The sequence below is a fragment of the Muntiacus reevesi genome, chromosome 7 (assembly GCF_963930625.1).
Source record: "Muntiacus reevesi chromosome 7, mMunRee1.1, whole genome shotgun sequence".
Lineage (NCBI taxonomy): Eukaryota > Metazoa > Chordata > Mammalia > Artiodactyla > Cervidae > Muntiacus > Muntiacus reevesi.
Window position 1 is genome coordinate 20,558,634 of NC_089255.1, and position 139,149 is coordinate 20,697,782.

Consider the following 139,149-nt stretch of genomic DNA (forward strand, 5'->3'; position numbering starts at 1 on the left):
CTCCAAGGTTTTCTTTTGAGGAACTTTCAGTTATTTTGGGAATATTTGTCCTCATTTCGTAGGTACAAACTTCCATCGTACCCATCTCAATTTATACATTCACTCGGGCAGATCCAGATCACGGGTGAAGTTACTCTCAGCCGTCACCCCTGAACAGTGCCTGTCACACAGAAGGTACTGTGGAAGTGTTAGCTGCCTCAATATTGAATCAGCTCTCATGAATACTTTGTGAGTCAAAACTTCAGGGTAATGCAGGAGGAAGAACAGGTTTGAGAACTGACAGTGCAGCCACTTCACTGGAGTGGGGTTATAGAGGCTTCTGCTTCTCTGATGCGAGATTGGGCATTTTAGCCCTGGAGGCTATACTAAGCAGCTCACAGAGGTCCCTCCGTTTTAATTTCAGGACACCAGTACATACTATCTCCTCTCAGAGACTTCTTATCTGGCTCGGTGGTTGAGCTGCCTGTGAGAGAGATCCTTATACCACTGGGCCATGCCAGGGCAGGCTGCACTGGGACACCAGCTGCTTGGAAGAAGATTGTGAAATTGGTGTTAAAGGGAAGCCTGTGAAGACAGGCAGGAAATGAAAACAGCACAAATGTTATATAAATGAGCATCTCATTATTAGGCAGCATGTGGGGAGAGGTCTGGGGCCTGATCTCACAGCACCCAGAGGATGAGAGTGTTGTTAAGTTGTTCATAGTTTCTGCAAGCCTTGTGGCTTGCTTATTCCAGGGGAGTTGAAGGTGGGGGGGCGGGGTGCTGTGCCCTCTCGCTAGCCGAAGGCTCAGGTCACATTCTGCGCACACGTCCCTCCAAGGCCTCCAGCTCAGCCAGCACTTCCTTGGGCAGATCCTGGTTGACCTGCTCTGTCAGATAGCTCCGAATGTCATGAACCTCCTGTTGCCAAAAGTCCTTGGGGAGGGAGAACAGCTGGGTGGTGTCTATGGCTCCCAGGCTGCTGAGATCCAAGGCGCCTTCCTTAGGCACCAGCCCGATGGGTGTCTCTTGGGCACTGTCCTCCCCGTCGAGCCGTCGGCAGATCCAGTCTAGCACTCGGGCATTCTCTCCAAAGCCTGGCCACAGGAAGCGGCCTGCCTCGTCGCGCCGGAACCAGTTGACATGGAAGATGCGGGGCAGCCGGACCCCCTTGCGCCCCTCCATGCTCAGCCAATGTTCAAGGTAGTGCCCAAAGTTGTAGCCAAAAAATGGCCGCATGGCAAATGGGTCATGCATGATGACCTTCCCTGGGGAGGGGAGCAGGATGGGTAAGGAATCTCCTTTCTTACTGGAGAAGGGTATCCTGCCTCTATCTGGAGGAAGCTGTGAAATGTTAGTGGTAGTGGAATATCCTCAAGGCAGGGCTAGGGGAAGGGAATGGGGAAAAGATACACCTGGGAAGGGGTGGGCAGGAGGAGGGTCTGGCTAGGGAGGGAGAGAAGAGGCAAGGTAGGCACAGGAGCAAAGCGGGGAGGGCACTCACCTTTGTGTTCAGCTGCTGCAGTGGCCTCTGAGCGCATGGCGCTGCCCACAAACACCCCATGGCGCCAGTTGAAGGCCTCATACACCAGGGGGACTCCTGGGACACCAGGGCACATGGTCAAAGGCAGCCCTTTGCAAAGATAACTTTGCACCCTCACTCTATCCCTTCTGGTGATCTCGACTCCTACTCTCTCCTAGGACCTCCACTGTGGATTTTCAAACCCCATGCCGCCCCCCTCCACTTTGATTCTCCAGGTGGGGGGCGCTCTAGAGGCAGACAGCTGTAGTTAGCAATCCAGGTTGAGGCCCTCTGAGCTTTAAACACAATAGGGAGGTGTGCCCTGATAGAGAGCCTGACCCTTAACCCAGAAGGCACGGAGCCCGCATGAGGTTTACCTTTGGGTCTGCGGCCTCCAAAAATGATGGCGTCAATGGGGACTCCCTCTGGGGCCTCCCAGGCAGGGTCTATGATGGGGCACTGGCGAGCCGGGGCACAAAACCGAGAGTTGGGATGGGCACAGGGCTCCTTGTCACCTGGCAGAGCACATACAGATACTGTCACTTCCAAGGGCATGTCCACTCCCAACACACATACCTTTGCAGGTACTCTTGCACAATTTCCTTTTGCCTCATCAGCTCCCCGCAACCTTGAGTTGGAGGTTGGTAGGGAGAAGGGAGCCAGGACATCTCCCCTGAAGATCAAGTTATTTATCCATGATGGTGCTGCCAACTGAGTTATGGGAGAAAAGAGTGGGAGAGGAACTGGGGTTTAGCAGGATATTAATGTGTATGCTAAGTTACAGAACTTGGCCAGTGCTCAAGGGAATGGGGTTAAATACTGTCATAGAGTTATAATAGAAATTTTGCCCCAGAAACTCTTTTAATTTATGAGATTAATATTTAAATAAACACTCAAACCTAAAGCAAAAACTGAGACTGTCAGGTCAGTATTTCAGACAACTGACTTTCCATCAGCAAATGGTGGAAGACAGAATTTCCTGAGTTATCAAAATGCAAACAGGAACTAATTTTAAAGCTAGCAGTATTTTGGTAATTTCCCTGGGTCTGCTTAGACCCTGCTGGAGTGACAGGGCTTGAAGAACTCAGTTGAGGATGTAACCTGGAGAGTTGTAACCTGAGGAGGTCACTTTAGGCCCCTTCAGATGCCTGGAGAGGAGCTGGGACCGAGTCAGTGGCACATGTATAAAGCACCATCATGGGGGCCCTGAATGGACCCAGGGCTTTCTCTGCTAGAAGCTGCTGCTCAGACCTGGGGGGCAAGGGAGTCACAGAGTCAGTATGCCCTGCCCTGCTCCAGCCCCAGCTCCTGCCTCCACTCATATAAGAACCATCCCTTACGCTTCTCTGTGGCTCTTTCATCCCCAGTTCAGGACCTAGCTCAGGGTATTATTCTGAGAACTGAAGCTGGGTACAACACACCCTAGTAATACCCCTGAATCCAGAGATGATGAAAGGGTTGGGCAACTAGCCTGTGGGGAAATATGAAAGTTTCTTGGATTTCTCAGTTGGGTGGGGAGGCTGAGGAGGGCTTAATGATGGTGTTAGAGAAAATGAAGGATGATTAGATGAAGAGGGTGACTGCTAAGCCAGTCTGGAAAACTTGAATGTAGGCTTCAGTGACCACAGGCCACCCTCCCCTGCTAAGCTCTTCTTTGCTCCCAACCCTAGATCTCAGCTGTCCAAATGCCAAAGGCCACTAAAAGCTGAAGGTCCAGAGTGCAGGGCTGGGGGAAGGGGCGGGCTGCAGGGCACTGGAGAGTAATGACAGGGTTGAGAAACTAGCTTCCAGGAGAGGCTAAAGAGCTGGTCTAACTTCGTTTGAAACGACTGGGGTGAATATGTTGGAAGAGCAGGGGAAAGGTAACAATACTGACCTTTAGCCAATGGTTATTTTAGGGGGGTGGCGGTGGGGACCCAGTGGAGGGGAGGGGCAGGCTTCCTTCTTCCTAACGGGTCCAACTTATGGATTGTGCTTTGAGTCCAATTCTTTCTGTAATAATTTTCAAGACAGCCCTCCCCCTTTAAAAACATTCAGCTTATATTAATTGAGACTTTACTACGTATCTGGCATTATGTTGAACCTTTTAGATGCATTATTTAATTTAACCCTCCAACACCTTATGAGCTAGGTACTGTAATAACTACCCCCATTCAAGTGATGGGGACCCTGAAGCTCAGGTTTTAGTAACTCAATCAGGCCACAGAGCCAATACTTGGTGGAGCTGGGATGTGAATTGAGATCTTGCTTAGGGTTAGAAAACTGAGAACATTCATAACTCCCTGTGCCTCCCAGAGGTCCTGGGAGGTGGCTGCAGGTTGAGGAGAACTCCTTTACATCAACAAGGTGCTGAGCCCCGGGTCTGACTAACCCTAACCCCTCGTACCAGGTTTCCAGGGTTTGCCTAGCCAAGAGGTCACGGTGACGCCAGGTGGAAGAGGCTGATCGATGCCCTCCCAGTACACGCCGCCATCACTGGTCTCAGCCACGTTGGTGAAAATGGTGTTACTCTGGACTGTGGCCATAGCATTGGGATTGGTGGTGGCAGAGGTGCCAGGGGCCACCCCGAAGAAGCCATTCTCAGGGTTGATGGCCCGGAGTCGACCTGTGGGGAGGAGAAGTGAAAAAAAGGAAGGACTGACCAGGAAGAGTTGAGAGGCTCAGTCTTGGAAGGTCTTACTCAGCTCCTCCCTGCCCTGAGCTAGACCCTAGATCTGAGGGGAAAGACTGCATCTCCAGGGTGGGGGGCTGCCAGGAGGCAGGGGTTGGGGTGGTTGTTCAGGGAAAGGTTCTCATTGACAAAGTTCACCCTGAGCAGCGAGGGGAGAGTCGAACCAGAACCCAGAGTGCGATCTGAGGACCTCTCACCATCACTGTCAAACCTCATCCAGGCGATGTCATCCCCCACACACTCCACTTTCCAGCCTGGCAGTGCCGGCCGCATCATGGCCAGGTTTGTCTTGCCACAAGCACTGGGGAAGGCGGCTGCCACGTAGCGCTTCTTCCCCGCGGGATTGGTGATACCCAGGATCTGCGAGGTGGGGAGAGGGAGGACAAGGAAGAGAGCACCAGGCAGAGGTCAGGAATGGTCCGCCTGGGAAGGACAGCTAGGGGTCGACAGGGAGGACCAAGGTTTATTCACTAATTGGGTGCACCGCCTTGCCATGGGGCCTGGGGTGGCAGCAAGGGGAAGCCCCCTAACAGTCAGCACCCTCAGGCCAAAGCTTCGGGCATTTGGGCTGAGTCCCTGGCCTCCAGTCTGGCAGTGGAGAGGCGAGGCTGAGGCTGACTGGTCAGGGCCCACCCCTGGCCTGCTCCCCTCAGATCCTCACCAGGCCCTCACCAGCATGTGCTCCGCCAGCCAGCCCTCATCCCGGGCCAGCCGAGAGGCGATGCGAAGGGCAAAGCACTTCTTGCCCAGCAGGGAGTTGCCACCATAGCCGCTGCCGAAGGAGATGATCTCCCGCTGGTCGGGCACGTGGCCAATCAGGGTTTTCTCTGGATTGCATGGCCACTGGCTCACCGGCTCCCCTAGGGACAATGGATTCATGGGGCTGCTGGCAGGGGCATCAGGCATCAGGCTGTCAGGGGCTGGAGGGATTGGGGTTGGCAGGAAAGACACTGGGAGCGATGGTGGTGTCAATGGGTGGCTAAAACCTCCTACCTCATGACACCTGTCAGCTCCCGTGCCCCTATTCTTGGATAATTCTTCTCAATTTTGGTGCAAGCTACTTTGTCAACACAGCCTCACCCCCAGCCCATTCCTGCTCTAGAACATGGGACTTCACTATCTCACTAATCAGGATGGCTAGGATGTAGGGTTCCCTCTGAGTACAAGTGGGCCTCTGTGTCCTGCCCTGAGCAGAGCAGGTGCTCACCTTGCCCAGTCAAGGGCTGGCCCACAGAGTGAAGGCACTTGACAAAGTCGCCATCTCCCAGGGCCTGAAGCACAGGCGTCCCCAGCCGGGTCATGATCCGCATGCTTGCCACCACGTAGGCAGAGTCCGTGAGCTGCACTCCGATGCGGGACAGCGGTGAGCCCACGGGACCCATGCTGAACGGAAGCACGTACATGGTTCGGCCTACGGAGGAAAACGCCACCTGGATGAAGGGTTCCAACCTGTTGATACCTTCAGTGCCCCTGCCTCTGTGTCCCTGCCCTGATTACCCTGCATGCAGCCTGGAAACCTCTCATCCACAGCTTGCTGGAACTCAGCTGGGGACATCCAGTTGCCCAGCTGCCCACGGGCCCCACCAGTCGGGAGGGGCACCGTGTCCCGTTGAGAAGGAGTTACAATCACCGTCTTGCTCTCTACTCGTGCCACATCCTTGGGGTCTGTGCGGGCCAGCCAGCTGGGGGAGAGCGGATATCAAGAAGATAGTGGCCAGCAGATCGCCCTCACCCCAGACCCACTCTTTCATGTCCAGCTTTGTCTCCAGGTCTTCTGTTGACCTTAATTTTTTCCCATCCATTTGCATCTCAGTTCTTCCCCCAGATTTTTTTTTAAAATTTTCGGGTCTTAGTTGCAGCATGCCAAGCACATGGGCTCAGTAGTTGCAGTGTGTGGGCTTAGTTGCTCTGCACCATGTGGGATCTTAGCTCCCAGACCAGGGATCAAACTCGTGTCCTCTGCATTGCAAGGCAGATTCTTCACCACTGGATCACCAGGGAAGTTCCCTCCCCCAGATTTTGTCCCAATCTAACAGGTAGTTCCCTTGGCCCCCAGCCCTCTAATGGCTGCCCTGGCAAAAACTCCCTGAATTTGTAAGTAAAAAAAAAAAAAGTAAAGGCTTTTATTTGTATCAACATAAAAGTATAGACCAACTGCCAATAATTTCTGATGATTTCCCTCAAAGCTCCCATTCTGCTTATTCCGTTGGCGTGGTCTATTTAAATTGAATTTTGTCTCGGTAAACCCAAAGTGGCCTCGGTCCACGCAGCTGCCCCCACCTCGCAGGTTGCTGGGCTCAGGCCTCACCAGTTGTTGTACTTCGGGAGCTTTCGGATGAGTCCCTGCTGTTCCAGCAGGGCCAGTGTGGCAGTGTTCTCCGCCTCGGTCCCATCACAGATGTGGATGCCCTCTGGTTGGCACAGGCGGGCACTGTGCTCCACAAAGTCTCGAACCTTAGCAGGCAGCTGGCCCAGATCTCCGCTGAGGACTCGCAGCGTCTGGATGCTGCACCGTGACGACCAGCCCCAGGGGCTCAGCCTGTGCCAGCTAAGCCTGCAAGAGAAGAAACAGAGAGGTAATGGGCCAGGTGTTCTCATGGAAGATGAGCAAGTCAAGGGTACAGAGGGCTGGGCTTCTAAGGACAAGCTAAAGTCTGTCTGGGTACAGGCACCATAAAGAGGTTGGACTAGGTGAAGGAGATGGGTTCAGGCCATGTGTATTTTGTGGCCTTTATGAGGCTTAGTGAGGATGTCTCCTGATTAGCAAGGGACAGGTATTGCCCAATGAGCATAAAAGCACATGTCTGGCAATATGGAAATGTATGTTTAGGCATGCTGATGTTACTGTAGGCTTGGCTCATGCCCATGGTTTACTGTGTCTGGTGTTCTTTTCATTCTCAAATATAGTTTTGCATGCTGTAAGACTGTGAAAGCTTCAAGCAGAGGACCAGGTCTGTGGCATGGTTTAAGTCCCAGTTTTCTCGATTTGGGCCCTTGCACAAAGAGTGGGTGATCAGATGTCAGGGTTTCAGGCATTGGATCTGTGGCTACCCAGAGGCCCAACAGGGATTGCATAAAGTGTTGTCACTGGGTAGGTAGGTATTTTCAAACTATGTGGAAGGCTGACTGTCAGGGAATATCATTGGCTGAGCTGCATGCCCCAATTATTAGAACAGAGCCCCTGGAATCTGTCCCTTCACATCCCTAGGAGAGGGAAAATTGGGGTCTGCTCTGATTGGCCTGGACCCAAGGTGGAGTGACCCAGAGAGAGCAAAGGCCAAGAGAGGGAAGTTACCCTTCTCCTATGCCAGGGCCTTGCCCACCAGAAACTGTGCCCCACGTGCCCGGCACTGCATGACTCTGCCCCTCCCTTGGCTCTCTTTCCTAGAGAACAAATGCCTAGAGCTCTGGCGGTGGGGTGGAACATTAGACTGTAGGGTGCTCAGACTCACAGGGAAGCCTGGGGAAGAGAGGACACTCAGGCCGTGACTGGGAGCTGGGTGGCTTCACTGGGCAGGGCAGGGTGGGGACCTAATGTGGCCCTAGGGGCAGAGGAGGAAGCCTCCTGGGACCTGCTCTGTTCTGCTTCTGAGAGTTTTCCCCAAGCATTACTTTTAAAGACATTCAGCCTTGGGGAGAACCTCTCTCTGTGGGGTGACTGCCTCAGGGAGTCTCCTGTGAAGCTCCCCCTGCTCTTCTCCAGTCTCTGGAGTGGGACCTTCTCCTTTTCCTCTACTCTAGAGACCACCCACAAGGGTTGGCCTAGGGGAACCAGCTGTGGGAGAGACAGCGGGCCGGCTCAGACTCCAAGACAAAAGCTGAGAAGGGAGGCTACGGAGGGAAGACAGGAAGCTGTGAAAAGGGGGTGAAGACAGACAGGCAGGGTCTGGGGGTTCGTCCTGGACAGGGGATGAAGCCAGCCAGGTAAGAATGAAGGCAACTTGGTCCCTACCTCTACCATGCCTCACTCCCTCTTGGGACCCCAGGCCCCTCTAGCTGCGCAGGGCTCCCCGCCAGGTTCCTATCCGGGGGAGGCCGGGGAATGGCTGTTTACCTTCTACCTTCTTTAGGGAGCTGTAAGCTCAGTCCCCAGAGGTTCGTGCATCCTTGACCCCAGGGCCCTACTGCTCCTCACTGCAACCTGTGGAACCACTTACATCTGTACAGCAAAGGAGGAGATACGGAGCCTGGGCCCCGCGAGGGCGAGCGAGGAGGGGAAAGGAAGTTCTGAGAGTGGCAGATACAGACGGTGTGGTCAGGGACCAGCAGAGCAGGAGGGAGGAGGGGACGGAAACCCAGAGACCCGGAGCGGCTGAGGCCGCCCCGATCTCCGGCGTGACGCACGACCCGAGAGGACGAGATCCAGACACACTCGCCACCTGCCCGCCTCCTCCTCTCGGATGCATAACCAGGCCGAGGGCGGCGAGCAGGACAACGCATATGGCAGCCCTGAGGGGGCGAGCGCGGCGGAAAGTGAGGGTCGGCCCCGGTCTGGAGGGTCACTCACCGCAGGCCGGGGCGGTACATAGCGGGGTGGCCGCGAGAACCGAGCGGAGCCGGGGAGATAAGGAAGGCGGGGAACCAGGGAGCAGCGCCGAGAGCGGGAGCTCAGGCTGGGCGGGAGGCGCTTAAAGAGGAGGCGGGCCGGCGCAGGGGCGGGACCAAGCAAGGCCGGCGGGACCCTCTCTCCGCCCCCGGGCTACCCGCGGGTCCGCCCAGCCGCGGCCCCACCCGCTGCATCCTAGCCCCCAAACCCTTGTCTCCCATTGGAGGATTGGTTCCTCTCCTCGGCTCCCCCCCCTCCCGAAGCCCCGCCCCACCGCCCCGCCTCGCCCCCTGCACATGATGTAATTTTGAGGACTCTTGCTCCTGGGAAATAGCGACGGGCAGGCACTGGGTGGCAAACAAGCCGAGAACTAGGGGCGAGGCCAGGGGCGGAACCCACGGGTAGCTGGAAGTTTAGCAGCCGGGGGCTGGGCATTGCCTTTCCCTGTCTTCCCGGGGCTTGGGCACTCTGAGCCCAGGCTCTTCTGTTGTCCAGGATCCTAACATCATGGTTCCCTCAGTCCCCAGCTCCCAAGTCCCCGTTTCTTCTCCCGGAAATGAGGAGTCTTCTCTTCCCTACCATGGTGGGAATGTCTCTCCATCCCAGAATCTCTTCTTTGGTGCTCTGAACTTATCATTCCCTCCACATTCCCCTGAAGAACCCATCTGCCCCAACCAACCATAAAGTCCTCTGGTAATTTCTCAAGTTATGTCTCCATCCAGATATCTGTCTTCAGCTTGAGGCCCTGGGTATTACTCCAAATGCCATAGCACCTCGAACTCAACATGGCTATGGTCAGCCAGCATCCATTCCCTGTTTCTGTTAATAGCACCCTGATGTTCCTTTGGGGAACCACCTCCTCAAACTGTGTGGTCCTGTGGGCCTCCTGGGGGTGGGCTCTGAGCTTGGCCAAATTGTGTATTCTTTACTCTGGCCATGGCCAGTGGAAATGTTCAGGAATGGGGGTGATGTCTCTCTCTCTCTCAGGTTTTTTCTGTCAGCTTTCAAAATGGGCTCCCTATCTGCTGGGGTTGCTGGGCTGGGAGAACCTAAGCCTGATGCTGCTGGGTGTCAGCTTGGCCCTGCAAAGGAGGAACCTGCCTGAGATGGAAACCAGCTTAGAGGAAGCAGGCCAAGGGATGGAGAGCAACAGATTCCTGATTCGAGGGTTCAGTTCAGTTCAGTTCAGTCGCTCAGTCGTGTTCGACTCTTTGCGACCCCATGAATCGCAGCACACCAGGCCTCCCTGTCCATCACCAATTCCCGGAGTTCACTCAAACTCATGTCCATCGAGTCGGTGGTGCCATCCAACCACCTCATCCTCTGTCGTCCCCTTCTTCTCCTGCCCCCAATCCCTTCCAGCATCAGGGTCTTTTCCAATGAGTCAATTCCTCGCATCAGGTGGCCAAAGTATTGGAGTTTCAGCTTCAGCATCAGTCCTTCCAATGAACACCCAGGACTGATATCCTTTAGGATGGACTGGTTGGATCTCCTTGCAGTCCAAGGGACTCTCAAGAATCTTCTCCAACACCACAGTTAAAAAGCATCAATTTTTTGGCGCTCAGCTTTCTTGACAGTCCAACTTTCACATCCATACACGACCACTGGAAAAACCATAGCCTTCGAGGGTTAGGAATCAATAAATATTTTCTCTTGCTCAACCTAATTGTAAGAGGATTTCTGCTATTTGTAACAGAAACAATCTTGATTCTCAGATTTCTCGAGAGTTCTGTGCTGGACTATCATGGGACAAGGGGAGCTGGTCTCCAGCCTTTGGCTTGCTGCTGACCCTCATCTCTTCTACCCAGGCTCCATCCTGGACTCAACCTCATGTGTATGTATTTGGGACAATTTCTTCCAGTCCCTACATCCAAACTCTGTCTATAGCCACTCCACTGCAAGCAGCTGCCTCTTTGTGCCTGCTCTCTAGGCCTAAAGATGTGCACACTGGTGGCATCACAGCCAATCTTTCAAAGTGATGCTGAAAGCCCAGCCTGTCTGTACACTGGGGCCGAATCTAATCTTGGCGACAGAGTTTTGGTGTGAAGTAGAAAAGAATTAACTTTATTACTTTGCCAGGCAAAGGAGGCTACAGTGGGTTAATGCCCTTAAAACTGTGTGTCCCAACTTGGAGAAGATAGTGAGAAATTTTGCAATAATTGTTCAAAGAGGGCATGATCAACTTGTGGATGTTCTTCTGATGGGTTGGTGGTGAGGTAAGTAGGAGTCAGCATTATCAACCTTCAGGTCCAACTGGTACATGCTTGTGGATAGGATACCATCATTTGATAACTTCTCCTACCTGGAAAAATTTTCAGAATTTGCAAAATAACTCAAGGATATTATTATGTATATCAGTTCCTAGGGAAACAGGACCTTGTCCCATTCTTGCCCTTAACTGTGTCTCCCTGGTCTTGCATCCCTTCCCTTCCCTAGTTAACAACTGCTTGAATCTGTCCATTGGAACTCAGGGAAGGTCATGGAGGCTGAATGAGGGCTGTTTCCTATAATCAAAGAAATGGGGGACACAGAAAGTCTTTGCACTTAGGAGCCGCACGGAGCCTAGCTTGATGTCAATAGGTCATCATCTCTTCTGCTCTCATGGTTCCCTATCAGCAAATGGAACCACTATCTAGCCAGTTGCCCCAGAAGAACCTGAATCAGTCTGGACTCGTCCTTCCTTATCTTCCACAGCCAATCAGACACCAGGACCTTTGGATTTGTACTTCACAATTAGCTCTCAAATCAGTGTCTGTCTACTTGACCCTTGCCTTAGTTCAAGGTTTATCTATCACTTGGCTTCAGACAATAGCTTCCAAGCACCTGCTTGGCCTCCCACATCTCCAAATGCCACTCCCTCTCCCTCCCATTAAGTTCTCCAAACTTTGCACATAAGTTCACTTTGGAAAATTAAGAGAGACAGACAATGTTTATTGTATGGCCACTAGTTGCCAGGCTACGAACCAGCAGTTTTACATGCATGTCTGTGCATTCTCAGTCGTGTCTGACTCTTTGAGACCCCAGGGACTGTAGCCCACCAGGCTCCTCTGTCCATGGGATTTCCCAGGCGAGAATACTGGAGTGGGTTGCCATTTCCTCCTCCAGGGGATCTTCCCGGCCCAGGGATGGAACCTGCATCTCCTGTCTCCCGCATTGGCAGGCAGATTCTTTACTGTTGAACCATTGGGGAAGTTCTTTACATGCACAGTCTCATTCTGTTTCACAGCAACTGTTTTATCGATGTGGCCACTGAGGCTTAGAGTTTAAGCCATTTTTTCAAAGTCACACAGCTGATCAGCAGGAGAAATAGAATTGGAATCCAAGTTTTTCTTTTTTTTTGAATCCAAGTTTTTCTGACTCTAATTACCAAGTTGGTTTTTTCCCCCTGCAATTCTGTATTGTCTCTGATTTATCATTAAGGAAAAAATGAGATCATAGCATTCTTAGGCTTAAAACTCCTTGAATGCTTCCTACCACATGACAACTGATGTCTTTCATAATCTGGCTTCTGTTTATCCAGTGGTATCACCTCCCCCTCTTTACTTGCTGTCTTCTCTCCTATATGCCAAACTCTGCAGTTTCCAGAGCACAGCTGGGAATCTTTTCTGCCCTTCAGGTTTAAATTCAATATCACCTTCTGTGTGAAGGTCAGTGTGCCCCTTAGAATTAACATCTCTCTCATCTGTGTTAGCTCTTTACTATGTGCATACCTATATCTTTGAATTAATTGTAGTTTATTATGGTTGTTTTTGTATCTATCATCCCTGGTCCTTCTTTTAGTTTGACCAGCCAGGTGGTCCAGTGTCAGTGGAACACCACCAGGGGGCAGGGCAAGCCTTGGCTTGGTCTGCATTTTCTGCTCCCCAGGGCCCTCTGGTTCACCCCTGGATGTCTCACAGAACCTCTGCAGTAGATACTAGGAGTGTGGCCCAGATCCCCACTTTAGAATCACAGCACTTATTGAAATTGAGTGGGACCCTCTGGGACCCTCCCAGGTACAAATCCTTTTTGTGTCCCCAGTTTCTTATTTGGAGGAAAAAGGCTTCAGCTTCCTAGACCTTCCCTGAGTACCAAAGGGCAGATTCAAACAGTTACTAATCAGGGAGGAAAGATAATGCAGAAACAGAGGAGGAGCAGTCCAGAAAGGATAGTGTGGCTATAAAGTAGGGTCCTGGTTCCTGCTCAAGGGATATCAGTTCAGTTCAGTTCAGTTCAGTTGCTCAGTCATGTCCGACTCTGTGACGCCATGGACTGCAGCATGCCAGGCCTCCCTGTCCATCACCAACTCCTGGAGTTTACTCAAACTCAATGTCCATTGAATCAGTGACGCCATCCAACCATCTCATCCTCTGTCATCCCCTTCTCCTCTTGCCTTCAGTCTTTCCCAGCATCAGGGTCTTTTCAAATGAGTTAGTTCTTTGCATCAGATGGCCAAAGTTTTGGAGTTTCAGCTTCAGCATCAGTCCTTCCAATGAATATTCAGGACTGATTTCCTTTATGATGGACTGGTTGGACCTCCTTGCAGTCCAAGGGATTCTCAAGAGTCTTCTCTAACACCACAGTTCAAAAGCATCAGTTCTTCTGCACTCAGCCTTTTTTATAGTCCAACTCTCACATCCATACATGACTACTGGAAAAACCATAGCTTTGACTAGACAGACCTTTGTTGGCAAAGTAACCTCTCTGCTTTTTACTATGCTGTCTAGGTTGGTCATAACTTTTCTTCCAAGGAGCAAGAGTCTTTTAATTTCATGGCTGCAGTCACCATCTGCAGTGATTTTGGAGCCCCCAAAAATAAAGTCTCACACTGTTTTCACTGTTTCCCCATTTATTTGCCATGAAGTGATGGAACCAGATGCAATGATCTTAGTTTTCTGAATGTTGAGTTTTAAGTCAACTATTTCACTCTCCTCTTTCACTTTCATCAAGAGGCTCTTTAGTTCTTCTTTGCTTTCTGCCATAAGGGTGGTGTCATCTGTATATCTGAGGTTATTGATATTTCTCCTTGCAATCTTGATTCCAGCTTGTACTTCACACAGCTCAGCATTTCTCATGACGTACTCTACATATAAATTAAATAAGCAGGGTGACAATATACAGCCTTGACAATATACAGCAACCAGTCTGTTGTTCCAGGTCCAGTTCTAACTGTTGCTTCCTGACCTGCATACAGATTTCTCAAGAAGCAGGTCAGGTGGTCTGGTATTCCCATCTCTTTCAGAATTTTCCACAGTTTGTTGCGATCCACACAGTCAAAGGCTTTGGCGTAGTCAGCTCAACAACACAAGCAAACAACCTCAAAGGATATACATAAAAATATCTTTGAGTTCTTCTGCAGCAACTGAGGCCCCCACCCAGGTTGTTGTTCAGTTGCTAAGGCGTGTCAACTCTTTGCGATCCCATAAACTGCAGTAGGCAGGCTTCCCTGTCCTTCATTATCTCCCTGAGTTTGTCCACCCAGGTGGAGGATGGTAACTTCAGGCTGAGCACAAGATCCCTGGAACACAGCCCTGTTACCTCACCAGCAAGCAGTCAGAAGAAAAAATTCCCACACCCTAAAGCCCCTACTCCAGATTTTGTCTATAAAAACTTCTTCTAGAAACCCACTGGGGTTCCTGAGCATGAGTCACACTTTCTCCTTGCTTGGCCCTGCAGTAAACCTTTCTCTGCTCCAAACTCCCACGTTTCGGTTGGGCCTCATTGTGCTGGAGTAGGGGGTATGGGGTATGCAAACTTGCATTTAGTAACAGGTGCAGGGTGTGACCAGCCTTGTCTTACTCTGCATTTTCTGCTCCCCAGGGCCCTCTGGGTCACCCCTTGGATATCTCACAGATCCCCTGTGGTGGGTGCTGTGGCATGCTGCCCAGATCCTTCAGGATCTGGTCCCAGCTGCTGAGTGCTGGCTGCTGATAAAGAAGAACTGAGCACTTCTCTGGGTACCACCTATGGCTGAAGGGAGTTGTCTTGCTAAATGTGCATGCCTCTTTCCTGGAGAAGCTTGTGTCCAGTGACTGATCGGCTCAGGGGTCCAGAGTCCCAGTCCCTTTCTCTCAATTGAGGACACTCTGAAGTTTCATCCTAGCTCCAGAGCTCCTATAGGGTCAGCCAAAGGCTCTGTTTCAGCCACAATGCTCTTCAACTCTTCTCTCTATCCAATGCTGCTTCCCTCACAGACTCTGAAAATCTTCCCATCAAACCACCTGTACACAAGTTTCCATCTCAAGAGTTATTATTTTTTTTCCAGCTTAAGATATCCCTCCAACTCAACTTGGATACTGCATTAACCCCCTAATCTGACTCTTGATTCCATTTTGGCCATCCTTCACAATAGATCTGAAGTGATCTTTTCAAACACAATCTGATCTTTCCACATCCTTGCTGAAAATCCTTTAGTAGCTTCTCATTGTTCTTAAGGGCTTCCCCAGTGGCTCATAGGTAAAGAATCCACCTGCAATGCAGGAGCCGCAGGAGACGTGAGTTTGATCCCTGGGTTGGGAAGATCCCCTGGAGGAGGAAATGGCAACCCACTACAGTATTCTCGCCTGGAGAATCCCATGAACAGAGGAGCCTGGTGGGCTACAGTTCATAGGGTTGCAAAGAGTTGGACACAACTGAAGTGACTCAGCACATTCTTTTCACAGTCCATGTCCTAAACTTGGCCCACAAGTTTCTGCATGATCCAGCCCCACCCTCACCTATCACCATTCTTCCCACTTTGCTTGGTTTTTGCTTTTTGGCTACACCATTTTTGTTTTTCAGTTTCATGCATTTTTTTTTTTCCAATTTCATGCATGTGTCTACCTCTTCCCTGTCCAGTGCCCTTGCATAGATTATTCCTGTGACTTGGAATCCCCATCTTCTCCACTCCTCCAGACACAGTCCCTTTTTATTCCCCTGACTAATCTCAGTTTAATGTGACTACCTCAGGCTAGTTGTTGCTGTAATGCCACTGCCTCCCTGGCCCCCACACTACATTAGGTTCCCATGAAGTAAAGTCTCATAGGTCCCTGCCCTTCTCTTGCATAGCACCCATCTTCATATAATGAATTATTTTTACATAGGCCCATCCCTAACTAGAGGCTCTAAATATTTGAAATGTATGACTTAAACAAGCTAACAACTATTAAAATATATTTTATTCTTCTACCTTGACAAATATACACGCAATGGTCTGGAATTTGGTTCGAATTTGAATTCAAATTTGGATTTTGTTTGGAATTCTCAGGATTCCACAGCAGAATGTGGTATTGTGGGGGGAGGCATCTCTTTGGATCCACTTCTTTTCCCGCCTCTGACACCATCTTCTACTGCAAGGGGACTCCTTTGCATGCACGTGGACCTTCCTGTCTACACAGCCCAATTCTGTCCACACTTCTCCCGCCAACAGCCACTCCTTGGTCACCCCCTGGGTCTAGGGATGTGTATGTGAGTAGTGTGATCTACCCTTGAGAGGGCAAACCCAGGAAAGAGGTTCATGTGGGCCCGAGAAGTGGGCTTGGGGCCCTTTGCACAGAGAATTCCTAAGTATGTGGAGTATAGTCAGGAAGGTGTTTGGGGTTTGGGCAGGGGAGGCCTGGACTCCTCACTGCAAGGGACATAGCCTGAAGAGGGCCAGAGAAAAGCCTTCTGAAACACAGGGTCCAGGGCAGGGGCTATTCCTACCTGGGCCCAAGGGCAATAAGTTGACATTTCTCTGGTTCATCAGTCTGTAAGCTCCACAAAGATGGGGCTGGTGATGGTCTGATTTACTGAGGGGTCCGTAGTGCCCAGCACATTGTCTGGTGCAGAGTACGTGTTTAATCAATGTTTGTCAAATGAATGAATGTACGAGAGGTAAACCAGGAAGAGGTCTGAGGATTTGGATCCATCACTGATGATCTAGATTGTACAGGATGTACAGGACTGCAAAAATGGGGGTGCAGGACAGAGGAGATGGGAAGGGAACCCCAGATCACTGGCTCTGTCTCTCTTCCTCTCCTTCCTCTTTGCTCCCTACCCCACTTCTCCAGGACCTTTGCCTGCCTGGCCTCCCTCCACATGGTCTAGCATCCCTCTGTCTGTTTCCTTTTACCTTTTGTTCCTTTGTCCACTGCTCTTTTTCTGTGGCCTGACCATTTATTTGTCTGTTATGTGTTTGTTAAGAGTTCTTGGTTGCAAATCTTACCTTCCTCTCTCCCTTCTTCTGCCACTTTTACTCTTCTAGCCCCTTGTTCCCATCACCTCTTACTCCTTCTTGATCCCCTCTTGGAAACTTTCTTCTCTGTTTAGTTCCCCGTGGCCCTTTGCCCATCTCTTCTTTGTGCCCAAGTTCCTCTGTCTCCTTCAATCTAGATTGCTGGGGAGCCCCTGACTTGTTCTGTCCTCTCGCCCAGGTCTATACTTACTGCCTCCTTAGCTAAGTCTTCCTGCCTCCCTTCCTCTGTTTTGTCCTTCCCAGAGTCCACCTGGTTTCATCTTTCTCATCCCCGTTTCCCTGTCCCTGCTTGTCCTTGAGTCAGACAGTCTCAACACGTGTCCCCCTCCTGCCAAGAAAACCCATGAAGCAGCTTGTAGGTCCTTACTGGCTACTGTAGGTTCTCCTCTCTGTGCACTTAGTCCTTTCCCCTGGCCCAGCCCTCACCCCCCAGACTCCTTTCCCTGGTCAGTGGTGCCTGGTCTGAGCCCCGAGCGGCTCAACTTGCCTGAGCTTGTTTAGTCTGACTCCTTTAGCCCGTTAGAAGCTTAGCCCTCCCACCTCTCCTCTGAGCGCTCCAGTAAACAAGAGGATCAGTGCAGATCTGACAGCTGCTGGGGGGCAAGTGTCTGGCTAGACCAGACCAGGCCTGCAAAAGGGGCTGCAGTCAACACTTGCTATTTCTTCTTCACCAGGGACATTCTGAGGCCTCTTTCCCGTGTATTTACCTTAGAACCACATTCCATGGGCATATGCATGGGGTCCCCAGTCTCCATGGTTCCCATTCCCATTTTGTGGCCTTGTTCCCAGGCCTTGGGTTTTGTTTGTTTGTTTGTTTTTCTTTTGCAAAAATAATACTAGATCCAGGCCATCACACCACTTGAATGATGACAATGGCTTCTGCTCCATAAAATGGAGGCCAAGTGTGGAAAGACAGGTGTCCTCTGTTGGAGGTCTTTTTATATACGTGTAGAGAGACAGATAGGAGAGACCACACCCACCCCCCCACCCCCCCGCCCCGACACATACACACATGCCCCAAAGAAAGCTGAGTTGACTATAGGTATTCTGTAGACCAGGGGTTCTACTTTAGTGTTCATCAAAATAACCTGGAGGACTTATAAAAACACAGAGTTTTGGGGCCCCACCCCCAAAGTGTCTGATTTAGTAAGTTTGAGGTGATTCCAGAGAACTTGTGTTTTTTAACAAGTTCCCAGATGGTGCTGCTGATCTGGGGACCCCAGTGTGAGAACCACTGTCTTAGATCATCTGAATCCACCAACTCTTCACCTAACTCCAAAGACTGGGACCCAGTTAATTTTTATAATTGATGATCCTTGGGGCTGATGGACACCTAGGTGTCTCTTTGGGTGGGGAAAGAAGACCTGTTAACCCCATGGGAGTGTTTGGATGTCCTTAGAAAGTAAAGAATTGCCTTTAACTCCTGAAGTTCTATTCTAGTACAGACTCTATTTAAACAGCTTCAGACAGGTTTAAACATCTCCTTGGCTAATACCTAGTATCCCTGTTCCAACTTCTACTCGGGGATGATAGCTCTAAGAGGTGTTAGGGGATTAGGCTGAAAATGTAGGTCACCCCCCAGCCATCTGGGAACCAGGAGGAGTGAGAGAGGAAGAGAGAGGTTCAGAGACACATACAGGGAAAAGGTGAGGGGAAGCAGAGGGCAAATGAGGGCAGTTTCAAAAGTGCCTTGGATGGATTGGTGGTGATTGGATTTTCAGTGTCCTGTGGTGGCCTGAAAGGAAAGAAGGAGCAGGGTTCCTGATTTCCCCTCTGCTCCTGCTCCCAAGCTGCCTGTCCTGGGGCTGGGTCCATAGAAATGAGAGAGGCTGAGAATAGATTAGGCAAGTCCTGGAGGGTTGTTTATCTTTCTGATGCCGTAACTGTGAGGGGCATGAGGTGGGAGTGAGGTAGGCGGCAGAACTGTAAGGATTCCTGAAAACAGGAAACAGATTCAACAGGCCAGGTGAGAGTGGGCTTGGGAGAATTCGTATTCCCCTAAAACGCCCACAAGGCATGGCAGAGCCTTGGAGGCTAAGGGTGCTGGAAGCTCGTCTGGCCCTCTTTTTCAGTCCCAGGCTTTCAGTCACCAAGGGCTGAGGGTTGTGTCCGCATGAAGGTGCTGATGGGGGCCAAGGTGGCACTCTGTACTGGGGAGCGGGGAACAGTGAGTTGGACCATCTGTGATATGCTTTGTTGGGGAAGATGCCCCCTTCCCTTCCTTGAGACCAGGCAGACTTGTTGTCTCATTTCCTGCAACCCCCCAGGTCAATGAGATATGCAAATGATCCCCTCACCTCATTGGCTGGAGGCCTGAGAAGCATGGATGACCTAAGAGAGCTGGCCCTTTAAGAGTGCCCAGGGGGCTCTGTGCCCACAGCCCCTTGTTCTGAGCACAGAGGTGCCAGGCCCTGCTCAATGGGGCCTCTATTCTCTGGGGAAGCTGTGCCTGCCTGGCTCTGACATTTGACCAATCGTCTCTGCCACCCCTAAAGTGAGTATGTCTGAGGCCTCCCTGGGTGCCAGGCCTCTCACCTAGAGCCCCCTCCTCCAACACGTGCTGTCGGCTTTGTGTTGAGCTTTTTGTTTTCTGTTTTCAGGAATGTTCACTTTCTGTCCCCTACTCTACTCCCACCTCAACTGGCTTGAGGTCCCTCACTGCTATCACATCAGAAAGAGAAACAGCCCTCCTCACTTATCTTTTCATCCAACTCTGTCTGGACACCTCTCTCTGTGTCTCACCTTCTTTCTGTAAAAGATCAATTCCTTCAATGTGTGTTTTTGTTCCCATCCCCTCTGCCCTCTCAAGGGTGAGGAGCTCAATAGATATGGCAATACCTGGGACAGGAAGAGAGAGAGGCCTTGTCCTTCCTCCTGCCTCTCTGGGCAGAAGGGGGGCCTGAGATGTGGTTGGAAAGCAGTTACCTAGGTTTGAGGCATGAAGATGGAGCCAAACTCTAAACCCTGGGGCTCAGTGAGTGTGTTAGTTGCTCAGTCATGCCTGACTCTTTGCAACCCCATTGGACTGCAGCCCGCCAGGCTTCTCTGTCCAAGGAATTCTCCAGGCAAGGATACTGGAGTGGATAGCCATTCCCTTCTCCAGAGGATCTTCCTGACCCAGGGATTGAACCTTGGTCTCCTGCATTGCAGGCAGATTCTTTATTGTTTGAGCTACAGGGAAGTCCCTGCCTTGTCCCTCCTGGGGCTGTTGGAACTGGGAGTTGGGCTCAAGCTTGGGACTTCCAGGCTGGGAAGTCTCTCCAAGGTCACCTAGCCAGAGGTGCCTCAAGTGGGCACATGCTCTGAGGTTGATAGCAGAGAGGAGGGTTCCTGGGTGACACAAGTTTGGGGTTCAACTCTGTTGAAGTTGAGCAGATGGCTTACTGAAGGACTTCTCAGATGACTATGTTGCTGTGCTCTCTGAACCTGCAAGAGGTGGGGATCATTTCTCAAAATGATCTGAGCATAGACCCCCTCCTTGGCTATTTCTCATACTTCATGTTTTGCAGAACACTCTTTGAGAATTGTTAAAGTCTAACTACTTTCCTTGAACAGAAGGGGAAACTGGGGTCAGAAGGGGAAGGTGACCTGTTCGAGTTCACATGTCTTAGGTCCTGGATGGAAGGAGGAAAACTAATCTCGGTTTTCCTACGAGAGATTGACCTTGAGGAAAAGATGGTCACCACTCTGTCCTGATCTTTTTAGAATTGATTTTGGGATCTTTTTTGTTTGAAGAGTCTCTTGCTCCTTGATTAATCCATAGAATGAATGTTCACTGAGGGTCTTCTACGTGCAAGGCATTGGCCTGGGTGTTCTGAGAGACAGAGGTATTACAGCATGTGATCCAGCTATATTAAAATCCACAGCATATGTGCCTTGCCATTGCCCTAAAATATACAGCATTCTCTGTCACAGTTAATTAAGCAACATTTTTTTAATTGCTTGAAAATGAAATGATGCCTCTTGAGATGACAGAGACATTCAGCATGTCCCAGCACTAGAGTTGGGAGTGCTGCCATATTCTTCTTGTTTTTCATAGATCCCAGAGGCACCAGTAGGCTGGAGGCTGTGCTATCCCCTTTCTCATTCAGGCTTTAAGCGGCTTGCCCCCTGGTCAGGAGCCCCTGCCACCTGAGAACTTGTTTCTCAGCCTGGAGGCGACTATGCAGGGAACAGACTGTGCCATCATCCCAGCTTTCCAGAATTCTGTCTCCATGGCACTTGGGCTTTGGGGGAGGAGATTGGCAGGAAGTCTCCCGGTGCTCCAAACCTGTCCTCTTCTTTGCAGGTGCATCCTTCCTAATCCAGCCCCAGAATGGCACTGCCTCCCAGTCCCCTGGCCATGGAATATGTCAATGACTTTGACTTGATGAAGTTTGAGGTAAAGCGGGAGCCCTCAGAGGGGCGATCTGGCCCCCCGACAGCCTCACTGGGCTCCACCCCCTACAGCTCAGTGCCTCCTTCACCCACCTTCAGTGAGCCAGGCATGGTGGGGCCCACCGAGGGCACCCGGCCAGGCCTGGAGGAGCTGTACTGGCTGGCCACCCTGCAACAGCAGCTGGGGGCTGGGGAGGCACTGGGGCTAAGTCCTGAGGAGGCTGTGGAGCTGCTGCAGGGTCAGAGCCCAGTCCCTGTTGAAGGGCCCCATGCCTACTACCCAGGGAGCCCAGAGGAGACAGGAGCCCAGCATGCCCAGGTGAGTGGTCAGCAAGAGGGCCAGAGGAGGGGGCAGGGTGAGAGGGGAGGAAGAGAGGAAGGGGAGTCCCTGGAGAGGTTGACCAGTTTGGGGAAGGAACAGACAGGAGAAGGGAAGTACCTTTAGAAGAGATCAGATAAAGACAACTATTGTTCTGCGCCCCCCACCCCTCAATAGAGAGAAATGAGTAGGCTCAACCAGGAGGAAGAGGGAGAAGACAAGGTTAGAAGAGGATCAACTGAAAGGGGAGAGTTGAGAGTTAAAGGGCATCAGGAATGATTGATTACGGGCAGGTATATAGATACTGTGTTTATAGATGCCAAGTAATAGATACCAGGTATAGAGATACCAGGAAAGGTTGTGTGTGGAATGGAGTGGAGTTGAGACTGTAGGAACCGGAATGAAGTTGGTCTTTTTAAGACTTCATGCTTCTCCAGCCCCCAACCTTCTCAGGAAGGATTGGGACTCATCCTATTAATCATAGACAGATGGGGGCGTTGAGGGCATTAAGATATAATCCAAATCCTTTGAGGGTCACAGGGTTGAGGAGCGAGGTGTGTTGGAGGACAGGGGAGCGAGGTGTGTTGGAGGGGCAGGGTTTGTCTGTCCCGGTACACACACAGGCCAGGAGCCCCCTCAAGACCCTGCAAAGGCGGTATGGGGTTAGGAGCGCGATTGGCTTGCCCGAAGGTGGGTGGGAAACGCTGGGACCACCCAAAGGGGTCGAGGACCCTTGGTGATGGTGGAGGGCAGTGGAGGGCGTCTTGGGACCTGCAACAGGATCTAGGCTGCAGGATAGACTCAGGGGAAGGCGCATGTTCAGGTAAAGGTGGAAGCCGGGGGCGGGGCCACCGGAGCGTGGAACCAGGCGGGAGCTGGTTCCCGGGACCAGCGGGAGCCCCGCTGACCGGCGCCCGGTCGGTTCTCTCTGCAGCTGGCCGAGCGGTTTTCCGACGCGGCGCTGGTGTCGATGTCTGTGCGGGAGCTAAACCGACAGCTGCGGGGCTGCGGGCGCGACGAGGCGCTGCGGCTGAAGCAGAGGCGCCGCACGCTGAAGAACCGCGGGTACGCGCAGGCCTGTCGGTCCAAGCGACTGCAACAGCGGCGGGGGTTGGAGGCGGAGCGCGCCCGCCTGGCCACCCAGCTGGATGTGCTGCGGTCGGAAGTGGCCCGCCTGGCTAGGGAACGCGACCTCTACAAGGCTCGCTGTGAACTGCTGGCCCCGAGTGGCCTGGGGCCAGAGGCCACGCCCACCTCTTCCTCTGAGCCCCTGGCCACCGAGTGGTGGAGTCGGTGGGCGGGCGGTGCGCACCACCCGGGAGGCGGCTGTGCCATTCACTAGATGGTTACTGAGCGCCTTCTGGTGCCAGATACTCCTTTGGATGACCACACAAGTATCCCCAAACTTCCTGGACCCTCAAGGCATGCTCTGAGGTTAGATACCGGTCATTTCCTGGGAGAGGGGTCCCCTTCCCTCACGCAGGACGTGCACAGAAACCGTTCACCTTCTGCCCCACTCTATAGGACCAGGTCACTGAAATCTGCGGGGGTCAGTGCCAGGCTTTGTGTAGGGGGCAGGCCGCAAGGAGGTGTGGACGACGCACAGTGAATGGGAGGTGAGGGAGTCCTGCTGCTCCCAGATCAGTTTAGATTTTAATTCAAGGCTTTCAACCTGTAGTGCAGTAAGGTGGTAATTAGCAATGAAGCTATGTTTTCATTCCAGGGCTTGTTAACCTCCCCATTTTAGGACAACTGCATTTTCAAGATTTCAATTCCCATTTTCAAGACAGACCAGAAAATTGATTCAAGAGGCTTCTGTCCTAGCCAACCCCATGGCCTCCAAGGTCTAGAGCAGCAAAGGCTGGAGGAGCTCCAGGGGTGGTAGGTATGGGCTGGGAGAGGACTCTGAGCAGGAGTCTGAAAACCTGGGTGCTAGTCTCAGCTCTGCCACAGGATACCTCTGACATCTTGAGCAAGTCACTGGCTCCCTGAATTTTGCCGACCTCGTCTAATGCTCACTTGATTGGATGACTTCTGACACCTTTCCAGTTCTGGCCTCTCCATAGTGTGGAAGCCCCAGGGGTCTCCCTGAGAATCCCTCAACTCAGCCTCATTAAAGGGACTTCTTGCCCTGTTCCAGCTTCCTGACTGCAGCCTAGGCCCTGGATGAGACCATGCACTGGCTCTGGGTTGCTCCTTCCATGCGGCCTTGGCCTCCAGATCTGCATAGGGTGCCCCTGTTTCCTTCTGCCTCTCTGAGGGCAAAGGTGAGACTTTCCCCAGCCTGACAAGGAGCTGAGAGAATGCAGCTTTTGTGAATTAAACTTGAAGTATAGGCACAACCATATGCTATTGGCTAGATTTTCTTGCAGTTTAAGAAGTGTTTATTCTATATCCTTGCTCCAGGCCTATGTAAGTGTGTGTGTGCATATGTGTGTGAGAGAGAGAGAGAGAATGAGAGAGAGAGAGATACAAAGTGTGGTGTGGGGGAAGAGATTGGATAGCCTCCACCTGGGCTGAGTGGAGCATCACAGTTCTAAGGCCCAATGGAAATGGGGGTGGGGGGTGGGGATTGGGCCAGATGGACCCTCCGGCTCCCACCTCCACTGCATAGAAGCCCAAGAACAGTAGTGACCCAGCCAGGCCTGCCTGTGGCTATCCTGATGGCTCATAGTTGCCATGGTAACCCAGCCCTTGGGTTCAGCAACCTACAGAAAGTGGGCGGAGCTCTGGGCAGAGCAGAGGCATTGGGCTGGGAGCAGTTACCTTAGCAGCAGTGGTAGGTCCTCTAAGGGACATATAATAAATGGAGAGAAGCAGTTGGGTGTGGGGGAAGAAGCTCCCATATGTCTCTCTTCCTTTCTGCCCCCTCTACTCGCCCCCTCCCCAGCTGTCTCTTCCCATCCCTGTTCTTGTTCCCTCCTCCCATCCTCTAGTTCTAGCCCAGTTCATCCCTCCTCCACTCAGGAGCCTGCGATGAGAGTCCTCTCCTCCATCTCCACCAGAATTTTCTTTCTCTTTTCACTTCCCACCACTGGACCACTGGCCACCCTCTTGGGCTCTGTATCCTCTATGAGTGGCTCATGGCACCTTGAGCACCTCCTCCTCCATCCCCTTCCACTGGCATCCTTGCAGGGAGAGACTGAGGCAGGGAAAGTCCTTCCAGGAGCCCGGCTCTTCTCCTGTCACTCTGGCCATCCCCCGGTCCTCATGTGTTCTCTGCACCTGTGATCTAGACCCGCCACCATTCATGCCTGCCTTCTTTAACTGGCTGAGGCCCTGCACGACGCACGTAAGGGCAGAGATGCCCATCTGTAGGCAGCTACTCCCATACACATAACTGGGCCAAGTGTACACACACTTGGGTCACAAGTGGGTCACATGGGTACACCACAAATGGAAGTTGCACATTTATGATTAAGTGTGGGCCCTTTATTCATATGGGTCCAGACTCAAGTTCTAGGCCTATTAGTTCTTCTTTGACTATAGGTAAGCTTCAGTCAAGCCTCATTTGCTTTGTCAGGAAAATGGGGAAGATAATGGTAACTACCTAGTGAGAGTGAACACATTTAAAGCACTAAACACAAAGCTTCACATGTGCTAAATGGCACTGTTTGTTGTCCATATTATAAAGAGTACACAGGGGATTCCCTGGCGGTTCAGTGGTTAGGACTCAGAGCTTTCACTGTGGGGGTCTGGGTTCAATCTCTGGAACTAAGATCCCACAAACCTTGAGACACAACAACAACAAAAATGTACACAGCTGGACTTCTGAACCACTAAAGGCTTATGCAGTTCATGAACAAACACACACACACACACACACACACACACACACATTCATGCACCAGGAAAATCAGGCTGCACAGACCTTAGATACCCCCTCTGTATTCATAATTCACTAGCAGACCTGCTGCCCTCCTTCAGTTCCCTACTCCCCGCTTCTCAGCCCGCCCCACAGCTGTGTGGGGGCTGGAGTTCAGCCCCTGGGGGGCTCAGCTAGGATTCTCTGGAGACAGCTTAAGAGGGCATCAACTCGCCCCCTTGACAGCCCCTTATTACCCTTCCATGTCTGGTAATTAGCCACCAGGCAGCCTGGGCTACCCCCCGCCTCCACAACCAGCCCAAAAGTTGGGAGGTGAGGGTAGGGACTCCTCAGATCTCATTCACACATAGTTGGGGTAAAACTGCAGATATCAGACTGCCTGGGGATCTCTGGCTCAGAGTTCAAAAGGTCCTGGTCCCCATTTCTTAATGGTGTGTGTGGGGTGTTATGGACGGCCCAATGGGCGTCTGACACATGATGGGTACAGGCTGAGGTGCTAGGAGTGCTTCCCTTTATTAATGGCCAGAAAGTCAGGATCACTGAAGAAAGTCACCGAGGGGACTTGAGGCTGAGGAGTCTGGGGCCTGGAGAGATGGGGTGGGGCTCACCGCTCACTTCCGGGACCCAGAGGGCACACCCGGTCCAAGGGGGAGAGGCATGGTCTCTTGAGTCACAAGGGTCAGGACAGGCACCTGGGGGAGAGTGGGACAGTCATAAGCACCCGCTTCCACGCCACACTCCCAGCCCAGAGGGACCCCACCAAGCCCCACCCTCTGGTGTCCCAGGACTCACTGAGAGACTGAGGGAGTGTCCGCCAGGCTGTCGGCAGTCATGGGCTAGGGCTGGGGGTCGTGGCTGGCGTGCAGGGCCTGGGGGGCCCGGGGCTGATGCCCTGGCTCGCGTAGTACTCCACCACCTGCCGGGGCACCTCGGCCAGGACACACTTTGCTAGCGCCGAGGGTGAGGCCTGGGTCGGGGTTGGGGTGGGAAAGCGGTTAGGGGAGGTAGAGAGAGGGAAGGCGGGGCTCAGGTGAGGGGTGGAGCTGCGGGTGGCCAGCCGGATTCCCGCGCCTTTCGTGGGACGTCAATCAGGTGGGAGAGATGGGTCAGATCTGGAGGGCAGGAGGAGCTGAGGAGCCCTTCGGCCGGGACGGGGCTCCGGGCACTCACATCCTTGAAGTCCCGGAACGGCACGAACTGGACGATGTCGCGAGCCGCGGGCACCCCTCGGGGGCAGCGCAAGGTACCATCGTCGCCGTCCAGCAGTCTCATGTCAGAGAAATCGGCATTGCCCACGCCCACAATGATGATGGACATGGGCAGGCGGGAGGCGCGCACGATGGCGGTGCGGGTCTCAGCCATGTCGCTCACCACACCGTCCGTGAGCACCAGCAGCACCGAGTACTTCTGAGGACAGACAGAGTGGGGGAGAGGTCAGTTCTGAGGCCTTGGCGCGCCCCGCCCCCCACCCCCACCCCCACCCCCGGCTCCAGCCCCAGGACACATAACCGTGGCTTGGCCAGTGCTCTGCTCCCGCTGAGCTGGCTCCGCCACGCGGTTGATGATGGGGGCCACGTTGGTGGGGCCATAGAGCTGGATCTGGGGCAGGCAACGGCGGTAGGAGGCAATGACCCCTGAGATCTCTGTGGGCAAAGAGGTGAGAGCGCAGAGATTAGCAGGGAGCTCTTCCAGACTCCCTAAAGTAAGGAGGCATTTCCTTGTCTCAGGACTGCCCTGCCACCATGATCCTCACTAAGCAGGAGAGTTGGATGGTTCAGGTGCTGGTAGAGTTGGGTGGGCAGATATCTGGTCAGGGGCTGAAAGTCTTACCAAATGCATGCAGACACTGGAACCATGAAGGGGCAGGGGGCTGGGCCCAAGGGAATGGAGTCTGTGCTCCCGCATGGGAGTGGGCAGCAAGCTGTATGAAGGGAGGCAGGGCTGGTGGGAATCTCATTTCTTACCTTCACATTCAGGATTTTCCGGGTCAAAGTTGATAGCAAAGTCATGGGACACCTGTGAGGGGAAGGTGAGGCCAGCCAGCGGATATTTTTCCTTCCTGTCTGAGTCTCCCAGCATCTCCTCTCCTACCCTTGCCCAGCCTACCTCGAAGTTGGGTGGGATTCGCGCTCCAAAGCCAAATGCTGGGAACCGCTTGTCACTGGGGAGAAGAAGAGGCTATGGGGGCCCATCGGGCAAAGCATCCCAGCCCATCCCCCACCCCATCTCCTGCTACCTGTCGTAGTCCTGGCAGATGCCTCCCACTGCACGCAGGGCCTGCAGGTAGTGGTTGGGCTGACGGGGACTCAGGCAGTGCAGGGACTGGCTGCTCCTTGGGTCCCCATTGGAGGCCGTGAAGTCGATTGCCACCTGGTGCAGATGGGGAGAGGATATGCTGCATCCGTGAGAGCCACCAGGGAGGCCAGGTCAGAGGTAGGGTCTGTAGGGAGGACTGAGGGGAATCTGAGCAAGCCCCCAGGTAGCCTCATCTTGGAGTCGAGTGAGGGGAACAAGTTGGCCATGCTAAGGCTCCTTAGAGGTCCAAGGAAGGGCAGTGTGGATTCTGGGCTCCTCTGTTCACCAGGGCCTGGCCCCGCCCCCTTGGCTACCTCCTCACCCCCAGACCTTTACCGTGAAGCTGATCTGGCAGCCCCCCATGATGTAGTCCAGGAAGGTGTGCACCTTCTCCACCTGGTGGGAAGAGGGGAGATAAGGTGGAATACTGGTCCCTTGAGGAGGGAGCTGGGTGGGGCTTCTGCAGGGGAAATGGAGGGGCCAGAGTTTTTGAGGTTGAAGTTGGTGGTGGATAGGATGAGGGTTCTCAGGTCCCAGGAGCAGGGAAATGCTCTTTGTAATGAGGGCAAGGTTGAATCTGAGGTTGCCATGGGGTTGTGGGGGGTGGGGAAGGGCTTGCTTACCGTGCACTGGGCCAGCACTACGGTCCCTGAGCTCTTGTAATTCTTCTTCTTGTCCCGGTACTTGGGGTTGATACAGTCCCACTGCATCTAGACCCCACATACCCCACAAGCCCAGGGTCTCATCATGTGACCTTTCCTCCCCCTTGCAGTGGAGCCTCCCAGAGCAGGACCCTCACGGCTCAGTCCTTAGGCTGAGCCCTGAGTTTCCCACCCTCTCCACCTCCTATCGCGTGTGAGGGACTGTTCATTATCTCCTTCAGGATTTTCCCAGGGATCTTGGTGGGATTCTTGGGGAGGGGGGTCTTTGCAGTACCTCCTGCCCAGGGTTTGCTGTTCCTTCCTGCATCTCCTGGAAGGTGCTGGTGAACTCGCCAATGAAGTCATGCTTCCCACTGGAGTCATAGTCATACACCAGGAACTGAAAAGGCAAGGGGAAACAGGGACAGGGGTCAGGATCAGAGAGGCTTTGCAGTGGTTCAGTGGGGGCAGGAGGAGGGACTCAGGGAAGTAGGGCCCTAACACTCACTAGGCCCTAACAGATGTCCTCAATCTGTCCAGAGAAGCCACTTGCTGAACTTCATCCTTTGGCTCGGTCTGGTTGGGACTTGGCCTCTGATAGAAGCTACATTGATATAGGAACATTGAGCTGTGACTGGTTCTTTATCCCACAGTGGGAAAGGGGGAGAGGGAGGGGCCTGCACCCTCAGGTGGACGGTCTCGGGCAGAGGCTGGATGCTCTCCGAGGCTGCCCTTACTCGTGGGGCCTCACCTTTAAAGGCCGGTGGATATCACAGCTGCACAAGGAGTGCAGGGACAGACGGAACGGCTCCCAGCTGGGGTTCAGATTGTTCTTCACCACCTTGGAGAGGCACAGAGAGCTGGTCACCGCCAATCTAGGTTCACGTATTCTGCCCTTCCTCTTGCCTTCCCCACAGCCTCAGGCACCCACTTCCGTCCTCCAGACCAGCTGGTCGCTCTGGCCCCCGTTGGTCTTATAGATCTCCATGAAAGGGTCAGACTTGCTGAACAGGTCCTGGAGATGCAGGGAAAAGGGTCCCTGAGCCTGGTGAGGTCTGAAGGGGAGGCGGCTAACCCCGAGGGTTAGGCTTCCTAACAGTGGAGATGGGGGCCTAAACTCTGGGGTTCCAACCTTGTTGTCCAGCTTGTGGGCTCTGAAGGTGAGCTGCACATAGTCGTTGGTGCCAGATACCTCTTCGGCCACAATCTGCAAGGGGGACACAAGTGGCAGGATTCCCCCACGCCACCCCCACAAAGCCCTTTCCCTTAGGTGGGCGCCAGCCCTGGGAGCAGGATGTCACCATGGTTGTCCCTGCAGGGGTGTTGAATGCCCTGCCCACGGGTGAGTACCGGTGACCTTGCCTACCGTAATGGTGGACTTGCCCGCGTTCTTCCCATTCTTCAGTAGCAGAGGCTTAGTGACCTTGGTTTGTGACACGATCTGGGGATGGAGTTGGAGGGAGACCCCAGCTGTGACACCCCCACCTGCTTTGGCCAGGGTACAAGGGGCAGGGTAATAAGCGCGCTTCGATCGCTCACAGGGGCTGCACTTGGGCTAGAATTGGACTTAATTTCCATAGCAACCTTAAGAGATCGGCACTGTGATCCCTCATTGTTTAGATAAGGAAACTAAGACTCAGAGAGGTTAGATATCTAGCCCATGGCTGCACAGCGGGTGAATGGCGGAGATGGGATCCAACCCCCCAACTGAACTAACTCTGCAGCTTATTCTGTCTTCTTTCGGTTTCCGGAGGCAGAACCGTGGGGGTGGGGGTGGGAGTGGGAACGCAGACCTGCCCCAAGGTGCACTCGGTGGAGCCGAGGAAGGTGTCGTTGCGGGGACTGGTGGATCCGTCCTCGGCGTCAAACACGTGGAACTGCAGGGGCTGCTTCTCCTCGAAGAAGTACTCCAGGGCCAGCACCCGGGAGAAGACGGGGCTGGAGCAGGAGCGCAGCACCTCGGTGCGCTCCACCTGCGGCAGGAGGGGAGCCCACCTCTGGGAACCCGGGCTGCTTTGCTCTGTCCTGGACTGCCCCCGGTCTTGCCAGCTTTCCTCAGGTTCCCGTGCCCCGGACTGGCTCCTCCCTCCCTGGGCTGAACCCCGAGCTTAGGGTGCTGCCTGCCCCTAGGACCATCAGCCCTCTGGGGCTCTCATACTTGGAAGCAGCGCCACTGCCTTTGGGGGCCATCTCAGGACCCCATAGGACCCTGTGAGCTTTGGTCCCTGTGAAATGCTTTGTGTGTGTTGCGATGGCACCCTCATCTCTAGGGTTGCCCACCCAGACTGGAAGAGGCCCCTGAGAGTCCTGACCGTCCCCCGTGGCTGCCCCCACCCAGCCTCCTCCCTCTCAGTCCCAGAGGTCCGTGAAGGGGAGGCTGGCCACTCTCACCTCCACCCACTGCTCATCGGAGTGGAGCTTGAGGAGCACACAGGGGTGGGGCTTGGTGAGTGTGTCTCGGTCCAGGAGGCCGTGGCAGGACACCCGCAGCTCCACTCTCGAGGCCCCCAGCGTCATGGCTGGGGGCTCGGGCACCCAGGCCATCTCTGGGTCGGACATGTCTCTGCGGGGACAGAGCAGACACTGGCCACTGGAAGGGGGACACCTGCCAGAGGAGGGGTCTGTCTCTGGCAGCCCGGGCCCCACCCCCTTGCCCTGCTTCCGGAGGCCCTGGCATCTTCGTCCCCCTGGCCTCACTCGGCTCGCCCTGAGCTCTGAGCCTCTCACTCTTGCACTGCCCAGGGAGTCCTCTTGTCACCGCTGCTGGCCTTGTGTGCATGGATGGGGCTGGAGAGGGCTTGGGGGTTCCTGGCAGCCTTGGTTCCTAGGCAATCGATTGATCCACACTTTCCGCTACATCAGCGCCTTCTGCTATTTCCCGACTGATGTTTGAGCCAGCGCTGCACTCAGTCTTGGCTTGAGGAAGCCGAACTGGGGCAAGGGGGTGGGGAGGGGAGTGGAGGGGGCCCCCGGCAAGTCTGAAGAGGATAGTCAGGAATGGAAGCTGCGGTGGGCAGGAGGAGACAGGTTGGAAGGTGCCCTGCAGGGCTGTCCCCATCCACCTCCCCCGACTCACCTTCTGGTTGGCTGGTGGAAAGGGAGGGGTGGTGGGCTTGCAGAGAAGCAGAGCTCGGCCCCTGCTGAAATCTCCTCTAGGTTCCTGGCAGTGGCTCCCACTATGACAACACTGGCTTTCCTCCCCACCTCCCTTGTTCTCACACTTCTTGGCAGCACTGGCGCTGTCTCTTAGCGACAGGATTTTTGGGGAGCCTCGGCCCCCTCCATGCTGCCCGTGGGATGCACGCACGCCACCCTCCCCCAACAGTACCAAGCTTCGGGCAGCAGCATGCAGGGGTACGCTGGCCCGAGTTCATGGCCGGTCCATCCATCTCTCTGTGTCTGTCCACTTCTCAGGGTGAGGCTGTCTGATCTCATGTCGTGCTTCCCCAGCGAGTGTACGTTGGTGTGTCTGAATGCCCCCACCCTGTGTCTACCCCCTAGTCGGGTGTCTGTCTTCAGGAGGTTGTGACAGTTCCTGTATCTCCCTCAGAACTGGGACCCCTCCCTGGCTGGGTACCCCCTCCCCACAGTGTGTGCCTTTCTGGATATGTGAGGGAGGGTCTGGGTTGGGGCGGGCGGGCTCTGCCTTCTAGCCACAAGTCTCCCAGTTCCCACAGATCCCCTGAGTCGGGCAGGAGCATGTGGTGGTGAGGGTACTGGGCAGGACTGGAGACCTCTCTGGAGGCGGGGGGCGATGTTGTTATGGAGACTGGGCCAGGTTTGGGCTGGGCTGGGGCTGGGAGAGGGGTGAAGGGTGGGCTCACCTGGGCTCTAGTCGGGGGCTCCTCTCTCCGGCTCTCTGGCCCTGGCCCTGACTCCCTTGCTGCTCCAGCCGCTGGCGCCGGCTCCGGCTCCGGCTCTGCTGCTATTTATGGGGCCTGGATGGGGAGGGGTGGGGGGGCCGAAGCACCAGCTCCCCCACCCTGCACAGACCGGTTGGGAGGGAGAAGGGGGGCAGGGCCACTGCTTGGGAGGGAGCCACGGAGCCAGGGGAGGAGGGCGGGCTGAGGGTGGCTCGGAGGCAGGACCCCCGCAGACACAGTGACATACATCTTCCCCTCCTGCCACACCCACACCCAGCATCACAGAGAGGCACACTTTGCGGTGGTGTGTGCACACACACACATTCACGCCGGGAGCTGAGGGAGACATACGCACCCACGACTCACAGGCTCACACACAATCTTGACACAAACAGGTGCCAGCACATAAACTCACCGCGACACCATGACAGTTTCAGCCTTGGGGACGCACGGGGAGACACACCCGGTCTCACGTCGCTCTCCACATCACATTTGTTAAGGACATTCGCAGTCACATACAGAAGAACACAGGGCTATACTTGTCACACACACACATACCCTCATTCACGCCCACCAACCTGAATACAACAGAATGGAGATCTTCACGTGTCCCTTAAAGGACATTACATATCATGCTGAGCCTCATAGCTTTTAGAATTCAAAGTTCCACCTTTTAACAGGGAGACAAGGAAACGGACACAATTGCTTAATAGCACAGTGTCACATCCCGGTCACGAAGCCCCCTGAAGACAGGGGCTTCCCAGTGTGTGCAGATGTGCTGGACTGATTCCGGAGGCATCTTCCTGGTGCCCGTAACTCACCCCCAACCCTGAGATTCAGCCCATATGGCCACATCCTGTGGGAGGGGCCGTGCCACGCACAGATCTTGAGCAAACAAGACATTAGTCATTCCCTAGTGAGGCCAGGGGAAAGGAGCAAATGTCTGGACGCTGCACGTGAAGACATCTGGGAACATGGTGGTCTGGATGAGTATGACAGAAGGGTCACCAGGGCACTTCACTTTCCATTCCCAAAGCTGCTCGTGTATTAAGGTAGCAACAATTTATTGAGCATCTCCTGGGTGCCAGGCACTGTGCCAGGGGTTGGGGCTACACCAGGGACTAAGACACAGCTCCTGCCCCTCAGGGAGGTGTGTGCATATAGAACAAAAGTCCCACAGAGATGATCAGAACAAATGCATTGAGATATGACAGGCAAAAAGTATGCATCTACTGAGGAGGCAATGGGCCACAAGAGGAAGGGCTCAATTTGGATGAGTCAGGGGAAGGCATCAGGAAGGGCTTCACAGAGGAAGAGGCTCTTGAGCAGCATCTCGGATGCCAAGCTAGCATTTGTTAGTACACTGATGGGAAACGATTAATTTTAATCATTGATCTTCTCTCGCTACAGGCACTTCTGCTCACCTGCAGGCCACTCTACTATTGAGATTTCTGACTACTGATGGTGCCCCCGGGATGACACACCACCATTTAATTCCACCATTAGTGAGCCTGCCTGTACATAAACACACATACACAGCATACTGCTCCCAATCTCCTCCTGGGAAACCAGGACCTCCCTGATCCCACTGTACTTCCCCAAAGCCCAACACACACTGATGCTGGTTTCTGCCACCTTCGCCCCTTCTGCAGCCAGCTCTCAGCCCAGACCCTGCAAATGACACCCCGCTGCCTAGGGCCTTCCGAGCCCCCTCCCATCCAGCAGCTCTCCAATCTTTCCCACCTCTTCCCTTAGAGCTCTAGCCCCATCTCTGGGGGGAATGGTCCCCACTTTTCCCCACTGTGGGGGCTTAAGGGAAGGGGAGCAGCTGGTGGGGAATGGGAGCAGAGAATGAGGAAGACAACAGAGACTCAGGCAGGCAGTGATTTTGTTTTTTTATTCTATACAAGTGGAGAGAGAGCCCCTGGGGATAGAGGGACAGATCCGCCCTCCCAGGAGAGGAGACACCCCCCACCCCTAAGATCTGCAGAGCAAGCAGAGCCTCCCTCTCTCCAGGCTGCTCCCCCACTTCTGGTCCCCCGTGCCTCATCCTGTGCCCCTGGGACAGGGGCTGGCAGAGGGGCTTGGAGGTGTGGGGGCAGGTGGGGGTTGGAGTCCTTGTGAGGCACATGTCGAGAGGAGGGCTGGGGAGGGTGCGGTAGCGGCTGTCAGTCTGTTCCCGGCTCACTGGTTCCTGCTGGGAAAATCCAGGGAACCCTGTCTCCCCGGCAAGGAGAGCGGGGAGATGCGTCCCCATGCGCGGGCGATGCGTCAGATGGATGGGTGGGCAGGGGGACCACCCTCTCACCGCCCCTCTGGCACCTGTGGGGTCAGGGGGCCGTCTTCTGTCAGGTTCCAGCTTGTCACAGGACTGCGCCCGCCGTGTCCGCTTAGGTTTCAGGGGGGCAGTCCGGCGGCCTGGATCTGGGGGCCCTGCAATGACAGTGAAGGCAGGCCTGGCACGTGAGTGGAGCACCCAGGCTGGGTGCTCACCCAGGCCGTGGCTCCTGGCTGTCTGCTACTCATCCTCTGCCCAGGAAGCGACCTGGGGGTGGGGAAGCAGCAAGGTCCCGGAGGTGCCCCACAGCCCCTCCTGCCAGGTGGCACACCTTGGATCTCAGGCTCCTCTTGGTCTTGCTGTGAGCCCAGCCTCAGCCGGGGTGTGTTCATTCCTGGGGCTGCACCCCCAGTCTCGACCTCCTCCCGGCCCCCTGGCTCCTGTGGGGGCCGGCGGCCCCTGGGCACAGCCACGGGCTTGGGGGGCTTCAGAGCTAATGGAGGGTCCTGCAGCTGGCAGAGAAGAAGGAGGCTGGGTCAGTTAATTTGTCCTTTTGCTTCATCAAAGTTCCTTCCCCACCAGCTTGCTGGCTCTCACCTTAGCATTCCTGGTGGGGACCGTCCTCTCTGGGAAGACAGCCCCCTCCTTTTCCTCCTCCCCATCTTGGGAGGCTGGGCTGGGGCTCTGGCAGCCGTGGTTGGGGGCGCTCTCCTCAGCTGGGGGATGGGAAGAGAGGAGAAACTGCAGGAAAAGACATTCTTGCATATAGCCCTCCCAGTCCCCTGTCCCTGTAAAGCCCTGGAGGCCAGGACTTTCCCCTCCAAGCCCCTCTGCTCCTCTGTCTCTGCCTTGGATGTCCCCTTCTGCTCTCCGGTTTCCTTAGCCCTTGACCCCCAGGATCCTCCTGAGCCTGTCACGTCTGCAGGGAGCTCGGACTGACCCCCTTGAAGAGCAGGGACAGAGCCAGGGTCTGAAGCCTGCTGGGTCCACAGGCATGGCTGCCCATCCAGGGCTGCAGTGGCCCGGGGCCCTGCCAAGGCTGCAGCCTGGCCTTCCTAGGACTCTCTGCCAGTCTGATTTAGGTGGTGAATCTGGAGGAGAGGTGCCTGGCATTCTCGCCGCACCCTAGCCCCGCCTTGTGGCTTTATGCACTCCGAGCTGAGGATATGTCACGTGGATGGGACTGTCTGTGTGTGTATCTGTGAGGTGCAGGTAAGGAAGACCTGGAGGGTACTGGCAATAGGTGTGTGTGTTGGGCGGGGGGGGGGGAAGTGGGGAGCACCAAACAGCCATGGTCTCCTAAATGAAAGCCGGAACCCCTCTTCGGGTGTCTTAGCTAGCCTGCTTATGGGACGGGATCCTCAGGGAAGATGTCCCAGGTGATATGTTGGCCTTGGAGGATGGGGCAGGTGCCCAGGCGTTGCCAAGCCTCAGGCCAGCCTAGCTCTGCAGGGCACCCTCATGCCCTAGCCCTGGGGTGGGAGTGGAGGAGAGAAGGGAGTGTCAACCTCTCCAGGGAGATTTGTCCCTGTCGAATGTTGTTGGAGGGTCACATTCCAGGCCTGCGGGAACTGAGAATGATGCCAAGCTGACTGGTTTTCCATTAGTGGCTCCCTAAATGAAAGGTGCTCTGAACCTAGCGGGAGGGAGGTTCATCATACTATGATCCCCCACCCTTTATTCTGGAAGGTAAATAACTTGTTTGAGGTCAACACTACGGGTGGTGGCTGAGCCCAATCTAACACCCAGGGTGTCTGACCTCCAAGGCGGGGGGCTCTTGCCCCTTCTGTGTGGCATCTTTCTGGGTGGGCAGAGGATGGTCTGGTGAGCTATTTGTGGAGGAGACTGGAATGTTTGAGGTGGACCTGGTTGGTACTGCCCACCATTTCCCCAGCTGACATACAGAGAGAGGCCTTCTTTATGGAGTGTACCATTCTGCTGATGGCCCCTGCTCTAGAGAATTCCCTGGAACCATCCACAAAGTTTTGCTCCTGTTGGCTCAGCCTGGCAAGGCACTTTTCTTCTGTGGGGCCTTTCTTTGGTGGTTTGTTTGTTTTGGATGTAGTTTTGTAAATACCCTGAAGCATCTTCACAATGTTGACATTGTACTGCCCCACCTTGATTGGCTTCTGTCTCTTTGGACACACTCGGGCCTTCAGAGCTGCTGCCGGAAAAGAGGCTTTCCATACCTATGTGCCACGTGGCCTCTGCTCGGCGCATGGCGCTGAAGCTCGGCTTGGTGCTTTGAGGGGGCGGTGGGGGCTTCCAGGCTCCAGGCCCTGGAGTGGAGGGAGAGGGTGGGGAAGGGGGAGGGGGGAAACGCATGTTAGGTGGGGCTCTGAGAGAGGGGTCAAAGGAAGGAAGTGAGAGCGACCATTCTCACCTGCATCATCCGAAGAACGCCGTTTCTGCCAAGCCTGGACGCTGCCCTCCAGGTCTGGGCCTGTGCCCTGAAAGGACAGCTGAGTCAGGTCATAAAAGAAGTCTCTTCCATGTGGGGACTGCGATTAGCAAGGGGCTTCTGCTCTAGCATCTCATGTCACTGGTCCCTAGACACTCAGACGCTTTTCCTCAAGGAATGATACCCATACCACCCCTAGGGGACATAAGAAATGGTTTACATGAATTAATATACTGTTATTTTAATATGTGTTTATTTTATGTGTCATAGAAAAAACATGACTAGTACAAGCCTGCGATTTTAATAGATGATAATGCTTAGGTCCAGACTGAGTTTAAAAAGGTGAGTTGATTTCAATAAAAATATTATCTAAATAATGCCATGGTATGTGGATAAGTTAAAAGCAGGCATAAAAGTGGTGATCAGGTCACCAAAATTTGGGAAGCAGCTCTAGAAGTTAAGTATTTTGGGGGCCACACATTTTACAAGGAAACAGAGGTTCTGGAAGGTTAAGTGACTTGTCCAGGGTTCCGCACCAAGTGTAGGGGCAGAATCGCAGCACACACCTTCCTCTCCAAAGCACTGCTCTCTCCACTGACCTACCAACCACAGGCCCATGGGGAGGGGAGGATGGTAAGCAGGGACCTGTGGGACCCCCAGTTTGCCACCCCAGGCTCCCCTCACCTCTCGTTTTCCATCAAAGCTCCAACCCTTGGCTCTTCCCAACCCAGGAAGGGCGACACCGTGGACCCTCGGCTGCTGTGCTGTCCCGGGGGCCTGGCCTCCCTCCCCAGGCTCTGCCCCCTCGGTGCCCTGGAACAAGGTTACAGGCCTAGAAGCAGTCTCTTATGGAGAAGGGGCTCCACACCCCTCCAAGCCCCCTGTCTGGAAGCCCTACCCAGACCATCTGAGGAGCCCTTCCACTGCCCTCATTTGCATGCCGGGAGTCTGGGTCACCAGGCTTAGCCCAAGGAGCCAAGGAGTGGAGAGCTGGGATGACAAAGTTCTCCTGATCCCTGAGTTCTAGCATCCTGCCATTAATTGCCTGGGGTGGATGGGCTGTGTGGGGGCAGCAAACCAGGACTCAGAACTCCTGCCTCACTTACTGTCTTTCTGCGGAAGGAAGGCCCCCGGCTCCCACCAAATGTGGGGAGGAGGCTGCTTTCCTCCTCGGGGCTCCAGCAGGGGGAGGAGTTATTGCCAAGGCTGGGGGGATCTGGGCTGGGGGGGCTCTCCTGAGTCGGGGGTGGGGGTGGGGGAGGAGGGAGGAGGAGTCCCGCGGTGGGGGAGCCTGGCCCCCTGTCCCCCTTGAAGCTCCGGGGCCGGCGAAAGTGAAACAGGCCTCGGCGCCTTTTCTTCTGGAGTGGAGGCAGCGGCGTTTCGGAGAGGCCTGGACGCAGAGTCCTCAGAGTCCGGGGGTAGCTGGGCAGGGTTGGAGTGAGTTAGTGACAAAGTCGTGGGGAGATCCCAATGCCAGATGCTGAGGTCGTTCCGGGCCCAGGGTGGCGCTGGCATTAGCCCGTCGTGGTTCTCAGAATCCCCCACTCTCCTCTCTCATCTAATATTCCCTGCTGCTCCATAACTCCGTCTACATATTCCCAGGCGATGGTGTCCTCACCTTTCCTGTCGTAACCCTCCAGCAGTCTCTTCCCTCCCAGGGACCCCTTCCCCCACCTCCTCTCAGCCTCTCCAAGTGACCCAGTTCCTTCTGGAGAGATGCTGGGGCATCTGTGCAGGACAGTGACAGCATGTCCCCTCCAGGCCTGGCACCACTATCATCCCGTCCCAGGGCTGCTACCCAACCCCCAGCTCCGGCAATCTCACTCTGGTGGCTCATTCCAGCCCCATTCCTTCCAGCTGTCCTAAGGAGATTCAGAGAACATGGGAATTAAGGGCTGGGTGGGGAAGAAAGAGAATGTGGGGGGAAATGTCCTAGAGAGACTGCCACTGGAGAAACCTCCCTGGGAGGTGGGTGGACACGGGAGCTTTTCTAGGGCCTCGGGGCCTCCTGAAATTGGGGGTGCGCCTGGATGCCACACCTGGAGCTTTCATCCATGACCCTTCTGCTGAAGAAGTCCTCCAGCCCCTCATCCAGGCGGGTGGCCATTCCATTCTCCTGACGGGTCCCAGGTACTGGTGCCTGCTGGGAGGAAAGTCCTGTAGGATATATTATCTGGGTGAGGAAGCCCTCCTCCCCTCTATTCAAGGCCAGCCCCCTGGGACTTGACCTTGCCTCCTCCTGACCCCATGCAAACACAGACTTCAGGCTACATGGGTATCTCAAGCCTGGCGGCTCTTGACTCTCACCAAGATGAGAACTGCCACTGTCCAGCAGACAGATTTCCTATCTGTGACCAGGTCTAGTTCCATCCAATCTGGATACTTCCTCTTCTGTTCCATGGCCTGCCTGGGCCCCCGCCCGATCCCGCAAGGCTAGGACCTCTGGCACTGGTGCCCTAGAGCTAGAGTCCCTGGCTCTGGCATTGCTAAGTGAAGTTGGTCCTCTGGTGAGGCCTTAGGGACTCACACTAGGCCGACCAGGTCCTGGAGGAGTGGTCCTGGGGGGCCGGGGTCTCCCTTGTGTTTGATGCCTTAGTTTATAGCCATGAGTGGGCAGCTCGGATAGACCTTCCCAGGAACCACTAGTTGCAGACTGGCTGCTCCCGAGCCCTGAGAACCAGCCAGGGGGGATTCCCAGGCTCCCCAGCTGACTTTCCATGTCCTGAGGGCTCCCACCTGTGGGGAGAGCAGTGTTAGAGGGACTAGTAGGAGGGATGGGGAGAGAGCAGACTGGAGAGGCAGAGATAAAAGAAACAGAATCAGTGCCATTAGCACGGAGGCTGGAAGACTCACTAATGAAGGCAGATACTGGCCGGATCTTGCGGCAGCGTTTCTGCTTTTTGATGGCCATGGTGTCCTGCAGAGAGGGAGGCGAATGATGGGGCCTGGTGGCAAGTCCCAGGAGACTCACCTGGAGCCTCCCATTCCTCATGAAGTCTTTTCTTTAGAGTCTATCCTGCCTCCCTGTCCTCAGGCAGCGGAGGCAATGGGAGGAGGGAAGAGGCTGGGAGGGACTGGGGTGAGGGGATGAGACCCAGTGTGGGGCAGAGGGTGGAGTCCAGGGACATGGAAAGGAGCAGTGGTTTGCAGGTTTGGGGGCAGGGCCAAGGTTAAGGAGAGGAGTGGGGGTGCTCACGATGTTGGTTCCAAGCTCATCATCTGTGGTCTCCTCGTGGTCGTGGTTCCGGCCTCGGCCACGGGAGGACAGATCCTGCCCTTGGCCTGGCCCCCCTGGTGGATCTGACAATGTTCTTAGCTGGGCCAGGTGTCGGGCCTAGGGAAGGACAGATGTGAACAAGGAAGATCAAGATCCCAAGGAGGTTGTCTGCCTCTCAGGATCTTGACGGGGAGGGTTGGGGGGGCAGGTGGGCTGATGTGGGATGGGGTAGAGGCCCTCCCTGGACCTGGTGGAGGCTCAGAAGTCTTACCAGGCTCTTGTGGGAGTGGTATAGCTCCTGCAGGATCTCATCTACTATGGAGTTGGTCAAGTAGGTGACGACTGAGAGCTTCACTTCACTGTGGGCACAGGAGGAGCTACTCAGCTCCCCGCTCCCCACCTCGGAGTCTCTGCCCCAGCCTTTCCCAGATGCCTAAGGGAGTGGGCCAGCCGTCCTGGCCGCCCAGGGAGAACACAGCTGCTGTACAAGGTACCCTGGGTCTACCACTCAGCTCCACCCACAGCCCTTCCAGCCTAGGGGTGTGTGGATGAGGAGGGTGGACGAAAAGGAACTGCGGGGAAGGAGGAGCAGAGGGGCTCTGGGTCAGGCCCCTGGAGCTCCAGGGCAACAGCGAGAGGCAAGTCGAGTTGCTGAGTGAATTCTGCTGGCCTCAGCTGGCATCATTGACTCAATGGACATGAGTCTGAGCAAACTCCAGGAGATAGTGAAGGACAGGGATGCTTGGAGTGCTGCAGTCCATGGGGTCGCAAAGAGCTGGACACAACTGAGTGACTGAACAACAACTGCTGTAACAGCAGGAACCAGTACTTCTTGAGGTTGCCTGTTTCATGGGTTTGGATTATAATTGTCCTTCGTTTCCTTGTCTTGAGAGGTGGTACCTGGACTGGAATGAAAGAGTGCTCGAGGGGCCATGAAAACTTGGGGGCATAGGCAGTGCAGTTCATGTACCCTTATTTTTTGTCTCTACCTCTCAGGAGGTTGTGTTTTGTTTTTAGAGGTCAATTCCTGGGGTCTGTGTGCAGCTGTGTGTATGTGTACACCTGTGTGCACTGTCTGGACTCCTAAACCCCAGCTCAGCATTTACACTTCTAGGGCAAAGACCAGTCAGACCCTAAATAGCAAGGTTGCAGTTGGTTAAAGATTCATCTCTTATAATGGAGGCTGTCATTCATTATTCATTGCTGATAGCTGGGCCCCAGAGTCCCTAAGTGCTCAAGGCCAAGTCCAGCCCGCCCCAGCCCCGCCCCTGCCTCTCACTCCAGCTTGTTCTGAATATCCTGTCCCGCCTGCTCCAGTAGCGCCCCGCGGATGAAGTTCCGGGGCACGGTGACACGCTCGGCCACGTTGCTCAGCATCTTGTTGTGCCCTTCGGCCACCCGCATGGCCACGGGGCATAATTCCTGTGTCAGGCTGACCATGGACTCCAGGATCACCTAGTGTGGGAGGAAAGGAGACCAGAGCCCCAAGGAGGTCAGGGCTGGCCCCACAACGGAAGAGACTGCAGCATGTCTAGCTCGTCAAGGTCACAGGGCAGGTTAGCAGCAGAGCCTCGGACACTCAGGCCTCCCCACATCCTGGTCAGTGTTCCTGCCATCCTACCACGTGGACACATGGACAGGGGAGAGTCAGTCTAAGGATCAGAGTCCAGAGGGAGAGGTCAGAGTTCAGGGGCTAAGACAGCAAACATCCAAGCCCAGTTTTCTGGCAATGCCTTGGCGCAGTGGGCATGTAGGTGGTCCTCTGTATTTCCTTCTAGCCCACAGTAATCCCCCTGTGCTGACTTCTGCCCTTGGCTAAGGGTCCCCTGGGACTTGCCTGCAGCTCCTTGTCCACAGCCTTGGACACCTCACTGGCCACTGACTCCAGCCTCTGCCGCACAGGCCCGTCGTTGGCCAGCATATGGCCAAGCTCGTAGAGGCTGGGAAACAGCTGGAGAAGGAACAGGGTTTGATCAGAAAGCCAGAATTGGGCCTCTCTGGGTCCCTGGGGGCCCCGGGCTAGGAGGGTAGATGCACGGGGCAGGGGCTGGATACTCCTGGGTTGGCACGTGGCCTTCCTGTGCCCTCCAGACTGTCAGGGGCTGCAGAACGCTCACCGCCCGGGAGTTCTTGGCATCCTTGATGAGATCCCGGGCGTAGAGCAGCTCGTCCTGCACAGGTTCCAGGGGGCACAGCCTCAGGGCCCGGACCTCCTCCTGCACCCGTCCACACAGTCGCTGCAGCATCTGCAGCACAGTGGCAGGAGTGTCAGGGGGGACCCCCACCTCTTCACCTTCCCAGGTGGGCCCTGGGTGCCCCATTTCTGGGCTCCCTTGGACCATGTCACTGGTGCCGGCACTGATGGGGCAAGGGTGACGTCTGCGGGTGGCCTGTCCCCTCCTCTTCTTGGGAGGTCCTTCTTGAACGCTCAGCAGAGCTCCCGCAGTCCTGGGACCCCTTGTCTGGGACCCCTGCTGTTTGCCCACATGTTCTCTCACATTTGGGGCCCAAGTACTGCACGTTCGTTTGCTCTCCCACACGCTCAGTCCAGCTGTAGGCACCTCAGGATGCCTCTCTCCTGACCCCTCCCCACCCCGCCCTGCACTCCAACACATCACCCCTGTGCTCCCCGCAAGGCCACGTGCACCCCCGTGTCCCCGAGGGAAACGTTTACTTGCTCGGCGCTGCTGGTCACCAGGCCCTGCTGCAGCCTGAAGGCCTGCTCCTGGGGGCATGTCTGGGAGTGATTGTTCCTCACCAGGCACCACTGGATCTAGAGATGATGGGTGGGTGGGGTCAGGACCAGGGCAGGCGGGCTGGCCCCTGCCCCAGGGGATCCACCCTGCTCAGGCCACCACCTTCTGCCAGACGTCCTCGGTGCGCTCGGGGGCGCTGCGGTAGGCTTGGGAGATATCGCTCACTGGGAAGGACATGAAGCGCAGCGTGTGGTTGCTGTGGGACAGAGTGGCCCAGCTGGGTGGGGAGGAGGTGCAGGGCAGGCTCCTGCTACCCACACCCCCCTCTTGCTGACCATGTCCCTCCATGGTCCTCCTCAACATTTTTATGCAATTAGGTCAGGTGGGCTGGACTGGGGCTTGTGAAGTTCAGGCTGGATCCAGGTACAGGGAGGCTGGGGGCTTGGTTAGGGCAGGGCTCTAGCCTACTCACCTCTCCAGGGCCCTCGCAATGTCCAGAAAGCCCAGGGCGGATGTATTGTTCCGATCCCAGAGGATAGTTCTGGGGAAAGGGTGGGCATCAGCTTGTTACCCCTCCTACTGGGTCTCTCTTAGGGAGCAGGGACACCCCTGCCGGGAGCCCTCCCACCTTTCCTGGTTAATGGCTGACTCAGAGATAGTCCTGGGACTAAGGGTCTCCTGGAAACTGGGGTATAAGCAGTGAGGCAGCAGACAGGGCAGGTATGTGTGTTTGGGGCAGGGCTGGGGCACCAGGTGAGAGGGTTGAGGCGTGGGCCCCACCTGAGGGAGGAGTTTATCTGCAGGGCCTTAGACAGCATCTTGGCCCCGATGTCCTCCATGCCATTGCCGCTCAAATCCACCTTCGCCAGGCAGGTGTTGCTGCCCAGGGCATTGATGAGGATGCTGGTGCGAAGCTTCAGCCGGGAGTCTGCCACCGACAGTGACTGCAGGGACTGTGTGGGCAAGTGGGGGGTTGGACCCGGTCCCTGCAGCCCCCGTCACTGCAGGTCCCCTCCCAGGCCCCGGCACTCACACAGTCCTCTTCCTGGATCAGCTGTACCAGCTTGTGGAGGATCTCCTCCAGGGTCCTGCGGGGAGTCGGGGCTCAGAGTAGGAGGGGAGGGGGCTGGGGTCATGCTACTGGAGCAGCAGAAAGGTGGTCAGGGGTGATGCAGTGAGCCAAAAGGATAGGCCAATGATGGAGCGGGGGTCTGGGGGTATAGGGAGGGGGCCTCACTTGGCCTTGACGTTGAAGTTCTTGCCCAGGAACAGGTGCTTGAGAGACTTGTTCTTCCCAAGTGCAGGCACCAGTGTCAGGAGGTCCGAGTCGAACCCTGGCCGGCAGATGGAGAGGCCTGAACTTGAGGCCCGAGGCTCACGGGAGTCACCCGAGGGTTTCTCCGTCAGGCTCTAGGCCCCTGTCCCCACCCCACCTGGCCCCCAGGAAGGGAAGGGCCCCCACTCACCATTGTCTGACAGATCCAGGCTGCCCACACAGGTGACAGCCCCCAGCTGCTCCTGCAAAGCCTGGGCTCCAGCTGAGCGGAGCTGTAGGGACACAGTAGGGGTGAGGCAGGAGGCAGGGGTTGGAGTGGAAGATAGGGCCCCTCTAATGCTCAGAGATAAGAGGAGTCACGCCAGGATTCAAGGTCAAGTTGGGTCTCGGGTGTGAAATCAGGAGGCCCCTTCTCCACACCAGATCCTTCCCCAGGGCTCTCTCCCCTTCCTTCGGCCAGAAAAATCTCTGGGCCGCTGCTCTGGAGACAGCCTGCTCCTGCCATCTGCTGGGAAAGCCTGGTATTTCCCATCCCCAAGCGGTCAGGGAGGGGATACCGGAGACTGGAAATGACCTCTAGAAAGAGTGGAGGTGTGGTCAGGTTGTGGGGCTGCAGAGGGGGAGTGCAGAGGCAACGTGGAGTCAGAGCTTGACTTAGGTGAGAGAGATGAATGGTGGGGGACGGGGGCTCACCTCACAGCTGCTGAGGTCCAGGTGCAGATCACTGAGGTGACTGTTGAGGGACAGGCCCTGGAGCAGCGCCCTGTGGGAGGAAGGTCAGCCGGCCCACCTTTACCCTTCGCCCCTTCTCCCAGAGCTCCCCCTCGGACGCCCCCAACCCTGCACCCACCCGACCTGAGGGCCTCCAGGGGCAGCCTCGTGGCCGATAGGTTGACATGGCTCAGAGTATAGGCGCTGCTGAAGAACTGCTTGAAGGCCGGGGGGGCCTCCCGGCCCTTCCTGCGGAGATGTCTGGGGTCAGCAAGGGAGGGGGTGCCCACGGCTTGCCCCGCCCCTCCCCACACCCCTGCGCTCCCACCTGTGGGAGCAGCTGTTTCGAGCCAGGTTGAGGTAGGTGAGGTGGGAGCAGCAGCCGTGGAGCAGGGCGCCCAGAAGCTGTGGGGGGAGACAGGGCACATCTCATGGGGCTGGGAGGGCTGCTGGAGCGACAGCGAGGACTCCCTCCTCCAACCCCACCAAGGTCCTGGTGCTTCACCCTTGCTGGTCAGTCTGTGCAAGTCCTGCTCTGCCTGCCCCACTTAGCCTCTTCAAGCCTCAGTTGCCCCTCTGTGGAAAGTGGGTCTCCTCCCACCGGCCTGGCCCCAGGGGTGTGAGAGGCTCATAGGCAGTGGATGTGTTAAAGTCAGGGCCGCCACAGGCTTAGAAGGTGGGTGGTTCAAGTTACGGAATGAGTCCTTTCCTCTGGGGGGACTCAGCCCTGCGCTGGGGCAGACAGCCAGGGGATGGGTCCAGGCTGGCCTTCAGGCACAGCCAGCACAACCTTGGGCAGTGCATAGACAAAGTGTCACATGGGAGTGAGGTTTGGGGTTGCTTAGGAATAACCTGAAGTCATCCTGCCAGCTCTGCCCATCTCTCTACTCAAAGAGAGTAGAGACCAGAGAATACAAGGTGAGGCAGAGACACACCCTGGCCTCCCCAAGTCCCTGCAGGCTGGCTGCCCCATCACCAACTCCTCACCGAGTCGATGGTGCAGTCGGTCCCCGCCAGGTCCAGGTGTACCAGGGCATTGGGCTGGGCCAGGAAACTGTAGAGGGCCTGGGAAGGAAGGACAGAGGGGGCTGCAGGGGGAGGGGTGACAGAGCTCCTCCCCTCCCCAGGGCTAAAGGGCAGAGACTCCAGGCCCTGAGTGTATTTCTGCAGGGACTTGAGGCTCTGTTCATGGACTCACATTGGCCTCATCGGTGGCGAGCAGCCCAGGGTTCTTGCTCAGGTCCAGGTACCGGAGGGAGCTGGCAAACGCCGGGTTGGCCCCAAAGGTCTGGCCCAGCGCCTGGAGCCCTGAGGATAGCGGGCACTGGGCTGGGTTGGCCCCCATCCCCACCTCTCCCCCTTGCACACAACTCTTCCCCACTCTCCAGCTGTGCTCCTGTCCCTTCTGTGATCCTGGGATGCCGTGTGCATGGGCAGGGCCTCTGGGACTTGACACTGAAGGCAGTATGGGGAGGGGTGGGAGGGTCAGGGTCAGAGGTCAGGGGTCCTGGGGCAAGTACCTCGAGGCGAGATGGCAGTCTTGGCCAGGCACAGTTTGGTGAGGCCAGTGGGGAAGCAGAGGAGCTGCTGGCTCAGACTGAGGAAACCTGGGGAGTGGAGAGAGAAAAGGGCCTCCCTGAGAGATAGGCAGTGGGGGCAGGTGGTGCAGAGTCAGATGGAGGGCTTGAGTGGAATGTGGGCCTGGGGTCTAGGATGGAGGTATTGGGATAGGGGCTGGCGTCAGGTCGGAGAGTCCCTGTTCAGCCCGGGGTTGGGCTCTGGGCTGGGCTGGAGGGGGGTCTGCATTGCGGTGGGGGTTGGATTCAGGGCCGGGGCTCACCCTTGTCCTCGATGGGGTTGTGGGACAGAGTGAGGGCATGCAGCACACAGCTCCCGTTCTCCCCAAACACCCCGGCCAGCTTCTGGACAAAGTCCCTTCAGGGAAGGGGAGGAAGGATGTGTTTGTCCCAGGCTCTGGGCTTCCCCTCCTCCTCCATCTGCCTGCCTGGCTGGGGCCGTGATGGTCAGAGGTCCCCACAGGTGGGGAGCAGCTCGGGGCCTGCAGGGAGCCTGCTGTCACTCAGGAGTACCTGGGGAGTGGCGCTGAGAAAAAGCCCAGCTGTGGGTCCTCGAGACCGGAGCAGAGTAGTCTGCTCTGTGGCTGACGGCAGAAGGGGATGGGGCTCGGAGACACTGGGGAAGGCCGTGGAGCTGGGGGTCAGGAGGCTTAGGTGGGACTTGCTGTGCGCCCTCTTTGGGCTTCAGTCTCCTCTTCTGTAAAGTGAGGAGCTGGATGAGATGGTTCTACATCACGAGAACTACATCATGCGCTGAGGTTCTGGGACCCTAAGACTACATCAAGGGGCACCACTGCCCAAGAAGGAGGCTGGCCTCACGTCTTAAGCCCGGCATTGTCCAGCACCAGCTCTTCAAGGCTCCCCGACTTGCTCAGGGTGTGTAGCACCTGTTCTAGCACTTCGGAGCCCTGGGGACAGAGGGGGTCATGTGGTCAGGAGCCAGGAAGGGCACTACTCTCCCGTCCCCCATTCCCCCTAGATCCTACCAGCCGCAGGTCTTTGCAGTAGAGTTTGGTGAACCATTGGTTGTAGGCCAGGGCTGCCACCATTAGGGCCAAGTCTCTGTGGGAAGATCGATGGGGGCAGGAAGGTGGTGAGCAGGTGACTGGGGCAGGAGAGAAGACACTAAGGATGGGGTGGTTGGAAGCCTAGGTGGGTGGAGGGCAGTGGGCGTGGGGGCTGGGAGACAGAGCCCAGGCTGGGGGGGACCAGAAGGGCCAGGGCTGGGCCAAGGCTGGAATGCGGGGTTAAGTCTCTATCCCAGAAACTTACCGGCTCTCCAAGTGGCTGAAATCCAGAAGATTGAACTCTCGGTTATCCTCGGCATGATAGATGGTGTCCACATCCTTGGAGAGGTGGAACTGGCTCGCATCTGCTCTCCTCCTCCTGGCCCCCTCCCACTGGGTCCCACCTGCCCCCTGCCGGGTCCCTGCGCAAACGCACCCATTGCACCTCTTCACGGCAGTGCAGCCCATTGTAGTCACACAGGGCAGCGTAGGTCTCAGAGAAGCCACCTGTGGGGCAGGAGATGGGCTGGCTCCTTAAAGGCTAAGGGGGTGGGGAAGAGACTTGGAGTTCAAGGAAATGTCAAGGTCATTTTATGTGCCAGTGTCTTGGGTTCCTGCAGCATCACGAACCTCTGAGGTCTGGGAGCTGTGGAGTCTCAGAGCAGGCAAAGCCCTATACACAGAGGACTGAGCAAGAGGCAGGGTGGTGTAGGCCCCCCTTCCCTCGAATCTGCCCCTGCTCACCGCAGACACTGTGGGTGGTGGATGTGGAAGTCTCAGAGTTGGGGGATGTGTCTCGGGGCCCATCCGGGGTGTCTGCATTTCCACGCCGGATTAGACTCCTGGAAAAACAACAAATCCATCCCAAGAGGGGTGGAAAGAGGCTCTCAATTTTTCTTCTGTTACAGCTTCTGGATCCCCAGGAAAAGCAGGACTGGGGACATGAGAGCTCTTCTCCTTGATGCCATGGGGTCCCAGGACCAGGGGAAGGAGGGAGGGGGGAGGAGGAGAGACACTCCTCCTTTGCCACTCACCCAGGGCCAGGGCAGACCTTGGAGAGGGCAGAGCTCACGTGTCGCGTCACCTGGTCCACGCTCTCAGCTGATGGCAGCCGCATGCTCACCATGCCACGCTCCGTCTCCACTAGGATCTGGGGGAGAGGGAGCGGCAGGGCCTCAGACACAGGTCCCCTCCTCCTGCTGACCCAGGAGGGGGGCCCACACTCCAGTGCTCACCTGGTTCTGACTGAGCGTGGTGAAGGCGCGGATCTCTAGGACATTGAAGGAGCTCTCCACCTGAGGGGTGGGGGCATGGGAACGTGCAGCTCCTGGTCAGAGCCTGGCTGATGGGCTCAGAGGAGAGCACCCTGGGTGTTCTCCCACTCATCAGCCCAACTCACCTTGGCTGGGACTTTAAGGGGGAAGAAGTGGAGACGCCAGGAGGTCAGGGCCTTCAGAGAGGGAAAAATAGAGTGTCAGCAGCAAATGGTAGTTTCCTGGGCTCTAGTCCCCCTGCCCTCTGTCAGCCCCTCAGTCCGTGTGCACCTCCTGCCAGCTGGCCTTCTGCTCTGGAAGTCCCCGCTTCTCTCTTATGCCCTGCCCCAGCTTCCTGGACATCCAGCCAGTCCAGCCTCCCCCTCCCACGGCTATGTCTTCTTAGCATTCCTCCACCTCTGTCTCCTTTGCCCCCCAGGTTCCTCGCCTTTACCAGCCCAGGTGCCCTTGATTCCTCCTCCCCTCCTCTAGTCCAGCGTCCTTACCAGTACTCGGTCCTCGAACTTCTTGGGCTTTGTCTCCAGCTTCACGCGATGTTGTTGGAGCACAGCCCCTTGGCTCAGGCACCTCCGGATGCTGTCTGCAGGTGGGTGGTAGGCTGCTCAGGGGCCCCCTTACCCCAGCCTCCCCCACACACCCAAGGCCCTCCAAGGGCAGGGTCAGAGAGGAGGAGAGAGAATCAGGGAGAGACGAAGAACAGAAATTGAGACCTTTCCTTCTTGGGTGACTTTTTCTATTAGAGAGGCAGGGGTGCTACGGAGAAAACTCTGGCTTCTGATGTCCCTGAGTTGAGGGACAGTACTTGGGTGGCACTCTGGGAGAGTGTGATGGATTTTCCCAACCCGTGCACCCCAGCAGCTGTCAGCCCCCACAGAGTGAGTCAGTGTTTAGGGGTGCGGGGGTGTCCCACTACATGCTTGATGGTCTGGGTGTGGTGTCTGCCTTTTACTATGTGTGTGAAGAAGATGCCAGGGAGCTTGTGTTGGGGATGGGTAAGCGTGAATGAGTATGCTATACTTGCAGTTGTGAAAGGGGCACAGAGCCAGCCAGTTCTCCTGTGGGTGGGGGGTAGGGAGGTAGGAAGGAGTTCATGTTTAAACGAGTCCCGTATCCATCTGCTGGAGAATCATCCAGATATCCCAGGGCGTGTGCGTGTGCACGCGTGCGTGTGTGTGTGCAGTTTCTGTAAAGATGTGTGTACACACATCTCACAACTGTGCTTGTGTGCCTCTGGAGGTGTGGGAAATCGGCACGGTGTAGTATGCCTCTGAGTATCCTTGAGAGTCCTGGTTTCTGCGTGGGCTAGCCTGTGCTCCCACCTCTGGGGGTCAGGGTTGTGGCTGTGCTGGTGGGGGGGGGGGGGTCGGTCTTGGTTTGGAACAGTCTGAGAACCAGGCAAACAGGAGAGGCCTTGAGGTGTGGGTGTGGGGTAGAGAGCAGGGGCCAGGCTGGTATGGGGATTGTTGTAGGTGAGCTGCAGAGACCCTGCTCCCGGTTTTAGCTCCAATCCAAGCCCTCTGCCCTAACTCCCGTCTTTGCCCCCACTGGCCTGGGCACAGCCGGGCTTCTGGAGGGGCTCTTTGGAGCCAGTTCCGGGGCGGGGCCGGGAGGAGGGAGGGTATTGAGCCTAGAGGCGGTCAGGACCTGGGGCAGCTCCCATCACCCGGCGGGGCGGGCCTGGCCCCGCCCGGCGGGGGAAACGGGACTCTCCGGCGGGGAGACTGGATGCTTCGCCTAGGGATGGGCCAGGATAGCTGAGAGTCAGCCCCAGGGAGCGTGAAGGGACTGCACCTGTCACTGAAGATCGGGACGGGCGGCTCTGGGACAGGTAGGTCCTGACGGGCGAGGCGAAGGGGCAGAGGAGAATGCTCTGGGGACAGCGATGCCCCGAGCTGGGATGCAAGGGCAGGGGGCTGCCCTGGAACCGGGATGCATGAGGGGCGGAGGGACCGGGGTGTACCGCGAGGAGGAACGCACTAGGGCTGGGAGGCTCCCGGACGGAGCGTCCCAGAGACCACCGCAGCCTCGTACCTTGCAGCTCGCGGGTGAGCTCCGCGCTGGACTTGGCCATGGCGGCCGCTGCTGCCGCTGTTGCTGCAGAGGAGCCGCCGTCGCCGCCGCCGAGGAGCCGCGGCACATGCTAGACCCGGCTCCGGCAGGGCCCGGGCGCTGAGCGCTGCAGCAGCCGCGGAGCCCGCTCCTGTCAGGGGCGGCTGCGCGAGCGCTCCTCCCCCCGCCTCGGAGCGCCGGGTCTCCCGCCCCGCCCGGAGAGGTGCCGGATTGAGCATGCGCGCCGCGCCTCCCGGCCGCGTGAGACCCTGCGCGCGCTCGCGCCCACCCCTCCCGCCGGCTCCCGCGTGCGACGCCCAGTGCGTGTCGCCTTGGAGCTCGGGCTATCTCCCGGGTGGGGGGACAGCGCCCTCACTTTCCGTGTCATCCACTCCTCGGGCACCGTCAGCAGAACCTATTTCTTTTGTTTGTGGGCCTGGGTACCCCTCGCGGGGTCATCCTTGCCAGGCTCCTCCCTTTTTACTGCTTGCTCGGGACGCGTCTAGCTCGTCCTCGCTGACCCTCGAAGGAAGGAACTTGCGGCCAAGGGTGATGCTAGGAGAGGACCTGGCCACATCTGGGGAAGTTCGACCTTCCTTTCCCACTTGCCCGGCCTCGGTGATCCCTGCGATGTTCTTGGCGCCATCCCCGCGGGTGTGAGCCGAGAGTAGCACCTGGGAATTCCCATGCCACCTCCTCCCAGCTGGCAGCTCTGCAAACACCTCCACCCCCAGCATTACGCTCAGGTCCTGGAGACAGGGAGGAGGGTTAGGAGGATCCAAACTTAGCATCTGGGAATATAGTAGGGGAATCCAGTCCACTCAGACTTATGCTCTGCTCGGCTATCACACCTATGCACCCTACACTGAAAAATGAGCACATTGACTCAAAGCGTCGTGATCATCTGCGTTTTATTTGCACCTCATTTGCGAGTTGTTAATTTCCAACTCAGTTCCTTCCACTCCAAGTTCCTTCTGTCCCATCTCCCTCAAATTTCCCTGATGCCCAGAAAAAAATACTAGTTGGTCTTTACCACAGTAGACTAAGCCCTCTCAGCAGGCCTGCCCTGTTCTCCCAAGGGACGTCTTTGTCCAACGCTACAGCAACAGCAGGAATCCTCCTAAGACTACACCTTGATAGCAGAGAATGCTGGAGCTTTTTATGGGGCAGAATTGATTTGTGTGTGTGTGTGGCAGGGGGGTGTTATGGTGTAAGGTTAGCAGTATGCTAGGCAGAGGTGGGAAAGGCCAGTTGATGGATTCGGGAACAGGACTCTGGAGTTGGAGCCCAATCTCTGCCCTGGTGGATGCTCTCCACGTCCTTAGAGGTGAGATGGGACCCCTCCACCCACCACCACTGTCTCCCCAGTGATGTAGTTGGCGTCTTCAGAGCATAGGAAAGACACAATGCCGGCACAGTCCTCTGGCTTGCCTATCCTGGGAAGCAGGGAAAAAGGAAGGGAGTAAAAATCAGGGAATGGAATTTGCTAAAGTATCAGGCAATTTTTCAGGACCCAGTGAATTGTCCATAAAATAGGGCTACCATTATCATAAGCCGTTATAATTCAATAGAAGCATTAATACTGCACTCTGCAAAAACCACTATACATTATATTCATATAATATAGAAATACTTTGTTTTTTAGAGAACTCAGGACACCAAAATCCAGTTATATAGATAAACTGGCTATTTCATTCTTCAAAGAATTTGTTTCACATGTGTGCATACTATTCAACATCAGAAAGTCTGTGAGACAGTAAATGATTTGTTTAAAATGATTCCATTTGTACAGCTTCAATTCACAGACAAATTTTTCAGGAATCTATTTTTGTCTCAAAGTCATTTTGTGAGATTGTGCTAATTCTCAGTGTTTGTATCAGTGATTGCATAGTTAGGGAACACTTTAATCTAACTGCCATAGAATGCTCTAGAGGTGGGTGGAGTGGGTACTTCAAACCTAGAAGGACTGGATTAGTGGTTCTCCATCCTAGCTACACACTGTTGTCATCTGAGAGGCTCAACTTCTCCCTCCCTCCCCTTCCCCTACTAAAGATGCCTAGGTTCTGCCTTGGACCAATTAACAGAGAATCTCTGGGAGTGAGGCTTGAGCATCTGTGTTTTCACAACTACTCAGCTGATTCTAATGTGCATCCAAGACTGAAAAGCACAGGGCCAGATCATTCACTGTGGCTCAAGGATGCCAATGCCCTGACTGATCAATGAGTTGTGGACTAGGCCTGCAGCTCATGCCTGACATGAGAATGGCTTTGGGAGCACTTGAGAGCATCTTCCTCCTCAAGGAGGCATTGCTGGTACATGTCCTTGAGGGGACAAGGTGGAGGAGCTAAAGACAAGAGAGCTCCCGGAAGCCAGACTGGAAAGAGGCAGAGAACTTAGAGGACAGGGAGCCAGATGAAGATGCCTGACCTTTTGGGGGAAGAGGCTAGTTTTCTTAGACAAGGGAAGCCTGGAGACTTTTATTTGAATTGTAGGATCCTTTTATTTGAATTGTAGGATCATCAACCTGAACTTTGGAAACATGACTCTTTTTATTCAAGGGAAACTAAAAAAGCATGCTTTGATTTTGGTTTTGGTCCCTGATCCTTAGGGACACTCAGAGGTGGAGGCAAAGACCCAGGTGGAGAGAGGAGTCAGGGCCTCCCCCAGGGCTCTGCTCTGCTAAACCTGGATGCCTCTGTGTTTGGTTTTTTGCAAGGAGGCAGACTCCCTGCACACACCACTGTAGTGACGCTCTGTTCACAAACTTGTGAAGTCTGTGTGTTTGAAGTAAGGAATGGATGGCTGTGTTGTCTGCGGGACGGAGAGACGGCAAGCTATGGGCTTCGAGGGACCAGACCTTTCCATCTTTATCCCTCCTCATCCTCCCCTGTGACAGCCTTACCTTTTGATCTGCATGGCTGCTTTTATGCTCTCCTCTCTTGCCTGATCCTCCCACAACTGCAAGAAAAAGGAAAATCTCTTCCTGTGAGGGACAGTGAAAGGACAAACTGCCCGCCCTCCCATCTATTGAGAGGAAGGATGGAGAGGTGCCCCCTTCATTTCCTAGTCCTTCCCAGCTCCCAGTCACCACCCACTGGCCTCTTCTGCTCTGTTCTCTTCAGGTCCTAAGGAGGCATCTTGGTGGGTTGCTCCAGGTCTCATCCACTTAAGGAAATAGGAAATGGCCTGAGTGGAATCTGAATTCCTCAGTCTCACTGTGCACCTTAGGAAAGGATAGTGTGGGGATCTGGTCTGGACACATGGCTGGTGTGGAGGGGGAGTGTGGAAAAACCCAGGGCGGGGGTGGAAGTGCTTGGGAGCTCAGGACCCAGGAGCTGGGCTTCTCCATTGAGAAGATACCCTTTAGAGTCCCAGTGGGATGCATGAGTCCCCTTCCTCACCACACGGCTGAAGCTAGTCTTGATGAGTCCAGGCGCCAGGCAGTTCACCCGAACATTCCACTGGGCCAGTTCAATGGCCAGGTTCTTAGTGAGGCCCAGCAAAGCTGTTTTAGAAACGTTGTAAGGACCCAGGCTCTGGGGCAAGGAGAGAATGGGTTAGTCTCTTCAACTCCAGCTCATTCTTGGTTCTTAACATAATATAGAATGGGCAACTCTTGTTAAAGAGGGTCCCAGTTAGAAAACTGTCTTATGGCAAAACCGCCCCTAGGTTAGTATTTGTGGAGGCAAGGCCTCTATTTCGCTGGAAGGTGGTGTGATTCCAAAAGGGGACACACATTTCCTAGGGTGACTGGAGGAACGGAAGGTACAGGATGGAGGAAAGGATAAAAGTAGCAGAGAAGGGGGTTCTTACAGGAAATGGGCTGTAGGCTGCGACGGAGGACACGATTACTATTGAGCCGCCTCTGAAAAAAGAACAGAATGGCCCTGCTGCCATGGACACCCTGCCCTCGGCCTGCGTGGGGCCCATCGCACCCAGCCCCCCCTCCTTCCCTGTACCCTCGTTTCGCCATTTCTGGCACCACTGCCTTTGTCAGCAGGGCTGTGGCCTTCACGTTAATGTCCAGAATCTGCAATAGAAAGAAGAGGGGTAACAGCATGGGGGGTCTTCAGAAGGCTGCAGAAGGCAGGGTGATGGAGAGTTAGAGTGGGGTCCCCAGGATCTGCTTGTTAGGGTTGGCAGAGGTCCTAGAGATGAGTTACCCAGAGCTTACAAGTGAAGACACCATGGCCCAGAGAGAGGGAGCTTTGAGAATGACAGCTAGAGAATGACACATATTGGGGTTTGGGTGAGAAAGAACGGAGCCTGGTTCATCTTGTTTCCTAAGTCTGATCTGACCCAGAATGGATCTGAACTCTCAAGGCTGTCTTGGACTTGAGCTGGACTGTCTTGCAACTAGCGAGAGCCTGGGAATTGAGCTGGCTTCCTGGACCTGCCCCAGAGTGAGCCGTGATTCTCAGGGAAAATGTGGCCTGACCTCAGGCACTTGGGGTTGTTCCAGCAATTTTCTGGCTTCTGAGTTAGGGAGGGAGATGCTCTTGGCCCTCCAGGATCGACTGTCTGGCTGGATACTTATTGGCAAATGGGATCATGAGGAGGCACTATTGGGGGAGCTGGGACATAATCTAAAATCAAAACTGTACATCTGTAATTTAAAACAAATTCATGAGCCTTGTTTACATTGTTCCAGGCACTGCTGGGATAGTCCCCTCCCATTCTCCCCATGCAACTGCTTATTTTGAAAAATTTCACTCTTACAGATAAGTTGAAATAGAAGGACAAGGAATATCTGGATATCCTTTAACTACATTCACCAGTTGTTCACATTTTGTGCCATTTGCCCTAACTGTGTGCTTATGCAGCTTTTTCCTTTCCCTTGGAAGGTAAGTTGCAGACATTATAATACTGCATCCCTAAATGCTTTAGCATTATTTCCAAATAATACGATGTTCTTACACATCACCATTCATTATCACACTCAAGAAATTTAACATTGATAATCATGATTTTACTTAATATACTGTCCATAAAAAATCTTCCCCAGTTGTCCCCCAAATGTCCTTATTTTAAAAGTCCAGGGCTCAATCAAGGATCAACCACTGCATTTAGATTTGATGTATTATGATATTAAAAAAAAAAAAGCCAACTAGAAAGAAAAATTACTCAGTTTATAACTGATTTTCATGTGGTCCCTATTCAGACTGCTCATGAAAGATGTTTCTCTGCTTTAAAGAATATCAATCAGGAACTGACTCGCTGAAGACCATTTTGGCACTTTGGTCTCTATGTCTGTGGAACACTGATAAACAAACTAAAATATTTTAGTATCCTTAAACTTCAGTGTTGAGAAATTATTGATGACATCAGGGTAAAAGGCAAAGCCATGGGAGATCATAAAAAATTTAACATTTCCAAATCATGTGGGAGTATTAACCTTAGTAAACAAAGGCAAATCTTTCAATTAAGGCTTTATAATTAAAGAATGTAGGTATGTGATATACATTATAAATATAATGTAATTATACACCGTCACATGAAAACCAATATTCTGTTCCTTGAATTCAGACATCTGGATCTCAGATGTTCTTGACATTGGAGTTAAAAAAGAAAGAGTGCAAGTCTTTTTCAAAGGCTGTATGTCATAAAGCGGCAACTTAGTTCATTTCACTAGAATTGATATTTCACTTAACTAGCAGCTATTAAAGTTTTCCACCTAATGAAAAATCATTTGTTTTTGGCAGCTGAGAGGGGGAAGGGTGGTGTGTAAGTCTGACTGTATTAGTTATTGGCATATTAGCTGCCATGCCTGCTGGAAATAAACCAGGAAGAAGAGCTTGGATAAGCCCACCGTGGTAGAGGGGAGAGAGCTGGGGGAGGGAAGCAGAAGACAGTTAGCAAGGAGTCAATGAAAACAAAATTGCGGAGAAGCAGAAATGAAAGAGGACAGGGCCAAAGGCAGCCCCCCACCTCCATGTGCCCTTACCAGGCGCACTGCAGGTGTGTGGCAAATTGCAAGGATTCCTCACATTTACACTGCACTTGACAAGTGCATTCTAAAAGCAGACTGGTGTGTGCCATCTTCTGAGGCCTACCCCCTGCTACTCTCATCCTTTCTTACCTTGTCCCACACCTCCTCAGTGACATCCATCAAGCTTCCAAAGAAAGGGTTGACGGCAGCATTGGAGATCAGGATATCCACGCCGCCATGAAGCTTCACAGCCTAGAGAGGAGGAAGATCTGAATTAGGGTTACAAGACAGTAAGTTCAGTTCAGTTCAGTTCATTTCAGCCGCTCAGTCGTGTCCGACTCTTTGCGACCCCATGAACCTCAGCATGCCAGGCCTCTCTGTCCATCACCAGCTCCCAGAGTTTACCCAAACTCATGTCCATTGAGTCGGTGATGCCATCTAACCATCTCATCCTCTGTTGTCCCCTTCTCCTCCTGCATTCAATCTTTCCCAACTCCAGGTTCCTATGCAATATTGCTCTTTACAGCATCGGAGCTTGCTTCTATCACCAGTCACATCCACAACTGGGTGTTGTTTTTGCTTTGGCTCCATCCCTTCATTCTTTCTGGAGTTATTTCTCCACTGATCTCCAGTAGCATATTGGGCACCTACCAACCTGGGGAGTTCATCTTTTAGTGTCCTATCTTTTTGCCTCTTCATACAGGACAGTAAGGGAGGTGCATTTATCAATATTGGTAAGGAGTTCCTTCTTAAGGACAGTTGTCAAAATGAACGCTTTCCTTAAAACATTTTCTCTTCAAAAGCACCCCAAGCTCTGCTGTGGTTGTTCAGTCACTAAATAGTGTCCAACTGTTATAATCCTGAGGACTGTAACCTGCCAGACTCCTCTGTACGTGGGATTTCCCAGGTAAGAATCCTGGAACGGGTTGTCATTTCCTTCTCCAGGGGATTGAACCTGCATCTCTTGCACTGGCAGACGGATTCTCTACCACTGAGTCACCATGGAATCCCCAAGCTCTACCGCTAAAACATTTAAGGTTGTCTCATTTCTTTTGCAATCTCTTCTTCCTGCTCCCACTTCTTCTAAGGCTGTCACTGATTCTTTCTCTTTTGACTTTCCATTTGGGAACTCCTTTATTCTCATGGCCTCAGCTTTCACCTCAAAATCCATTTCTAGACCTTCCCTCTTTTATCCTAGCCCCATTTCTCCAAGTGCTTACTGTCCAGTTTCCCTTGAATGAGTTACCATTACTCAAACTCAGCCTGTCCACATGTACTTGAATGGAAAGATGAGTTTAAATAGACCCACAGAAAGTTGCCACTGGGAGGGCCTTTGAGATCATCTCGCCCAATGTCCTTATGGTAAAGGTGATAAAACTGAGGTTCAGGGAAGTTAATTTCTCAAGTCATATAGCTCAGGAATGACATATCAGGACCGGCTAAGAACAGGAGTTCTGCTCATTGAGTCTTTGGAGAGGTGATATGTTCAGGGCACAAGGGTTAGTGGTGGCAGAATTGACTCTAACCCAGAGCTAATTCATAAGAGTCCTCCAAAAGTGAATTGGGGGTCACTATGAAACTGGCTGGGCTTCCCTTGTAGCTAAGTTGGTAAAGAATCTGCCTGTAGTACAGGAGACACGGGTTCGATCCCTGGGTTGGGAAGATCCCCTGGAGAAGGAAATGGCAACCCACTCCAGTATCCAGGAGGGCCACGATGGAGGAGGCGCCGGTCTGGGCTTAAAGCAGTTCCATGCTCAGTTATGATGCCTTTTTCTCCCCTCCCCCACCTCCTGCTTTTATTTTTTGGGGCTGGAGGCATGGAAGATTCAAGGCAGAAACTGAGATTTAAACTGGGAAAACCAAGAGAGCCACCATTTAACCTCCTTAATAAACTGTAAGTAGGTGGTGAAGGCATGCACTGGAGTAACGAATAGCCAAACAGTTTTTCTGCCAGCATTCTGCCACTGGGCAAACAGACTTCACATTTGCCCAGACCTGGCAGTTTTGATGCCTTGGGCAAGCAGCACTAAATGGGTCCTCAATCAACTTTGTGCTTCCCGATTTGGCACACAGAGGGGTGTTATTAACAATGTGTACCATCTGCTAACTCCTGTTTTTAACTAATTATTCTTGCTAACTAGGTGCTAAGCTCAGTTGCTTCCGCACTGCTGAGGGGGATGCCTAGGCTGTCAACACGTAAATTTAACACATTTTAAGATCACATAATCTTTGCAAAACCTATATCAGTACTCTCCCGCACTGTCTAAATTTCGGCATCCAGGTCACCTGCCTCGGCTCTGTGTAAGTCTCAAGGAAAACGCAGGATGCATCAGAAAGTGATGCGTGCTGGGCGGAGTGCAGATGTGTTAGGGGTGGGGAGCCAGCGGACTGTCGCAGAATCGCCTGTGCCAGATTATTGTTCTTTAGTAATTATTTCCACCTTGCTCAAAATCTCACGTGGCTTATTTCCTCCAAGAATGTCTAAACTCCTTTGGGAGGCCATGGAGGCCCATGTCCCTCCATGCCCCTTCCCACCCGACCCATTTCCTACCAGGGCTCCCAGCCTGTGCTCTCACACTGTGGGTTCACAGAGAGCACACCCCCTCCCTTCCTTGGCTATCTGCTCATTTTGCAGGATCATTTGGGATCCTGGCCCTATGACATCTGCCTACTCCCACCCACTCCTCAAAGTCTAGCTCAAACCCCACTTCTGGGTCAGAGCTGCAAGATGGGCAAAGGGGACCTGGTGAGGGTCCAGAAGTTACATTCCCAGCAGGATTTTGACATTCAGTGGCCATGTACATTTCACATGGCCACTAGTTGGCCCAGGATCCCAGCTGGCTCCCACCCTGAGGATCAAGGTCTCAGGTTCTGTCCAGCAGAGATGGCAGAGGTGGCCAGGCATGGTGGCTTTCTTGGACCCACAACTGACTCTCTCCAATGCACATTTGAGCATCTGCCAAACAACTCCTGACAAATGGAATAACCTATGCTGTCTACTATGCCACTGTTACAATCGTTTCATGCCCTCCTTGTCTAAGATTTCCCAAATTAATTCCATTGCTTTTCATTTTGTCAGCACAGTATCTTTGGCTTCCCATCCTTTGATAGATTTTTCCTGCCACTTCAAGAAATGAAGGGTGTGCCCTGAGCCTAGGAAAGAGTGGCCTCCTTTGTAAGATGTTCACCTGCAAGACTGGTGCCACCAACTCCCAACATGGCTTAGCCACTTCCTTTGAGACCAAAATCTAAGAGGGCACCTAAGGCCTGACCTGGTAGGGAAATGCTTGGTAGTCTGGAGGTAGCTTGGTTTCCCTGGTGGCTGAGATGGTAAAGAATCTACCTGCAATGCAGGAGACCTGGGTTAGATCTCTGGGTCAGGAAAATCCCCTGGAGAAGGGAATGGCTAGGCACTCCAGTATTCTTACCTGGAGAATTCCACAGATGGAGGAGTCTGGTGGGCTACAGTCCATGGGATCATAAAAGTTGGACATGACTGAGTGACTAACATAAACACACAGGTAGCTGGTAAGTCTGGGTTGGCTCACACCTCTTCCCTTACTAGTTGTGGGACCTGGGGTGTTGTTCCAGCTTTCTGAACCATTCTTTAAACAGGGAGCATAGTCCTGCCCTTGCTTGGGTTGTTGTTTGGAGGTAACCTGTGAAAGGCTCGAGACAAAGTGAATGGCACATAGTAGGTGGTTGAAAAATAATGGGCTGCCTCCTGTAGGTTCCTGGGCACTCAACTTTATAAACTGAAAAAACAGGGGATTGATTGTTTCTTAGCTTATAGTGGGAATGCCTATTTACCCTTCTCATCTGCCCAATTAGACTGGAAACTACTGGAGAGCCAGGACCAGCTGGAGTTTTTGGGGCGCCCCAAGGCACAATGCAGGCTAGAAACAGTAGAGTGTTTTTTGGCTCTCTGACTGAGATGGGCTGATTCTCGGAGACAGAACAGAAAGGCACACATAAAAATGTGCTGGTGGACTGGTGTGGGTATGCAGAATGCACTATTTTATTTTAGTTAACAGTGCTGGTTTGGATTACACCCATGTTGTCCAGGAAAGCCAGCTCAGGGTGCCTCCCATCTGCTATCTCATGGCTCTGGACCCGTATCCTTGCTGCTTACCGTGGCCACCAGCCGCTCCCGGTCCTCAGCCTTCCCTACATGGCACACGGTGCCTGTCACGCTCAGCCCCTCCCCTTGCAGCGTTGCCACTGCCTGGTCCACATTCTGCTGCTTCCGGCTGCTGACTACCACATGGGCCCCATCCTGGGCCAGACGCCGGGCAATGGCAAAACCGATCCTGTGGGCAGAGAGAGATAAGGACTTTTAAGCCTGGTACAGGAAGAGGGTGAGAGCATGGGCTCTTAAGTCAGGCTGCCTGGGCTTTGAATGCCAGCTCTTTCTGTAGGACCTCCATGTGTTAGGATTAATGGCACAGCCATTACCATACAGAGGGACATGCTTAGCATCTTTTTGGCACTGTTTAATATTTTTATTATGGTTTTGGCCCTCAGTCTAGGTTCCCAGGAAGTGATAACACCATCCACAGGTGTTATCCACCATGGGTCATAGGCTCCATACCCTATAGGGACTGAGGGGAGAGAGAAATGAGTTAGGGGTATAGCAAGCAGCAGTGATTTCCATGATTGGAGAGTCTCTCTCAGAAAAGCCTCTATCCCTAAATACTTTCCTTAGTACAGTAGTCTACATCATCTCAATATTCTATTGTTAGTCATGTTTTGGGGTATATATGAAACTGGGGGTTTCTGGTTCAGTCAGTTCAGTTCAGTCGCTCAGTCGTGTCTGACTCTTTGTGACCCCATGGACTGCAGCACGCCAGGCCTTCCTGTCCATCACCAACTCCTGGAGTTTACTCAAACTCATGTCCATTGAGTCGGTGATGCCATCCAACCACCTCATCCTCTGTCTTCCCCTTCTCCTCCCGGCTTCAATCTTTCTCAGCATCAGAACTGAACTGAGTTATGTTTTGGGGTACATATGAAATTGGGGGTGTCTGGTTACAAACATAAATTTTTTATGTTCATAGGAGAAAGAGTTACACGTTAAAAAAAAAAAATCTATCTGGCTATATGGGTCTTCGTTGGTCCATGTGGGATCTAGTTCCCTGACCAGGGATTGAACCTGGGCCTCCTGCATTGAGAGCATGGAGTCTTAGCCAGGGACCTCCAGGGAAGCCCCCAGGGTTACACATTTTGCACTTGTTAGCCATTAGGCTTCCCCATTTATATATATTCTAGTTTTGTGAAGAGCTGGCAGGTAGCAGGGGTCTGTGGGAATGAGAAACAGGGGTTGGTAAGAAACAGGCTGGGCACGGGAGGCCACAATATACTGAAATAAACAAGAATCTGGACACATGACCTGCGTCCCCTCTAGGGAAGGGGCAAAGTTCTGTGAGACTCCTGGGGATGCCACAGCGGGGTGTCTGGAACATTTCCACAGTCGGTGTAGGCAGTCCATAGGGTGTTTGGAATCTGGACTGTCCTGGACTTCTGGCCTCCGGTCTTCCCAGACTCTAGGTGGAGCCAGTTGATTGGGGCGGCCCAGAACCCCAGGAGACAGGATAGACGGGGCGGGGTGAGGGGAAGCAGCAAAGCGGCCGACGCAGCAATGACTAGAGAGCTGGCAACTCTAAAGGTGGGGGGAGCGGAATCTGAGGGGGCTGCAGGCCAACCACGTGGTGCCTTTCTTCCAGGGTCAACTCTGGCCACACGGGAGGACTGGAGAGAGGGCGCGGGAGGCCAAGGACAGGGGGTAGTACATGTTTGCACACAACGGGGGACCCCGAGACGCGGGCTTGGGCACTCACCCGTCAGTGGAGGCCGTTACTAGGGCCACCTTATTCGCCAGCGGGTTCCGGCGCGCCACCCCGGAGCTTGCCATCCGGACCGACTTCCAGGACCGTGCACGGGCACCCAGTGGCAGTCCCACCTTCAGCATGGCCCCGGCCGGTTCAGGGTTCTGCACCGCCCAGCGGAGGTGACAGTGGGGCAGGGCGAAGGGTGAGTCGCCGCCTACTCGGCGGCCCGCTCCCCTCCCAGCTCCCCGCTCCTGGCTCCCGGCTCCCGGCACCCCGCTCCCCGGAAGCCCTGGATCAGGACTGCTCGTCCCGCTCCGCGCGGGCCCTTGGCCAGGGGAGCCGGCCGTGGCCGAGAGCGCCCCCTGCCGTTTGTGGCCGCCGCGCCCCTAGATCCACTGCTCGCCCGGGCCAGCCCCGGGCGGGGGCGGGGGCACGGTGCCGTCGGTCCCGGTTCCCTGTAGGGCCCTCCCCACCTCGGCGAGCTCGTAGACTTCCTTGTCCTCCCGCTCCTTCTCACACATCTGCTTGCCCACGTCAGTTCTTGGGACAGAGGGGACTTTAACTGTTTGCTTTTGCTTCCTAGAACTTCAAGGTGGGTTTTGTTTTCCAAGAAAGTCTGGGTCCAGGTTTGTGATAACCCAGAGAAGAGCAGATGTTTTGAGATTGCTCACGGGGGTGAGGCCCGTGGTCCCCAGGGAGCTCACCTCCTGAGGGTCTCAGGGGAGCCTGGAGGAGCCTAGGAGAGACACCTAATAGAGGAGCAGGGCTAAGCCCGCACTGCCCTTCACTCTGGCTCAAGTTCTCCTCCATCCCCATAGGCCTGGAGGGCAGACTGATCACCAGGGGTAACCAGTGTGCAGAATTAAAGATCCTGACCTGACAGGATCTCTTATATCCTCCACTCTAGAGAACTTCTCTAGGCCTAAGTGGTAGCAAGGAGTCTAGAGGGTCCCCTAACCAGTGGTGGAAATTCGGAGCACTCAGGAGCACTCAAGTTCTCTATAATCACTGTGTCCCCAGGTCTTAGCCTCCATCCTAGTTCAATAAATATTTGTTGAATGTAAAAGCATTTTTATAAACTTTGAACTACTAAACACATAGTAATTATTGCCACCATAGAGTAATTATTGCTGTCACAGGGCAGGCTCTCCATCTGTAAGCTGAGGGTGCTGGGATAGATGATAGATAAGGTCCTCTCCAGCTATAAATTCTGTGCCCAAGACTTCAGCCTCCACTTCTGCCAAGTGGGCTGAAATGATCTCCCTCCTGGGTTTCTGGGAGAATTAATAAATCTGGATCGCTTATGATACACTGAAGAAAGGCCCCGACAGACCCAGTGTCAGCATCTGAATTGGTTTAACCCTGTGGCCTCCAATTGCCAGCCTGAGAAGTTGTGCAGATCCAAGGCTAAGTTTTCCCTAGTTCAAGGCAAAAAAAAATGAAAATACCGTGTTTCATAAAGCTAAGCTTATTTAATTTAACAGATAGTCCTTTATTCTGTGATATGCTTTTGCTCTTTTTTTTTTTTTGGTGTTAGTCTTTTTGTTAAGAGAAGATGATGAAAGCAGATGGGTAGGTTGAGAAAAGGGTTGTTAGTTGGTGAAATCACCAGTCTGGCAACCTGATGTCAATCCCTACAATTAGAGGAGAGAAAATCTTGGTTTGTGAAATTTAGTTCCGGGGATTGCTGTTTAACAGAATTCATACTTGCTAAAGGTTCAGGTAGTATATATGTAGCTCAGCTAAGCAGCCAAAAAGATTTCAGCATCTAAAAGTGTATGAGTAGTGAATGATATAACAAGCATGCATTGGATTTATAGTTTATTCCTCAATCAAGATGTTATACAGCTGTGATATTCAGCACATCCTGATGAGATAAGAGAGCTTGAGTCTAATTTTCCCCATGTGCCGGGGGGAACTGACTCTGACTGGTGCCCCTCAGTCTGAACCTCATGAATTATTGACAACAGAGGCTGGATAGCATGACACTCCTCTTCCTCCTGGCCTGTTCAGAGCTAATGCACTGTGGGAACCCTTCCCAGGGCTTGCCACCTGCCCTTGGGGCTGGGGGAGGGGATTTAGGAGGACTGAAGCAGAGCCTCTCTGGGCTTTGGCTCAAAGGGACAGGCCTGTAAGGCATATTTGGTCTCTCTCCACTTCCTGTCCAGAGGTGAGCAGCCAGATCCAGGGGTTGAGATTGGTGGGGGTGGGGGGTGGGGTGGGGGGAGGCTGAGGGAGGTCACACCCCAAAAAGCAAAACGTTTGAGGGCCTTCTCACATGGTCCAGTGGTTAAGATCTGCCTTAAGATACCACAAGCCTCGGGGCAACTAAGCCCTTGTGCCACAACTACTGAGCCTATATGCTCTAGAGCCCATGCTCCGCAACAAGAGAAGCCCTCTCAAAGAGCGAAGGGTTTGGAGAAAGGAGAATTCTGGGCTGGGAGCTCATGAACGCACATAGCCTTCTTGTCTGGGTGGGGGGGGCGGGGGATGTTTGGCCTCCAGAGAATGCCGGAGATATTAGGGGGGGAATCTGTGAACAGAAAAATGTAGAAGGAAAGCAAGAAGGGTGGGAGTCTTCAGCTTCTACTAGTCATCAAGCTGGTTTGTTGGAGAAGAGGGAATTTGGGGGGAAAATACATATGTGTGTAGGAGTCTCTTTTAAGTGGGGATTTGAATAGGTAGTGGGGTGTTTCTTATATGGAGGTGGGACCATCTGCAGATCTTGAGGAGATGCCTCTGTGACTGAGGACTGCACTCTCATCTTCCTCAAAGGCTGACTGTAGTCCGGAAGGAGTTCACCTGGGGTGGAATTCAAGTCCTGCATCTTGCTATAGGTATTCCATGTTGGTTATTGACTCATCATCTCTGACACAAGTCAGGCTCATGTGGTGTGGGAGGACTGTGTGATAACAGTGACTTTTATTGAACACTTACTAAGTGCTGGCAACTGTTGGGTGCTTTTTATAAATTTTATTGAATATGTCTAATCCAGTGAAGTAGGCAATTTTATTTCTATATGTGAAATCAAAATGAGTCATGACAACCTGACCTGCTGTCAGTGTTGAATAGCTGCTCTTAATTTTTTTGATGTTGTTAGAGGATGACAGTTTTCTTGGAAATTAATTTTCTCTAAATTGGAATTTTATTTTCTGCATCAATGCATTTTTGTTCTAATCATTGAAATATCTATTTTTTAAGTTACAAAAATAACACATGTTCACAATTTTTAAAAGAGACACAGGGTTATAGAGTGAAAAGTAAAAAAGAAATTCTTCCCTATACTTCTTTTACCTGCTCCCCCTATAGCTCTTGGTCTTGTGTATCCTTCTAGAAGTTTCCTAGGCATTTACATGCATATTTTCCCTTAAACGTTTCCCATGAATGAAATGGCAGTACATATAATGTCCTTCAAATTGCTTGTTTCTCTTCTTTCTTCTTTTCCCCCACTTCTCTCTTTGATTTCTTAAAATACATTCTTGGTGATTGTTCTGAGTAGTTCACAATAGTCCCCTTTATTCTGTCTCTCCCTTTTAAAAATAGCTAGAAGATATTCCATTGTGTGGATATTCCGTAATTTATTTAGCCAGTCTCCCACAGAAGAACATTTAAATAGCTTCCAGTGTTTTGCCATTTCAAACACTGCTACAATGAACAACCTTGGATGTATATATATATTTTGTATTTGGTGTGAATATGTATATTTTATCCTGGGTCAAATGTTTTCAATTGATGACTATGGTCAAATGACCTTAAAAGAGATTTAACCAGTTCTGATGAAACTGTTTTTTCTAAACTGAATTTACCTGCTGCTCTGTCCTCTTATACATTCTGTGTAGAATGGTTAAGTTGTGGTTGGTGGTGTAAGCTTAAGGTGATGAGAGGCAGCACCCCTTGGTCTCAGAACCTGGGAACCCCTGGGATCGGTGGCTCCCTGCCCTGATGCTTGAGACCACTTAGTCTCCCTCATGTTTGTAACTGACAAGGCCAACCCAGGATTGCCAGATTTTAGGAACTGGAAACAGAAGGTAGAAATCTGGGTTTTCTTTTTTTTTTTTTTTTTGAAATCTGGGTTTTCATATGAAATATTTGATTTTAAAAATATGTATTTATTTATTTGGCTGCACCAGGTCTTAGCTGCAGCACAGGGGATCTTCAATCTTCAGTAGTGGCACGTGGAATCAGTTTCCTGACGAGGAACTGAACCCGGGACCCCTGCGCTGGGAGCACAGCGTTTTAGCCTCTGGATCACCAGGGAAATCCTGGAATGTTTGATTTTTAAATGTTGGCAATAAATTTACTGAAAAAACCCAACAACTCCAAACCAATCAACTAATCAACCAGCCAAGACAACAGAACAAAACAAGAACAGTGAATATATCTGTAGGTGCCGGAGACTGACACAGTCTTTGCCTGTTTGCAGGTAATGGATTATTAATTTTGTGAGATATCGTTCCATCTAGAATCTCATAACTCTAATGTATAGCTTATTCAACTTCTTGTTTTTTAAAATTGCCCCCCTATTGCCCTGTGGATTTAGGCAGTTGTTTGTAAACACCATATAGAAATCATCCACCCAGTGTTTGTACAGGTTTTTTTCAGGAACTCTGTACTGCAGCATGCAGAGGTTTTTACAAGACAGACACTGGGGACTTCCCTTGGTGGTCCAGTGACTAAGACTCTGTGCTCCCAATGCAGGGCGCCTGGGTTTGATCCTGGTCAGGGAAACTAGATACCTCAGGCTGCACGAAGAGTTTGAATGCCACAACTAAAGATCCCATGGGCTGCAGCTAAGACCTGGAGCAGCCAGATAAATAAATATATGCAAAATAAATAAATGTATGCAAGTATGCTTGTATGCTAAGTCTTTTCAGTCACGTTCGACTCTTTTCGACCCCATGGACTATGCAGCCTGCCAGGCTCCTCTGTCCATGGGGATTCTCCATGCAAGAATACTTGAGTGGGTTGCTATGCCCTCCTCCAGAGGATCTTATATATATATATTTTATATATATATATGAAAGATAGGCCTCGGCTTCTCTTTACCCTCATGCCCAAGATTGCTTTCTTCTGCTATGTTTGGGAAGGGGTGGGGGGTATCCTTGCTTATGTCTTCTGCATTGGCAGGTTGGTTCTTTATCACTAGCGCCAGCTGGGATGCAATATAGGGGGACAACCCCCCAAATAGGATGCTTAATATAACTTCTCATTGAGTGCTTTATGAACACAACCAAATTTTTAGCCCTGTTCTCAAAATTGCGATTTCCCCCTTTCCTCTTTCAGGGACAGTCCCTGTGGCAGGCATGGAGATGCAGATACTCTTCAGATCTTTCTTCTAGAAAGGACTCACTTTTGCTGTGGGGAGTATGATTAGTAGTCACCAGCTGGCAGTTAACTCCTCCCAAGCGAGGCCTCAGCCAGTGAGTGGACAGGACAGTGGTACAAGGGCCTTGCCACTTCTGTGCCTAGCACGGGGCTCCTCAAGGTGCTCTCTGGTTTGGAGCTTCCTGTAGGTCTGGCGTTTGTCAGATCTGCATCTCAGGGTCTCACAGCTCCTCCTTCTTGATCCTGCTTCCTCCCTTTCCTTTCACAGATGTTACTCCGACTAAATCCTCTGGACTTCTAATTCCATTGAGGTATCTGGTTTGCTGGGGACGCACAGTTTCTTTCCTTCATAATCTTTGCAGTGCAAGACCCCACTCCCAACACACAGGGGGTGTTCTCCCAGAGAATCTGTCCTTCCCCCACCATCTGAGGATCAGGGCACTCTGAAGCAAGAATTCTCTGTAACTGTGGTTCCTGCCAGTCAATTTTTCTATGAGGGAGTGAGGAGAAAATAGCAGGGCGGGCTTTGGTTTTCTCAGGCCAGCACAGTAGTTCAAGGCCAGCCCCGGAGCTCCATGTGTTTCCCTGAGATCTCTCTGCTGGTATGAGATGAAGAAATGTTCCCTGGCCTCTTCTGAAATATTTCATGTTCCTGTAAATTTCTGGATCAACCGAACACACACACACACACACACACACACACACACACACACACACACACCTTTCAAGAACTGACAGCAGTGCCTAGGGACAATGCAGCTGAATCCACAAAAGAAAGCGAACCATTTCCCTAGAGGTGCCAGCCTGCCCTCTCTGGAGATAACATTTGCCATTATTATGTAAAGCAGTTTCAGTTACCCTGTCCTGCTTTTAGAGCATTGAAAGAGGCCTCTAGTATGAAATGAATAAGGCCCATCACAAACCTTGCCAAAATGACAGAGCAGTCTACTTCTGAGGGCTTTCTCTTTGCTGGGCCAGATCAAATTCTTGAGCAGCATGCACTCTTTAATCTCTGCAGAGGAAGTAGGGATACTTTAAGATTAATTTATTATTCTTCTGCTGAAAGCAAACCCTCAGGAGTGGGGTGGGTGGGATTGTCCTCTGTTTACATAAGCTTTCCTCACTCATCTTGAATTTAATGACAAAGGGATTGTTCTTACCTTTTGAAACTTTGTATAATCATACACTACACACTTTCTCCACTTTGGTTTTTTTTTAACTTTTGATTTTGAAGTAATTACAGTTTCATGGTGATTATAAACAACTCAAAAGTAGTATATAGAGTTCCCATGTACCCTTCGCCCAACTCAAGACCAGGACACTGGCATTGGTTCAACACTGTTAACTAGACGGTAGACCTTATTTTGTGTCCATCTTTCTTTGTATGTCCTTATTTGTGTGTGTCAATGCATGCATGCTCCTTAGCTTGTTTGACATGTGTTGGAGATCTTTGACCAGCAGGTCATACTTCATCCTTATTCCTTGTTTCATTATCTGGATGATTTATCAGTTACTTATTAAAGTCCTTATGACTTAAATATACATGATGTTGCAATAGCATGTTTGTTCACTTGGCTAGGAGAACGTCTTTATACTGGGCCCAAATAAATAGTTGAAGCCACAGTGCAAAGATTATGTTTCTTTGACATTTTGAGAGAAATTGCCAATTGCCCTCCAGAAAAGCTATGCCCTTTTCCAGCTTCAGTGTCCCTTACTGAGAAGGCAATTCTGTGTGATAGTGTCCATTTCATTGCATCCTCATAGCACTCAGTTTCACCAAACATTTTAATTTTTGCCAATCGAGATGAAAAAACTCTTTTTGATTTATATTTCTCTATTAAAGGTTATTTTTTCATATGTTTATAGATACTGGTGTTTCTTGTTTCATAAACTGCTTGTTCATGTCCTTTGTCCATTTTTATTGGCTTGTTTATTTGTTTTTTCCTAAAATGTCGATGTTCACTCTTGCTATCTCCTGTTCACATGCCGCAGGTCTTTCCTGTTCACACAGGAACAGGAGATGGCAAGAGTGAATATCGACATTTTAGGAATCAGTGAGCCAAAATGGCCTGGAATGGGCGGATTTAATTCAGATGACCATTATATCTACTACTGCGGGCAAGAATACCTTAGAAGTAATGGAGTAGCCCTCATAGTCAACAAGATTCCGAAATGCAGTAGTTGGGTGCAGTCTCAAAAATAACAGAATGACCTCTTTTCATTTCCAAGGCAAACCATTCAATATCACAGTAATCCAAGTCTATGCTCCAACCAGTAATGCTGAAGAAGCTGAAACTGAATGGTTCTATGAAGACCTATAAGACCTTCTAGAACTAACACCCAAAAAAGATGTCCTTTTCGTCATAGGGGACCAGAATGTAAAAGTAGGAAGTCAAAATATACCTGGAGTACCAGGCAAATTTGGCCTTTGAGTACAGAATGAAGTAGGGCAAAGGCTAACAGAGTTTTGCCAAGAGAATGCACTGGTCATAGCAAATACCCTCTTCCAACAACACAAGAGAAGACTCTACACATGGACATCACCAGATGGTCAATACTGAAATCAGATTGATTCTATTCTTTGCAGCCAAAAATGGAGAAGCTCTATACAGTCAGCAAAAACAAGACTGGGAGCTGACTATGGCTCAGATCATGAACTCCTTAATTGCCAAATTCAAACTTCAACTGAAGAAAGTAGGGAAAACCACTAGACCATTCAGGGATGGCCTAAATCAAATCCCTTAGGATTATACAGTGGAAGTGACAAATATATTCAAGGGATTGGATCTATCTGATAGAGTGCCTAAAGAACTATGGATGGAGGTTCTTGACATTGTACAGGAGACAGTGATCAAGACCATCCCCAAGAAAAAGAAATGCAAAAAGGCAAAATGGTTGTCTGAGGAGGCCTTACAAATAGCTGAGAAAAGAAGAGAAATGAAAGGCAAAGGAGAAAAGAAAAGATATACCTATCTGAATGCAGAGTTCCAAAGAATAGCAATGAAAAATAAGAAAGACTTCCTAAGTGATCATTGCAAAGAAATAAAGAAAAACAATAGAACAAGAAAGATTAGAGATCTCTTCAAGAAAATTAGAGATACCAAGGGAATATTTCATGCAAAAAATGGGCACAATAAAGGACAGAAGCAGAAGATATTAAGAAGAGGTGGCAAGAATACACAGAAGAACTACACAAAAAAGATCTTCATGACTCAGATAACCACGATGGTGTTATCACTTACCTAGAGCCAGACATCTTGAAATGCAAAGTCAAGTGGGCCTTAGTGAAGGAGGAAACAGAGCAGATTCATCTGGAAAGCAGGACTCCATCTTGGGCCAGACTGTGGACTTTGAGCTATATGCCCAGTATCTATGAAAATGATATACCAACTGGAAAATCAGAACCTCCCCAGATGGAAGAGCCCCAAGGCTCGTACCTAGACTCTCCATCGCCTAAAAGAATACCCTAATTATCTGTGTAACCAAATAGAATCATAAATTCTATTATGCTTATTGGGGTATGACCACAGGCCTATTGATAATTGCCCACTGTTAACTACCTAGGCTTAAGGCTATGAATCATGGGTTAACTTTGATTGTATCTTCCTTTTCCTTTGTTGAAACTAGTTTCAGGGAATTTGGGGAGGTGGGTTTGGGCACATACACTTAGGGTATGTAAGGGTTTCACAAAAACTGGTCAGGTTCCTTGGCTAAGAGGAGACTCTGCCTTGGGCCCGCTGGTGTAATCAATTGCACTCCACTACCTGCATTGTCCTTCTGAGTGAGTTTGTTTCCCAGAACACGTGGCTACAACATTTGGTGCATTGGCCTGGAAATTCCTCATTTTGAGGAGACAAGTCCCATTTGGGACTACTCTGAGGCCTTGGGGCTTGAATCTTCTGGGGTGGGGGGAGGGAAGGCGCCTCACCCTTCTGGAAGCATTCTGCTTCTTAGCGCCCAGACCTTTGATGTTAGCAGGTAGTGGATGGCAGCAGGGGAGCTGAGCGCTCAGGTGAGGAGGAACCCACCTGGCAGGATGGAAGAGGGGGCCTGGGAAGTCACCCCCCTGGGAGGGACTTCATAGGGGGGTTCCTATTCACAGGAGCCTGGAATAGGCAGGTGGAGGCGATTGCTTGGTACACAGGTCGATAAGCGTGTTAGGTCTTCGGAAGGAAATTTGTGAAAGTCATTTAGGAGGTGGTGTCCACGCTGTCTTGGGGACAGTTATTACCAAGCAATCGCCAGGGGATTGTTAGGAGAAGAAATTTGTTTCTATGTGCTTGTATTCTGCCCTCCCCAAGGAGGTGTCCCATCTGCTGTGAAATTCTTGACCCCCTTGGAATTGTCAGGCTAGAAGGAGGGGGATACATAAGTGAGTATGAGTTGGCCTTTCCGTAGGTGACCTGGGATGTGGGATATTTAACCCATCTGTGTTTTCATCCACACTTGATCAGGCCCACCAAGGCAGAATGGACTTTAAAAGTTAAGGGAGAAACAGTCTTGGACCCCGTGGTGTTCTGGTTTGGTAGTGCTGACAGGCAGGTGAAGACATGCCGATCCCCCTTCTTCCTCTGGGATCTGGCAGGTAAGGCTCTTCTCATCCCAATTAGGAAGGAGGTGGAATGGCAATGTAAGTCTTTCATTGAGTGGAAATGTCAGAAGTAAATAGACAGAACGAAAAGGAAAAATAGAAGAAGGTCTGAGAAGGTAAGCAAGATGGGAGGAAATGAATCTAAGGCAACTGTTTTGGAGTGCATGATTAAAAATTTAAAGAAGGGATTTGGAGGAAACTATGGGGTGAAGATGACACCTACCTGCCTCCATATATTCTGTGAGGTCGAATGGCCCCCTGTGGGAGGAGGATGGCCACCAGAGAACACCGTGAACTTGAAAATAGTGGAAGCAGTCTACACAGTAGTCACAGGAGAGCTGGGACACCTAGATCAATATCTATATATTGACTCATGGCTAGGGTTAGCTCAAGACCCTCCTCCTTGGACGAGGTATCCAGAAGGGAAAGGGAAAAATATTAATGGCACAAAAATTGACTGATGATAAAAAAGAAATTCTACAGGATTTGGACAGGGATGACCTGCCCCCTCCCCCCATACTGGATGACACACCCGCCACCGAGTGCACCACCAGGACCGGAGGCTGCCTTAATGCCCGATCCAGGGCCAGGTGAAGTTCCTGCAGCAGCCGCTGGTCCTCCACCAGCTCTCCCAGAGATCGTAGAGCCAACATTTTGGCAGACTCCGATCCCAGTGATGGAGCCCTCTGGTCAATGCCCCCAGGATTCCACCTCAGCCGGATCTCCTAGATTGTATCCACCTCTCCTGGTGAGTACTGATGGAAAGGGGGAAGAAAACACAGGAATTAGACATAGGCTGCACTCCGCCAAGGAACAGGGGGAAAGAACCCCACTATAGATGCCCCTCAGAGAGCTACAACAGACTTTGGTTCAGGAAGCATGTGGGCACTGCCATCTGCCACCTGTCATCTATTATTACCAGCCATTTTCCTCTGTGGATACATTAAACTGGCAGAGACACGCTTCACCATACTCGGGGGAGCCACAAGCCATCATTAGGCTAATGGAGACTATTTTTCGAACCTACCGCCACCCTATATGGGATGACATAATCCAAGTGCTAGTCTCCCTTTCCAGCCCTGAGGAGAGACACAGGATCCTAACTGAGGCCAGAAAATGATTAAGAGAAATGGCACCCGAGGGTACTGCAAACCCGCAGCAGTGGGAGAACCAGCCACCCCCCATGAGGGGCCCAACTGGGACTGTAACACAGAGGAAGGGAAGGGCCCCCTAAAACCTATAAGCACGGCAAAATCCTCCGACGTGATTCAAAGGAAAAGCGAATCACCCTCTGAGTTCTACAAAAGACTGTGTGAGGCCTATAGACTTTATATGCCAATAGGTCCAGAGGCTGCTGGGTCTCAGATGGTGATAAATGCACCCTTTGTGTCTCAGGCCTTCCCTGAAAATGTCAGATGGGGGGACACCAAATGACTCATGAATTTTTATACATCCCTGAATGCCCAGTACCTTTGTTGGGAAGAGACTTGCTGTCTAAATTGGGGGCACGAGTGACATTTCCCCCGCCACGAAAGGCCCACTCTTTGAGTGGGCTCAACTACCTATTTACTCTTCCTCTCGGTAACCCCTCAAGATGAATGGAGGTTGCACAATCTCCTGGAAGGGAAACTGGATGGGCTTAACAGTCGAAAGAGAGAGAGTTAACTCAACAATTCCCTGAGGTCTGGGCGGAAGACAACCCCCCCCCCCCCCCCCCAGCCTTGCAAAACAAGTCCCACTGGTAATAGAACTCAAACCCAATACAATGACGTCAGCACCTGCCTTAGGCCTGTCATATCCTGCTAAGCTGTTTACTCTTTATGTGACTGAAAAGGACAAGGTGGCTGTGGGGGTGTTGTCCCAAGACTATGGGGACATGGGACAGACCCCTGGCTTATCTCCTGAAATGGCTGGACAGTGTTGCCCCTGGGTGGCTGGGATGCTTATGGGTAGTTGCTGCATTTGCCTCACTGGTCCAGGAGGCAACAAAGCTGACTTTGGGCCAAGATTTGATCGTAAAAGTCCCGCATGAGGTCAACACTCTTCTGCGAGGCAACCCCCATAAATGGCTGTCGACATCCTGGATTACTCAATACCAGGGACTGTTATATGAGAACCCCCATGTTACTATTGAGCCTTGTCAGGCCCTGAATCCGGCCACTCTCCTTCCTGTGGGAGAAGGTGGGCCCTCACATGATTGCAAGGGAATATGCCAGCAGACCTGACTTGAGAGATCAGCCAATTCTGGACCCAGATTTGGTCCTGTACACCAATGGCATCAGCCTGGTGAATCAACAGCAATGACTGTCTGGGATATGCAGTCGTCATGGAAGAAACCATGTTTGAGGCTAGCTCTCTGCCATCACACTGGTCTGCTCAACGGGCGGAAATGTATGCTCTAATCCGGGCCCTCCAGCTGTCAAAAGGTAAGAAGACAAACATTTACACAGACTCCGGGTATGCTTTTGCCACACTACATGTACACGGGGCTCTATATAAGGAAAGAGGCCTTTTGATAGCTAGTGAAAAAGATATTAAACATAAGGAAAAAAAATTAAAAAAAAAAAAAAAAGGAAGAAATTAAGACCCTATTAGGTGCTGCCTGGGAACCAGAAAGGGTTGCAGTCATACACTGCTGAGGACATCAAAAAGAGGATACACCCCAGGCTCAGGGAACAGACTGGCAGATGAGACTGCCAAATAGCAGCCGAGGGCTTGGGAGTGACAAGTGAAGCTGCTATTAAAGCTCTCATATTGGTAGGGCTGCCTGAGCTAACGCTGGACTCTCCAAAATACATTGAAGTCCCAAACCAACTAGCCAAAGCAGAAGGGGCCATCAAGGCTGAAAAGGGATGCTGGGAATGGTCAAGTGGCAAATTATTGGTAGTGGAGGAGCTGGCACCCACTCTGGTTAGCCAAACACACCAAGCGACCCACCTAGTCCATGATAAACTGGAAGAGCTAATTCAAAAATATTTCTTGGTTCCCCGCCTCCCTTCCCTATGCAGGACAGAATCTCAAAACTGCACTGCCTGCTCACAGGTCAATGCTGTCTCTCGGCACAGACAGAAACCTCCAGGGATTCAGCTAAAAGGCACACTGCCCTTTAACACCTGGAAGTGGACTTGACTGAAATGAAACCTCACCGACACTACCGTTACCTGCTGGTCGTGGTATGTACGTTTTCAGGGTGGGTGGAAGCCTTTTCTACCCGGACTGAAAGAGCATCAGAAGTAGCCCAGTGCCTGCTTAGGGTGATGGTTTCCAGATTTGGATTTCCTACCAGCACTGGATTGGACAATGACCCGGCTTTCATAGCTGATTTAGTACAACAAGTAAGCAAAACTTTAAACATCAAGTGGAAATTACATACAGCATACAGGCCCCAGAGTTCTAGGATTGTGGAAGGAACCAACCGGACACTTAAAGAGACTCTTCAAGTGGATCTTAGAGGCTGAGTGCCCCTGGGTGGACTTGCTTCAGACTCAGGATGACCCCACGGTCCCATGGTTATTCTCTGCATGAAATTGTGGATGGGAGGCCCCTCCCATAATAAAACAGGTGTCGACAAATTTGCCTCAGGCAAGGGGAGATGAGCTTTCACAGCAGATGGAACAACTGGGTAAGGTAATAAATCAGGGAACTAAGTTTGTACAAGAAAGGGTGCTGTTCCCCCTAGGGGAACAGGTTCACGAATTTGTGCTGGGGATCAGGTGTACATCAAGGGCTGGAACCACAGCTCCTTGGCCCCACAGCGGAAGGGTCCGTATACTGTTGTTCTAAGCACCCCTACTGCAGTTAAAGTTGCAGGTGTCACTCCCTGGATCCACATGAGGATGAAGAGGGCATACCACTCAGACCCAGAAAACGCTGAGTGGACTGCACAGAGGGACCCCACTGACCCTCGAGAGACTAAGATCATCCTTAAGAAGAATAAGGAAAAGAAGATCCTGAACGAGCCCCTTCAGGATGAAGCTGCATCATCAACTCCTGCTGCTTGGCCTTATCAATGTGATTTTGAATTTAACTTCCATTTCAACTCAGGACAATGTTTTCATCTCATGAACACATTCCTACGCGGACTTCCACAACACCTCTAACTGCTGCGTATGTGGGGCCATGCCTCTGTCTGTGATGGATGGACTTCCTTGGTGGGTGTCACCACTCCGCCAAGGAGATTTTAAACCACTCTGCTCTTTTCTGGGATGACAAAAACAGACTTTCCTTTCTCTTGTCAATCATAATCTCTCCCTGCTCTCTTGGTGTAAACCAGACCTACAGTCAATAGATTTGGGTCCTGGGGTTACAGTTGATGTAAACACCAGCTTCATAGAAGTAACAAAAGCCTATACCTCATACTTAAAGAACAAAAAGGGGAAAAGCTCCCTGTCCAGCAAAGGAGGACAGGCCTCTAGGTATGTTGAACAATTCTACCAAGCCTGGGATGAATATTTCTGGATGACCCCAGAAAAGGGTCAATTAATTACTCCCGCCGCTATATGCTGGGAACAAAAAGAACAAAGGGTAGGGTTTGGTGATCATCGATTAGACCCAAAAGAACTAAAATACATGATGTATCTATCCCCCGAACAATGTAAATGAACATTCGAGGTACATACCACCCCAACCAGTCCATCCATTGGCCAGGCTCTGATTGGAAACATAACCCTGGAATCCGCTGACTGGTGCCCAGTGGGACCCAGTGGCTTTGTGGGCCTAGCCTCTGGCCTTGGTTGCCAATCAGCTGGGTAGGCCGTTGCACACTGGGATTCGCCTTTGCCCATGGCAGCATGAAGCCTAACCTACAACAAGCCCCGGTAAATCTACCTCATTTACATGCTAGGTGGACAAGGTCTGTGTTTCAATGGTATGAGTATCTTGCTGCCTTAATCGTACCTTTTAAAGGGACAACAGCTATCATGATTAAAGTAGAAGCCTTGACTAATTTCACAAAACAGACCCTCCTAGATAGCACCAAAGCCATCCAAGCCTTAAATGAAGAAAAATCCGAATGAGAAAAGCAGTAATTCAAAAATAGAATGGCTTTGGACATGCTCATAGCTGCTCAAGGAGGGGCCTGTGCTGTAATTAAGGTTGAATGTTGTGTACATATTCCTGATTTATCTGGCAATGTATCAGCTGCTTTAGATGACATGAAAAACCAGGTAAAAGCAATGTCAAAGGAAAACTTTCCTTTGTGGACTTTGGTCCTATCTTGGATGAAGGGTGATTGGTGGAAAACTATATTTACCATTGTTATAGTTGCCTTGATAGTTCTGCTTTGTGGACCCTGCATTTTACAATGTATTATGAACTTTGTAACCCAAAGGTTGGTGTCGTTCTCCCAAATTGGCAGTCAGAAGCCAGGGTGCAATATATCCCTATGAGTGATGCTCATACTATGAGTTAAGAGCATCAAGAGGGCGGAATGAAGGAGACATACAGAACAGGCTCCATCTTGAAAGCAGGTCTCCATCTTGGGCCAGACTGTGGACTTTGAGCTATATGCCCAGTATCTATGAAAATGATTTATCAACTGGAAAACCAGACCGCCCTGCCCTCCATGGAAGAGCCCCAGGGCTCGAACCTAGACTCCCCATCGCCTAAAAGAATACCCTAATTATCTGTGTAACCAAATAGAATCATGAATTCTATTATGCTTATTGGGGTATGACCACAGGCCTATTGATAATTGCCCACTGTTAACTACCTAGGCTTAAGGCTATGAATCGCGGGTTAACTTTGATTGTATCTTTCTTTTCCTTTGTTCAGACTAGTTTCAGGGAATTTGGGGAGGTGGGTTTGGGCACATACACTTAGAATATATAAAGTTTTCACAAAAACTGGTCAGGGTTCTTGGCTAAGAGGAGACCCTGCCTTGGGCCTGCCGGTGTAATCAATTGCACTCCACTATCTGCATTGCCCTTCTGAGTGAGTTTGTTTCCCTGAATGCTTGGCGACAACATTAGGAAGCATCACTATGAACAAAGGTAGTGGAGGTGATGGAATTCCAGTTGAGCTATTTCAAATCCTAAAAGATGATGCTGTGAAAGTGCTGTACTCAATATGCCAGCAAATTTGGAAACCTCAGCAGTGGCCACAGGACTGGAGAAGATCAGTTTCATTCCAATCCCAAAGAAAGCAATGCCAAAGAATGTTCAAACTACCACACAACTGCACTCATTTTACATGCTAGCAAAGTAATGCTCAAAATTCTCCAAGCCAGGCTTCAACAGTACATGAACCATGAACTTCCAGATGTTCGAGCTGGATTTAGAAAAGGCAGAGGAACCAGAGACCAAATTGCCAACGTCCATTGGATCATAGAAAAAGCAAGAGAGTTGCAGAAAGACATCTACCTCTGCTTTATTGATAACGCCAAAGCCTTTGACTTTGTGGACTACAAGAAACTGTGGGAAATTTTTTTTTTTTTTTGAAACTGTGGAAAATTCTTAATGAGAATACCAGACCACCTTACCTGCCTACTGAGAAATCTGTACGCAGGTCAAGAAGCAACAGTTAGAACCAGACATGAAACAACGAACTGGTTCCAAATTGGGAAAGGAGTACGTCAAGGCTGTATATTGTCACCCTGCTTATTTAACTTATATGCAGAGTACATTCATGAGAAATGCTGCACTGGATGAAGCACAAACTGGAGTCAAGATTGCCAGGAGAAATATCAATAACCTCAGATATGCAGATGACACCACTCTTACGGCAGAAAGTGAAGAGGAACTAAAGAGTCTCTTGATGAAAGTGAAAGAGGAGAGTGAAAAAGCTGGTTTAAAACTCAACACTCAACAATCTAAGATCATGGCATCCGGTCCCATCACTTCAAGGCAAATAGATGGAGAAACAATGGAAATGGTGGTAGACTTTATTTGGGGGGGTTCCAAAATCACTGCAGATGGTGACTGCAGCCATGAAATTAAAAGACACTTACTTCTTGGAAGGCAAGTTATGACCAACCTAGATAGCATATTAAAAAGCAGAGACATTACTTTGCCAACAAAAGTCTGTCTAGTCAAGGCTATGGTTTTTCCAGTAGTCATGTATGGATGTGAGAGCTGGACTATAAAGAAAGCTGAGCGCCAAAGAATTGATGCTTTTGAACTGTGGTGTTGCAGAAGACTCTTGAGAATCCCTTGGACTTCAAGGAGATCCAACCAGTCCATCCTAAAGGAAATCAGTCCTGAATGTTCATTGGAAGAACTGATGCTGAAGCTGAAACTCCAATACTTTGGCCACCTGATGCAAAGAACCTACTCCTTGGAAAAGATTCTGATGCTTGGCAAGACTGAAGGCAGGAGGAGAAGGGGAAGACAGAGGATGAAATGGTTAGATGGCATCATCAACTCAATGGACGTGAGTTTGAGCAAGCTCTGGGAGTTGGTGATAGACAGGGAAGCCTGGTGCGCTGCAGTCCATGGGGTCTCGAGGAATTGGACACAACTGAACTGATTTGTTTCTTCATTTTTTCTTATAAATGCTTCATGAAAGGAAATTAACCATTTGACTGCCATGTGTGGCAAATATCTTTCCCAGTTTGACTTTTGGGTTTATGTTTTTTAAATTTTAGATAGGTGCTTTAAATTTTTATGGAATCAAATTTATTCATCTTTTTTTTCATGGCTTCTGAGTTTTAGATCATGTTTAGAAAGACCTTATTTACTCCAAAAATATAAAAAATTTACTCATGTTTTTCTGTAGCTATTGAATGTGGTTTTGTGTGTGTGTGTCTCTGTTAAACTCTGATACTTGCTCTTGTATGGGAAGTGACATAGAGATCCATTTTAATTTTTTTCCCAAATGGTTAATCAGTTATCTCAGCACGGTTTGCATTATCCCTGTATGCCTTTATTATTTTTATTATTCCCATATATTATTGGAGTCTTCTGGATTCTGTTTCATTCCATTGATTTCTCTATCTGTTCCCATACCAGAATTTTAATAGATGTTGCAAAGAGGTAAAAGGAAAGTAGAAAAAGTTTCATAAGTTAATTTCAACAGAATGGTCATCATAAAAAAAAACTACAAACAATAAATACTGGAGAGGATGTGGGGAAAAGGGAACCCGCCTACACTGTTGGTGGCAATTTAATTGGTATAGCTACAGTGGAGAACAGTGTGGAGGTTCCTTAGAAGACTAAACATAGAACTACCATATGACCCAGCAATCCCACTACTGGGCATACACCCTGAGAAAACCATAACTCAAAAAGACACATATACTCCAATGTTCATGATAATAGCCAGGACATGGAAGCAACCTAAATGTCCGTTAACAGAGAAATTGATAAAGATTTATTACATATATACAATGGAATATTTGTTGTTGTTGTTGGTTAGTCACAAAGTCGTGTCTGACTCTCTTGTGACCCTATGGACTATAGCCTGCCAGGCTCCTCTGTCCATGGGATTTCCCAGGCAAGAATACTGGTGTGGGTTGCCATTTGCTTCTCCAGAGGATCTTCCTGATCTAGGGATGGAATCTGTGTCTCCTGCATTGGCAGATGGACTCTTTACCACTGAGCCAGCAGGGAAGCCCAGTGGAATATTACTCAGCCATAAAAAGGAGCAGAATTGCGTCAGTTGAAGAGATGTGGATGAGCCTAGAGTCTGTCATATAGGGTGAAGTAAGTCAGAAAGAGAAAACAATTATCGTATATTAATGTATATATATGGAATCTAGAAAAATGGTACTGATGATCCTGTTTGCAGAGCCGCAACAGAAACATAGACATAGAGAATGGACTTGCGGACATAGGATGGAGAGGAGGGACATAAAATGAGAGAGTAGCATTGACATATATATGCCACCATGTGTGAAACAGACAGCTAGCGGGAAGCTGATGTATATAGCACAGGGCGCTCAGCTTGGTGCTCTGGGCGACCCAGATGGGTAGGAGGGAGGCTGGAAGTGAGGCTCAAGGGGCAGGGCATACCTGGATACATATGGCTGATACACCAGAAACCAATACAACATTGTAAACCAGTTATACTCCAATAAAAAAATAATTTCAAATAGAACACCATGGCAATTCAGAGGAAGGAGAGTTTTCAGTTGCAGTGGTCTGAGAAAGCTTCATGAAAGAGGAACTTGTAAGACATAACTTGAATGATGAGCAGCAATAGTCAAAGGGAATAAAGCGCTAAGGCGTGGAGGCAGGAGGGGGTGAAGATTTGGATAGATGCCTTTTTTAATCTCTAGCAAGGAGCACACTTGTGTTTTTATGCACGCCTGTCTTGCATATGGTCAAAAGCATACAGACGTTTTGGTATTACTTTCCCCAGGAATTTTGAGTTACATTTGAATTACATTTATTTATTTATTTATTTTTAATTTTCAGTCATGCTGTGTGACTTTCAGGATCTTATTTCCCTGACCAGGGATTGAACTCATGTCTCCTGAAGTGGAAGGTCAGAGTCCTAATCACTGTACCACCAGGGAAGAGGGAAATCCCCTTCAGGATACATTTATGAATCATAACAGCTCCAGGTGGAGCACCTATTATTTGTTAGGGGTATCTATATTGATTCCTATTTTCATCACAGTGAGCAAAAGTTGATATTGTTATTCACATTTTAGGAATGAGGCAAAACCTCAAACAGGTTAAACAGCGGCTCATAAGTGGCTGCACTGAGATTCTAATCCATAGACAAAAAGTTAAAGAACTAGACAAAACAAAACCAGAATAGAAAACATCACAGATGGTCACTCATGGTTAGGGTGTTTGGAGCAGGTCCTGTCCCTTCTCTACCCTTGCCACCTGGGATCATTCTTACCTATTTTTTTTCTTTAAACTTTTTTAGAGTTTGATGGAGAGAATTCTTTTTTTTTTCTGGCCAAAGTGAGAGGTTTGCAGGATCTTAGTTCCCCCACCAGGGACTGAACCCAGGCTCCCTGCAGTGGAAGCACAGAGTCCTAACCACTGGACCACCAGGGAATTCCTAGAGAGAATCTTTTAAAAAAATTTTATGGAAGTGTAGTTGATTTACAATATCATGTTAGTGTCAGTCGCTTTGCCCTCTCTGTGTGTGCCAACTGAAGGCCAATGTGGGTGGCCCTTGGCTAATGATAATGCCGGGCACTGGGACGTACCCAACTCTATTGCCCTATCACTGGGATGATTTTGAGGTGTGACCCACAATGCTCCCTGACGTCCCCCGAGGGAATGAGTCAAAATTACCCTCTGTGTGATTGAGCTGGATGTAGCACCCTTACTTGCGCCCTTCCTGGTCCAGCTTCCTCATTCCTCTAACTCTTTCCCCTGGAAACATTTCCTAGTAAATTACTTTCACATGCATCTTCCTCTAAGGCAGTATTGTTTCAAGAAACTTAAAAAAAAAAACATGTATTTGTTTGGCTGCGTCGGGTCTTAGTTGTGGCATGTGAGATCTTTAGTTGTGGCATGAAGGAATTTTTTTTTTTTTTCAGTTGTGACATGCTAATTCTTGAGCTTCTGGGTGGCTCAGATGGTAAAGAATCCGCCTGCAATGCAGGAGACCCAGGTTTGATCCCTGGGTGGCTCAGATCCCCTGGAGAGAGGAATGGCAAGAATCCAATATTCTTGCCTGGAGAATTTCATGGACAGAGGAGCCTGCCATCCTACATCCATGGGGTCGCATAGAGTCGGACATGATTAGGTGACTAACACTTTTTCATGCTAGGTTCTTAAGTGTTAAGAGTTGAATTCTTCATTGAATCACCAAGGAAGTCCCTCAAGAAACTTTTGTTTCACTTATGTGGAAGTGTGTGTGTGTGTGTGTGTGTGTGTGTGTGTGTGTGTGCATGCGTCTATCTATCTGTGTTGCCATTTAACATGCATCAACCACTATGCAGCTAGAAAGTGCAAAAGTCACTGTCCTTTACCACATTATACTATCTCTCTATTTCTGTGTGGCTCTCTGAGCTGAAAAGTTTCTTGGACACCCCAGGATCGGAACTGCAGGTCAGATTCCAGATCTTAATGCCTGTGTGAGTAGAGTGACTTAAAATGTACTGAATAAAAAATGCTTAATCATGTGTCTAGAGAATGCCATCAACTATGAAACAATTGGCTACGCTGTTCTTTGAACTTCTCTGGGCAGTCAAGCTTGCCAAATAGCTTTCAAAGTCCAGATTTCTGTTTGCTAAGGTTCATAAATGTGATATAAAGGTCATGATGATTGATTATCAATTTTTTGCCAACTGGCAGAAACAGGAAGAACAAGTTTGTCTTGTAGCAGAGCCAGAGGGTGTGCCTGACCACGTACGCGGCAGGGTGGCCACCCCAGAGCCCTGGTTCTAGGCTTGGCTTGGATGGGGAAAGTGGGGTGTTCAGAATTGCTCTACATTTACCCCCAAAGTCATTGCAGCTAAAGGAAGGGCAGAGAACACATCACATGCTCAGTAACAATGAATGAGACCTAGCCAAGTGGTCAGGCAAGGCTGTCAGTCAAATCTGCAGGAACCTGGAGCAAGCCTGGCTGCCAGAATTCACTGGAGGCCATGAGTGGAATGCAGAGAGCCCCAGTCCCCAAAATATGGTGGTGATGAATTCTGGAAGGCAATGCAGAGGTGAGGGCAAAACACCCATCTTCCTAGGAAAATCTTGGGAGCCCTGCCTCATGGTACCAGCTGAAGATTCTATTTGCCAGTACAAATGATTTAGAATTGGTTCCATGTTTAGAAAATAATGAGGATATGTGGAAAATCTAGCAGAATGATTAAGGAAAAAGGAAGGTGACCTTGGCTCATCAAGTTTAGGATAGAGACGTAGAGTTAAGAATTCATAGGGTCTCTAGGTTGTTCCGGGGAAGAGCCATGCTTTCTGGTAGACGTGACATTCTGGTCACACAAAGGTGTGCTGCAGTGTGGGGACTGGGTGCTCACCAGCAGGGTCAAGGTCTGGCTGGAGGACCCTCCGTTCTCTCCTGAGTCCGCATTCACTCCACTGCCTCTGACTGTTACTCTAGGAAGGAGGTAAGGATTGCAGACAGCCTTTTCTCATCACTGGCCTGTTTTCTCATCATTTGCCTGTTCCCCGCACAAACTGAGTCCACTGGCTTGAGACTAAATCAACTTCATGTGAATTTGGAGTCTGAGAGTCATTACCACATTCCCCCTCCCACCCGAAGTGTTGACTGTCCAAGCTCCTGGCTGACCGATTTGAGAGTCACATGGGGCTCAGGGCACACTGGGACTCAGCCTGAAGTGGGTAGTCAGATCTCACAGACTCGAAGGCTATGGAGGAGTGCCACTCCCCCGCCTCATCCAGAGGCTGAGCTGAGTCCCAGGGGGTGTGTGTGTGTGGTGGGGGGTGCAGGCAGTACACACTGATTCCCGAGAGTAGCAAGCTTGAACTGCTGGTGAGACTTTGAAGTCCAGCAACAAAGGGGTGTTCACACGGGGGTGGGTGAGAGAAACCTTTGACTCTTGGTAGCAGAGCAGAAGTGGAAGGAAGAGGGGTTGGGATGGGGTCAGCTTTGTCCTCAGTTTCTATGTGGCCTGCTAATCCTAGAAAGTTACATGAGAAAGAAGTCTTGGGGCTCTGTCTGCAAGGGAAGCTCTGCTCAATTTCAGCTGTGATGAGCTTCTCCCTCATGCAGGCTTCTCTGGCTGATGTCCAGGGTGGGGTGGGTGGCTCCTATGAGACCCAGTGTGGGGTGATGTGGGGAGATCCTTGGCTCAGCGCACAAGTATTCAATGTTTTAAACCTTATCATATTCATCCAATACTTTTGAATAAACCTTACACTGTAATTGTTTCAAGGAGGCACCATTTTTCCCCCCCAAAGTGGATGCTAATTAATCAACAGTATGCTGATGAAGCATCTGCAGGAGAAGCAACTGGGCTGAACGCTGTAGATTAAAGATTTACAACGTAAACTTAGTCCTTGCACTCAAGGAATTTACAACCTAGCTGCAGAAATTGGACACGTCAATGAAACAGTTAGAAAACAACAGTTTGAAAAAGTGCTCAGCTAAGTGTTATTTATCTATACCTCCTTCCCACCCTTCCCATTGCATCTCCCACATAGGGAGGCTCTCCCCTTCCAGGTGGTGGAAACTTGGAGACACAGGCAGGTGATATGCATCTTGCCTCCGTGCCCCACCCCCTCCTCATGTCATGGGACTTAGTCCCCACCTTCTCACTGGGCTCAGCCTGTGGCTGAGGGTAGGGGTTTGTGTGGAAATAATTCCAGAGAATGGACCCTGCAAAGGGGATCCTGCTCAGAGATGAAAACAGGTTTAATTCTTCACTCATCTTCTGTTAAAATTAGATGGGCTTGGCTAGTTGAATGGTCAGAGGCAAGATACAAGGCCATTAGAAGATCCAGGTGTGCACTTCTTGGGGGCTTCTCTGGGTATTTTGCCATGATCTCTCACTGTGCTTTTTATCCCCCCACCTTTTTTTTTTAATTTTGGTGTAGGCTTCATGATGTTTATATTTTAAAATATTAGTTATTTATTTGACTGCATTGGGTCTTCGTTGTAGCATCACTCTCATAGGCTTCATGATGTTTACGTTTTAAAATATTTCTTTATTTATTTGACTGCATTGGGTCTTCATTGTAGCACCTCTCATTGTGGCACGTGGGCTCCAGAGTGCAGGGGCTCAACTGACCTGCGGCATGTGGCATCTCAGTTCCCTGACCAGGGATCAAACCCGTGTCCCTTGCATTGCAAGGCAAATTCTTAACTACTGGAAGTCCCCTGTAACCATATTCTTAAACACATCCCTTCCCAACTCACATTAATGTTTGTGGTGGAATCATTGTATTTTGGCTGTGCCCTGTGGCTTGTGGAGTCTTAGTTCTATACCAGGGATTGAACCCAAGAACCCAGCAGTGAGAGTGCTGAGTCTTAACCCCTGGACGGCCAGGGAACTCCCCTGGATGGGATCATTCACATATAACCCTGTGAACCAGACGAATCCAAGATAGTGATGAAAGCATTACCGCGACCAGCTTTTGTTACTGGGTCAGCCTTCTCAACAGGAGTTCCAAAAGAGAATAAAAGTCTATAGAACATTATTAGAATGATTATTTTCTTAGTTCTCCCAAGGATGGCACATAGCTAGTACCATTCTGGAAGCATAAAAGATACAAGATAATTCATTACATATAATAGATGCCTCAGGGCTTAGTTTTCTCATGGAGGGGCTGCTCCAGGCCCATGTCCCAGTGATTCAAGCAACACCGGAGCTCCCTCCTTTTCTTGGCATCTTCAGATGCCATAACTGACCCATAATGGCTCCGAGTCAAGAGTTTTGATGGTATAGACTAAGTATAATTGGAGTTTGAAGGAGAGACCAGCGGGTGGTCGTATGCTGAGTCATAACAGTTTTTTTTTTTTGAGTCATAACAGTTTTAGATACGCTTTCTAGTACAGTCTTCCCAGGTGGCTCAAGTGGTAAAGAATCCGCCTGCCAGTGTAGGAGACGTAAGAGATATGGGTTCAATCCCTGGGTTGAGAGGAACCCCTGGAGGAATGCACAGCAACCCACTCCAGTATTCTTGCCTGGCGAATCCCATGGAGAAAGGAGCCTGGCGGGATACAGTCCACGGAGTCTCAAAGAGTTGGACTGAAGTGACTTAGCATGAGCGCAAGTTCCAGTATTGACGGAGGGTAGGCAGTGAGCTGGGAGTGGGGCACAGATCCTCCTACTTTGCCTTCTCCCTCCTTCCATATGGGGAGCTCCTGCAAGGCACAGTGGCTCTGAATGGCTGTGCATTTCAGCGATGATTTTCCTCTATAGTGTGGAATTAGAAACCTCCATTAAAAAACACACTTTAGATCTGGTCAACAGTGATTTAAGTGGCACAAATGAAGAGAGTTTGCCTCCCACATCTGAAGCATTAATCCAGACCTCTTATGATTTGTCAAGAGAAGTCAAGGTGTTGAGTAAATCTGGAATTCTTCAGGATGGAGGAGTATATAGAGAGGATGAGAATGCCCCAAGCCCATCAAGGCACAGGTAGAAACCTGTTGGGACAAAAGAGCCCAGCAACCGGCTGGCCCACTGCAGGTGGTGATGGGGTGGGAGGAGGCTCAGGAAATACTGAAATGCTAGAGTTTAAAACTTTGGGAAGGCATTTTCTCTGAGTTGGACTTGGCTTGGATATTGCCTGACTCCTGTGTTTTGGTTGTTGCCAGGGGTAGGATACATTCCTCCAAGATTCTAGTTCTTCCCTTGCCTGGACCAGGCAGAACCTAATTTTCTTGGACCCCTGCAGGGTGCCAGAATAACTCCATCTCTGCTTTTTTGCCACTACTATGCACTGAATCCTCCTTGAAACCCTTGACTTCCATCTTTGGTGAGGGATAATTTTCTTCCCTGCTGGATCCAGGAAGGGTGAGAGGTAGCGTTAAAACTTGCTGTGCTGCAACCATCGCTTGTGGGACTGTGTCATTGTGTTAAGGACCCATTGACTTAGGGTTTCCAGTGTCGCCTATGGAACTACAAAATTTATTCTAGGTTAGGTCTCTCTGATGTATGTTTTTATATACTTCTCTTTTGAAATATTTATCATGCTACTGATTGTTTCATGGTTGTTTTCCCCAGTAGACTTTGTGAGCTCCATGTGAGCTCCATGCTATCTGGAATGGAGCCGGTCTTGCCCACTGCAGTATCCTTATTACCAAGTACAGCAAAATCATCCCGGGCATTTCAAAGAGGAATTTCAAAGACGGAATTTGAAACAGGGAACTGATTACACAGGAAGTGCACAGAGATGGGAAGCTGAATGCTACTACCATGAGGGCTTGAAGGACACAGGAGAGGGATGGTGTCACCAGAATCAGAGGCTGAGGCTGTCCCACGGCTGGGACTGGCAAGGACCCTGGAGGGAAGGGCTGACTGATGGGGAACTGGAACCACTATGGGAAAATGATGCTCAAAACAGAGAGAGATGGTCAACAAAAAGAATCTGGCTTCTCCTTACTTCTTTATCTCCAGTCTCTTGCTGGTGCCTCCCATTCTTACTGGAAGATAGTTGGCAAAGATAAGCAGGAAACAGTTTTTAAGAGAAAGATGAGAAAGAAGCCTGAGAGCAAACAGGCAATGACTGATAGAGCACGAACTAAGGAATATTTGTAGCTTACATGAATGAATAGGCAAATAGATAGGCATTCAGCACTGGCTGAACAATAATTTGAAGTTGTCACAACTCTCCCATTCAGAGCCTGTCAAAACAATTTCATCCCTCAGTTTTCTGCTACTAGTTGCCACAGATATCTTCTTGAGACGTGGGTTTGGACAATGCAAATTAAGAGTACTTGAAGTTCAGAGGAGAGACAAGAGCCCTGAGGCTGGCAGCTTTGCCTGAAACACTTGAATTAAAAATTTTTTCTTCTTCTGGGAGAACCCAAAATACTAGTAAAGATGTAGGTCATTTAACAGTACCCAGTTTGAAATCCATCTTTGATTTTTCCTGAGCCTCATATCTAACAGCTGCGGGGATAATGTCCCTCAAAATGACACAAGGCACCATTTTCGAACCAAAGACCTAGCCTGTCCCTTACATAGGCCCTTGGTTAGGGTTTCAGGTCACAGGAGCTTCTTTAAAATACAGAGAAGGCTGCAGTTCCACAGTGTGTCCACCAGAGGGCTGCAGGGCCTCCCCTGGCTGAGTCCAGACTGGCCGCCCCATCCTTGCCCTGGCTGCCTGTGGGGTCTTCCCTAATGTACCTTCCGTGTTGTGGTAGATCTGGGGGTGCAGAGGTTGCCCTGATCCCAGTGGGAGGAATTTCCTATTCAGTTCTCTTATTTCCCCCTTTCACCGGTTCATGTTACATTTAATAACAGTTGATTTAAAAAATTTACAAGTGGGGAAATCAAAACAGGCCTCTGTGTGTGTGTGTGTGTATGTGTGTATGTATGTGTGTATGTGTGTATATGTGTATATATATGTGTGTATGTGTATGTGTGTATGTGTGTGTATGTGTGTGTATGTATGTGTATGTATATGCACGCGTATGTGTGTGTATCTGTGTGTTTGTGCGTGCGCATGTATGTGTGTGTGTATCTGTGTGTGTGTGTGTGTGTGTGTGTTGTGTGTATGTGTGCGTATGTGTGTGTGTGAGCCCATGTGCACAGACACGTGTACATTTTGAAGGTGGGGTATCAGGAAGTGGGGATAATTCTGGTCACCAATTCATATGAACCTGTGACTTAAGTATCATTTAACGTAGAAATTCAGAACTTGGAAAAAGACCTTGGAAATAATTTAGTACTCCTTCATCTATAGCTAAGGAAATCAACGCAACCTTTGCTACTTGCAAGATGCCTGGAAGGTTCGGAAACTTTAGGAATGAGGTTAATTAGTAGAGTTATTACGGGGTTTGTGGTAAGATTTTATTTCAACATTCCACCCTTGCACTCCTTTTCTTAGGCTCAGCCTGAGTCTTGACAGCAGAACCAAAGCACAAAAAAGTATTTTCCAGTTTTCTATGGAAAATGCTTGGCTCTCTGGTTTTATTTATTTTTATTTTTTATTTTTTTGGCTCTCTGGTTTTAATCCCATCCTTTGTTGTTGAAGTTTTCCAGACTCTTGAAACCAGAAGGTAGAAAGATCTGACATGGTAGGAAAATTATCCAGGAAGATGGTTGAGTGAGCAGAAACCCAATCAAACTCTTAATCAGAGATTCTATCAAAATCAGTCAGAAATTTTACTAAAGAATTTTCAGCAGTGGAGCAGAGATCAGTCACTAAGATAACTTAAGGGAGAATGCATTAAACAGGAAAAATTAATGTAGGCTCCCTGAAAAAATTTTATCACTCCAAAAAGACCAAAGAGTGTATAGAAAACTTTATTTTAATTAATCCTGAGAAAGAGCAACTGCGGGGAACCACACAGAGAATTCAGAAACTGGTTGGAGCCTCTTTTCAAAGAAATGAAATGGACTGTACTTCCTCTCAAGTGAAGGTCAGAATGAAAAAGAATGAAAGTAACAATCATTGTGAAAGACAGACTAAAAATATTGTTTTAGTTGCACACAGCAGAAATGGCACTTAAATAAGAAGACAACGTGAGCAATATATCCAGAATTTTAAGAAACTGAGAAATGAAACATTTCAGGAAGGCAGATCTGGGGAATAGAGTTCAGTATTGCAATTTCTGAAGAGTGAGGCCTCCTGAATAAGCAATCAAAATCAAAGGCAAGAAATCAATAATTAAAGCAGCAATAATACATTTTTCCAGAACCAATAAGAGATTAGATTTGAAATAGAGAAGAGTCATATGGGCTAATAGAACATGTACGAACATTTGAAGAGTGACTTCTGTTTATAAAACTGTTCTGTGCAATGACCATACGGTTTTTATTCCTCATTTTGTTAATTACTTTCATGCATCTTTCCTTTTGATCTTCCCAATAGCTATATGAGGTGGACAGATATTATTAATCTCTCATTTTACTGATAGAAAATAACCTCTGAGAGGCTAAATAACTTACTAGGGATAAACTAGTTCTATCCCTCAAAAGTTAGAACTAGTGAGTGAAGAATCCAAGGTTAAGTCCAGGTCTTGCTATCCAAAGTGGGAGGGCCTTACACTTTTTTCTTTTTAAATAAATGCTTTATTATTATTATTTTTTAACAGAGGAAACTTGGTGGCAGATCTGTAGCCACTTGATGTTTTTATAACTAAGAATTAGAGTTCGGGCTCCTTATTATAGAATGTAAAGGTACACTAACACATGTATATATAATTGTTATGAAAATTAAGCTTAGTCACTAAAAGAAGATTCACTATCTGAACTTTCTTCTGTGTTTTTTTCACCTTTACCATCAGGCACTGGAGCATCTGGCCTCTCAAGAAAATTTGGGTCTAGTCCTTCCAATATCATTTTGTTTCTTATTGCCATCACTGGAACACCCACTTGAACCGTTTTGAGATATCTAGCATATCTTGGATCCTTGGCTACAGTTAAGATATTTTCTGGTGTTACTTCACTTTCTTGTGGTCCAGAGTCCTGTAAACTGTTCTGCGTGATTGCTCTGAAGTGGCTTCAGAATGTGTTCCATTTGTGATCCTAGTGACATTTACAAGAGATGCTCCAAATGTGACATCATCTAGGTCTGGGATAGATGATAGCTTTGCATCTAAAATATTGAGAGTTGTTTCAATCTGCTGGATACGAAGAGAAAGTTCTGCTAGTTTCTCCTCACAAACTGTAGAAAAGCCGTTGAGGAACTCTATAGTGTGCATCGCAAACTTGCTTAGAAATGCCACTGATCTTTTCTGTTGAATAGCTGGCACTTTAGTCAGGTCTATGCCTGAGCCCATGAGAGGAAGCCAATCCTCATCCATCTCCTCAGCGGGCGGGGGACCCAGGGCTCACCCCCAAACCCCTCCCTAGCCCGGCCCGCCCAACCCGGTAATAGCGTCTGAATGCCTCTCCTAGTCCCCTCTTATACACATTTTAAACAATAAGGATAATACATGTTTGATAACAAGCAGAAAGAGAAGGTACTTTTAAAAGGATGAAACTTAGAAACAAAAAAAAAGAGCTTGGTGGATGTGGAACTCTAACATCAAGAATGAGGGAGAGACAGTTCGTTCTTGACCTTACCAAACTGCCCTTCATGTGGGATGCAACAGACTCATAAGCTCTATAAGTTCTTAGAAATCCAACCAGTCACCTTATTCCAGCTAACCTGGGGACTGCTTCTAATGAAAGTCTGCCTTAAACACAGAGACCTAATACAGTTGCCATTGATGCACCTATTGTACATTGACACATCATCATTGCCTGAAACTAAAAACCTGCTTAAAAAAATAAAATCTATTAATGGCTCCCATCTCCCCCCAACAACCGCAGACGTGTGTATGTTGTGTATGTGCAGCTATGTACTGCCGTGTGTTGCGGAGACGAGCAGCATTGTCTGGTGCACGACTCTGACACTGGGCTCCTCTCTCGGTTGCCTGGCAGTGAGCCAGCTCTCAGACTCAATGTCCCCCCGGGACTTGAAGTTTCCAAGGTCTGGAAACCGAGGCATCAGAGAATCCCCCTAGACAGTGGGCACCTATGATGAGAACTGCTTGGTGTGCATGTGAAAGTTGCTCAGTCATGTCCGACTCTTTTCAACCCCATGGACTATAGCCCACCAGGCTCCTCTGTCCATTGTCTTGTCCCCAGGTGAGAATATTGGAGTGGGTAGCCATTTGCTTCTCCAGGGGAGTCTTCCTAACCCAGGGATCAAACCCCGGATCTCCTGCATTGTAGGCAGATTCTTTACCATCTGAGCCACCGGGGAGGGAAGGCCTTGGTGTGCATAAATAAAATGTTTAATCCCTCATGTGAAGCCGCCTTTATACACATCTCATAAACAGAGGGATACAAGCCCTCTGGGGCTCTTCCCCTCAGCACGTGTCTTTCACCAGGCCCCAGCATATCTCTCTGCAGGACACAGAGGCAGACCCCGGGCCCGCTGACCCTGCTCCTGTGAGTCCCACTCACACCAAGGGACACCAGTTGGCGTATATCCTGAGCCCTTCACACAACAGTTGTGCTCTCTTAGTTCAGATCCCGAGGAAATAAATGATTTCTGTAGCTAAGAGGACAAACTCTGTCCTGTGACTTGAAGTGTGGAAGTCCATTTCAGCTAGCAGAAGAGAATTTTCTGTTTCATCTCGTAACACATGTGTTATCCCACTATCAGAATGAAAAAGCCCTGGAGTTAAATTTAAGGTAGAACAAGGATATTCTGAAGACCGTGTATAATAAGTGAAATGAAATATTAAGTGAAGAAAGTAAAAGACAAATATATGATATCACTTTTATGTGGAATCTAAAAAATGGTATAAATGAACTTGTTAACAAAACAGAAATAGACTCACAGACATAGAAAACAAACATGGTTACCAAGGGGGATAGCAGGCAGGGAAGAGACAAATTAGGAGTTTGGGTGTAACCTATATACACTACTATATATAAGCTAGATAAACAACAAGGACCTACAGTATGTTGTAATAACCAATAATGGAAAAGAAGCTGAAAAAGTATATGTATATATCTATATATCTATCTGAGTCATTTTCTGTATACCCAAAACTAACACATTGTAAATTAGCTATAGCTAAATTTTAAAAAATGGTTAAAAACTAAAGCAGCACAAGAATCTTTTGAAGACCTGTATAATAAGTTTCAACCATATCACCCCATTCCCAGAATCTAAAAGATGGCTATTTACTTTTCTTACTATTTTCAAGGGGAAAACTTTTTTTGGATCTCTTTCTCCTCAGGTCTCCCGAATAATGCAGGTATATTTTCTCTCTAATGGCGTGAAGAGCGCCCCGCTTCTGCTGATTTTATTGATCAGGTTTGAGCTAATGGTAGATGTTTGTTTGAAGTAGATTTTTGTATGTGTGTGTTTGAGGTAATATTCATGCCAAGAGACAGGTGAAATAGTCCTCTGGGTTCTAGCTGTGACCAAGAAGGTTTTATCTTTCTTTCATTCCCCTTTCTTTTCTTTGGGAATGAAAATAACACTTAAATATCTTAGTTGGCTTTGTAGTTGGTCCAATTACTGGAGATCAAAAACATCTCATCAATTACATTACTGGGTTTAATATGACTACATTTATATAATTACAAGGACCAGTTATATTTAAAAAGACACTTATTTTTGATGAAAACCATAAAAGCTTATTAAAGCACTCTGATTTTCTTTTTTCTGGTAACTACTACCTGAAAATACCTCTGAATACTCTCTATAAGGGAAAATATTTTGGAAAAATTATGTGAGAAGGTATAGAAATCACATACAAACAAAAAGAACCAAAATATGTATGTGTGTGTATATTTGTGTATCTATATGTAGATAATACACACACATGTAGGGGCTGCCCTGGTGGCTCAGATGGTAAAGAATCTGCCTGCAATGAGGGAGACCCCTGTTCGATCCCTGGGTTGGGCAGATCCCCTGGAGAAGGGAATGGCTACCCACTCCAGTACAGGACTTGGCTGGGATATTCAAGCCCTTTCATAAGATCTTGGTATTATTCTGTGCAGTGGGCTTCACAGGTGGCACCAGTGGTAAAGAATCCACCTGCCAATGCAGAAGACACAGAGGTATGGGTTCCATTCCTGGGTTGGGAAGATCCCCTAGAGTAGGAAATGGCAACCTACTCCACTGTTCTTGCCTGGAAAATTCCATGGACAGTGGAGCCTGGCAGGCTACAGTCCATGGGGTCAAAGAGCCAGACATGACTGAGCACACATACGCTGATGGCCTATGTGAGATCTCTCACTTCTCATACACACACATATAACTGTATATATATATAAAACTGTACATATGGATGTGGGTTTGAGAAAGGTCTGGGAGTTGGTGATGGACAAGGAAGCCTGGCGTGCTGCAGTCCATGGGGTCTCAAAGAGGTGGACACGACTGAGCGACTGAACTGAACTAACATGTATTATATGCCATATACTTTTTTCCTTCTACTCCAAAATAGAGAATATTATTCTTGTCTTATATCCTCAGGAACAATTAGTAATGACATATTTCTAATGATCCCCTAGAAGTCTTGATAAAGTTGACTAAGGTTTGTGATTCAGTTGCTAAATCATGTCCTACCCTGCAACCCTATGTACTGAGGTAGGCCAGGTTCCCCTGTCCTTCACCATCTCCCAGAGTTTGCTCAGGTTCACGTCCACTGAGTTGGTGGTGCTATCTAACCATCTCATCCTCTGCTGCCTCCTTCTCCATTTGCTTTCAGTCTTTCCCAGCTGAAAGCCTAGCTTGAAGGATTTTGAGCATAACCTTACTAGCATATGAAATGAGCACAATTGCATGGTAGTCTGAATATTCTCTGGCATTTCCCTTCTTTGGGATTAGAATGAAAACTGACCTTTTCCAGTCTTGTGGCCACTGTTGAGTTTTCTAAATTTGCTGACATATTGAATGCAGCACTCTAACAGCACCATCTTTTAGGATTTTATTTTATTTTTTATTTTTTTTTCTTTTAAGATTTTAAATAGCTCAGCTGGAACAGAGTAAGAACCTGTAATTAAGCTTTGTCTTGGTGGCATGAAATAAAGAAGGTGACATAGGACGCTGAGGGCAGGATCCACTAGCTCTTTCTCTACCCTGTGGTTCTATGTGATTCTTGCAAAGCCAGCCTTAGGCTGATGACAGTAGTGACAGCGATATTGAAGCTGGAGATGAATCAGAATGAGGCCTAGAGACTGAATTATCAAGAGCTCTGTGACCAGTGACACAACAAGGACAATGCCAGCCAACCCTTTCCTTTTAACAACTTCTAAACATTAAAAAATTTATTTTTCCTGTGTTTTTCTGGTAGGGATGATTAGAATGTCCAGGATGGTAAGGCAAAGAGGAAAGTGGTAAAAGAGCATTTAATATAACGGGAGGCAGAAAAAAAATGGAATTCTTCTGTGGCCAGGTGGAGTTCTTCCAGCTCGATCTATGATAAAGGTGGTGGACAATTGGGGATTTTCCTCCTGGACAATTATTATTATGCTACTGGGATCAGAAGCATTGATGCTGTGGATACCTTAGAAGAGAGCTATTTTTGCGAATCATTTGTAATGGATTCTTATCTCTAGTTATGAAAAACTTGATAACCAAATTTATAATACAAATGATTAAAAAGGCCTAAAAAACTTAAAAAAATTTATTTATTTGGCTGCACTGGGTCTTAGTTGTGACCTGCAGGAACTTTAGTTATGACACGTGAACACTTAGTTGTGGCACGTGGGAGCTAGTTCCCTGACCAGGGATCCAACCTGGGCTGTCTGCATTGGGAGCACAGAATCTTAGCCACTGGTCCACCAGGGAAGTCCATAAAAGGTCTAAAGAACTTTAATGGCAGAATTTGTTAAATCATGTAATACGAAATACCAGTATCTTGGTCTTCCCTGGTTCCGCACTTGCAATGTAGAGGGCATGGGTTTGATCCTTGGTCGGGGAACTGAGACCCCACATGCCATGCAGCACAGCCAAAAAAAAAAAAAAAAAAAAAGGACCTTTCTAATTCCGTGCCTAGCTTGGGCATATTGAATGTGTAACCTGTGATCTGTCTGGACTGAAATAGGCTGTGTTAAGACTGTATTTTGGAAGACACTTTTTTCTCCTGCCCACTATTAACCTGAAATTTTACTATAGTCATTTCTAGAAGATATTCAATAAAATTTTAGATTTATTGCAAGCATAGTTCAATATTTATTAATTTGCAGGGAAACCAAGGAGTGTGCTGGTCCAGAAAGGCTATGAAAATGGAGGGGTTTTAGCGTTGGCAAACAACGCTTATGTAAGCAACTAGTTTAAACAACTGTGAAAGGTTGAAATTTCATTTCAAAGGTCACCGAAATATCCAGTCCACATTGTTTGTTGGGAAGGAATTTCACACAGCATGCCCTGAGATGACAGACATGCAGGCTTCCAGGTCCAGTGAAAGTAACACATCACAGAAGCAAATATCAGGGGCTGCAGTATAGCCAGTAATGGAAAAGCAAGATTTCACTCCCAAGCTACATTAGGGCTAATAACCAGAGGCATGAATGGCCCTGAGGCTTCAGGGGGGCCACCAGGTAACCAGGTTTGAATTTTGAGCTGCCCAAAGCCAGTGGTTTTTCTCCAATGCAGAAAAATATGTCCATTTGTTAGTTTGGGTACAATTTTTAAAAAACTCCTTTTGGCAAAAGGTTTTTTGACTTGAAATTGATTGAGAATGACTAAAGAACCCATCTGCCATTGCAGGAGATGTAAGAGACACAGGTTCCATCCTTGGGTTGGGAAGATCCCCTAGAGGAGGCTATGGCAACCCACTCCAGTATTCTTGCCTGAGAATCCCATGGACAAAGGAGCCTGGTGAGTTACAGTCCATGGAGGGGTCACAAAGAGTTGGACATGACTGAAGCAACTTAGCACACAAGCCTGCAAAGCAAAATAGCCTGGGATTCTGTTTCAACCTACACTGGTCTGACACCACCTGGTGTGCTGCAATCCAATTCTGGTATAACCCCCTGGAGTTCGTGCAGACCCCACCAGGTGGGAACTTAGTCCTCCAGAAGACTGCCCTCCCTTCAGTTGCAAGGCACACGTTGCGGGTTCCTAGTTCACCCACACTTTTGACCAGCTAGCTAAGAATCCAGGAGGTTCCCACACTCCCCTCAGTTTTGGTAATTCTCTAGAACAACTCATGGAACTCAGGAAAACTTAATGATTACAGTTTTATTATAAAGGATACAGATCGGGAGCAGCCAGATGACAAGATACATGGGGTGAGGTTCGGGAGGGTCCTGAACACAGAGCTTCTCTGCTGCGTCTGGGGAACCAAGATGCCTCACCCTTCTGGCACATTGGTGTGTTCACCAACCAGGCTGCTCCCCTGAGCTCCAGGGTTCAGTTTTTATTGGGGCTTCATTGCATAGATTTGATTGATTAAATCGTTGACCAGGTGACTGAATGCAGTCGCCACTCCCCACAGTAGGAGTAGGACTGGACTGGTCACACATCATTTAAAGTTCTGATCAGGTGGTTGGTCTTTCCTGTGACCAGCCCATCCTGAAGCTATTTAGGAGATCCTCAAGTCATCTTAATATTTTTGACCTCATCACACAGCATATGGAATCTTAGTTTCCTGACCAGGGATCAAGCTTGTGCCCCCTGCATTGGAAGCACAGAGTCCTAGCCACTGGACCTCCAAGGAAGTTCCTGAGTCATCTTATTAATATAAACTTCAGTATGACTCAGGGCCTCAGGAATAACAAATATACTTCTATCACTTGGGGAATTCCAAGAGTTTTAGAAGCTCTGTGCCATGAATCAGGGACAAAGACCAGACAAATTCTTTATTATACCATAGCATAGGAACACATGTAATGTGAGCATGTCTTGACATAACGAATTTCAAATGTTATATAGGGGATTCTGATACATTTCCCAAAATGGAACCAGGATGATCTTCTCAAGCCATGTCAGCCCCTGCTTGAAACCCTTCAGGGCCCTCTTGATCTTAGAATAAAGAGTAAAATGCTTAATCAGGTCTCTGAGGTCCTGTGTGATATGACGCCTTGTGGCTATCCTCAGCTACCATACTCCACCTCCCTTGCTCCTAGGACCTGACATTTTAGTTTCCTGAATGTAGATTGATTGCTGTGTCCCAATCATTCTGCTGGAAAGCTGTAAGAAATAGAAAATTAAGTAAAATTTCCCTGAGCACATACAGCTAGTTAGTAAAACAGTGGAATTAGAACACCAAACTCCTGACCTCATAGTTAACGATCCTGTCTAGTCTACCTCTAAATTGGCTCACATTTGTGAGCAAATGAATAGAAAATTTGTGTTGACTGTCTTTCCACCTATCAAAGTATGTGGAACCACAGCAAACGTTTTCCTATTAGTTTCACCTCATTAGATTCTTGGACTGCAGGAATGGGAAGAAGCAATTAATAGCAATGCACTCAACTTTTCTTAACTTTCCCCTTCAGAGGTTCTGAGCAAACAGACAAAAACCCAGCTCACCCGAAGGCTCCAATTAAAGGGAACTTGAGTGTATACCCAGATGTTAAAATTGCTGACAATCACTTGAAGTTTCTCCCTATGTCCTCTTTGTGAAAAATGACTGGTGAATTCATCTGTACTAGACACTGACGTGTTCATGCCTTCAGTTTTTATTAAAATCAATGAAAAAAAAACCTTGGTTTACCCACCTAAAATAAGAAAGTGTTCTAAAACTCTCTTATTATGAAGGACTTGTTTATGAACACCCAAAAGATTCCACAAAAGATAAAGTACAGATAGAATTTAGGGAAGATGGGAGATCAAGTTTAGGGTTGTATGAAATGTTAAAAAAGCATGCAGAGAAAGTTTACAGTTTTCCTAGTAGGTCAAAGGGATGACTGAACTCTCAATCATCTTGTTCTTTCACCAACAGTCCTCATGTTGAAAAGAATAAAATGGAGATGATTAACCCCAAAATAGGCAGGTCATCTGACCAAGAGGAAGAATCACCATCTACTAAGAAGACCTGTCCTAAATCTTTTGCATCTCCTCTAAGGTTTAAAGACATTTGTCTTTTCCATCGGACTTCTCCCATGTCCTCACTCAAGCCTTCCTGACATAGACACTTGCTTCCTGATTCCACATTCACACAAATCGACCGGTACTGTGTTTCATGACTTGGAAGAATTTTTCTCTTTTTAATGAGGATGCACTCAGGATAAGATCTGCAACAGCAGCAGTTTTAGAATTAATCATTCCGCTTGTTCGTGTTTAAAGCTCAAGTTAATAACTCCTTCAAAATAAATCTCAAAACCAAGTGGACCAACTGTAATCAAAATTCTGGTGCTCATCCCTATGCACCACAAACCACTGCCTTTCCCAGGTGTGCTTCTGAATCGTTATGTATTGTTTTCTCAATTTGTTCGCATCATTAATAGAGACAGGTGCAAAAAGCAGCTCAGCTCTTTTCCTCTGTTGGCTCCTGCTCTGGGTGTCTTCTTTTTGCCCTTCCAGACTCACTTTCCACCCATCCGCTCCCAGACAGAGGCTGGCCCATATGGACATCATAAACATACTTTGATGGGTTCTGGCTTCTGGTTGGGTTTGGCTGCTGTTGGCATCAGCAGGACATGGAGGTGGAGGGTGCAGAGGGAGGTGGAGATATTTATTACACCCACATGTTCCCTTCCAACTCAAGAGGGATGCCTGCATCCCACTTCCTCTGGGTGGCTCTTTCCTTATAGCTACTCCCTGGGTGCTCCAAATCTCCCTTTCTGAGACTCTTCAAGCCAGAAGTATCCATTGTTGGATCCTACAAAATTCAAAAATTTCAAATTCAAATCCCCAAAGTCTTCCAAACCAGAAGTTATCCAGTGATGATCTCCTCCAAAAGTGAGTCACACACAAAAAAGACAAATACGAGCCATGAATCTAGCCTAGAGACAGCTAGTGGTTGAAACTTGGGTGCCTCTCGAAATGCCTTTGGGGTCCACGGCGTGGTTCTTAGTCTGTAAAATGAGTGGAATAAGTCACATTTACTTTCCTCTATAGGAGGAGAAGGAGAGAAGGTCCTATTTGTTCCTCCTTGATGCCCTGATGGGCAAGGTTTTATCACGTGGCACAGAGCCTGGGTGCTCTGGGGCCTGAAGAGGTGGGAGTGTTGCGCTTGTGTGGACATAGCTGAAGTTCCTTCCCTCGCCTGAAGGGGTCAGCAAAGGCCCAGGAAGGGTGGAGACACCTTGCCTCCCAGGAGGGAGAAAATTCCAAGGAGGCCCTCAGTTCCCAGGGGATAGCCCCTAACTAGCCACTTTGTGCTTTTTCTGCTGGGGCAGGGACGGATTCTCCCACACCCCTAACTGCTCAGAGATGCTGGCGCTGGCCCTAGCTGTTGAAGAATGAGAGGTCTACTTGGAATATAGGAATGGGAGTGGGCCTGCGGGTGCAGATTGAGGAGGGCCACCGGGGTGTAGAATCCCCCAGCTCAGCCTTCTTGGACATTTTCCCTGGGTTGTCTGCACCCCATCCAAAGCCTGTAATCAAGCCATCAAAACTAGTAGGATGATTTCCGCATTAAATGAAATTATGGATGAAGAATGGGAATGGAGGAAACAGACTAATGGTTCTAATGTTTTTTCCCAACCTTTGACTTCACAATAAAGTGCAATCATCTGATTCCTTGTTTGTGTGCAGGGAAAATGATGACTCCTCTGAGAAGCTCTTAGCAATACTCATTTTCTTCCTTGTTCCCTTATGTCTACTGGGTGGGTTCAGGCAGGAGAAACCATGATAGAGATGGGCGGTAAGTCGCAGTCTGTCCCTTAGGTGAGCTTCTGGTTTCCTACCAGTTTCATTGCTTGCCATATGTGTGGTAGTCAAAAATATTTAATTTTTAATTACAAGAGTGTGACAAGAATACAATATTATTATTAAAAAACAGAGAAAAGACAAAAACTTCACTTTATCTGACTCCTCCAGTCTACTCCCTTTCTCAGAAGTATCTATCATTGTTGATTTGGGAAATATCCTTCTCTATATATGTTGTGGTTTGAAAATATGTCCACAGTTATTTGATACTACTCCTTCAAAAGGTGAAGCCTAATTCCCCTCACCTTAAGTGTTGGAGGTACTTAGTGACTTGCTTTTTAAAATATAGAATGTGGCAGAAGTAGTGATTTGTGGTGTCTGAGATTGGGATTGGAATGATGTTGAGTTTTCCCCCTCATTCTAGAGCTCTGGGACCACCTGCTCTGGGGGAAGCCAGCTACCATGTTGTGAGGTAGACCTAAGGAGAGGCACATATTGTGGGGAACTGAGGCCTCCTGTCAACAGCCATATGACTGAGCCATAAAGAAATTATTGTAATAGATTCTGAGGCTGGTGAAGGCACAGGCTCCATGGTGTCAAGGTTCTGTGTTCCTGGAAATGAGCAGAGGACAGAGCACATAATCCCCAGGGACATTTTTCTATTGCCAAAGAGTACCTCAGAGTTTACATAATAGTGACTAGTCCCAGAGCTTGGGTTGTGTGGTGGTTGCTTACATTTGCTGCCCAAATCACCCTTCAGGGTAAGTACACTTATTATCCCAACTGCTGGGAGTGCAGCTGGCAGAAAGTCCTCCACAATCAACACCCTTAGGGATTTCTGAAGAGAGCCAAAGAGAACCCCGCTTCCGGCAGCCCACGCCCAGTGGTCGATGAATGAAAGGTATGGAGCCCAGGCCTCTCACTGCAGCTCAGGGGAGTTCTGAAGGGTCACCCCATCCTCAGAGCTCCCTGCAGGACTGACTGATATGTTCCAGTGAGACTGCATTCAGCTAGACCTTATCCTTTGCTCAACCCTGCTCCCCTCTCTTCCTTTTCCCAGGTGTTGGTATCAAAAGCACTCCCCAGCAAACCTCCTACATGTTAATCTCTGTCTCAGAGTTGGCTTCCTGGGAAACTCAAGCAGGGATGGTGGGCACCAGGGTGTTCTAAAAAAGCAGATGATGGTATAGGGTTTTAGAACTGGATTACTGGCCACCCAGCTGGCACCGTTTGGAGTGATTCTCCTTTTGGGAATGAAATGGCAGGGTTTTATTTTATTTTTTTAAACTTTTTATTTTGTATTGGGGTATATAGCAAATCAAAGAAGGCAATGGCACCCCACTCCAGTACTCCTGCCTGGAAAATCCCATGGATGGAGGAGCCTGGTAGGCTGCCGTCTATGGGGTCGCACAGAGTCGGACACGACTGGAGTGACTTAGCAGCATATAGCAAATATACTTTTTATTTTATATTGGCATATAGCCATCAACTTCCCTAATGGCTCAGTTGGTAAAGAATCTGCCTGCAATGCAGGAGACCCAGGTTCGGCCCCTGAGTCAGGAAGATCCCCGGAAGGATCTTCCTGGGGAGGAGGAAAGGGCAACCCACTCCAGTATTCTTGCCTGGGAAATTCCGCAGACAGAGGAGCCTGGCAGGCTACAGTCCATGGGGTCACAAGAGTCAGACACGACTCAGTGACTAAACCACCACCATAGCCAATTAACAAAGTTATGGTAGTTTTAGGTGAATAGTGAAAGGACCTAGCCATACATATATATGTGTCCATTCTCCTTCAAACTCCCCTCCCATCCAGGCTGTGAAATAGCAGGTTTTTAGAAAGCTATTTATACCTTTCTGTAGTATTTGACTTATTTAATTATATCCAAGTATCATATTGCTGTTGCTTCCTGACCTGCATATAGGTTTCTCAAGAGGCAGGTCAGGTGGTCTGGTATGCCCATCTCCTTCAGAATTTTCCACAGTTTATTGTGATCCACACAGTTGAAGGCTTTGGCATAGTCAATAAAGCAGAAATAGATGTTTTTCTGGAACCCTCTTGTTTTTTCGATGATCCAGCGGATGTAGGCAATTTGATCTCTGGTTCCTCTGCCTTTTCTAAAACCAGCTTGAACATCTGGAAGTTCACAGTTCACGTATTGCTGAAGCCTTGGAAGGAATTATGACCAACCTAGATAGGATATTAAAAAGCAGAGACATTACTTTGCCAACAAAGGTCCGTCTAGTCAAGGCTATGGTTTTTCCAGTGGTCATGTATGGATGTGAGAGTTGAACTGTGAAGAAAGCTGAGTGCCGAAAAATTGATGCTTTTGAACTGTGGTATTGAAGAAGACTCTTGAGAGTCCCTTGGACTGCAAGGAGATCCAACCAGTCCCTCCTAAATGAGATAAGTCCTGGGTGTTCATTGGAAGGATTGATGCTGAAGCTGAAACTCCAATACTTTGGCCACCTCATGCAAAGAGTTGACTCACTAGGAGAGACCCTGATGCTGGGAAGTATTGGGGGCAGGAGGAGGAGGGGACGACAGAGGATGAGATGGCTGGATGGCATCACTGACTCGATGGACATGAGTTTGAGTAAACTCCGGGAGTTGGTGATGGACAGGGAGGCCTGGCGTGCTGCAATTCATGGGGTTGCAAAGAGTAGGACACGACTGAGCTACAGAACTGAACTGAACTGACTGATCATATTGCTTTCATTTGTAAATGGTTAGTAGAAAATGTCTGAGATGTGGTATTATAAGCCATTTAAATTTTATTCTTTATATTTTTTGTTTTAAAAATAAAATGATTGAATGAGGTTTAAGAATATTCAGAAATCGGGAAAAGAATTGGGGAGTGGGTTACTATTTTGTTCCTCTCTTTGGGGTGCAAATATTTGTCAGTTAGATTCTAAAACTTCAGACAAAGCACCCTGGTGGAGAATCCATTTGTGTGTCATCACCCGGCAACTTCTTCACCCACCACCTCAACCTTCCCAGTAAGAGGAGCCACCTCCTAGTGGGTTATGTGTGGGTATAAAATGTTTGTGTGTGTGTGTGTGTGTGTGTGTGTGTGTGTGTGTGTGTTGAGTCGTGTGGAGAGATAACGCCCTCTCCCCTGGGTTACACCTGTTCAAAACAGCCCTGATCCCTTGATGGGGGGGGCATAAACCTGATTTGGGGCTGACAGGGTCAGGGCAGTTTCTGGCATCAGCTGAGTCTTCTTTCCACCGCGTCTACCTCCTTGTCTCCCTGCACGATTCTCTCTCAGGGGCCACATCAGTGGTCCTGCCAGCTGGGCTCGGTCAGGGCAACTCTAGCTCCTCAGAGATTCTATAGGAACCTTGGTTGTCAAAGGGATTCAGCTTCCTTCCTCTTAGGAGTTATGCTTCTGTGCAAATGTGTAGGAACAAAGAGAGATCTGCTGGGATGCCTGCAAGTATCCAAGAACCATGTTTCATATCCTAGTGGATAATGCATCAGGGGAGGGCTAGCGGGGCACTGTTTGTCTACGGAGTCTGAATCCAGGCCCTCATTCGGTTTAATATCCTTTATTGGTTTAACAATAATTCACAAAGGGAGGAATCGCTCCACTGTTCCTGTTACATTTCTGATAACCAGTTAGATTCGAGATAAAATTGTTAGGTTTGGTCAGTGCCCTCAGGTTCCCTCTCTCTTTGTCTCCCAGGGAATGCCAAGCCTTCCCGGGGAGTATCAATTCCTCAGGGGCCCTGAGGGAAGGGTAGTGATTCTGTATCCCCAGTATTTTGGTTCAGACACAGGAAATGTAACTGGACAGTGTGTGGGGCTGGAGAAGGGAATAGTTCTTCCTTCGAAGTTCTAGGCCTGAACTTCACGACTCTCCATTTGACGGTGGAACACTGGTCCTGCTGTGGGATTGGCTGTTTTCTGTTTGGGGATCAGTGTGGCTACTGGTTTCTCTTCACATCTGATTTGGAGATGCTAAGGGTGTCCCTCTGATCCAAGCTCCCTTAATTATCCTAATGATTCAATAGGAATTTATCAAGTAGCTGTTATATGCTGGCCAAATGACCCCAGACTGCCTTCAGCTTAGAAAGTTTATATGCCATTGCTAAACAACATCACTGCAGTGAAAAAAATGAGGCAGGTGTCTAGGGGTGGAGAAGGGCATCCAAAAACCTGTTTATAGCTTCAATGCCCTCAGGGCATGAAGCCACAGGATAGCTAGGATGGACCTGGAAGGACTGGGTTAAGTTCTAAATAGGAGGAATAAAGAGATCTACTCAACTCATATCCTGGGTGACTTCTGGAAATAGCCTCCCGGGTCCAGTGCTGCAGTGCCCTGGTGGGTAGCTGTCCATTGTCATATTCTGGCATCTCAGTGTCTGCATGAGCATCTCCCCTAAAGCTGTTCTTCCTCTTGAAGGTGGTGGCAGGTAGTATGCCCTGGGAAGTCATAGCCTTTGTGGCCTGGGGAGGCCATAGCCTTTGTGAGTAGGAGGGAGTTAGCCAGAAGGAGAAGTCATGGCTATCTCAGAGACAGTCTCCAGGAAGGAGAAAGGCTATGAGGAGGCTGTTGCCTCTGACTCAGACTTGCAAAGGGAGTCCAATTCCTTCCTTTTTCTGGGCTTCAGGGAGTCTATGCTTGAGATCACTACTAGAGATGGGGAAAAGTGACTGCCTGACCCTCCCCCTCCATACTCATTTATGGTAATCAGGCGGGCTGTTAGGTTAGGTAATAGTTCAGTTCAGCTCAGTTGCTCAGTCGTGTCCGACTCTTTGCGACCCCATGAATCGCAGCACGCCAGGCCTCCCTGTTCATCACCAGCTCCTGGAGTTTACTCAAACTCATGCCCATCGAGTCGGTGATGCCATCCAGCCATCTCATCCTCTGTCGTCCCCTCCTCCTCCTGCCCCCAATCCCTCCCAGCATCAGGGACTTTTCCATGAGTCAACTCTTTGCATGAGTTGGCCAAAGTATTGGAGTTTCAGCTTCAGCATCAGTTCTTCCAATGAATACCCAGGACTGATCTCCTTCAGGATGGGCTGGGTGGATCTCCTTGCAGTCCAAGGGACTCTCAAGAGTCTTCTCCAATACCACAGTTCAAAAACATCAATTTTTCAGTGCTCAGCTTTCTTCACAGTCCAACTCTCACATCCATACATGACCACTGGAAAAACCATAGCCTTGACCAGTCGGACCTTTGTTGGCAAAGTAATGTCTCTGCTTTTTAATATGCTGTCTAGGCTGGTCATCACTTTCCTTCCAAGGAGTAAGCGTCTTTTAATTTCATGGCTGCAATCACCATCTGCAGTGATTTTGGAGCCCCAAAAAAATAAAGTCTGACACTGTTTCCACTGTCTCCCCATCTATTTCCCATGAGGTGATGGGACCAGATGCCATGATCTTAGTTTTCTGAGTGTTAAACTTTAAGCCAACTTTTTCACTCTCCTCTTTCACTTTCATCAAGAGGCTCTTTAGTTCTTCTTCACTTTCTGCCATAAGGGTGGTGTCATCTGCATATCTGAGGTTATTGATATTTCTCCCAGCAATCTTGATTCTAGCTTGTGCTTCCTCCAGCCCAGCGTTTCTCATGATGTACTCTGCATAAAAGTTAAATAAGCAGGGTGACAATATACAGCCTTGACATATTCCTTTTCCTATTTGGAAACAGTCTGTTGTTCCATGTCCAGTTCTAACTGTTGCTTCCTGACCTGCATACAGGTTTCTCAAGAGGCAGGTCAGGTGGTCTGGTATTCCCATCTCTTTCAGAATTTTCCACAGTTTATTGTGATCCACACAGTCAAAGGCTCTGGCGTAGTCAATAAAGCAGAAATAGATGTTTTTCTGGAACTCTTTCGCTTTTTTCATGATCCAGCAGATGTTGGCAATTTGATCTCTGGTTCCTCTGCCTTTTCTAAAACCAGCTTGAACATATGGAAGTTCTCAGTTCACGTATTGCTGAAGCCTGGCTTGGAGAATTTTGAGCATTACCTTACTAGCATGTGAGATGAGTGCAATTGTGCAGTAGTTTGAGCTTTCTTTGGGATTGCCTTTCTTAGGGATTGGAATGAAAACGGACCTTTTCCAGTCCTGTGGCCACTGCTGAGTTTTCCAAATTTGCTGGCATACTGAGTGCAGCACTTTCACAGTATCATCTTTCAGGATTTGAATATGTCAAGGCTGCTCAACTGGAATTCCATCACATCTACTAGCTTTGTTCGTAGTGATGCTTTTTAAGGCCCACTTGACTTCACATTCCAGGATGTCTGGCTCTAGGTGAGTGATCACACCATTGTGATTATCTGGGTCGTGAAGATCTTTTTTGTACAGTTCTTCTGTGTATTCTTGCCACCTCTTCTTAATATCTTCTGCTTCTGCTAGGTCCATACCATTTCTGTCCTTCATTGAGCCCATCTTTGCATGAAATGTTTCCTTGGTATCTCTAATTTTCTGGAAGAGATCTCTAGTCTTTCCCATTCTGTTGTTTTCCTCTATTTCTTTGCATTGATCGCTGAGGAAGGCTTTCTTATCTCTCCTGGCTATTCTTTGGAACTCTGCATTCAAATGGGAATATCTTTCCTTTTTTCCTTTGCTTTTCGGTTCTCTTCGTTTCGCAGCTATTTGTAAGGCCTCCTCTGACAACCATTTTGCCTTTTTGCATTTCTTTTCCATGGAGATGGGCTTGATCCCTGTCTCCTGTACAGTGTCACAAACCTCCATCCATAGTTCATCAGGCTCTCTGTCTATCAGATCTAGTCCCTTAAATCTATTTCTCACTTCTACTGTATAGTCATAAGGGATTTGATTTAGGTCATACCTGAATGGTCTAGTGGTTATCCCTACTTTCTTCAGTTTAAGTCTGAATTTGGCAATAAGAAGTTCATGATCTGAGCCACAGTCAGCTCCCAGTCTTGATTTTGCTGACTGTATAGAGCTTCTCCATCTTTGGTTGCAAAGAATATAATCAATCTGATTTCGGTGTTGACCATCTGGTGATGTCCATGTGTAGAGTCTTCTCTTGTGTTGTTGGAAGAGGGTGTTTGCTATGACCAGTGCGTTCTCTTGGCAAAACTCTATTAGCCTTTGCCCTGCTTCATTCCATACTGGAGCGGCGGCTTCGCGGGTGCAGGAGGGCTGAGAGGAACTACTCCATGTTCAAGGTCAGGAGAGGCGGCCGTGAGAAGATACCCCTCGTCCAAAGTAAGGAGCAGTGGCTGCACTTTGCTGGAGCAGCTGTGAAGAGATACCCCACGTCCAAGGTAAGAGAAACCCAAGTAAGACGGTAGGTGTTGCGAGAGGGCATCAGAGGGCAAACACTAAAACCACAATCACAGAAAACTAGCCAATCTGAACCCAGGACCACAGCCTTGTCTAACTCAATGGAACTAAGTCATGCCGTGTGGGGCCACCCAAGATGGACGGGTCATGGGAGAGATCTGACAGAGTGTGATCCGCTGGAGAAGGGAATGGCAAAACACTTCAGTATTCTTGTCTTGAGAACCCCATGAACAGTATGAGAAGGCAAAATGATAGGATACTGAAAGATGAACTCCCCAGGTTGGTAGGTGCCCAATATGCTACTGGAGATCAGTGGAGAAATAACTCCAGAAAGAATGAAGGGATGGAGCCAAAGCAAAACCACCACCCAGCTGTGGATGTGACTGGTGATAGAAGCAAGGTCCGATGCTGTAAAGAGCAATGTTGCATAGGAACCTGGAATGTTAGTTCCATGAATCAAGGCAAATTCGAAGTGGTCAAACAGGAGATGGCAAGAGTGAATGTCGACATTCTAGGAATCAGCGAACTAAAATGGACTGGAATGGGTGAATTTAACTCAGATGACCATTATATCTACTACTATGGGCAGGAATCCCTTAGAAGAAATGGAGTAGCCATCATAGTCAACAAAAGAGTCTGAAATGCAGTATCTGGATGCAGTCTCAAAAACGACAGAATGATCTCTGTTCGTTTCCAAGGCAAACCATTCAATATCACGGTAATCCAAGTCTATGCCCCAACCAGTAATGCTGAAGAAGCTGAAGTTGAACGGTTCTATGAAGACCTACAAGACCTTTTAAAATTAACACCCAAAAAGATTAGATAATAAGCAACCCCCAAATCTCCGTGGGTTAACCCAGGAAGAATTTATTGCATGTGTCACAGTCCATTGCAGGCTCTGTGTCCCTCCTGGGCAGCTGTTCTTCAAGTAGAAACTCAAGGAATCTGACTACTTCTACCTGGCAACTCCATCATTTCAGAATTCTTTACTTCCAATAATATCAACAGGAGAGAGGGTGAGTCAAGATTCTTGGGGGAATCTTAAGAAAGCCAGGCACAGGCAGAAATTATGACATAGCTTCAATTTAGCCTTCAGGGAGGCTGAAGCTCTAATCTTTTCATGTCTGCAGGAGAGGAAATGGGGTGGTCAGCACCATGCCTGTGTCTGTTATATTCATGCAGAGTCTTCAGCCCCCACAGTTGTTGTAACAGTTTTCAGATATTCCTGCAGACCTGTCTCCCTCTCCAGTACAGAGTTTCAGTTTTCTTGATTTTTTAAAACTTTAATGATCACCTGTGTACTGATAGTGCATTAATATTTGAGACTTAAGGCACTGTGTGATACCATGACCACCATGTAGTAGTTGTTTGATAGTATTTGCTTAATTGAATGAAGGGAGAAGGCTAAGGATGTCTGGAGAAGCCGCCTCTGACTCAAATTTAAAGTGTCAACTACAGACTGGCACTTGCCTGTCAACTACAAATTGGTACTTGCCAAGAGCATTTGCCAGCGACTGAATAGCAACAACAAGGGCATTTGCCATCTGCCTTTGCAGAGATTGGACCCTGTGCTGCTGCAGCTGCTGACCTTCAGCACCTGCTGAGGGGAGTTCAGGGTGGAAAGTGAGACACTCTGTGCTCCATGGAGACTGGTGGAACAAGTTTTCAGGAAGTTAGATGTTTTCAGGAACCGATTTCATGATCCCAATCCTTGCGTCTCTTCATAGCAAGAAAAGCACTAAATCCCTTCATGGTGACGCACCGTGTTAGTTTGATCTCTGGTGAGTAGCTAAGATCAATCATGTGAGTGTTTTGTATCTGACTCCCAATAAATCCTCTAGACACCAAGGGTTGAGTGAGCTTCCCTAGTTGACAACACTCTGTACATACTGCCAATATTGATGCCAGAATTAAGCATGCACACCAGCATCTCCTCTTCCTGCCTAGATCCGTGGGGCAGACTGTGGACCTCTTGGGTAGGGGCTGAATGAAACAGAATTAACTTGATTCGTGTCATGGTGCCTTTTCCCTAGGACTGGTTATAAGCAGCGGTATCCCTGTGGCTCCATCTCTACCTCCTTGAATGCCTCTCACCGTGGCCACCAGCCTCTCCCAGTCTTCGCCCTTCCACAGGTGGCACATGGTACCTGTCATGCTCAACCCTTCCCTCTGCAGCGCTGTCCCTGCCCAGATCACCTTCTGCTGTTTCCTGCTGCTGCCCACCACGTGGGCCCCATCCTGGGCCAGACACTGGGCGATGGTGAAGTTGATCCTGCAGGAGAGATGGAGAAGATGAGGCAATCAGCCCAGGGCTGAGCCCTTCCTTTCTTTTTTATTTTTATTTTATTTTTTTCTTTTTTATTTTTCAGTGGGTTTTGTCATACATTGATATGAATCAGCCATAGAGTTACATGTATTCCCCATCCCGGTCCCCCATCCTGAGCCCTTCCTTTCTTGCTGCATTTCTAGCCTTATGGCCCCAAGTGAATTTCCTACTATCCTGGAGCAGCTAACCTCGTGCTCTGCTTATGGATGATCAGAGGACCAGAGAGTCAAGAGGGAACTTCCCTTCATGGGTGTGTTGGACAGGCGCCAGTGTCTATCAGATCTTGGCTTCACCTTCTGTTCAAATGGTTGCAGCCTGAGAGTTTGTTGCCTCCAGTCTGTGAAACCACTGGGCACCTAAAAGCATGCAACGTGGAAGCACGGGGTCTAATTCCATCCAGAGCGACTCTCGATCACTGGAGGCAGGGCACGAATGACTGAACTGTCCCCCTGACTTTCCCTGATGGACGCTCTGAGAGGTCGTTCCTAAGTTTCCCAGAGGACCTGTAGAATCTAGCACCCGGTGGCCTGTAGCAGCAGCCAACTCCATGACCGGCTCATGCTGGCTTTCTCTCCTTTCCTGCTTCCCTCCTTGTTTCTCCTTAGGGTCACATTCCCAAATAAACTATGACACTTCCACCTGGGGATGAAGTTAAGACAACGAGGTCAACAAAATCCAGAGACGCCCACAATTCCCAGGTCCCCCAGGTGTTCTCTCACCCATTTGTAGAGCCTGTGACCACGGCGACTTTGTTGATCGGGTTGGTGTTACCCCTGGCTCCCCGGCAGGTGTCCCTCATGGACAGCGAAGCCTTAGAGGGCAGGAGACCCCTCCGAGCTCGGGTCAGGGGCCTAAACATAGTGGTTTCTGTTGGGTCTTCCTCTTGGTGAGCTTGGTCTAGGGAGGTTTCTAGAAAGTTAATCATAGTTGCAGTCAGCAGTGTCTCTGAGTAAGGAGCTGATGCAACACCTCCCTGGTTGGGCTAGATCCCGGGCGGTCTGGGGATCACCCTGGGAAGCTCAGCCTAGAACCTGTTCTTCTAGTCCTTCTCATGGTTTTCTGAACACAGACTTTCCTATATGAAATCTTTTCTGTTTAAACTAACTGGAGTGGTTTCTGCTGTTTAGAAGCAAATCCTAACCTATTCTCACACAGGTTCAAAAATTATTTATTCATCGAGACCCCTAGGATAGTGAAATGTTCTGTACAGGTTTGCTGCCTGAGGACCAAGCAAGTTAAGGTGTGAAAGGGTTTTGTAAAGTGCCTAAAATATAAGCAGTTCTGTAGCTTCTTATAATGGTTGACGTGTGTTTCATCATTCTATCCTTGAGAGACCCCTGGCCTCCTGCCTCTGGATGCAGCTCACCCTGCTTGCAGTGCTTTGCCCTGCCTGCTTTCCCTCCCACAGCCTCTTCTTTGTTTTTAGTGCATTAAGGGGATCCTTTCTCATGTATTATCTCCTCCATGTGACCTAGTTAGTGGTCCTGTGCTTACTCCCCTTCTAGCATTTATGGCGCTAACTCAAATGGACTGTGTTGCATTTATCACTTTTAACAGGGTGCCCACCACCTGCTACTTGCTTAACAGATATTTATTAAAGGAATGAAAAAAAAAAAAAAAAAGAATGAATTGAGATTGGGCTGCCTGAGCTAGTGAGGCTGTAGGGACCCCTTTAGACCCATGGGTTGAATTTCTTAGTCACACCCGTTCCCTGTGCTGTCCTGTCGTGTCAGTTCAACTCTGGTCTGCAAACATTTACTTTCAAGAAGCCATTCTTGGTTTTTAAGTGCTCAAGCTTTGAATGGCATCAGGCCTTGTGTGCGCAGTGAACTTGTGTTTTCCTGATGTTTAGGATTCTGACCCTCTGCTCAAATTTCCACAAATCTATAGCTCTGAACTGATTTACATAAAACCAATTCCCTTATTTAAGCACTTAAACTTTAGTAAATCTTAGGCAAATATCAAAGCAGCTTATGCTTTTGAAGCAAACTATATACACAAAAATTCATAATCTTTTATCTCAGAAACTTAGCTCCTATGATTCCTATTCATTTATTATGGTTCTTTACCTCCCCTGTAGCCAGGGATTCAAAATAGAAGGGTTTCCTTGTCCTCCTACTTAACTTTTTGTCAGTGTCACTCCAGGCAGTTTATTCTTAAATCTCTGGGGCTTCATCTTGTCCAAGAACAGAATTCGTCGATCTCCGTTCCTCAAACCATTTCTCAGTCTTTTTTGACACGGAAGAATCTACCTGGGGAAATAAAAAAAGCTAAACATTTCTCCCCCCGCCCTCCCCAACTCCACCTGTTTCCTTCGCATCTTTCTTTATTTTGGGAAAAAAGATACAGAATCTAAGAGTGTACTAGTTTCCTCATTTTTTCAACAAACATTTTAATGGGAACCTGCTACGTACTGAGTGCGTGGAATACAAAGATGCCTCTATCACGGTTTTACCTTTGGTACTCAAAGTGAAATTGTGCAACACAGATTGGGGCTTGAACCCGTGGTCTTTTAACTGAGATCACTCACCTGGTCTCAGGATTTAGTGAAGCTCAGATTTTAGATGTCATGACATAGAAAGAATTCAGTAGGAAACAAAATGATAAAGAAGTGAGTTTATTTAGAGAGAAACATACTCCACAGACAGATTGTGGGCCATCTCAGAAGGCAAGAGCAGCAGCATGGTGTGGGATTGTGGGATTTTATGTGCGTGCTTTGTCATTCAGTTGTGTCCCACTGTTTGCGACGCCGCAGACTGGAGTGGATAATTTCACAGGCTAATGAGTGGGAGGAGTATGCTAGCTATTTTGGGGAAAGTTGGGCATTTCCAGGAATTGGGCCATGGGGGCCCACTTTCTGACCTTTATGATCGGCCGTGGAACTGTCATGGAGCCTGTGAGTGTGTCATTTAGCTGATGTGTTAAAATGAGCATATTCTGAGGCTCAAGGTCTAGTAGAAGTAGACTCATCTGCCATCTTGGACCTATTTGGTTCTAATCAATTTATGTCTTGTCCTCAGGCTATGTCACTCTTTTAAAGGTTGTGAAAGAAAGAAAGATAACACTAACTCATGTCCGACTCTTGCGATCCCATGAACTGTAGCAAGCCAGGCTCCTCTGTCCATAGGATTCTCCAGGCAATGATACTGGAGTGGGTTGTCATTTACTTCTCCAGGGGAACTTCCCAAGTCAGGAACTGAGCCCAGGTCTCCCACATTGCAGGCAGATGCTTTACCAACTGAGCTATGCAGGCAGTCCCTAAAATCTTGTGCCCTGCCCCCTTCCCTCCTGCTTCAAAAGTTCTCATACTCTGAACTGGGTGTGCAGACAAGAATATAGTTATTATCCATAGTGTTAGGAGGTAAATATGGTGAACACAGTTTCCGAACATCGAGGTTGCATTGGTTAGATAAAATATATTGGGGAAAATAATACCAGAGTGGACTCAGGAAAAGGAGCTTTTCTTATTGTTATTTTTATTTTAAAAGATGCATACTTTTTAAAAAAGGGGTAAATGTTCACTGTAAAATTAAAAAATATATATTTGAGAAAATTTATGAGAAAATTCAGGGAAAAGCTGTGAAAGGCTTCATAGTGAATCTGACTTTGAAATGGATTGATGTCTTCCATGGTAAGCCAGGCTTTGTCTAGCACACTGTTCAGGTGATCAGATTCTGTGGGGTCACTGCACCTTTCACTGCCTTTGAGTTATTTACAACTGATAGCAATGCAAATGACGCCTATCCACAGATGCAAATAAATGTTGTCTGGAGGAGAGTCAATTGGTTTCCTTCCCTCAACTGTGGAAGAAATCAGCTTTGCATCTATTAAGCAAATTTATTTTAGTTTTCCTTATGGTCTCCCTCTATGTGCGGTTCTTTGAATTCACTTTTGAATCAGTTATAATATCTTAGTGGTTTCCTTCATGAATTATTGAGTTAAGTAAAAATTTTGGTACTTGTTCATTTTATATTTGTATGACAGTATGACTTTGCCTTATAAAAAATTATCCTTCAACAGAAGAAAGGAAAAATTTGATATCAAGTTAAATATTGTTGTTGTTGTTGTTATTTTAACAATTCCCTTAGCTACCTCTCTGCATATCCATTCTCATATAAAATCCATGTATTCAATTTTGCAGAAAGGGATCACAGTACAGATGGCTTTTCCCTTTCTCCATCCTTCCCACCTTTTCCCCTCTTCTTTTGTTTTTCCTATCCTCCCTTCCTTCTTCCTCTCTTTTTTTCTTCTTCCTTTCTTCCTTCCACTCTCTCTCTCTTTCTTATATTTATTTATTTGTGATGTGGACCTTTGTAAAAAAATTATTTACTTATTTTTGGCTGTGCTCAGTCTTTTGTTGTTGCACCAGCTTTTTTTCTAGTGTGGTGAACGAGGGCTACTCTAGTTTAGGTAAGAAGTGTGTACTTCTTGTTGCGGAGGCTTCTTGCTGTGGAGCACGGGCTCTGGGCACTGAGGCTTTCAGTAGTTGCAGCACGTGGGCTCAGTAGTTGCGACTCCTAGGCTCTAGGTCACAGGCTCAAGAGTTGTGGTGCATAGGCTTAGTCGTTCCATGGCATGTGGAACTTTCCCAGCTCAGGGATCGAATCCATGTCTCCTGCATTGGCAGATGGATTCTTGACCTTAGCACTATCAGGGAAGCCCTGATGTGGACCATTTTTAAAGTCTTTATTGAGTTTTTTACAATGTTGCTTCTGCTTTACATTTTGGTTTTTTGGCCATGAGGCATGCAGGATCTTAGTTACCTGGTCAGGGATGGAACTGGTGTACCCTGCATTGGAAGGCAGATACTTAACCACTGGACTACCAAGGAAGTCCCTCCTTAGCTGATTCTTAAAGGATGAATGAAATAAGGAGTTTAGGAATATGGGAGGGCACATCAAGTGCAAGGAAGGTGGCAAGGAGAGAAAAGCACAGTGGGAGAAACTACAGAGAGTTTGGTATTCCTGGAACATCCAGTGTGAAGTGGGGATGGGCTGGAGATGAGGCTAGGGAATTAGTCAAGGGCCAGATGGTGGCACTTATTGAATGCTGAGACAGAGAGCCTGGGCTTTATCTAGAGGACAGAGGAGAGATATTGAAATTTAATAAGAAAGGTGAAAGGGTCGAATATTGACATGGTTAGATTTTTGCCTTCTAGAGACAATTTCTCTGTGTGTGTGTGCATGTGCTCATGCACAGTTTGATCTGGCAGCTAAGAGATTACTGTAGCAGGAGATACGAAGGTCATAAATCAATTGAATACCATCAGGAAATAGATGGCAGAATCAAATCAGATAAATTAAAGAGAGTTTTCATGAAGGGACTATTTTCAGAGAAAGGTATAGGAAAGGTGCAGGGATTGTGTGGTACCTGGAGTTAGCAACAGGGGAGTCAGCAACAGCTACCATCCAGGCCTGAAGGGATGAGACGAGGAAGTTGTTGTTCAGTCAGTCAGTTGTGCCTGACACTTTGTGACCCCATGGACTGCAGCACACCAGGCTTCCCTGTCCATCACCAACTCCCAGAGCTTGCTCAAACTCATGTCCATTGCATCAGTGTTGCCATCCAACAATCTCATCCTCTATAATCCCTTTCTCTTCTTGCCTTCAATCTTTCCCACCATCAGGGTCTTTTCTGATGAGTCAGTTCTTCAGATCCAGGTGGCCAAAGTATTGGAGCTTCAACTTTAGCATCAGTCCTTATAATGAATATTCAGGACTGATTTTCTTTAGGACTGACTGGTTTGATCTCCTTGCAGTCCAAGGGCCTCTCAAGAGTCTTCTCTAACATCACATTTTGAAAGCATTAGTTCTTCGGCACTCAGCCTTCTTTATGGTCCAAATCTCACATCCATACATGACTACTGGAAAAACCACAGCTTTGAATACACAGACCTTTGTCAGTAAAGTTGTGTCTCTGCTTCTTAATATACTATCTAGGTTTGTCATAGCTTTTCTTCCAAGGAGCAAGCATCTTTAAGGGGTTACTCCAACAAAGAGATAGAGGGCTGCCCATCAGGAGCTGTAACTTCAGGTCAAGTGTCTTGGCAAGATTCAGGCACCCCTGCAGAAGGGAGCCAAAGAAGTGAATACTACAACTTCATTCCGTTCCCTTCTCTGACCTATTATTATCAATACTATTACCATCTATGGCGCCCTCCATTGTCAGAAGCCTTTGGGAAGCCAGATGTAATCTATACAGGTCAGGTATAGACAGCCTCCAAGAGCACAGAACAGAGTGGAGACCAGGAAGGCATAATTCTGAAGGGGCAAGTACAAGATAGTGTTGGGGAGGAAAAAAATTTCTCCTACTCAATTGGCTGGTGTTTTTGTTAAACTGACATAAGACAGATTTTTTTTTTTTTTTTTTTTTTACTGTATGATGTCATTTATATAATGTCTTCAGCCACACAAAGCAACAGCTAACATTGATCAAATATTTACTTTAAGGCTAATATTATTCTAAGACATTATATGAGTCAAGTCAATCCACAGAGCAATCTGAAGATAGGTGCTTTATTATCCCCATATTACACATGGGCAAAATGAGGCAAAGAGAGGTTAAAGAACTTCCCCAAGGTGACCCAGCTAGTAAGAGTCAGATCTGGAATTTGAATCTAGGCCATCTGGCTCCAAAGACACACATATGCCCTCTCTATTGACATAAGACAAATTAACAGGAGAAAAACAACTGTAACTTCATACTTGTGAGAACCTCACATAGATATAAGAGGGTCAAAGACAGTCAGGCAGTTGAGGCTTACATGTCATTCTGAGCTAAAGAGAGAAGGTAGGGGTCTGGGCTTCAAAGTGAAGGAAGATAATTCATAGGAAGATGGGAAGAGCAAATGTTTGGTAAATAAATTATTGCCCTGCCATGCAGAGACGATAGGGACATAGAGAGGACTTTGAAGCTCCCTGCCAGCTTCGCGTACCTTTGGCCCATATTCTTTGTGGTTATCTTCGGTGATAGTTCTCTTCCTAGACTAGGCCCTCTATCTAAGTTGTTTTAGGCATCGAAGGTACAGGTATTATAAAAAGGTCTTCTCGAGTCTTTTAGGCTTTGATCGACTTCAAGTCAAAATAATCCAAATGACAAAGTGGCATGTTTTGAGGAAACTTGTTCTGAACCTCTTCAATATCTAGCCAATCCAATTCTTGAAAACATTAGTTTCAACACTGACTTTTTTTGGTATCAATATTATCTTTGCTTTGTTTCTGTATAACTCCTCATCCCACCCCCCATACGTGTTCCTTGATGAGAGCTGAATTATGGAAAGGTCCTTAAATGAAAATTATCCACACACCCAATGCCCCCCCCCTCCCATTCTATCTAAATTCACAACAGCTCAACACAAGCTGAAACACTTAATTTCTAATACCAGGCTATACTCTTAACAAAATTAAATATAAACTAGAGAAAGATAAGAAACCAACCCTAAGGCGTTCAAATATTAAACGAAGCATCCCAGAAACCGGTATTTAGAATGTTTTTCTTGGCAACTGGGAAGTTTTTCACTCTGAGTCACAGTAAAATAATGTGACTTTCTTCGCTTTTTAAGCTTGGCTAATGGGAAGGGGAGGTAGAAAAGGAGATTCTGCATAACTTTGAACACAGGTGCATTCTCAGGCAGATCATTTTTCAAAAAGACCACAGATAGAAGTTGAAGATCTGCAGATAGATTTCCCTTTTAAAAAGCAAATTTACTGAAGTATATTTTACATATAAAAATTAAGTATACAGTGACATTGCAACAATCTCATTAAGATAGTCTTAGAAAACATTTTCATCACTCTGATAAGATCCTTCCAGTCCTTTATAGTTAATCCCCATTCTTACCCTCAGCCCCAGGCAACCACTGATCTACTTTCTGCCTCTATTAATTTTATATATATTTGCCTTTTCTGAACTTTCATGAAAGTGAAAGTTGCTCAGTTGTGTCTGACTCTTTGCAACCTCATGGACTATAAAGTACATCGAATTCTTCAGGCCAGAATACTGGAATGGGTAGCCATTTCCTTCTCCAGAGGATCTTCCCAACCCAGGGATTGAATCCAGGTCTCCTTCATTGCAGGCGGATTCTTTACCAGCTGAGCCACTAGGGAAGCCCTAAACTCTCAAATAAATGAGGAAGTCAATTTCTTGAAAATATGTATGCCTACTTGGAAAGTCTTTGCCCATGTATTGTTCTATAGCATTCTCTGGCCAAGTGGGTGGGACACTTGGTAACATGGGGAAGAATATATATCTGTATAAAATATTCTATTTATGCATATTCTTCTTACCTTGGTGGTGAGCCCCCGGTGCTTTGCTTGATGCCTGGAGAGAATCTCGGTGACAGTAATAGCTCTTAGGTATGCAGGTCCTCGGTATTTGGGCAGCTGGCCACTCCTCTCTGGGTTTTAGCTCAGGCCATGCCTTTCTCCTCCTCCCAGGACACACCCACAAGATCGCCATGCTCTCTTTCCAGCCTTCACTTTGTTGAGCCGTCAAAGCCCTAAATCAGGATATTTAAAGACACCAAATCATATTGTGTCCATCAGACTAGACCTCTTAAACACTTTTCATAATCATCATAGTGCACGGTGACCTCTGTGACTTTTCTACAGCATTGTACTCATTGCTTCCAAGACCGCTGTTCTTTTTCTTGTATTTTGTGTTAACCACTGTTCATTCCATCGTCCAAGTCAAAAACTTCAGAGTCAGCCATGATTCTTCCTATCACTTCTTCCACATCCAACTGTCACCAAGTCCTGCCAAAAGTATATCTGCTCTGTGTAAGCTGATCTCCTCCTCATCCCACTGTTACTTTATCTTACTGAGGTGGTCATGTATCTTGCCTGGAGTAGAGGTGTAGCTTCTTTTCTGCTGTTGCTTCCAAACTAACCTGAGGTGATCTTTCCAAGATGAAAATCTGATCAAGTCCATCTCATTGCTAAAATTCAACAATGTCTCTCGATCAACTTTTTTCTTTTTTTAAATTGTATTGAAGTATAGTTGATTTATAACGTTGTGTTAATTTCTGCTGGACAGCAAAGTGATTCAGATACATACATACATATATATTATTCTTTTTAAATATTATTTTCCATTATGGTTTATCACAGAATATTGAATATAGTTCCCTGTGCTACTCAGTTGTTGTTGTTACTTAGTCACTAAGTTGTGTCCCACTCTTTGAGACGCCACGGACTGTAACCTGCTCAGCTCATCTGTCCATGGGGTTCTCCTGGCGAGAATACTGGAGTGGGTTGCTGTTTCCTTCTCCATCTCCACCGACTTTTCTAATAGTTTAAATTCCTTGGTTTCCAAGGCTGGGATTTTGTTGATCTGTCCCTGACCTGTTTCTCTTTGCCATCGCAAGCTCCTTTTACAAGAAATGTAACACTATCCCTATATTTCTATACTTACATTCTCCTCCTCTGGATTGCTCCTACTCTTTGCTCCAGACTCAGCATAGGCATCATCTCCTCTGAAGGCAATTTTGTCTGCAGGGAAGGCTTCTTAGATACACCTGTTTGGTGTTTCCAACCAAAACCTCTGTCTCAGCCCTGTGCCTTCTCCCACCCCCATTCAGGCTGATAGCACCTTAAGGGCAGAGTTGATATTTTATACTTCTCCAAGGTCAGGTTTGCATATTTTGTTCAGAGTTCTCTTTTAAAAAATGACACTTCTCTGTCAATGCCTTGAGCCTCTTGTGGCATCATGAGCCTTGTGTGTTGAGACCCAAAGAGTCAAACCCTAAGATTCAGCTGGAGGAAGCAGATGTGTGGTCGAGCTGATGGTGTTTTCTATTACAATCAGCCTCTTTCTTCCAAGGAGGATCCAATTGCCTATTTTGTTTTTTAAGTGCTTACTGTGTATCAAACTCAGATTCATTAAGTATTTTCATCTTTATAAAAATCCATTGAGGTAAGTGATACTATCCCCATTTACACATAGGGAAACTGGGTCACAGAGAAGTTAAATAACTTGCCGATCCACATATCATCACTGTCCATTAGTAATGGGATTTGTTTCCAAGTCCCATGCTCTTAACTTCTAAGATGTCTATTAATATATCTATATAGCTCTCTCTGTGTGTGTGTGTGTGTGTGTGTGTGTGTGTGTGTGTGTGTATTATTGGTTCAGTAATGGAATGGATCAAATGTTGTGAGCTTAAATAATTTTGAATTCTGACCCAACACATTTATGGACATAGGAGGGTATCTAAATGTGGACTGAAGATGAAAACTGTGGAGCCTCTTTCCCCATCTTGCTTTCATTTGGGCCTCCCTAAGCAGATGGTGATTGCAGCCATGAAATTAAAAGACGCTTACTCCTTGGAAGGAAAGTGATGACCAAACTAGATAGCATATTAAAAAGCAGAGACATTACTTTGCCAACAAAGGTCTGTCTAGTCAAGGCTATGGTTTTTCCAGCCGTCATGTATGGATGTGAGAGTTGGACTGTGAAGAAAGCTGAGCACCGAAGAATTGATGCTTTTGAACTGTGGTGTTGGAGAAGACTCTTGAGCGTCCCTTGGACTGTAAGGAGATCCAACCAGTGCATCCTAAAGGAGATCAGTCCTGGGTAATCATTGGAAGGACTGATGCTGAAGCTGAAACTCCAATAGTTTGCCTACCTCGTGTGAAGAGTTGACTCATTGGAAAAGGCCCTGATGCTGGGAGGGTTTGGGGACAGGAGGAGAAGGGGACAACAGAGGATGAGATGGCTGGATGGCATCACCGACTCGGTGGACATGAGTTTTAGTAAACTCCGGGAGTTGGTGATGGAAAGGGAGGCCTGGCGTGCTGTGATTCATGGGGTTGCAAAGAGTCGGACTGAACTGAACTGAAGTCTTATTAACAAGCATTCTGCAACCAGTTTTAGAGTCAGTCTTAAATATACAGAGACAATCCTTCTGTATCAGGCAGTTTCTTGCCAAAGCATGCCTAGTATAGTTTGCCTTTTCTGGCTATGAGTCCACATATACTTTTTGTTGTTGTCGTTGTTTTTCGGGTTTCTTTGGCTGTCGAGAATGTGGGATCCTAATCCCTCGACCAAAGATTGAACCCGTGCCCCCTGCAGTGGAAGCATGGAGCTCAAACCACTGGACCACTGGGGAGTTCCCCACCTATGCTTTTTTTTTTTCATTTATGTTTCAAATGCGATGGGTTTATTTTATTTTACTCTGATGCAAAACCAAAGATTCTACTACTGTACCAATATATTACAAGGTCATGAAAAAGTGGTGTGGGACATGCAGGACATGATGGACAACTGGAGGGTCGGGTCTTCTCCTTTGTAACATGAGGCTATACCGTCACTGAGGAACACATTGAAAATAACACTGAGGAACTGAACTGAAATATGGCACGAACGTGACAACTTCCAGGCATGCCTTCAAGCACCTCCCTTAGGAAGGACTCAGTGCCTAAGCTTCAGTGTGGGGAAGATTATACTTCTTTGGAAGAATAAAAAGTTCACAATTTTGAATTTCACAGAAGAATTTTAAGGCCAAAATATAGTGGGTTCATTTCTCTTCACCTCCGGGGACAAAGCTGATGCTTTATTCAAAACCACATTAAGCTTCTAGTTCAAATCCCAGCCTGACCTTGTGCCCTCCTGTATTGAATTTCTTTCCGTCGATTAGAGCTGACAGGATCAGTTTCAGTCCTGGTTGAAGGGTCTGAGTGTAACCCAGTTCAATCAGGCTGGCATTGTTTATTCAGCAGAGAGAGAAGTTCTACAGTCCAGCTTGTACTTAGCAGCAGTGCCAAAGTGGAATTGTTATTGCTGGCTGTCCACACAAGGTTTATTGACATTTCAATCTTCTCATTCACCTTTTGGTAGACCGACCCTCCAAACTCAGTGCCATCATTCACATGAATGTGCAGCTGGAAGTCTGTGGTCTTGTAACCCAGGGTGAAATTATTCTGTGACAGTTTGGATTTAGCTGTGTCAAAACTCATCTAATAGCCAGCAAGCCAACCTTCAAAGGCCAACACAGCCCAGCCATAGATGGTTGGTCCAGAAAAATCTATATCAACATTACTGCCAAGACTGAAACAATCCCGTTTTATGAGGCCTTCAATTTCCCACCCTTCTTTCCTGTGTTCGGCATAAATATGGTATCAAGAGTCAGTTTCAACACTTCAGCCAACTTGTTCTCCCAAGAGATTTCTATCCCAAGAGTATTGTCTGTGTTCCACTTCTGGGTGAAGGTCAGTCCATAGTTACAGATCTTGTATTTGGTCTCCAGGTTGCCTGATGCTTTTCCTGTATCAGTGTAAGCATGACCAGAAGTAGAAAATTCCACTCCACTACATGATTTGGTTCTCAGATCTATTTTGACCGTGCCAAATCCATATGCTTTGTTGAAGACATCTTTGGCAGCCTTGCCTAGGTCACAGTAAGTTGGTGTGTTACACAACTGGAGGGCCTGTCCACTCCGCCAGGGCACCACTGAAGCCCCACCTATGCTCTTGAGAGGAAAAGTGATTTATGTCTTTGACAGGTAGCTGTCAAAAATACTACTCTTGCAAGTATTGTTTATCTTTTTGATTATTTTATTCAGAATGAATAATAATATGATTCAGGTCATGAAGGTGTAACTCCATGTTCCTGCCCCAAGAAAGAACCAGTTTTCCCCATCTTCAGGCAGATATAGGAATATCATATTCAATGATATGATGTTGACTCCTAGGAATATCATATAAAATTATATATAAATATATAATTATGTCTATACTTGCACAGATAAACATAATATATATGTATATACACATGCATACACTGTAATTTTTTATTTACTAGTTCTCATCCCATTTGTTATATCTAACATTATATTTTTCTTATAATTGCTTTATTTTCCATGGTTCTCGATGGGGCAATTTTTTCCTTCTATTCTCTCTCTGCCACCAAATTTATCTTTAGCTTCACCTCTACATCTCTGAATGTATAATCAGCCAGGAACTCATGTAACTGTATAACTTGGTATATTTATATAAATGTACTTCACACTATATACCACTTTGTAACTTGGCTTTTTTCATGTTATAAGGTGTCCTAGAAATTTTTTGTGTCAGCATTTAGTATATTTACCTTATTTAATAGCAATTCTGTACTTTTTGACTAAGGAACTCATGAGAATACACAGAGATGAGCAGCCGTGTTTCAATTTTGCAGTAAAGCTGATATCCAAGTGGGTATTGGTGCTCAGGTTGAACAAAAATCAGATTGTAGTAAGACCTGGGCTTGGCTGTCAGGGGAATTTTGTTCCCCAGAGCCCTGAGCGCTTAGAAGGTGAGTGCAGAAACCTGTCACACTGATACGCTGGCAGTAGGGTCTTAGGGAGGCCATTCTCAACCTTTCTATCTTCAAGGAATGCTTGAAATATTTTTCAAGGGAAGGTCTCAAGTAATTCCAGCATAAACACTGTTACAGCAGAAGTGATGGTTCACTACTATGATAGTAAGTTACAGATATGATAATCCAATATTAATAGTCATGTTCTTTTGAGTAGAGAATGATGCTTTTTGTGGATCTGTTTACTGCAGCCAGTTTATTACCCTACTCTTTTTTGTGTGAGTTCCCCTCCCCACAAAGGATATTTACTCTATTACAAGTCAGTAGTGCACACATTTTCATTGGAAAAGACCCCACTGCTGGGAAAGATTGAGGGCAAGAGAAGAAGGGGGTGACAGAGGATGAGATGGTTGGATGGCATCATCAACACAATGGACATGAAGTTGAGCAAGCTGCAGGAGATGGTGAAGGACAGGGAAGCCTGGCATACTGCAGCCCATGGGGTCACAAAGAGACAGACACGACTTAGCAACTGAACAAGTACACACAAGGAGACTTTGGTTTTCCCCTAAAAAAAAAACTTACTTGATTAAAAAAAATCTTAGCCAAGTAGGTCTAAAAGTTTTATCACACAGTCATACTGTAAGAAATACTAATGAGATATGGTACATGGTATTTAATATATGCAAGAGTAATTATCTGTATTTAAAGCCAGAAAGGTTTTTTTTTTTTTTTCTTTTTTTTGGCCAATTTGTCTTGAACAGAATCAGGTAGCTAAAGATTAAGTAACCTTACTTGAAATTAATCTCTTTCTTTCCTTTTCATAAATTTTAAAAACTCTTAGGGCAAGCACAATACATTTCTGTTAAATATCTGACTTAAACGAAAGTAGGGATTCGGGAGGGGGGATCGGGATGGGGAATACATGTAACTCCATGGCTGATTCATGTCAATGTATGACAAAACCCACTGAAATGTTGTGAAATAATTAGCCTCCAACTAATAAAAAAAAAAAAAGAAAGTTAAAAAAAGAAAAAGAAAGTAGGGATTCAAATCTTGAAAGGTCAATTTGATAAATTTAACTTAAACAAGGGTAGTAAAATTATTTTAATTAATATTATTTATAATATAAAAACATTTGACAGTTTTAAATAGTAAAACAATCACAAGCCAAAGCAATATGAATAAAAATGCCCTAAGACACTATTTTATTAAGACTGAAAAATGTTTTCAGTTTTATTAAGACTGAAAAATGTTCTCACTAACTGACATGATCAGGCTCAAATAAAAGTTTAGCAATTACAAAGTTATTAAGCACACACATAAATTTCTTGATCTCTTTTGTACGCCTATATAGTAAAAGTGAAGTCGCTCAGTCATGTCTGACTCTTTGCGACCCCGTGGACTATAGCCCACCAGGCTCCTCCATCCATGGGATTCTCCAGGCAAGAATATTGGAGTGGGTTGCCATTTCCTCTGTACGCCTATATGTGCATATAAAACATTATTTTTGAGACTAAAAAGAAGGAGTAAAATCTGTGTGTTTCATTTAAAACCTGTGCTTGCTTTTTCACTGCACAAATACTCAATTCTGGGTCAAGTTTGTGATAAGTGTACAGGGATTTCATTTTCACCTGAAATGAGATGTTATCTGTCCTTGTTCTTGATGCTCCTTAAACAGGAGAAAGCTTGCTTGCACATTAAGAAGTTGAAAATTCAGCAGAATGTTCATTGCTTTTCAGTGAGTGGTAGGATACTCTTCTCTCACATAAACCCAGAACTTTCTAGGGAAGACTAGTGAATCTCATGTGACTTACTTCATTCAGTTCACAAAGTTCTTCCTCTTTCCTCTAAGTCAAGTTCTCAACATATGCAGAAAATCCAGATTCAGACACATGATCCTTCATCCAGCTATATGCTTATTTGGAAAGGAAAGAAATACTACAACTTTTGTACTTGTCAAGATTGTTCTTCTTGGATATTTTCAGTAAGATTTGAGACTTGTTTGGGCTTCCCTGATGACTCAGATGGTAAAGAATCTGCCTGGAATGCAGGAGACCCAGATTCGATCCCTGGGTTGGGAAGATCACCTGGAGAAGAGAATGGCTACCCACTCTTGTATTCTTGCCTGGAGAATTCCATGGACAGAGGAGCCTGGCAGGCTACAGTGACTGAGTGACTAACACACTTGAGACTTGTTAGATGGTGAACAATTTAACTACAAGTTTAAATTTAACCATTGTCTAAAAAAACAATGTCTGGTCTTTGCACCCAGCTTCTGGGAGGTAATTTCTAAGCCCTGGAATGTTATGCCTGATAGAGTGTCTTTGTTTGCATGAGAGCCTTGGACCAGTGGAATGGTAGGTAACATTGTCACCTTCTAAGGATCTGGAAACTGAGATCAGACATGTTTCACTCAACCATGCCTACACGATCGGGTCCCAGTGAAGACTCTCCACACCAAGGCTTATTTGAGATTCCCTGGTTGGCAATACTCTGCATGTACTGTCATCTATCTATGCCAGGGAAGTTTCTTCTCCCTCCATGGGGAGAAGAAACCACATGTGACACTTCTCCTGGACTCTGCCCTATGTGCCTCTCCCCTTGGTTGATTTTAATCCGTGTCCCCTTCCTATAATAAACTGTGAGTATAACAGCTTCTAGTGAGCCCTTTGAATTCTTCTAGTGAAGTATTGAAATTTGAGGCTTTCCAAAATTGCAGTTGGTGTCAGGAATGAGGGTGGTTTTATGAGCTATTCCCGCAACTTCACAGCTGGCTAATTTTGCAGTTGAAATCTGGATTGGGATTTGCTGGATCAACCCTGACTTATTGAAACACATGGTTTGGGAAGAGAAAGGCTGAGAGGGCAGGGATTGTCAAACCTTCAATTCCTGGATGGCTACCAAGTTATCCATGGTGTGGAACTATGTCAGCACTGTGATCAGTCGGTGGAGGTAAAAGTTATCATTGGAATTTGGAAATGGTAGACTCAGATGCTGAGGAGTTGGCTCATTGGATACATAAGGAAATGGAAAATAACAAGAAGCAAGCTACTTTACAGTTTGTGGTTATTATTATCTGTAATACTTAAACTGGAAGTAGAAGAGTGATGGAGTAGAATCCGATGATGAACCAAGTTCAGATTTCAGCCAGTCTGAGATGTGGTCGCTAGTCTTAGGGCCACTTCTGAAGGGAACATTTTTGCTGGGACAGCAGACAGCGTGTCTACAACCTCTGGTCACTAAGAAGTTTGTCCAGGTTGAAAGAGAGCAAGACCAAGAAACTACTGAAAGCAGAGTGTATAGTGTGAAGTAGTTATCTCCCACATGCTGCAACTAGAGAAAGCTTGACCACAGCAATGAAGACTCAGTGCAGTAAAAAATGAAACAAGTAAATAACTAAAAATTAAAAAAAAAAAAAAGATTGTGAGAGTCACTAATTTAGGGACAACATCCTTGACTTAGAATATTGCAAAATGGAAGAATATATTTTTGTTGATATAGTACTCACAGCTCACTACTAAACAAATATAGATATCTATGTATGAACCAGACACACGGGAGATTATTCCTAAACCAGTGGGCTGGATAAAAGCTGTGATAACACTTGCTTACCCTGAAGAAGGGGGATTACTCTTCCTGTAAACGCCTAGTGGGACTCTTCCTATGAAGGGGATGATATACTTTGTATGCAAACAGTGGTGGATTAGTTTTTTGATGATCATGGTATTTACCTCAGTTAACAAGATACTGTACCAATTTGGACCTCTGAGTCACATTTCTTCAGCTCAAGGAACACCCTCAGAGTAACAGTTTGATAGAGAATGTACTCAGTCACTCAGTTGTGTCTGACTCTTTGTGACCCCATGGATCATAGCCCACCAGGTTTCTCTGTCCATGGGATTTTTCAGGCAACAGTACTGGAGTGGGTTGCCATTTCCTCTTCCAGGGGATCTTCCCAACCCCGGGATTGAACACTTATCTCCTGTGTCTCCTGCATTGGCAGGCAGATTCTTTACCCCTGAGCCACCTGGGAAGCCCTTGACAGAGAATTGGAACAGGTACTTGAACATTGATTGCCGAAAATAAGCAGGAGATACAGGCAGGAAAGGCTGGTTTATGTCATCATAAGTGTGTACTCAGACTAAACGGGGTGGATTCGGAGGACACCCACTAGATAGGTTCCTATACAATGCTTCCTATGGGGGGAGAATAGTGTGATCCAACGAATTTCTCCCATATAACCTCAACTTTTTACTCTTTTCTACACTTGGACTTTCTTTTTTCCTACCCCATGCAGTGATCCCAGTAACCTGGGACTTTCATACTTACCTACTCTCTTCCTCACTCTCAAGTCCAAACAGCAGCAGAAACACTTTTAAGATCTCCTTTTACTACATGATTTTCCCGAAGATTTCATTTCCTTTTAAATCTTGTCAATTGAAGCCAAAATATTTTTCCCCAGCCATTCATTGGCTTGTTGAACTGGCTCATGTGATTAAAAGGGTCTGCTAGGTAGGTGTGTTTCTGCAGTTATTATTATCTTTAAAGCACTCAGCAAAATCTGGCCCAGGACTTACTGGAACATACTCCAGGCATTCACCTTTGAACTTAAACACGCTGGCAATCCACTCCAGTATTCTTGCCTGGAAAATCCCATGGACAGAGGAGCCAGGCAGGCTACAGTTCTTGGGGTTGCACAGGGTCCAACACGACTGAGCGACTGAGCGCACACAGCACCCTCTTAGAAGTCTACCTCTGCTGAGCCCAGAGGCTTCACTGTGTAACAGAGATTTTTATACATTCTTTGTCCAGGTTTAACTCCAGCTTCAAAAACACACTTGAGTGACCTGGTCTTTGTTAATAAAGTTGTGAAAGTGTTAGTCTCTCAGTTGTGTCCAACTCTGTGATCTCATGGACTGTAATCTGCCAGGCTCCTCTGTCCATAGAATTCTCCAGGCAAGAATACAGGAGTGGGTAGCCATTCTTTTCTCCAGGGGATCTTCCTGACCCAGGGATTGAACCTGGGTCTCCTGTACTGCAGGCAGATTCTTTACCATTTTTTAAAAATGTTAATTTATGTTATTTTTGGTTGCATCAGGTCTTAGTAGTGGCATGCAGGCTTAGTAGTTGCAGTGTACCAGCTTGGTTGCTCTGCAACATGTGGGATTTTAGTCCCCTGACCAAGGATTTAACCTGCATCCCCTGCGTTGGAAGGCGGATCCCTAATCACTGGACTGCCAGGGAAGTCCCAAGTTGGCCATTTTTGTACCACCATCCAGAACTTTTTCATTTGATCTCCTAGACTTTTTGACACCATCACCTTTTTGGGAAGAAATCAGTGTGTTGTGATTATGTCAGGACTCTCATCTTACATAAGGGGCAAAACATTTTATAAAAGCCAATCGTCCACAGGGCACCTTCAGTACCAATGCCAATATCCTCTGAGATACACCTTCCATTTCCAGGTACTGAACAAAATATGAAATTATCTTGGCTTTTGATTGTCTCAGGTACCACTTTGCAGTAGAAAATTTTTCTTGAATTTTACCATTATTTACCCATTAATGAATGTTGTAGCATGACATTCATTGGTGAAAACTGTAAACTTACCAACCTGGATACAGAAGAGGTTGTTTTCAGTTTATTACATAAAAACCTTTTTAGCATCATGTGAGAAGTCATAAATACATCAGTGTATCCTGCTACAGACAGTTTTCAGTGTCTTGTGTCGAGTCTGTCCACGTATTTTTCTCACTATAATTTTATATGCTGTAATTAGGAGGTTTTCATATCTCTGGAACTTGTCCTTTTCAGGCAGTAAGTCTTCTACTCCACCACTTGCTTCCTGAGCCTTTTCACTGACTTTTTTTTTTGTAAATGAAAGATTTCCTCTCTTTGCTTTGAGATTCCAGTAGCCATTAGAAATATTCAGCACTTTTCTGGGTCAAATGGTTGTAATTTATTGTTAAGTGGCTTTTCCATTTTGCTGGAGCTGTTGCTGCATTTGTAAGTTGTTTGCCTCAAACGAAGCATAGTGGACTGGGATAACTTGGATTATCAACATGTGTAAAATCCATTGTGGGGTAGTTTTCGTTGTAAAGAGGAGGTTTTTTTTTTTTTTTTTTTTTTTCCCTCCCGTAGGCCATTTTTTTACAATGGTGCAGTGGAATGACTCAGAAGATTGTAATTCTTCATCACTTATCAGAATTGTCCATAGGGCTCAGCCCAGAACTCTCCTCTTTTATCTCACACCTTATCTTCAAAAATTGCCAGTAACATACAAATGCTAGTAAAGTATAAAACAGAAGGGCCGAGTAACTTAACGAGAGAATTGCAAGAGAGAAAAATCCACAGTACAATTCAATTCTTTTTTTTTTTTTTAATGTTTATTTGGCTGCGCTGAGTTTAGATGTGGAATGCGGGATCTAGTTCCCTCACCAGCAATTGAACCCAGGGCCCTTGCATTGGGAGTGTCAAGTTTTAGCCAATGGACCACCAGAGAAGCCCCCCAAACCCCAATTTTCTTTAATATATATAGGTACAATTCACTTCCAGGCTACATAATCCAAGTTTTGTGACATTTGCAACAGCAAACCTCTTGTAGGGCAGCTGGGGGACATGAAAATTTCCTTCTGATTTTTTGCTAACCCTGTAGAGCTCTTTCACTCCTGCCAGATGTTCAGAAGTGTGTCAGGGAAGGTTGGAGAGGTAAATCCAGAGGGCAGGGCTGACATCATCAGTTACTTTCTCCCCTTTGTGCGATACACAGTGCTAACCAGTTGTCAATGTCCTTCTCTATCACAAATCAAAACCTGAGATGCGTTCAACCAATGACAACAGTTCTAACCCTCCTGCCATAGGAGGCTTCAAAAGCACTCTAATTAAACTGCTAATGGAGCTGCTCTGTCACTGGCCATCACTGGCCATTTTCAGCATCACCCAATTTGCTAAGTTTAAAACGTGTTTATTATTATTTTTCAGTCTTCCTCTCTCTTGGACACTTGATGGAGAAACTCAGACTGAAAGGTTTATAAGTATGCTCAATTTTGCCAGTTTAATAAACAATGACACCCTATTTTGAAATGCCTCCAAAGACCCAGGTAATGATCAATTTTAACTGAAATTATGAATTTCAGTTACCTGGGAGGTCCCTTCCCTGATGTGACCAGGAAGAACTAGGTGTGTTTCTCAGGTTTCATGACCAGTCTGGGCTGCTCACTGGTGTAGCTAAGAGCTCCCACTAAGCGAAAGGACCCAGCAGGCTCTGCTGGGGTGTTGCTCCCTTGGAATGGACCTCAGCTGGGCTACTATTTCTACTGTCACCAACACCCGCCACCTCTTTGTTTAACTTCCTTGTTCTGCCTTAAAGTGGCAACTGTCTCAATTATTCCCCTTCTCCCTTTTTACCTCAGACACTTCAATCAGCCCTCTCAGAAAAGCACTTAAACTTCCAAGTGACAAAATAAAATTTAAAATATCTGTTCCCCAGAAGGCATAAAGGAACAGATTGATAAATTTGTGTAAAAATTTGAACTTCTGTTTGGCAAAAGACAAGACAGACTGTGAAAGTGTAATTGCAGAACATATGATAAAATGGCTAATTGCCTTAATTTGCAAAATAACCCTCATGCAAATGAGTGAGAGAAAGTAAAACAACTCAGAAGAATATAGGCAAGTTATAAGAACAGACAGTTCACAGGAAAAGTATAAATGGTGTATAAAATTATGGAAACATATTCATCTCATTCATATTTAAAAACATGGAGATCAAAACATCAATAATCTTTCAACTTTTAGATTGGAGAAAAAGAAAAGCTTTATAATATCCAGAGCTGGCAAAATTATGGGGAAGTAAGTACTTCTAAATGTTTTTTGATAGGGTTTTATTCTGTTGCAACTTATGGGAAAGCAATTTGGCAATATCTATCAAATATTTAATTGTATGTATATTTTGACTGTGTTGATTGAGAAATTTCACTACTTGGGGTTTATATTGTGAATATGCTTGCTAAAATTTCCCCGAAACTTATGTGCAAAATGTTTGCAAGATATTGTCTAATAACAATTTGAAAAGTGAACTTGTTTAATAGCAACACCTTAAAAAGCAAACTTAAATATCTATTAGTAGGACACTTAAGTTGGAGTATATTAATATAGTATCGCTGTTAATAAAGGAGATAGGCTTGTAGGTGATTAAAAGGAAAAGTGTCCAAAATAGATTCTGAAGCAAAGAGAAAAAGGTAGAGAATAAATAACGTGATAGAATTTTTTAAAAAATGTGCTAGTAAGTGCACCCAGCATTTTTATACAAAATGTGCAGTACACACACATTCACATTAGCAGCAGATGCCATGAAGAGAAAAACTATGGAGGAAGAAAGATTTTATTTTTCATTTCAACCCTCCCTGTTCTCTTTGAGGTTTCTCCTCTGTTTAGAGGGAACTTTGTTGTTTTTTTTTTTCAGCCCCTCCCCTTGAGGGAACTTTGTTGTTTTTTTAAAAAACTTTTTATTTTATGTTGAAGTGTAGTTGATTGACAAGGTTATGGTAGTTTCAGATGTACAGCAGAGTGATTCAGCTATGCATATACATGTATCTATTCTTTTTCAAATTCTTTTCCCATTTAGCTTGTTATATAATACTGTGCTATACAATAGGTCCTAATTGGTTATCTGGTTTATTTATTTTTATTATTAATTAATTATTTGTATTTTATTTTTAATTGTGCTGGATCTTTGTTTCTGCACGAGGGCTTTCTTTACTTGAGGCGCTCAGACTTCTCATTGTAGTGGCTTCTCTTGTTGCAGAGCACAGACTCTAGGTGCTTGGGGTTCAGTAGTTGCAACTCATGGGCTCTGTCATTGTGGCGCATGGGCCATGTGTGATCCTCCTGGACCAGGGATTGAATACGTGTTTCCTGCATTGGAAGGTGGATTCTTAACCACTGGACCACCAGGGAAGTTCCTTGGCTTTGTTTTTGTAGGTCTTTTTCTCCTTCTCTTCCTCTTGTTCTCTTCTCTTGTGGTTTGATAACCATCTTTAAAGTCGTGTTTGGGTTGCTTTTTCTTTTGTGTGTGTGTGTGTGTATTGTAGTTTTGGGGTTTGCTGTTCCCAGGAGATTTTGATATAGCAGTCTATATGTGTGGAAGTTTATTTTAAGTTGCTGGTCTCGTCCCTGCCTAGTGGCAATCCTTTAGCATTTGTTGAAAAGCTGGCCTGGTGGTGCTGAATTCTATTAGCTTTTGCTTGTCTGTAAAGCTTTCAATTTCTCCAAAAATCTGAATTAGAGCCTTGCTGGGTAGAGTATTCTTGATTGTAGTTTCTTCCCTTTTACTGCTTTAAACATATCATGCCACTGTATTCTAGCCTGCAGGGTTTCTACTGAGAAATCAGTTGATAACCTTATGGACGTTTCCTTGAATGTTATTTGTGGTTTTCCCCTTGTTGCTTTTAGTGCTTTGTGTTGGGAGCCATTATGGGAGATCCCATCCATGACAAGGTCATGAGGAGAAGACCTGAAACGCAAGGGTGTTCAGGCTACAAGGGACCCTCCAGGTTGACCCCGGCCTCTACCCCACCCTGTATCCTTCCCTTCTTGCTGTTGTCCTTGTTCGTCCTGTTGCGGATCTTTGTGTTGCCTGCTGAGAGCTCTCCTCTTTCACTAAGTAAAGACCAACATAGAACCCTAATTAATAAATCTCCTGGATGCTGGTTCCCTATGAAGGGGCCAGGGATGAAGGAAATGTTTCAAGTAAAAACCCTTTAGCTGGCACTCTGGCTTTGGCAAATACATACTAATGCACATGACTTCTCACAACACCTTAATCATAACAGCAATAAGAACCTGATCACAAAAGGCCCTGATAGGCACAGAGCCCTTCGGGGGGTGAGAAAGCCCTATTAGAGAACACAAAAAATATTATTCTAAAAGTGGTTATTAGATCAACATTTGATTGCTGTTATTGTGCTGAGGTTGAGCAGTAAAAACTATTGTTAATACAGTTAAGGATTTAGAAAAAAAAAAGAGTTTAGCCCTAGTGTGGAAACAATAAGATAATTGTTAATTTTAATCAAGAGTGCTAAAACAGAGGCTCCTCACCAGAGCCACAGAGTCTTTGTGTGGTAAACTTTTTAGATAAATTTAGCTGAGAACTTTTGCAAAAAGGCTGACATTTGCGTTAACAGGATTGTATTTCTACTATGTTGCAACCTGCTGTACCACGAGACTGCAACTTTTCTGTTTTCTGCTAAACTCAAAGCAAAATAGAACAATTAAGAATAGACTACAGAAAACAGTTTTGCCTTCACCTAGTTCATAAAATGTTAATAGGCCCCAAGGCCAGAAGATATTGTACAAAGATCCACTATGAAAGAAGACTCTCATGAACAAAGAAGTATGCAGAAAACACACTGGTTTAGTGAAGGACAAAACTGACGTAATGTTAAACTAAATTTTGTATGCTTATCTTTCACCTCCCCTTAGAAATGTACTAACGTAGGGTATAAAAGCTATGGTAAAAATTAAAGTGACGCCAGACTCTGCTGCACACCCCAGTCTGGTCTCTCTCTCTCTCTTGTACTTGTCGACGCCGTTCATCCTGAGGTTACCCCTGGATCCTGCTGGGGCTGGACCCCGGCAACTTTGCCTTTAATTTTTGTCAATTTGATTACTACACGCCTCAGTGTGCGCTTCCTTGGGTTTATCCTGCCTGGGACTCTCTATGCTTCCTGGACTTGGGTGACTGTTTCCTTTCCCACGATAGGGAAACTTTCAGCTATTATCTCTTCAAATAACTGCTCGGGTCCTTTCTCTCTCTCTCTCTTCTCCTTCTGGGACCCCTATAATGAGAATGTTGGTGAGTTTAATGTTGTCCCATAGGTCTTTGCCTCTTTCCCCTTATAGAAAACCATCCAGTTCAACGTATGTGCTTTCAGTTATATGTATTCTGGTAAGATGTTATTGTCTGTTGGGTATGGTATATTCATTTATATAAGTGATATGTGCTCTAAGTCTCATTATTTCCTTCCTGTTTTCACTTGGCATGATGCATATTGCTCTGGTATATGTAATTGTAGCTTCTGACTCTAGTACAGTACTCCTTCTTATTTTTCAACTGGATCACCTCCAGTTCCTTACCACCACAAACAGTGGACGAAACCTTCTTAGTAATGTCATCCTGTGAATTTAAGTGGAATTTTTTTTGAAACATATATCCAAAAGTGGGGCTTGCTGGTCATGAAATGCAATGACATATAACTAAGAATTGTCTGATTGTTCTCTAGCATTTTTGCACCAGTCCACATGCCCACCAATTGTATAAGAGGTCCCACTATCCCCACATCCCTGCCAATACTTGGTATTCTCAGCTTTATTATTTTCGCCAGCTTAGTAAAGTAGTATCTTATTATTTTAAAACTTTGTATTATTCTGATAAGTAGTACGTTTGACCTTCTCTTCACATGCTTTCCAGCTTTTTTTATTTCTCCTTCTGTAAATCGTCTTTTCATTTTCTTTGCCCATTTATCTTTTGGGGTTCCTGGTTTTTAATCTTTTAAGAGTTCCTAGTATATGTTAGATATTCATTTTTTTAAAAATAAGTTTTAGATATAACAAAAAATGCTTAATTTGTCATCTGTTTGTTAACTTTGATCATGATGTGCTTCAGTGAATACAATTTCTTAATTTGATGCAATTAACTTAATTAGCTTTGGCCTTATGATTTCTTCTTGTACTTGTCTTTAGAAGTCCTTCCCTGCCTCGTATGTCAGAAAGACATTAATCCACAATATTTGCCATTAGCTTATAACCTTTTGCCTTGAGGTCTTTAATTTTTTGGAGCTCTCTGTATACATTAGAAGGTAGGGAATTCAGTTTTATTTTTCTCCCTGTAGTGAATAAGTCTTTCCAGCATCTTCTTCTAAACAACATGTCCTTCCTTTGTCATTAAATTGTGATGCAATATTTACTGTATATCTAATTCTCATCTGTGGGTGTGAATTGTTTCTCAGTTCTTGGCTCTATTGTCCATTTTTTATTCTTATGCCCATATCATACAGTCTTTTATTTTTTTATCATGAGATAGAACACAAAGAAAAATAAGGCGTAAATCTACCACTTAATGGTTTTAAATGAACACTCAGCTAATTACTACTTAGGTTAAGAAATGGACCACTGCCATTAACCCAGAAGCCGCTGTGTGTTGCTTGTCAGTCATCATGTCTTTCCACTATTCTTAAAGAAACTACCAATCCCAAAGTAATTACCATCCTAACACTTATGATAATCAATCCCCTTCTTTAAAAAATACTTTATTCCATCCCACTGGCTTAAGGTCAGATTCCCTGAGATTCATAGTATCTTTGCTGGATCTCCAAGTTGGGAAGCCTGATATGGGTCTCAGAACCTTCACAACACTGGGAGAACCTCTTTGCTATTATTGTTCTCCAGTTTGTGGGTCACTCACCTGGTGGATACGGGATTTCATTTTATTGTGATTGTGCCTCCTACCATTTTGTTGCAGCTTCTCCTTTTTCTTTGAATGTGGGGTATCTTTCTTTGGTGGGTTCCAGCATCCTCCTGTCAATGGCTGTTCAGCGGCGAGTTGTGATCTCGGTGCTCTCGCAGGAGAAAATGAGCACATGTCCTTCTACTCCACCATCTTTTGTGCAGCCACTGTGGAGAACAGTGTGGAGGCTTCTTAAAAAACTAAAAATAGAGCTACTGTATGGGCCTGCAATTCCACTCCTAAGTATATGTCCAGAGAAAAACATAATCTGAAAGGATACATGCACCCAAATATTCATTGCAATGTTCACTGCATTGTTTGCAATAGCCAAGACAGGGAAGCAGATGTTCAGTGGCAAGGAATGAATAAAGAAGATGTGGGACATATCTACAATGGAATATTATTCAGTCATTAAAAAGAAGGAAATAATGCTATTTGCAGCAATATAGATGGACCTAGAGCATCATACTGAGTGAAGTAAGTCAAAGGACAAATATCGTTATGACACCCCTTATACGTGGAATCTACAAAGAAATGATACAAATGAACTTAATTAAAAACAGAAAGATACTCATAGCCTTAGAGAACAAATTCATGGTTACTGGGAGGAAGGATGGAGGGAAGGGATAGTTGGGGAATTTGTGATGAACATGTACACAATGCTATATTTAAAATGGATAACCAATAAAGACTGCTGTATAGCATATGAAACTCTTCTCAATGTTATGTGGCAATCTAAATGGGAGAGGAGTTTGAGGGAGAACGGATAATGTATTATGTATGGCTGAATCCCTTTGCTGTTCACCTGAAATGATCCCAACATTGTTAAGCAACTATACCTTAATACAAAATAAAAAGGCAAAAAATACTTTATTCAGCATCTATCTATAAACCCTATACTTAAGTTTTGCCTGTTTCTGAATTTACATTAATAGCATAGTACAGTATACATTCTTTTATGTCTGGCTTATTTCATTCAGCACTATTTGTGAGCGTCATCCATGCTGTGTATGGCAGTAATTTATTGTTTTTAGTTTCTACACAGTTTTTTGTGGTAGATTAAAGGAATACCCACAATTTTTTGCTACTCCCTGTACCCGTGCCTTTTGCAATGTGATTTTAAACCTCCTTTCATGAAAAGATGGAGTCTGTTTTCCCTTCCCTTGAATCTGGGTTGGCACTGTGACTTCTTTTGGCCAATAGAGTGAGGTGAAAGTGTTACTGGCTCATACTGCTCACTGTTCCACAGGCCAATCAGTCAAGAGATGAGGTGTGTGGGCAAAGAATAGTAACTTTATTTGGAAAGCCAGAGACTGAGAAGATGATAGACTAATGTCCTAAAGAACCATGTTGCCCAGGTTTGGATGCTATTCTCTTTTATAGAACAAAGAAGGGAGGTGAAGAGGTAGAGAAAAAAGGGGATGGGTTGTTGCAAACATTTCCAGAGTCGATGTGTTAATTCTTTCTTTCCTGCAGCCATTCACAGGTGATCCTGGTCAGAATGTTTCCTGTGAGCTTAAACGAAGGTGTTTTAGTTTAAACACTCAGGCATGGGAGGCAGGGTTCTCGGAGAGGGGGCATTAAGTATAAGTTAATGGCTAAAAGGGATGTTGCCTATAGCTTCCCTATACATAGAAGCTATGGGCAGCATCTTGTTAGTGATTAACTTGTAGCAAAACAACAGAATACAAAAGTTAAAGTAAAAGAGACAGATCCAACATGAAGTCAGATTTGTTCTTTCCCAGTACTCTTGCCTGGAAAAGCCCATGGATGGAGGAGCCTGGTAGGCTGCCGTCCATGGGGTCACGAAGAGTTGGACACGACTGAGCGACTTCACTTTCACTTTTCACTTTCATGCATTAGAGAAGGAAATGGCAACCCACTCCAGTGTTCTTGCCTGGAGAATCCCAGGGACGGGGAGCCTGGTGGGCTGCCGTCTATGGGGTCGCACAGAGTCGGACACGACTGAAGCGAATTAGCAGCACCAGCAGCAGTACAAAAGTGACCATGTGCTAGTTCTGAGCTCTGGTCTCCAGAGTCCTTGTGTGTTTCTGATCTATGTATTAGGACCTGTGCCTCCATGTGCTCAAGCCTGGGCTAGCCAACTAGAGCATCATATAGAAGGACCAGAGCTGAGAGAGCCTGGTTACTTGAGCTGAGGCCTCAAAGATATGACCAAGAATCTGTTGACCTATTGTGGTCCCCTGGAGGACCTAGAGGACACTAGTTATACAAATGCAGGGAGGAATATGTTAGTGACAGTTGGGTGTTTCTACCAAGGACCCGCAGAGGATTTCACCAAGCCTATGTCACACTTCCCGCTCCTTTACTCCTACTTCCGAGGACTACATACCAAATAAACTATCTGGGGACTTCCCTGGTGGTTCAGTGGTTAGGAACATGCCTGACAATGCCAATGCAGGCGCCGGGAGCCGTTGTGGGAGATCCAACCCATGACAAAGTCATGAAGAAAATACCTGACAGGCAAGGCCGTTCAGGATACAAGGGACCGTCCAGGTTGGCCTCGGCCTCTACCCCACCCTGTATCCTCCCCCCTTTTCTGCTGTTGTTCTTGTTTGCCCTGCTGCAGATTCTTGTGTTG

The 139,149-nt window shown here is 48.1% G+C and overlaps 6 protein-coding genes and 3 pseudogenes across 14 annotated transcripts; 2 read left to right on the forward strand and 7 right to left on the reverse strand.

Annotated features, from left to right (window-relative positions):
• Positions 1–593: 593 nt before the first annotated feature.
• PCK2 (phosphoenolpyruvate carboxykinase 2, mitochondrial) lies at positions 594–8,834 on the reverse strand. The gene is made up of 10 exons (XM_065940734.1): positions 8,680–8,834; positions 6,481–6,726; positions 5,670–5,854; positions 5,380–5,583; positions 4,845–5,032; positions 4,370–4,532; positions 3,888–4,106; positions 1,879–2,016; positions 1,484–1,579; positions 594–1,247 (listed from the first exon to the last, which is right to left on the reverse strand). The coding sequence occupies exons 1-10, from the start codon at positions 8,697–8,699 to the stop codon at positions 793–795; spliced, it is 1,914 nt and encodes a 637-aa protein (XP_065796806.1). The 5' UTR covers positions 8,700–8,834; the 3' UTR covers positions 594–792.
• Positions 7,990–23,880, forward strand: NRL (neural retina leucine zipper). Of its 2 annotated transcripts, none has more exons than XM_065940745.1 (3): positions 7,990–8,096; positions 21,201–21,608; positions 22,543–23,880. In XM_065940745.1, exons 2-3 carry the CDS (start codon positions 21,228–21,230, stop codon positions 22,948–22,950), a joined length of 789 nt encoding a protein of 262 aa, XP_065796817.1. In that variant the 5' UTR covers positions 7,990–8,096; positions 21,201–21,227; the 3' UTR covers positions 22,951–23,880. The 2 variants fall into 2 exon arrangements, with proteins under 2 accessions (XP_065796817.1, XP_065796818.1); XM_065940746.1 differs by having other exon boundaries at positions 21,201–21,293.
• Positions 23,881–26,263: 2,383 nt separating this feature from the next.
• On the reverse strand, positions 26,264–30,929 carry CPNE6 (copine 6). The gene is made up of 15 exons (XM_065940763.1): positions 30,762–30,929; positions 30,164–30,343; positions 29,737–29,811; positions 29,503–29,577; positions 29,302–29,385; positions 29,122–29,211; positions 28,666–28,770; positions 28,353–28,439; positions 28,066–28,125; positions 27,671–27,804; positions 27,541–27,595; positions 27,399–27,450; positions 26,944–27,077; positions 26,605–26,841; positions 26,264–26,401 (listed from the first exon to the last, which is right to left on the reverse strand). Exons 1-15 carry the CDS (start codon positions 30,927–30,929, stop codon positions 26,264–26,266), a joined length of 1,674 nt encoding a protein of 557 aa, XP_065796835.1.
• A 3,333-nt stretch (positions 30,930–34,262) lies between these two features.
• On the reverse strand, positions 34,263–51,491 carry CARMIL3 (capping protein regulator and myosin 1 linker 3). Of its 4 annotated transcripts, none has more exons than XM_065940634.1 (40): positions 50,702–51,491; positions 49,156–49,250; positions 48,796–48,846; positions 48,632–48,691; positions 48,431–48,546; positions 48,141–48,238; positions 47,833–47,903; positions 47,662–47,735; positions 47,376–47,451; positions 47,209–47,297; positions 46,653–46,747; positions 46,333–46,419; positions 46,011–46,120; positions 45,800–45,877; positions 45,141–45,217; positions 44,957–45,061; positions 44,795–44,864; positions 44,292–44,373; positions 44,063–44,159; positions 43,859–43,913; positions 43,606–43,778; positions 43,298–43,366; positions 42,988–43,081; positions 42,804–42,902; positions 42,247–42,375; positions 41,967–42,080; positions 41,409–41,584; positions 40,401–40,488; positions 40,109–40,246; positions 39,766–39,829; positions 39,440–39,648; positions 38,952–39,052; positions 38,019–38,334; positions 37,597–37,725; positions 36,895–36,961; positions 36,701–36,790; positions 35,109–35,227; positions 34,843–35,023; positions 34,556–34,666; positions 34,263–34,427 (listed from the first exon to the last, which is right to left on the reverse strand). In XM_065940634.1, exons 1-40 carry the CDS (start codon positions 50,739–50,741, stop codon positions 34,402–34,404), a joined length of 4,119 nt encoding a protein of 1,372 aa, XP_065796706.1. In that variant the 5' UTR covers positions 50,742–51,491; the 3' UTR covers positions 34,263–34,401. The 4 variants fall into 4 exon arrangements, with proteins under 4 accessions (XP_065796706.1, XP_065796705.1, XP_065796704.1 ...); XM_065940633.1 differs by having other exon boundaries at positions 38,952–39,055; XM_065940632.1 differs by having other exon boundaries at positions 34,263–34,430; positions 38,952–39,055.
• Positions 51,492–51,613: 122 nt separating this feature from the next.
• Positions 51,614–62,785, reverse strand: LOC136171725 (dehydrogenase/reductase SDR family member 4). The gene is made up of 8 exons (XM_065940636.1): positions 62,486–62,785; positions 60,781–60,958; positions 56,799–56,900; positions 54,679–54,749; positions 54,533–54,584; positions 54,121–54,255; positions 53,622–53,677; positions 51,614–52,155 (listed from the first exon to the last, which is right to left on the reverse strand). The coding sequence occupies exons 1-8, from the start codon at positions 62,614–62,616 to the stop codon at positions 52,041–52,043; spliced, it is 840 nt and encodes a 279-aa protein (XP_065796708.1). The 5' UTR covers positions 62,617–62,785; the 3' UTR covers positions 51,614–52,040.
• Positions 62,786–75,543: 12,758 nt separating this feature from the next.
• On the forward strand, positions 75,544–80,104 carry LOC136171802 (endogenous retrovirus group PABLB member 1 Env polyprotein-like; annotated as a pseudogene).
• An 11,006-nt stretch (positions 80,105–91,110) lies between these two features.
• LOC136172346 (WASH complex subunit 3 pseudogene) lies at positions 91,111–91,733 on the reverse strand (annotated as a pseudogene).
• Positions 91,734–98,457: 6,724 nt separating this feature from the next.
• On the reverse strand, positions 98,458–119,113 carry LOC136172209 (dehydrogenase/reductase SDR family member 2, mitochondrial-like). 5 transcript variants are annotated; one of them, XR_010663977.1, is made up of 6 exons: positions 119,035–119,113; positions 116,120–116,812; positions 112,819–113,001; positions 111,469–111,658; positions 110,620–110,695; positions 98,458–98,536 (listed from the first exon to the last, which is right to left on the reverse strand). XR_010663977.1 is itself a non-coding variant. In XM_065941390.1 (6 exons), the coding sequence occupies exons 4-6, from the start codon at positions 111,606–111,608 to the stop codon at positions 108,307–108,309; spliced, it is 288 nt and encodes a 95-aa protein (XP_065797462.1). In that variant the 5' UTR covers positions 111,609–111,658; positions 112,819–113,001; positions 116,120–116,812; positions 119,035–119,113; the 3' UTR covers positions 104,226–108,306. The 5 variants fall into 5 exon arrangements, 1 of the variants encoding a protein (XP_065797462.1); XR_010663974.1 differs by lacking the exon at positions 98,458–98,536 and adding an exon at positions 104,226–108,378 and having other exon boundaries at positions 110,938–111,658; XM_065941390.1 differs by lacking the exon at positions 98,458–98,536 and adding an exon at positions 104,226–108,378.
• A 2,974-nt stretch (positions 119,114–122,087) lies between these two features.
• Positions 122,088–139,149, reverse strand: part of LOC136172516 (voltage-dependent anion-selective channel protein 3-like) — a 28,167-nt pseudogene continuing 11,105 nt past the window's right edge.

Bases quoted from the DNA above. Each gene is read 5' to 3' on its own strand.
- LOC136171725 (XM_065940636.1), bottom strand. From the start codon at position 62,616: ATGCTGAAGGTGGGACTGCCACTGGGTGCCCGTGCACGGTCCTGGAAG. The intron at 54,585-54,678 runs GTACAGGGAAGG...TTCTTTTTTCAG, and splicing joins CCAGAAATGGCGAAACGAGG to AGGCGGCTCAATAGTAATCG. The intron at 53,678-54,120 runs GTGAGGAAGGGG...TTTTTCTTGCAG, and splicing joins AGACTAGCTTCAGCCGTGTG to TTGTGGGAGGATCAGGCAAG.
- CPNE6 (XM_065940763.1), bottom strand. From the start codon at position 30,929: ATGTCCGACCCAGAGATGGCCTGGGTGCCCGAGCCCCCAGCCATGACG. The intron at 28,126-28,352 runs GTAAGCAAGCCC...TCTTCCCACCAG, and splicing joins TAGTGCTGGCCCAGTGCACG to GTGGAGAAGGTGCACACCTT. The intron at 27,805-28,065 runs GTAAAGGTCTGG...CATCTGCACCAG, and splicing joins GCTGCCAGATCAGCTTCACG to GTGGCAATCGACTTCACGGC.
- PCK2 (XM_065940734.1), bottom strand. From the start codon at position 8,699: ATGTACCGCCCCGGCCTGCG. The intron at 6,727-8,679 runs GTGAGTGACCCT...CTTCTCTTGCAG, and splicing joins ATGTACCGCCCCGGCCTGCG to GCTTAGCTGGCACAGGCTGA. The intron at 5,584-5,669 runs GTAATCAGGGCA...TTTCCTCCGTAG, and splicing joins GTTTCCAGGCTGCATGCAGG to GCCGAACCATGTACGTGCTT.
- NRL (XM_065940745.1), top strand. From the start codon at position 21,228: ATGGCACTGCCTCCCAGTCCCCTGGCCATGGAATATGTCAATGACTTT. The intron at 21,609-22,542 runs GTGAGTGGTCAG...TTCTCTCTGCAG, and splicing joins CAGGAGCCCAGCATGCCCAG to CTGGCCGAGCGGTTTTCCGA.
- CARMIL3 (XM_065940632.1), bottom strand. From the start codon at position 50,741: ATGGCCAAGTCCAGCGCGGAGCTCACCCGCGAGCTGCAAG. The intron at 46,121-46,332 runs GTACTTGCCCCA...CGCTATCCTCAG, and splicing joins GACTGCCATCTCGCCTCGAG to GGCTCCAGGCGCTGGGCCAG. The intron at 41,585-41,966 runs GCAAGTCCCAGG...CTCCCACACTAG, and splicing joins CTGTGGACAAGGAGCTGCAG to GTGATCCTGGAGTCCATGGT.
- LOC136172209 (XM_065941390.1), bottom strand. From the start codon at position 111,608: ATGTTTAGGCCCCTGACCCGAGCTCGGAGGGGTCTCCTGCCCTCTAAG. The intron at 110,696-111,468 runs GTGAGAGAACAC...TCTCTCCTGCAG, and splicing joins GTCACAGGCTCTACAAATGG to GATCAACTTCACCATCGCCC. The intron at 108,379-110,619 runs GTGATCTGGGCA...ATCTCTTCACAG, and splicing joins GCAGCAGGAAACAGCAGAAG to CTGCTCCAGCAAAGTGCAGC.